Raw genomic sequence first — 143674 nt, forward strand, 5'->3', positions numbered from 1 at the left:
CTTATATTCGTAGAAATGTTTTTGAAAGTTTGATGTTACTCATTCTTTTTTTATGTTGGTGTGTTTTAACAATCAAATTTTCTTTCATCCTTTTTTTCGGACGGCTTGGTTTTATGGTTTTAAAAGAATAATAATTTTTTTTTTTTTTTTTTTTTTTTTTTTTTTTTGTGCTGGCAAGAAATTGTTGCCCTTTCAATGAAAAGTAATTCTGAACTGAGTTTTAGTTAATGTTAAGCGATTTGAGTTTACTCTCCTACAAATTGGCTGACTTTTACTCCAGTTATCGACAAATCACAGAATACAAATGCAGAGAAAGTTTGAAGCTTGATGGAAGAAGAAATTTTCAAGCCCCTTCTACTTACCGAGGCTTTATCACTTGAACGATTAAAAGCACTTAGCATACATAGTTTACTATAAATTGCGCATTTAAATTATAATTTTACAGCCTCATTATAAAAAAATACAACTATCAGTTTATTATAAGTGATGAGTTTTCTGAACTTTGAAAGACGCTTTGTAACAGAAATTATAATTACGTAAATATTCTTTGCATCCTATGATTCATCGGTAAAACAATGAAATTTTACTGCAACTTTTAACAGAGATTTTGTGAGACAGTAATCATTAGATCATGCAATTAAACTTACTTCAGCAAAGCGCTTTTTTGCAATAAAACATATTTTTGATTTTTATCTATTCGAGAAAGATAACAAAATTATTTAAATTTTGGAAAAGGTAACTAAGCAAACTTAGAGAAAGGCAAAATTTACGACGTAGGGTAAGAATATAAGAAAACTACAACTGCGTGCTGTACCTTCAAATAGTCTTAAGTATATTCAACTGCTCACAATTGGAGATTTTGTATTCAGAAATATTTGCTTAGCTGTTTTCGCTGATTTAATCTTGAACATTCACAGCACATGTTCTCATAAATTTTTCTGCTGAAATGTTCTCTCTCTGAAAAGTTATGTAAACAACTAAAAACAAGTTAATTTAGCCTGTTTCCCATCACGCTTATTATTTCTTCGGAGATTGATAGAATTATTAAAAAATGTCTACTTTATATAATAGTTAAATATATTAATGAATTTATTATCCATAAATAATTCTTAATACACTGATTTGAATTAAGATATATATTTAATATGTAATACTGAAAATATGTTAATACTTACTGCACTAATAATTGCTAAGATTTTCGTAATGACTGTCCTAATATTCTTTTGTTTGGTTTTTTTTTATTATTTTCTGATTTATTTCTGATCTTTCTTACTGCCTTACCAAAGCCAGTGCTTGGATTTTTAGCATCTGCGGGCGAACTGAAAAAAAGCACTATTCGGTAATGTGTGAATAAAAATAGTTATTCAATAAGATATCATTAATGTTCACTTTTTTTAATGTTATAAAGGATTTCAAGTGAAAAGAGAAAACATTATATTTGAAGCAAATTAAACTACACAATTTTTATTTTTCTAAAATATAGGTTAATCAAAATAAATAATTTTTTTGTCTCGAATTTAGTATCCATATCATTTTCAATTGCAACTAACTGTCCTTGTACAGCACTGATGTTTACGTGAACAAGCATGTTTTACGTGTTTGTTAAACTAGTCTGCGGTAAGTGTAACGTGTTTTAATCTTTTCCGGCATGCTACCTTTTTTGGTAGCATGTCGGTAAAGTTGGAATTTCAACAACAAAAGATAGGCTGTCTAATCAGGCCTAGAGGAGTACACAGGTAAAATTTTGTAAAGATAGCAGTTACCATTTTAATTCTGTCGGTATACCCAAAGCGGGCTCACTGAATGAATAGAGCTTCGAAAAGAACACTGAAACGAGCATTGCTGGGAAGCGTGTAATTAATTAAAAGATGTTGTCTACGATTAAAAAACACGAGAATCTGATTACCGTAGCAAATAATTTTTAGAGTGCAGCATGGGATGGTATACTACTCTATCCCCCCAAAAAAGCATTTGGTTTTTATGATGAGTACATGCGTATAAATGAAAAAAAAAAAAGTAACTTGGCTATATGATATTTACATTATTTATATTTCATATTTAAACCTTCGTCTACTTTTTTATTTATTTATTTTTTTTTTTTCATGGTGGTACTTTTTGGAGCAAGTGACACTACCTTTGAAAAAGGACAATCCAACACTGCATGTTTTGCACATGTACTGGGATCTGTATCGGATTCACTACCTGAAAACAATTCGTTTAGTGTTTTCAGAGCTTCAGAAATGGTCAGCTCTCTCCGATCCATTTGCAAAATAATTAAAAATTGGAAAAAATATTATACATACAATTAAAAAAATATAAACTATAAAATTAAATTAAATAAACATAAACATCTACAACTGAAAACTAACAAAACTTCTTTCAATGAAAGCGAAAGAAAAAAAAATCTAGAGAACTGTTCCGTTGAAAATCAAAGAGATAACTGATAAAATTACCCCTGACCTTTAGAAAAACACCCCCAGCCATTTCTTAGTTGATAACCAAACCTCCCCTCCCCCCCCAAAAAAAGAGAAAACAATAACAACAAAAAAGAAAGAAAAACAAGAATGGAAATACAAATGGGCACCCACCTTTCTAGTGTTAAATGATCTCATCGAAGAAAATACTGCAGTGAAACAAAGACGCAGTTTTTGGCCTGGTCCTGGTGTTTTAGTGATCCCATTCTGGGCACACCAGATGTTCGTCGTTCGATTTTCGGCAAGATTTCAAGGTAAAAATTTAAACCTAATATAGAATAAAGAGATCAGCATACTGCCGAGAAAATAACAAAGAAATTTCTTTCAAACAATTCTTTTTGTATCCTAAAAAAATCTGGAAGATTTCTTTGAAAAATGAGGGTCTTTAGAAACTAAACATGGCTAAAATGTATGGCCTCCATACATTTGTACTTCCATATAGTATAAATAATATTAAAATTAACCTATTAAGCCTTTTCGATTCAATTTTTCTGTGTGCACAGATGGAATCTTTTGGGTATGTCTGGACTGGGAACACCATGCCAGAAAGAGCTAAAAGTTTTGACGGTTGTTATATATCATTCTGTGGGATTAATTCTTTCAGCAGGTACAAAAGGCTCCAACAGAACAGTTTAAAGTAGGAAACATAATTTATGCTAAAAGAGAAAAAAATAATCAAGTTCTTTAGATTAATACTCCACTTACTAGTTTTCTGCTGTAAATGTGCAAGATCTAATTTTCTTAGCTATCATAAAATGTAACTAGATCTATCTAAGTGTTGATTCTTGCGAGTTTTTGCACAGTCTTGTAGATGAACACAAACAAGGTAAGACTATAAAAGACCCTTTTATTGAAAACAAAATATTTAAGAGAGGGCACAGACTTACGTGTTTACCCAAAAAAAAAAAAAAAAAAAAAAAAAAAAAAAAAAAAAAAATCACCTGTGGTGCGAACTTGAAAGATAATGTAACATTAAATTTAAAGAATAGTGCGAGACTACATGGTTTAATTTAAGATAACAGGTTAACTCAGAAACCTACACCGGCAGGATAATAACTCGGCGGCAAGAAGGCGTAGCCGCTGTTAAGGTTAACAACTGGTAGAACTTAATAACGAGGGTTCACAATAGCGAAATCACGCTTTCTCTAACCTTCTCGCTCGGACAATTTAAATACTGTCGTTCACCTTAATGCATTTACATACTGGCGAGGAAACGCGAGGGGAATAAGAGAATTCAGGAAAGGCTCACAAAATAAAATTAGCTACTAGTAAAAATAAATAAAACATACAAATGTTTCATTACATATACGACGATATGCATCTTTTGAGTGTTCACGCATGATTGTGTATGCTATAGTGTGCAAATTAATTGGGATAAAGCAATTTTTAGATCATATTTGTACATACTTCATATAGTATAACGATAATAATTAAATTAATTGGAAACATATTGCCCTTTAGCAGGAATGACATCTAGAATGCAATTAGGCATTGACTCTAGTAGTCTTGTGCATATAATGTTTATTTCTATATTATATAGAGCCAAACTTTTGTTGCGTTCTTAATCATGCGCTCTTTTCTCGTATAATCCAATCCCTTTTACTTAGATATTCCTCGTGAATGTGCCACGAGTTTTCGATCGCTTTTTAGACTGGTGAAATTGAAGACCAATTTAGCTCAATAACTTTTTTTCCAACATGAACCTTCTGAGAGATTTTGAATTTCGGCAGGGAGCCGAGTCATACTGACGGTTTTCAAGAATGGCACGTTCCTGTATTTTAAAATTTCTATATGATTCAATGAATTCATCATTCCCTCCACATTTGCCATTTCTTTTTTTTAGAAAATGATCAAGTTTCAAGTAAACAAAAGTAGCTTCTCACAGAAAGAAGCTTCAAAATGGTACAATAATCGCAATTTATTGCCTAAACCATGGGTGTCTAAACCATAACGGTTTGAGGGCCGCATTGCAAAGAAAAAAAAAATTGCGGGGCTGCATTTCAAAGAAAAAAATTTGCGGGGCCACACATACAATATTTTTTAACAAATTCAAATAAAATTAGCTCTATGTTGTTTTATTTAATTAAATTATCCTGTTTTTATTATTAATTTGACTTAAAAATGCATAAGTACATAGTTATTATTAATTTATAAAAGTTTCGTTTCATTTAGTTTGGATTTCATAAAGGTGGAAAAAATTCAAATTAATGAGATGGATGAATTTGCTTGTTAAAAAAGCAAATTGATATCGGATTCAATACACGAGGTTGCAATTCTTAATCCATTTTCAAGATGTTTTTAGTGATCTTTCTCTTATTTTTGTTTTTTGTATACTTCATTCTAGAAAATAATTGTTCACAAATATAGGTGAAGCATGATCGTGAAAATTCGGATATTTATCGTGGGGTAGGTAATCTTTATCAAACTCCAATAAAGAAACATTTTCAAATTTTTCTTTCAGTTGAATGTCACTTTGCAGTTAGTACATCCATCGTGACATACTAAGATGTTTTTATTTAAATTTTTAGTATAAATGCCAATGAATCGATTATATATGAATCAAATTCAAACATTCATTTTTTAAATAAAAATGTGTAAATTTAAATGCTTTCATAATTTTTGCTTTTAGGCCGGAATTTTGGGCCTTGGCTTTTGGCTTTTGGGCCGCCCTTTAGACACCCATGGTCTAAACCATACGTAAATAATCAAAATGACATCCACACAACATTAAAGACAGGTAAAGACTTTTTAAGGAACCTGCTAATGCCAGCTTGCAACCAACTTAAAATACTGTAAAAGAAATCTATTTGCCCCAATTAATTTGCGCCCTATAGTGTTTATATGGAAGAGAACCCTCTTCCCCAATCCACGGTTATTACGCTCCAAGGCTTCTCGCGCATGATAGCAAACGCTATAAAAACAGGATTTTTTAGAGTAACATAGTATATAATTACGGTGAAATTTAATGAATAAATTATGCAAGGAAGACATTACTAACTTTAAATAAAATAATAATAAAGGAGGATGTTTATTCGAATGCATTATAAACTGTAAAGCTATATAAAATAATGTAAAATTTATTTTATAATAGAGTTTACTCTCCCTCTTATCTATGAAAGGAGTGCATTCTGACATTTTAACGCAAAAGATGAATGAGAAATGACTGAATGTAGCTCTCGTACTGCGCAGCATAACAGACAAGTTTAATTAGTACTACTAACATGCTAATGGTTTTCATACATTTATAGTATCAGTAGTGTTATGTTTCGGGGATATTATTTTGGTAAACAGAAATTTAAAAAGCAAGTGAGAAGGAATAACATATTGCTAATGAGAATAGGACCAATGCTGAAATCTAAAGTGGGGTAAAGCTTATAAAGAAGCGTAGATACGGATACATAACCCAATAGCATAAAAATTACAAAAATATTCCAAATTTTAACTTGCGAATTTACATAAAGCGAACAACAGAAAATAAATTTAGACGAGTAAACGGAATTAATTGTTGCGAAATGTACAGACGCGGTTAGATGGCTTCCCCGCAAAGCAGTTTTAAGGTTGCCATAAAATGACAAGGGAAGGCAGGGTTGCCACATTTGGCGAGAAATCGCCCATTTGGCGACAAAATAGGTGATATATCATGAACGAATGGAGAACTTTCTGGAACGAATTCTTACCGGTTTACCCCGAATGTTCTCGAACACAAGCCAAAAGCTATATAAACCCTGCTGGTCCGCAGTCAGTTAGTGTGAGTCTCTCATCCAGTGAGTGAGTCTCGTCTAGAGAGTCAATCTCTGCGGAGGCGATCGCGTTGACAGCCGGCCAGCGAGTGTTGAGTGCACCGAAAGAGTCTCGTAGAGTATCGCGGTTAGTGCATCGTTGAGAGAGTGTGTTGAGCTCCGGAAACGACTGAACCGAGAGTCAGGAGCTGTGCTCTGTGTGTCGTCGAATGCATCGCGAGTTGTAGTAGCGTGGAGAGTCTCGAGAGTACGTGGAGTTCCGAGAAAGACCAAGCAGAGTCGGGTGCTGTACTCCGGAAAGCGTAGTCGGGTGCTTTGCTGGAAGCTGTCTCCACCGTGATAGCCTGATAACCTGAAAGTTGTGTTGCTGATCATGTCAGCGTGTTTATAGTAGTTCATCGACGACTGTAAAACGTGTTTTGGAGCTGTCTAATTGCGTATTGTCTAAATAAAGTGTGCTTCGATGCTTCATCAAGTGTCGTCGTTATTCACTCCAAATCTACAAACCCCGTACGAACGTGAAGGAAGAAAATAACGCAACTGGTGTTAGAAGAATAGAAAAAACGTAACAATTGGTGTCAAGAGTGGGGTTTGCGAGTGAATTCCAATGACCCGCCTAAAAAAAAAAAAAAAAAAAAAAAAAAAAAAAACCAGGGCTGAGGAAACGAAGACTTTGATGGACTTCTTAGCCGAGATGAGGGCTGAGATGAGAGCCGGATATCAAGAGATCAAGGCTGAGTTGAAAGCCGGACTGAAGGAGGTGGAAGCTACACTGGAAGAGAAGAACGCCCGACGAGAAGAATTAAATGTCGGCCGAGAAAAGGTGCAAGAGCTATCAGGTTCAATGTTCCGCCTTATTTTCTTTAGGAACATGCACAGACCTGACTCGGAACAGGGAGCTTACTAAAGCTATGTTCAATAACTGTGGGAAGTAGACAAGATACACAGGAAGGGTATACAAAACCCTTTATTTTTCACTCTTTACAATAACTTCCGTACTTCGGAATACAGAGACCAACTACTTGTGGTCTGAACGTAAGAATATAAAAATATAACTAAACTCTAACTTAAATTTGGAATAATAAACGTGGAAGATTGGCCTTATATTAACAGGGAAGCCGCATGTAGTACAGAGAACTGTTAACACTACAATACGTTTAAAATTATCACGAGGATTAAACCTCTGGCCTGGAAGGCAAACAGCAACCGAGTAAAACTTCTGAGGCAAGCGACCTGCTTCGACTAACTCCTTCCTCTCTCTCGCTTGGCAAAAAGCCACAACTTAAGTACTTGGGGTTCGCCAGACAAATTTTGCATAAATAAGTTAACGCTTTTAATTCTGGCCGGAAGTAGAAAATAAGAAGTGATAGTAAAGATTTAAAATAAAATAAACGTTAGTAAAACTTAAGATCCTTACAGAGCAACTCCGACAGGTGAAAGGGGAGCTTTCGGAAGAAACTAGAGCCATAAAAGACGATATGGAAATGAGAGAAGTGGCATCTGAAGAATCAAAGGATGAAGAAATGAAGGAAGTAGCTAATGAACTGCCTGAGAAAGATTAAGACATGATGGATGAAACATCTAACGGGATTAAAGGAAAACAACCAAAACATGAAGAAATAAAAGACGGGAAAGAAGCTTTTAATTCACAAGAGCCTGAAGTGGAAGAACGTGAAAATGCGACTGTTAAGTTCGTCAAAAATGATAGTGAGGTACGAAGTCGCAGTTAGCGAGTATTGAACCATCTGAAAATGCATGTGATGCAGAGATGAGAGAAGTTGATGTGCAACTTAAGTACTGCAAGAAAATTCACCCACTTTCGCAAACTGGGTGTGGGTATTTAAAATAAAATAAACGTTAGTAAAACTTAAGATCCTTACATACTTCCCGCCAGAGTTAATTAGTTTGAAACTGAGGTCTAAAACGACCTTGTTGAAAACTTTTAGCTCTAGAATCTAAAGCGAGGCCAATCTTTTACAAAATTTCTCACTAGAAACTAGAAATTTAAAAAAAAAAAATTTGTTTTTACAATAGCAGCTCCATGGACACCCAATTTTTCATCTGTACTGCATCTAAACAAGGGCTTTTATTCAAATCTGGTAAAACTAGTTTAATGAAATGTTACACAATGAAATGGCAAGTAACATGCATATTTATATTTCTCTTAACATTCTTATTTCATTCATGACTATTTTAATTATCTCTCCCCGTGCTCTCTGACATGCGTTGTAAAAGAACACCAAACACGAATGTGTTTATGTATACGTGTTCAACACTGCCTCCTACAATCAAAACACTAACGTGTTAAATTTCAACATAACCAGACCTCGTAACACACCCTATCTTCAACTCTAAACCCTGAGGTACTATTCTGAAAGTGGCTAACTCTGAAGTGTAGCGTCAGAGAGCCTAACTACATTCATTCAACCTTTAACACGTATTCATAATTTGGTCTTTTTTCAGTCACACGAATAAGTTTTAAAATTTTTGGCATTACTTTCACTTTTACCATATCACAGTATTTCTTAACATTTAAAATAACAGTTCACATTGTATATAAGAACATATTAACATGCCGTTAATTTTACGCATTTTAAAACATACATTAGTAGTACATTGTTAACTTCTATTCTTTTCAAAGCAAGTGCCAATTCTTCTACATTGAAATACTACATTTCAAAAAGTCTTTCAGACTAAAACTTCTTTCTTGCCAGAATGTTTTAAATAAAATTTATACAATAACTTTTACAATATTTAAGTATTTACATAATCCTATTATACATCAACTTTAGTTTTACGCGCGAGTAATTGAAAAACATGATACCAAAATCGGTAACAACTCATTTCTCGCCTTTTTGGCGATAAAGGTAAACCTCACATGAGGTAAAACTTCTTGAAATCTGCCACTTGCAGTAAGAATGAAAGATTAACTTAAGTTTGCAAAGTAACATAAAATTTTACTTATCTTTGTGATATTCGGACATTCTTTTCTGAGCCCAGTCCTGGAAGGTAGCGCAGATTCTAGTTTGATTTATCCTCCTTTTTGTGTGGGCTCGCCCCTCAGTTTCTTCCTCTAGAAGCTTTCTTTTTCCTCCAGTTCGGTCACCCTTGAATACCTTCTTTTTCGCCTCTGCCTGTGGTCTTGGCCGTTTGATGGCAGCTGGTCTTGGCGGAACCGGGACACTTCTTTCGCGTTCCTGCTTGGACCTCGTTGCTGGCCGTTCAAATTTTCCTTGTAACTTTTCCTCCGCCGCTGGTGGCCCTTCCGCAGTTCGGCGACATTTGCTGCGGAGAGTCCTGTCCGATGAGTTGATCTTCCGTTTAAGAGCCGGGTTATAGTTGCCGTTATTTCTCCTGGCTTTCTTTGGATTCGTCGTACTTCTCCCTTCTTCATTCTGGGAGTGTTCGTGAGCTCTCTTTTCTGGACGGTGGAACGGCTTCTTTTTCTTGTTACCTTCAATTTTCCAACGGGGAAACTTTCTTTTAAATTGCTCCTGCCTCCTAATGGCTTGTCCTTGTGCTTGACGTTGTTCCACCTCTGGAGCTTGTGCCTGCCGTGTCTGCCGTGCCGGATCCTGCAAAAGATCTTTGAAAATTTTCATTTTATTACGATCATAGTAGGGTTTTATTTGATCAATGTTTGCGGAGCACGTTTCACCATTTCTGGCTTTTAACACCACTACAGCGTGAGTTATTTTTTCTATGACATATGGTCCTTCAAATCGTGGAAAAAATTTGGCAGTTTTATCTTCTGGTGCTGAAGAAAGTGAATGCTTAATTTTTAACACTTCCTCCCCTACTTTATAAGTTACTCCCCGTCGTTTCAAGTCATAATAAAGCTTCTGTTTTCTCTGTGCTACTTCAGTATTCTTTTTTGCTTCTTTAATAAATTTTTCTATATCACCCATTTTAAATTCTGGGGCTCTTTGTTAAACATAAAATAATTTATCTAACGGCGTTATAATTTTTCTGCCTAAAAATAACTCAGCAGGAGTTTTGCCCGTTGTATCATGTTTTGCGGTCCTAAGGGCGAAAGCAAATTCATTGACATAGTTATCCCAGCTTTTATGAAAATTTTTAACATAACTACGGATAATTTTCACTATATTTCTATTGACCCGTTCCGCTATATTTGATTGCGGCCGATACGGGACCATTTTTAAATGACGTATGCCCAGTTTTTGGCACATGTCTTCAAATACATTACTTACAAATTGAGGACCATTATCCGATATAACTTTTAGGGGCGCCCCGTATTTTAAAATATATTTATTTAAAATAGAATCAGTAACTAATTTCGCGGAGGCTCGTTCTAAGGGAACAATTTCGGTCCACTTACTAAAATGATCAACCATAACAAGGAGATAGCGACTTTTATTTAACTGACTTTTTGGGAAAGGGCCCAATAAATCGATGCCAATTATTTCATTTGGAAATTCGAATTTAATACTACTTATAAACCCGGCCGGGCGGAAATTAATATAATTAACTGCTTGACATGTTGGGCAGGACTGGACATACGCCCTTGTTAAATTTGGCAGTTCAGGAAAATAGACTGCCTCGCGTACGCGTTGGATAGTTTTTCGAATACCAGCATGAGAAGCTAAAGGGCTGTCATGCAACTCCTGCAGGATATTTAATCTAAGACTAGCTGGGATAACAGGTCGAAATTCGTTGTTGGAATTCGTAGTTTTTGTATAAAATAATAGACCATCTATTAGTTCGTAATGGGCCGCCCTATTTCTTATCGCCACAATATCTTGGTGGCTAAAATTTTCAGAATCCTTTGAATACTCATAAATGCTTCCAAACTCAGGATCCTTACCCAGTTCGGTTATTACAGTTTCTCGGGAGTTTATTGTACATGCTGTGAGCATTGCCACCTTTACAGTATTACCTTCTTCATCTATTTTAATTCTGGATAGGGCATCTGCTACGATATTTTCCTTTCCGGGGGTATGCTTGATTACCAGATTATATTCTTGTAGCTTGAGTGCCCATCTTATTAACCTTGGGGATAAGTTTTTCCCTGAGTACAATCTAGTTACCGCCGCATGATCAGAGTACACTGTTATTGGCGCCTTTCCAAAATAGACTCGGAACTTTTGCACTGCTAACAGAACTGCAAGTGCCTCTCTCTCGGTCGCGGAATAGTTTCTTTGTGTTTGATTTAAAGTTCGGCTAAAAAATGCCACAGGCTGCTGATTTTGCGAAAGTACCGCTCCTACCGCATAATCCGAAGCATCCGCTGAAATTTCTAAATTTTCATCCTTTTCAGGAAATTTCAACACAGGGGCTTGCGTTAATGCTTGTTTTAATTTTTCGAAAGCACTATTGGCTTCGGCCGTCCAAGAGAATCTTGCCTTTTTCCTTTTTAATTTTAACAATGGCTCAGCGATAGCCGCAAAATCTTTTATAAAGGACCTATAATATTAACAAAGTCCTAGAAAAGAAGAGAGCTTCTTCGCCGTGTTTGGAGTCGGATACTTTTGTACAGCAATTATTTTTGATTCGTCTGCCTCGATTCCTTTCTGAGATATTTTGTAACCTAAATATTTTAATTCAGGGGCTGCAAATTTGCACTTTTCGACATTAACTTTTAGACCGGCCTCATTTAATAAAGAAAACACCTGTCTTAAATCCTGTACATGTTAGTCAAGATTATCACTAGTAATAATGATATCGTCTAAATAGATAAATGTGGACTTTCCAAGAACAGGCCTTAACACAATGTCCATACATCGCTGAAATGTTGCCGGTTTCCATACAAAAGTTTGAAGACGTGAATTTTTCTTAAAATAAAACTTGAGAGATTTTCGATTCTTTGCTGATATATGCGGAAAAGTTCCGTTTCTAATTTCGCACGATCCCTTACGACAGGGAAGGCTTTTAGTAGGGCAGTCTTGAAATTTTCGTAAGTATAGATGGGACTTCCTGCTTGACCCAAGAGACTTCTGCCTATACATTTGAACCAATTAAGCGCTTGGCCCCTCATAGCGCTGGTAGCTAAGGTAACTTTTTGAAACTCGTGCACGGGGTAGAGCATGAAGTGGTCATCCAATTTTTCCAAAAAACTGGTTACCGGTGAGTTTCCGTTAAATGTTGCTTCTGGTTTCATCGAAGCGCGCATGGTCTGGACGATGTAACCAAATCCTTCCAGGGCGGCAGCTGGCATTTCTGGATTCTGAGCCGCTTCTGCAGGCAGCACAGGTTCTTCTTGAAACTCGGCCATGGTTATTCTTCTTCGTTGGGCGCCACTATCAGGTTCAATGTTCCGCCTTACTTTCTTTGGGAACATGCACAGACCTGACTCGGAACAGGGAGCTTACTAAAGCTATGTTCAATAACTGTGGGAAGTAGACAAGATACACAGGAAGGGTATACAAAACCCTTTATTTTTCACTCTTTACAATAACTTCCGTACTTCGGAATATAGAGACCAACTACTTGTGGTCTGAACGTAAGAATATAAAAATATAACTAAACTCTAACTTAAATTTGGAATAATAAACGTGGAAGATTATATTAACAGGGAAGCCGTATGTAGTACAGAGAACTGTTAACACTACAATACGTTTAAAATTATCACGAGGATTAAACCTCTGGCCTGGAAGGCAAACAGCAACCGAGTAAAACTTCTGAGGCAAGCGGCCTGCTTCGACTAACTCCTTCCTCTCTCTCGCTTGGCAAAAAGCCACAACTTAAGTACTTGGGGTTCGCCAGACAAATTTTGCATAAATAAGTTAACGCTTTTAATTCTGGCCGGAAGTAGAAATTAAGAAGTGATAGTAAAGATTTAAAATAAAATAAACGTTAGTAAAACTTAAGATCCTTACAGAGCAACTCCGACAGGTGAAAGGGGAGCTTTCGGAAGAAACTAGAGCCATAAAAGACGATATGGAAATGAGAGAAGTGGCATCTGAAGAATCAAAGGATGAAGAAATGAAGGAAGTAGCTAATGAACTGCCTGAGAAAGATTAAGACATGATGGATGAAACATCTAACGGGATTAAAGGAAAACAACCAAAACATGAAGAAATAAAAGACGGGAAAGAAGCTTTTAATTCACAAGAGCCTGAAGTGGAAGAACGTGAAAATGCGACTGTTAAGTTCGTCAAAAATGATAGTGAGGTACGAAGTCGCAGTTAGCGAGTATTGAACCATCTGAAAATGCATGTGATGCAGAGATGAGAGAAGTTGATGTGCAACTTAAGTACTGCAAGAAAATTCACCCACTTTCGCAAACTGGGTGTGCGTCTCATAGTGCAGATTTTGTAGACAAGGACTTGATTCTAAACCAGGATACTTGCGTTTGCGAGGTATCGGGCTCCGTTCATGACTCTGATGCAGGATTTGAAGCTGGTTTCCAGGAAACGCTGGAAAATGAACATGTACCAGCTGCTGATACCGAGGTGAACTGTATGCATGCTGCGAATGAACTACAGAGTGGTGAACAAACTGTTTCACATCTTCCTGTGAATGACAAGTCTGAAAGGACTGAATCTTCAGACTGTGATATGCAAAACAGAAATACATCTGAGAACTGCAGTGGAAAGATATTTGACACGGGTGTATTTTAATGAAAAGACTGAGACTGAATTTCATTATGAACTTTAATTTGTAAAATTTATTATAAAATTAAAATAAAAAAAGTGTTATTTGTTAAATTGTGTATATAACTTGTACATAGTGTAAATATTTGTTTCTTTAGTTATGTTATTTGTTTGTTTTATTACATTTTGTTTGTATCGTATTATGCTTCTGACCAAGGGTTGTACTGCCCGGGACGTGCAGTCCTTGGGAAGGGGCAGTGTTGTGAAATATACAGGCGCGGTGAGATGGCTTCCCCGCAAAGCAGTTTTAGGGTTGCCATAAAATAGCAAGGAAAGGCAGGGTTGCCACATTTGGTGAGAAATTGCCCATTTGACGACAAAATTGGCGATATACCATGGACGGATGGAGAAACTTCTGGAACGAATTCTTACCGGTTTAGCCCCGAATGTTCTCGAACACAAGCCAAAAGCTATATAAACCCTGCTGGTCCGCAGTCAGTTAGTGCGCGTCTCTCATCGAGTGAGTGTGTCTCGTCTAGCGAGTCAATCCCTGCGGAGGCGATCGCGTTGACAGCCGGCCAGCGAGTACCGAGCGGGTCGTCGAGTGCACCGAAAGAGTCTCGTAGAGTATCGCGGTTAGTGCATCGTCAAGAGAGCCTGTTGAGCTCCGGAAACGACTGAACCGAAAAGTCGGGAGCTATGTTAGTGTGTCATCGAGTGCATCGCGAGTTGTAGCGTGGAGAGTCTCGAGAGTACGTGGAGTTCCGAGAACGACCAAGAATAAGTCGGGAGATGTACTCCGGAGAGCGTAGTCGGGTGCTTTGCAGGAAGCTGTCTCCACCGTGATAGCTTGATAACCTGAAGGCTGTGTCGCTGATCGTGTCAGCGTGTTTGAAGTAGTTCATCGACGACTGTAAAACGTGTTTTGGAGCTGTCTAATTTCGTATTGTCTAAATAAAGAGTAATTCAGAAGTCAAACAACAAAAAATCAGCGTTATACCTATAAAATTTTCACAGGACTAGTTTCGATGGTTTTACCGAACCATCATCTTCAGCTGCAAAACCGCAAATGAACAAGATAGGAAATAATGATTAGATAAGATAAGAAAGCCTGGACAAGAATAAGCAAGTGGCGCCATCTGTTGGCGAAACCAGAACTAAAACATAATTTCTCTAAAAGCGGAAGGCAAATTTGGATTGGAATTAGGATCGTTAACTAGAACAGAAAGATTTTTATGAATGTGAAATGCCTCTAGAAAATCCAGTTCTCCAATGGAAGATGTTTTTTGAATAATTTTGGCAGAAGAAATATTGAAAGAGTGATTTTCGGACCAACAATGTTGAGCAACAGAAGACTTCTGTGTTTCCTTTTTTCTAACATATGCCTCATGTTCTTTGACGCGAAATTTTAAGGCTCTCTTAGTTTGGCCAATGTAAATTAAACCACACTGGCAAGGAATCCTATAAATACCCCAGGAATTCATATCCGGAATGGGGTCCTTGAGTATAGAAGTTGGAATTTTATTGATGGGAGAATAAACAACCCGAAAGTTAAATTTCTGCAAAATATGTGCAACTTTATAGCTAATTGATGAAAAGAAGGGAATGACAACAGAATTTTTATAATCTCCTAAAATAAGAGTGTGGCTTTTAGTGTGTTGAGATGAGAATTTTTTGGCTAGTTTGGAGGAGCAAACTTGAAGAGCACAGAAAACATAGGAATAAAATGAAGCTAACTTTTGTTTAGTCGAATGACATGATTTAAAGTGTGGTGGAAGGCAAACCGATGAAGGTTTACGGTAAACTGTAGTACTGAAGTTGGATGTGTTACGAGTGACCAGAATGTAGAGAAACGGAAGAGAATTGCAAGTCTCAAGTTCAAAAGTGAACTGAATAGCAGGATCAATAGAATTCATTGTTGAAAGAACTTTATTTAAATCATCTTTATTACCTTCAAACAGGGTAAAAGTATCGTCTACGTAGCGGAACCATGCCGGGAAGTTTAAAGTTTCAAACAATTTTGATTCATAATAATGCATGTAGATATCAGCCAGGATGGGACTGAGGGGGCTTCCCATGGCTAATCCCTCAGTTTTCTTGTAATATTTATTTTGGAAAACAAAATGTGTTTGTTTCAAACAGACTGAGAGAAATTAGCTCATCAATTTCGATGCAAGAGAAATAAAATTCGCGAAGTCTGGTTTCTAGACATCTTAATGCACCCTCCACTGGGACATTGGTGAATAATGATTTTACATCAAAAGAAACCATGAGTAAATTACTAGGAGAAATGTTTTTAACCTTTTTTACAAACTCTATTGAATTTTTTATGGTGTAAATGTTATTGTCTAATAGAGTGGAAAATCTAGAAACTAAATATTTAGCTAAAGGAATTTGAACTTGAGACTTGCAATTCTTTTGAACTTGAGACTTGCAATTATCTTCCGTTTCTTGACATTCTGGTCACACGTAACACATCCAACTTCAGTACTACAGTTTACCGTAAACCTTCATCGGTTTGCCTTCCACCACACTTTAAATCATGTCATCCGACTAAACAAAAGTTAGCTTCATTTTATTCCTATGTTTTCCGTGCTCTTCAAGTTTGCTCCTCCAAACTAGCCCTTGATGAAGAACTAAATTATTTAAAAGCAATAGCTATTGACAGGGGCTTTTCACCCAACATTATTAATCAAGCAGTTAAAAAATTCTCATCTCAACACACTAAAAGCCACACTCTTATTTTAGGAGATTATAAAAATTCTGTTGTCATTCCCTTCTTTCCATCAATTAGCTATAAAGTTGCACATATTTTGCAGAAATTTAACTTTCGGGTTGTTTATTCTCCCATCAATAAAATTCCAACTTCTATACTCAAGGACCCCATTCCGGATATGAATTCCTGGGGTATTTATAGGATTCCTTGCCAGTGTGGTTTAATTTACATTGGCCAAACTAAGAGAGCCTTAAAATTTCGCGTCAAAGAACATGAGGCATATGTTAGAAAAAAGGAAACACAGAAGTCTTCTGTTGCTCAACATTGTTGGTCCGAAAATCACTCTTTCAATTTTTCTGCTGCCAAAATTATTCAAAAAACATCTTCCATTGGAGAACTGGATTTTCTAGAGGCATTTCACATTCATAAAAATCTTTCTGTTCTAGTTAACGATCCTAATTCCAATCCAAATTTGCCTTCCGCTTTTAGAGAAATTATGTTTTAGTTCTGGTTTCGCCAACAGATGGCGCCACTTGCTTATTCTTGTCCAGGCTTTCTTATCTTATCTAATCATTATTTCCTATCTTGTTCATTTGCGGTTTTGCAGCTGAAGATGATGGTTCGGTAAAACCATCGAAACTAGTCCTGTGAAAATTTTGTAGGTATAACGCTGATTTTTGTTGTTTGACTTCTGAATTAGTATTTATTCGGCGTGTTATTGTGTCTTAATTAAATAAAGTGTGTTTCGATACTTCATGAAGTGTCGTCGTTATTCACTCCAAATCTACAAACTCCGTACGAACGTGAAGGAAGAAAATAACGCAACAACTAGTGTCAGAAGAATAGGAAAAACGTAACAATATATTTCTCAGGAGAAGAGTATTATTTAGTCATAATACGGCCGTTATTTTGACACTTTGCCAGTATAAATACAAACTAATAAAAATAGTTGAACAGAGGTGTAATGAAATCAAACAATAATAATTAAAATCCATCCAGAACAGTGTTTGCATGAAAGGACCAAATTCTCAGCTTAATGTAAAAAAACATGAAATAAATAAGAACGCATGCTTTGAAGTGAAAACGTTTATTTTTCAAAATAAAAATTGATAATACGATAAAAATAATAACCCGAATAAAATAAGCTAGGCAATACCTAAAATTGATGTAATGTAATCCAACGTTGAAAAATTTTCAGTTAAATTCATACTGAATTTCGTAATTTAAGTAAATTAAAATTTTTTTTTGAAAATTTATACCTTATTGGTTTCATTCTAATCTATTACTTATATAGTATGAAATTTGTAATTCTGAAGACAGATATTGATGGCATAAAGAAGAATTTGCAGATGTAGTGGGCAATTTAATATTTCTTTATATTATTGTTGACACGTATCTTATATAACCAAGATAAACAAAGTGATACAATAAGTGTCTCTTCTAGAACTTCTACATCTTTGAAGATGTTGCAATAAGAAGAGAAACACAGTTTTAGTGATACAGCTAGAAAGACAAGCGAACAGCGAAAGCGACGGTTTCAAGATGAAATCTTACCTTAAACTGATTTGGTTTTATTTCCGGTTTAATTTCTATTGATTAATAATTATTTTTTAAAACTATAATTGGCTTGTATCTTTATGTAACAGCCCGCGTCGTGAAAGAATCATATGACATGGATTAATTTGGAAATGATGCAGTTTAGACAGATTTATTATAAGCAGTTATTATTTTTAGGACCGAAAGGACAAATAAATTAAAATGGAGATTCAAGGGAGTATTGAAAATTAAAGTTATATTGTAGTTTACATACCTTTTATAATATATATAAAGGGTAGGTACTATTTCTGGTAAGTTTTCAATTTATCATCAGTTTCTAAATACTTTAATAAAAAATCTGATGTGTACACCACATGACTTCCTTGTACGGAATATTAAATTATACACATTTTGTCTTGCATTTCATTTAAACTTACTGGATTGAATTAAATCTACTTTGCCGACAGCGCATAAACCACAATAGAATAAATGCATTCTTTAAAATTCACTCTAGTATTTGTTTACCATAGCGACACTCTGGCGCTAGATTCACTTAACAGTATTATATTTCGTTCATATTATAACTCAAAATGCACAAAATTTATATCATTTAAAGAATTATCTTATCGTTGCCACATGTTCTATTCAAATACTATAATAAAGCTAGAACGATGTATAAAAGAAATTAAGCAAGCAAAACAAAAAAGAAAACGTTTTCACAGACGATTGAGTATTTCTCATTCAATTAATTCAGTTCTCACTTCCCGACAAGACAAAAATACATAAAAACTCAAAATATCTGTATTAAAAATTACGAAGTAAATCTTAAACACTTATTTCCTCGAAAAAATTCCAGAAAGTATTAAGCATGATTTAATTCGCAATAATAAATGAAGGCCTTATTTTTGTTGTTGCGAAGCTAAATTTCTCTAGATTGGCAACAAATCCACTATTCTGCTGTTTCAAATGTAAACAAGCAATGGCCGCTATCAAAAACATTATTAGGCTTAGCGGCACTTAAACAACTTTAAAATTGTTGATAATTCTAAAAATATTGCATACAGATTTACTATAGGCATAAAAACCTTAACCGGAAGATAAGAACAACATAATTCAATCATTTTTAAAGCAAAAAATTTACAATTTACAAACATATGAGAGTAAAGAAACTGAGATCACTGAGCCGGGTAACAGAGTGGATATATATATAAATATATTTATATACGTTTGGTGCGGCCGATTGCAACTAAAATACGAGGTGCACATCTACATGTTATAGCAGTCCTATATACAAAATTTCAACGTTTTACTTCGTACAAGGAAGTAAAAAGGAAGTAATTCTTATTCCAACATTGACTACTTCTGAACAAAGTAATGCGTACGTATAACAAGTAACAACAAATGCAGAAATAATTATATAATTTTATCCTCAGTATCAGAGAACGAGACCGGATGAGGCAGCTGCAACAACAAATGGCTCTTAAAACGTTTGCAGAAAAAGCGGTTATTCCATTCTCTGAAATCAGTTGCGAATATGTCCTCTGACTTCAGTTTGACGCTTAAGCGTGAAAACAAAAAAAAAAAATCTATCTCATTAATGAAAATTCGGTAGCATTTTCTATCAGCTTATTTGCAAACATTGTGCCTTGGCTATAGGTAAGGTATACTTTAATTCTACATTCTGTATTTTCTCTTTCTTTATTACTGAAGTGAGTTGTTAGATGAAAGATACTGGAACACTCATCGAAGAGGATTCTATAAAAAGAGACCTACAGTTTCCTGAAAGAATTTTTTAAAAATTTGTTTACTTAAAGCTCTAGGAATATTATATAAGCTTCAGTAATTTTATGTTCTAAATGGCCTGAGACAATATGATGTAGAAGCTGTAGACTTGAAAGCATGTAAAATGTTTTACGTATCCTTTAAGTACTATAAGAGGATTTATAAACCTCTTCAGAAGGTCTTCAGAAGTCTTCAGAAGTGAATCTCATGTCTTCAGAAGTGAAGACATGAGATTCCTAGTCCATTTGCCTTGCAGAAATTAGGCCCTAACTTTTTTAATGATTTTTCAGAACGGATAATTCTAAAATTTTGAAAATCTAAGGTAGCAGACACGACCCATAGTTTTTAAAAAGGATTATGCATTGGCAGGTTATCCAAAACAGCGTCTTTCCTCCAAACTGTCAGCCTAAAAAACAGACTCCTGATAGTCTTTCTAATGTTCCAGAGTATTAAAATAAATGGAGAAAGCACAGAAATGCAGACTGAAAAAAGCAAAGACTGTAAAACCATTAAAATTTTATCGGAACACATACAATTTAGACGGAGTAATTTTAGAACACTTAGCGAAAAAAAAAAAAAAAAAAAAAAAAAAGAAAGAAAGGAATTATGATAAAAAAAGAAACTAGCATGAAAGTCACAGTTAGGCACTTGAAAGCTTAGGCAAACTGATGTTTATACAGATATATAAAATGAATTTGAATTTAATGCCATTGATCTGGGCAGAGTTTGTCGCTTTTTTTCTGAAAGAATATCACAATGTTTTTATTTTCAAAGATTAAAGCAGGATGTGTGTATTATTACCATTTAATTACCATTTTTCATAGACATCATCCTGCTCTAAACATCCTTTTAGAGCAGGATGATGTCTATGAATTGTTCAGTTAAATACCCCAGAAGAATTCTTTCTTTCTTTAGTTAACAATGTTCTTATTATCGTCTAAAATTATTATGACTAATCAAACGCAGCATATAATTTGATTCAAAAAATTCGAAACTCGCAATATATTAGTAATAAATTAAATAGCTTGATTTAAAAAAATTGAAACTGTATTTTTTCTGATAAAATATGCTTTCAGATTAAAGGGTAAACCAAACAAATTTCCATTTGATATATTTGATTTCATTCATTAATTCTTAACACTTTTATTCAGCACTAAATTAAATTAATAATTAGAAAGTACTTAAAAAACGAAAAAAAATATCTGTACAAATTTTACAGACATGAACTTCTTCGTTCTTATACAGTGACGTATTAACATGGTATATAGTTCACTTGAAAATAAACAAGAATTTTCGTATATAAATCACATTTTAAATAATAATTTAGCCGTTCAGAAAAATTTACTTCACAGATTAATCGGAAGAGATTATTTTTAATTTCTTTACAAATTTAAGTTCTTAACTGAAATCAATCGAAATAGAAGGTCGAATAAATTTTTTTTTATAGTAGTAGAATGATTAAATTGTGTTATAACAAATACATTTACCAGAATATTCTTCATCATATTAACTAGTAGGTGTTCCTCAGCTGTACCACAATGACACATTTTTTTGATGGAGCAAACTGACATGTCCAGTCCTGCATTTTTTATGTTACATTTTATTTGAATATTTTAGTGATAATATTTTAGACAAATTCAAGCGACAACCAAATTTGTTATTGTTACATGTAAGATTTCTATTTATTACTATTGTATATTTTTTTCGTAATGCAGAGAACTGCGAACTTTAATACTGAATGTCTCATAGAAATTTAGCCGTGGATAGTATTAAGAAGTAGTAGAATACATTATTTAAAGCTTAGTTCATAATGGCCCTATGTGATATTAGTTTTAAGGAGTTTTACGACCCTTAAAAAATGATTTTTTGAAAAAATTGTATGTTACAGTTTCAATATTTTCTTAAAAAACAGCGTAAAAATACCACATATAGTTTGGAAGTATCATGTATAATTAAAAATAAAAGAATCCCAGCAATGGTTAAAGCATAAACAGACATTTAAAAACGCATAAGGCATTCATGTGTTTATTCTTAGCCTCATTCAATTTACAAAAATGCGCTGTGTTTCAATAATTTCATTCATGAAAAACATTTAAGCTACAGCACAGAAAACAAAAAATATGAATGAATTACTATAAAATCGCAGCAGTGATAATTTTTGCAAAAGCATAACTCTAAACGCTTTATCTAGAAAAAATGCTGTTTCATGGTTCGCGCAAAATATTTCAAAACCTTTCCAAGATACCTTCGTAAAATTTATATCATAATATTATCACATTACTTAAAATAAGGTGAACTTAAATTGTGGAGGTTTACTGGTAGTTTATACTTTTATATACTTCGTCAAAAGAAAAAATATAAAACACATGAATTGCTTAATATATTTTGATATTTTTAGTTTAATTCTATTATCAAAAAATAAAAAAGCATAAAGAAATGAAAGAAATATTTTGTACTTTTTTTTTTTTTTTTTTTTTTTTTTTTGGTAAATGTGCACTTACTCAAGTATAGCTTAACAAGATAACAAAAATCGTTATTTAAGTTTTAACACAACCTCGTTAGTGCAGTTTGGCTATTTTTTACAACTGAAGAGATAAATGCAATGGATGCAAGTCAGCGATCTTTGTGAATTTGTTTAAATACATTCCCAAACTGTCGATATTTATCGTATGTCGTCAAGCATTATCAGAAGAAAAGTACTTTTAAAATTTTAAAGTACACATTTAAATGATTAAATAAAGATTATATGGTACATTAAAAATAAACACAATTTTCGCGAAACCCTTCTTTAATTTTCAGCGCTGTTCTTCTTCTCATGTACACAGAGATCTGTTCCCATTTTATAAACATCAGCTAATTGCAGAAACTTGGCATTTCGTCCTGCCTATCTACTAAATGCATCTCATCATTATTTGTTTACAACGTTAGCGGTTTTGCAACAAAATGTTGCATATCTGCAGAACTTTCATCGCAGTTTCTTCCCCTGCTGGCAAATTTGAAAAGGAATATTTTAAAATTGAGTTGAAGGCAAAAAATATCTCGCTTTGTCTATAAAACTGTTTGTCTTGTCTGTTAGACTTTTGTTAGTCTGTTGTCGCCTTGTCTGTTAGAACATGGAAATACAACAAAAAGAATATCTGCGAAAATAGCAACGTTGCTTCGCTGAAGTACTGTTATGCGCATGGTTGCCAGAGTTTAGCACTTTCTAAAAATTCTACTAAGATTGTAGAGACATTAGGTTAATTGGAAGCAAGAGAGATTGAAAAATGAGCAATCGCCTTCCCCGGATTCGAACCACAGACCTCTAGAATAAGCGCCCAGCGTGCAGACCACCACACCACGTAGGCATCAAAGGAAGGCGGGAGAAATATATTATAAGATGATTGTGGTAATAGGTAAATACCAAAACATCTTACAATTTAACGTTTGTTTCAATATTTTTTTTCGCATTTATTTGACATCAGTTAGAAATATTTAAGTTAATAAAGAGAAAAATATTGCATACTTTTAGAAAGAATCAATAAAATTATGGAAGATCGGAAAAATGGAAAAATCAATCTTTTCATTCATTCAAGGGTCATATGACTTCCTTACGAAGCAAATACGTGAGTATTTAAATATAGTCATTATAACACTGAAAGCCTTTTCGAGCTTTTGTGAAGAGGATGATAACTTTATCTCTGGATGGCTTTACCTAAATCATATAGATTTTTGCTTTTCATGTTGAAAAAATAAAATTTTTTCTGCATTTGGCACATTATTTTGTGATAAGGAGTTGCATTAAATCTTGCAAAGAATGTTTAATCTTTTTTAAGTATCCCTTTCAAATTTCGTTGTTTATTACAAATGAAAAAATACGAAACATTTTCTGACAAGTACTCAACTTTTACAAATGTTTCAAATGGAAGTACTTCCTTTATTATTATATTTTTTTACAGAATGCTGTACACAATTTTACCAGGCCTTTCATTATGCATGAGTTTGCTCCACAGCAATAACAGTGGACCTGCGGTCAACTATGGGCTTAATGCGAATAGCGGAGTAGGCAGACTTCATTATTCAAAATACCTTGATGCAGCTATGCTCCTTATCAGAGCTGCAAAGCAAGCTAAAACGCAAACAGGTAAATAACAATAATTGTCTTCTTTACTTTAAGAATTAGTTATCAAGTCTGAGGATGTCCACTGGTCAAATAATTTGTTAAGCAGAAACATATTACATTATTTTTCAAACTTCTAATTGACATAAAAGAGGAAGGGGGGCTTTTGGATGTAATTTCATTTTTCGAAAATTGCTAATTACACCCAAGCTTTCTAACTGATTGAAAAACAGGTTTCATTCAAAAGGAAAGTAGTTTAGATTGTTAATTCTTTGTTTCCTTAAGAATCTGATTTCATATTTTCATCTCATTTTTTTAGCTAAATACACTGCTATAAAATTAAAGTAACTAGGAAAGAAGGTCTAATGGTGCTCTAAGTTTTAACTCAGTTTTCTTATTATATATACGTAAGATAAAAAATATGAAAGTAAACTTCTAAATTTAATTAGCTATAATATCTTTTTATTTTTTATTGACTTCATATCTCTAACTTCAAAATAGCTCTTTAAGTCTAAACTGCATCATTCAAATTAATCATACGATCTTACGTAATGCTTAATGCAGATCAATCAAATAATTATAAACCAGAATTTATTTTTAACTCGAAACTGAAACTTTTTGACTCCCTCCCTTCTTCCTCTGAAGTACTTCGACACTCTTCGCTTACGCTTTCATCCTGTTAAGACGCTGCTGCAATTATTTATGTTCGCTTCTATCGCTATAATATCAAAATTGTTCTGAAAATAGGCACGATTGGAGTGCCAAGAGAATTGTCGCCACAAATGTGAATTTAAATAAAAAAGGACTTTAATCCGGCTCGAGTCGTTTCTCTTTAATATGGATCACGTTTCTTCGCTACGCAACTATTACGCCACCACCAATTTCCAAAACATTTCATATATGTATATACACAGGATATTTTTTCAAACTGATACTACACAGAGCCATCTGTAGGTCGAGCTATCAGCTGGAATGCCCCCAAATTTGGCAGTGGGACTAATTACAACACGGGAAAAAAAAGGTATCGTGAAAAAAATAGTTCCAAAAGTTGCTGCTAGGGGAAATGTTGCACTTTTTAAGTCTACACAGCTAAGAACTAGACAAATCAATAACAAAGAAGAAATTTCAGTGCAATACCGCTTTAATGCAGCAAATTAACTCTCCAAAAAGTTACAGAGATTATATTTCAGAGCACCATAGCATTGCATTCCATAAAAGCGCTTCCTCGGAGAGGATACAATATATGATTCAAGAAAAGGGTGGTAATAGTTATATATTGCATCCCGTACACAACATTCTCGATGGCCAAACGTAACATGTCACCAGGAGTGCTAAGCGCAACCTGAGAAATGTTGTCCTTTAAGGTCACCGATGTCGGGATTCCAGCAAATTAGACTTTTAAGCAAATTAGACCAGCAAATTAGTGGATTTCGAATAACATCACATAAAAAAGCCACATGGAATTAGATCCGAGGAGCGAGGCGGCCATGCAAGTGGGAAAAGCGACTTATGACCCTATCTTCTGTAATAAGGCTCGTTTCCACTACTGCGTACGAACGCGTTGCGTCAATTGAAGACACGCCTACGGCATCCGTACAAGCGTTTCCACTGCTGCGTATGCGTAAAATATTTTCATTTCCGCCGCTAGGTGTCACTGTAATATTTTGGCGCAAGCAGTTCGCAAGTTACGACGCTGAACATCTGAATTTTTCCCGCTTAAGCGAGTATTGTTTGTTTTGGATTTGATATGGAATTTTAGATAAGTAAGGTTATAATGCATATTATGAACATCACGAATTCCATAGAAGCTGAACTAAATTTAAAAAAAAAATTTTGTGTTTCTAGAAGCCTTAAATATTATGAAATAATATATATATTATTAAAACTAAAATGTACTGTTAGTGAAAAAGTAAACAAATAAATAACATAAAATAAAAAAGTTAAAGGGATTAAAAAATAGTTGGTACTTTAAAAGTACAGAGCAACTGTAAGGAAAGGTTCACAATATTTAAGCAAAATTTGCTATGCTTGTATACCGCTGACTTCAGGGTCATAGCTGGATAATTTATTAGAAATCTCGTTTGTTTTAAAATGCACTATGGGCATTTTATACATAATCCATAAAATATTATTTTTAATTTAAACATTTTTAATTCATATCTCTTTTTATACAAGAAGTTATAAAAATAAGATTTTTCTCTTTATATATACACACATTAGGTAAAGAAAATGGAAATATTTAATTAATTAATTCCTGCACTTCTGCAGGAGAGGACTGAATTTAAAAGCAATTATTATAGTAATTTTTTGTTAAAAAAATGTTTAGGGCATTAATACTGTCTCATGTTAATTGGAATGAAAGTTTAGAGTCGTAAACATCCCAAAGTCTGAGCACATGTATATACATTCACATAAAAGTGAAATGAAAAAATATATATATATATCTGCAGGGTTTCAAAATAAATTAAATTTAAATAATTCTCTTGCGCCATTGCTGCAAGGAATGAAATTTGAATTTAACAAACATTTTCTATTCGTAAAAATTAAAAGTTAATTAAATTTAAATGAAATTTAATGCAAACAAATAAAGGATTAATTATTGCTGCGAACTAATATACAATATCATTTAAATTCTGAGAGCATATGTAAATCAAGTGCAAGTATCAAAATCCATGAATAAATATATAATTCCAAAAATTTATTTATCCTATTATTCAGTTATGCATTTTTATAAGTTTTTTAGGATTAAATCTATCCTATTATTCATTTATGCATTTTTATAATTTTTTTAGGATTAATAAGCTATCCTATTATTCACTTACGCATTTTTATAATTTTTTTAGGATTAATAATCTATCCTATTATTCACTTATGCATTTTTATAATTTTTTTAGGATTAATAATCTATCCCATTATTCACTTATGCATTTTTATAAATTTTTTAAGGATTAATAAATTTTTGGAATTATATATTTATTCATGGATTTTGATACTTGCACAGCAATAATTAATCATTTCTTTGTTTGCATTAAATTTCATTTAAATTTAATTAACTTTAAATTTGCTTTTTACGAATAGAGAATGTTTGTTAAATTCAAATATATATGTATAGGATATGCTTTAAATTAGTATTATATAATTTTCAAACTTTTTTGCGGGAAAAATTTAAATAAATAAGAGCATTAATAAAACAATATATTTAATGCTTATAATAATAGAAATAAATTATAAAACACGAATATAGATCAAATTGGAATAAAAAGGTAAGAAAGTTGCAGACATGGTGCAAAAAGCGTATGGGATTCGAACTCACGACTCCAAAAAGTGGACATCGTTACCATCAGCTTTACCACTAAGCTAGGATTACACGTAAGTTGTATGCATATTTTGGGTTATATAGATCATCAAGTAAATCAATTCTTAAAACTTAAGTTTTTTGGTCCTATTTCACTTTGCTATTGTCTGAAAAATTCACCAGAGTTTGTTCTTCAGCTTCTAGTACATTTTTTGGAAAAATCATTATCTTTTAAAGTGGCGTTCCGATTGAAGTTAAACGGGCTGCTAAAAATATATTTCATGTGCTTACAAATATATGTTATCCAAAAAGATATATTTATAAAGGGAAATACAAATTTAACATACTCTTCAATGAACTGGAGTATTTAAAAGGCTATCAAATTTAATTTATAATTAACGTTTTTAGTTTTTACCTGTTTCAAAAGAAAAAAATAGCAAATCTTTTAATCATATCTAATTTGCTATAGCAGTTTGATATAGTCAGACATTCATTTTCATTAAAGCTAAATGAGTATGCAGAACTAAAAAATGATTATCAGAACAAATTTTGCTATTTCATGGACTTAAAATGATAATTTTTGCCGCTGATTTTCTTGAATGAACAAGTACTGTAGTTGCAGTTATCTTGTTTTTCTTATCATTTTAAACTAAATTCAGCTGATTGCTGTCATTTTCAGCACGCAGATTTCTCGCTATAATGTTAATTCATAAATAAGTATTTTTTAGCAAAACATTCTTTCCCTATTAGCGAGCGTTCATCGCTACTTCTGCCGCCATTAATTTTTAGTCACTGCACCTGATTGCTCCTTTTTCACCACGTGACCCCAACGCAACGGCAGACATACGGATAGAAGTTGAACATTGTTGAACTCCATCCGTATGTCATCCGTCACCGCACACCGACCGGATTGCAGATGTCAATCAAAGTGAATTCGCTCGCTGATTGGAGAAACGCATACGCACCGCAACGCATACGCAGTAGTGGAAACGGGCCTTAAAGCGACGACGCGACAGCCTCTGTACCAATAGACCAGTGTACGGTGATCCTCCATCCTGCATAAAAGTTGCCTGATGCCTCTGCTGCTGCTATGAAATGACAAACCTAGTCAGTGAGTGCATTTCTGTTCCGTTTAGTTAAAATATAAAGGTTATAATGACCTTCTTCTGCAGCCATCTGTTCTTTTCAAGACCGAGACGAAGTAGCGAGACCTACTTCGTCTTTCAGTACGGTTTATAGTCTATGATCTCAAAACACACTATAAGACTCTACAGTTTTTTTACATTTTTTGAGAAAAACTGAGAGTCCAACAATGAAAAACCTTCTTTGTAAGTTGTATCGTCATCAATGTATATTTTTATAGTATAATATCATCAATGTATATTTTTATATTATAATACCATCAATGTATATTTTTATAGTATAATATCATTAATGTATATTTTTATAGTATTTATTTTATTATTCGAGACATAAGCCTCCAATAATCGATTCAAAAATAGTGTTGGTTACATTTCACATGTTAGGTACTTGTTAAAATGCAGAGCAATGGGTTGGACAGAAATAGGTTCATCAGAAGCTGAAACAGCCAAAGAGTTATATTACAATGGTAATATCGTTCAAATAAGCATCAGAATCGATTTTAAAAGGGAAGATTCATTAATATGGTGAGGAAAAATATTTTTTAAGGATAGTGTTCTAGTTACTGTACTTAAGGAGAAAAAATAAAATAGTTCCTTAATTATTAATCAACAAGAAAGTAGAATCTTAATATGGTAAAAAATATGTTACGATTGTAAAGTTATACAAGAACTTTATTTAACTGTTTCGAACTGGAGCCCACCAGCGGCCGAACGGTAAAGTCACTGAACACTGCTAGTTTGGCTCGAATCCCGGTGCACGGGCTGGGTGCATGGGCATTGCTGGGTGCATGCATTTTTCATGATTTTCAATATGTGTAACGTATACGAGCAAGTTTCTAATAGAAGTCCTCCACGAAATCATCTCTCGTTATAGGCAGATAGCCCTCGAGTGCTTTGCCATAATTAAATAAACCAAACCATACCTGTCTCGATCACTATGAGCAGCAAGATTGAATTCTGGATAGCTCATTGACTGGGGCACGCAGCAGTGAAACTTTATTGCATATACCCATAGATAATCTGACATTTGTCAGATTATAATCTAGGAGAGTAAGAAATCAGTCAGTCGCTAAGCTGTTTAGAAATGGATAGTTAGAGAGGTGTGAAGTGCTATGTTTTAGAAGACATCATTTTGGGCAGCGAAACTTACTTTCACCTGTTCATTTACAGAATTCTAACCATTGAGAAATATCGAAATAAAATTCTTTATCAGCAAACCTCGACTTAATATTGTTCAACTGGCAACGTACTGTTTTAACGGATTGGACAGTAGATGCCAAGTTTTGAAAATTTCAAAAGAAGATTACCACATATTGCAGCATTACCACATACTGCTTCAGCTTTACTCTGAACTTTTGAGAAAATGGAGTAATAATACTAATATAATTAGTATCAATGCTCATTCAAAGTGTTGGCTCACAAATGCCTTATGAGGCTGTTGGAAGCCATGGGTGCACAGAAATCTTCAGCGTCGCTGGCAGTGTAAGAAGACTATGAAACGGTATTAATCTAGCCCATTAACGGTTTCACCCGGATTTTCTCGTTCTTTTATGCAGGTCTCTTAACGGTTCGTTACGGATTATTGTTAGTTTAAATGTACCCTCGAAAACGGACAGTCCCGTGTTTTTGTATTATCGAAAAAACACGCCAAAAAGGACTAGCCCGTATTTTTGTATGTCTTCCAACCCCCAATGCCTAAGGGGACAAGGGTCCATGCAATCCTGACGACAATGGGTAATGGCTGTCATTAGCGTGGGGAGAAATCTCCTTGATGTTTTGGGATAAAGGCCTTACACTGACTCTAAAGAAACAAATTTATTACCAGTTACAAAGTGGATGCATATATAAAGGGATTTAAGAATTTCCGTTTTAGAGCAGTTATTGAATAAAAAATAGAATTTTTTACAAAATGAACGTTTACCTATAAGAGCATTAATGAATTAAAACGAGAAAAATAAAAGTAATAAATGCAAACATAAAAATCTGAGAATGCAAATCTTTCAGATTTTACATTACGCCCAAAGGGCGTTTTTTTAACGGTTTGTGGGTTACCTTTATTTTTAAATATCATGTTCTTCGCACTTAAACCATAAAACTTCGGTTAAACAGCAATACCGCAAAATAAATTTTAAATGAGCATATCTTTAGAATTTCCAATGCACAGTCTCGCCCGTTGAAGATAATTTTTTATATTATTATTTTCATACAGTGTTGCATTTGCTCGCTTTAAAATCGTTGAGTTTTTTAATAAAAAATTCATTGAAGTTTTAAGAAATAGGAAACATATAATAAAGCAAATTCCAAATCTCGGCTTCGAGATGCCCATATTCGGGTGGAAATGTACGTTATTCAAAATTGGATGGGTCTAGGTACCGTTGTTTAATCACAATGCGAGAAACATACATGTATTTATGCAGATTATTCATTATTTAATTTCAAGGCAGATAGCCCTCGAGTGCTTTGCCGTAATCTAATAAACCAAAACCATTATTTAATTTCTTTAAATATAATACAGGGCTGTAATATGTGGTAGCAACAGTTTGAAAAGTGAACTGACATAGGTTTCAACGGAAAATGAAAAAATGAAGTTAATAGACCTTTTCGGCTAACGCCCTTTGTTTTAAAAATAATGTATCGTGTAATTTAATGGGAATACGAGATTAAATAATTCTCTTTAAAAAATTCTTTTACAAATTTATATCACGAATAATAAAAACGTGAGGGTGTCTTGATAAATTTATAAATATTATACATCTGACAATGCGATTCAATTATTTGATTTCGTAATTTAAGAACCTATGATTCTTCTTATAAAACTGTACAGGAATTTAGCAAAGAAGCTATTAAGTAATCTCTTATTATCATTAATCTATGCGATAAATTATTATTATTATTATTACTTTTGGTTCAGTCTTTTACTTCCAAGTATCCTTTTACCTCAAATAATCGAAAAGATATATAAATTTAAAACAAAATTTGCCCCAAAATCAGAAATTAAGTTACGAATTTCCTGCAAATTTTATTTCAAAAGCTATTTTACGCTCTGTAAAATGATGCAAACTTAAAAATTTTGAGATTTTTAGTTTATTCTTAAATGGAAATATGCGCAAAAAATTTCTTCGACATTAAATTTTAAAAACTCTAAATCGAATTATTATCATCCGTAAACGGTGTGTGTACAAAATTTGAATTCAATAGTTTATCGATAAGTAGTTCAAAAATCGACGACGAGCTTTTGATTAAACACCGTGAATGAACTGAATACAATTTTTGGAACAGCTCTATTTTTAAGCACTTTGGAAAGATCGGTAAGTGGTTGATATAGCATAACTGTTATTTTTATAACATTCTTTGCATTATGAAACGTGTAAGTGACATTCATAAGCGATTCCCGACAGTTCTGTTCATTTGTCAAAGTGGTTGCTTTTGAAAATATTGTGAAGCTCACTCGATGTGCTCCAATATCTATGATACTCATTAAAGATATTTAATTATGTTTTATTTCTATACAGAAATACTGGTAAATTTAAGAGGTCAAATATTTAATTATTTGAGTTATATAACTACTTATACTGTCTCAAGAAATTTTGAGTCATTTTGTAAAAATAATCTTTTCTTTAAAATTCCTTTTCCCCCCTACCCCCTATGCTTCATGACTTTATTACTATTCTGATGAATGGAAGGTTTGTAGAGACATTACATTTTTTTTTCACAGCAAAAGACATGAAAAATGAGCAATGCCTTACCCGGGACGCGAACCACGGACTTCTCGAATGCGCGCCGAGCGTACTGAGACCACGAAGGCATGCTAAAAGGGCGGGAGAAAATACCGTATATACTCCCCCTTTTAAAGGGCGACTGGGGATTAGGGGACCGAATCGCCAAATCCTTGCGGCGGAGAATCATCATCCACCACCTTTTTTGGTTTGGGTGCCACTATAGAAACATTAGGTTATTTCGAAGCAGGACATGTAAAATGGGAGCAATGCCTTCGCCGGGACTCGAACCACCAACCTCTCGAATACACGCCGTGCGTGCTGACCATTACACCACGAAGGTATGCTAAGAAGGCGGGAGAAAATACCTTATAGGTTATGAAAACCAAAAGTTGAGTAGGTAGTCACAAATCTAACTAATAAATGTTCTACAAATACAACTTTTAATATTTTAGCAGAATTTTTTGGAAACGTATTTATATAGATTGTTGTAGAAATCGACACAGTTTGATGCCAATTTAGAGGAGGGGTTATTTATGAGCGTATTAAAAATGCTTTTCCCACTCAAAATGTTAACTACTTTAAAATAATAATTCATAATCGCACTGAATCTGATGTTTACAATTATTTCGCCTGAGATTTCATTAAAAAGAAAGAATTACAATTGTGTTTAATGCAGAAAATTTAATGGAATTGGCATCTGCGCAAGAGGACGGAAACTATCAGGGAGGACATTCTAAGGAAAACTAGATTTCCTTCACATTGAACGTAGAAAACTTTCACCGAACAAGCGTGTTAACCAGGATTTGAACTTATGTAGGATTACCAGTACTCAGCGGTTTTAGCGCTTGGCCACTGGGGCCCGCAGACCGATTAAAAATCTTGTTTAGAAACCTTTTATCTTGATTTAGTGTGACAGGTGCCGTAGTTTAAAGGATAGGATTACTTGAATACAGCAAAACAGACGAGGACTATCTGCTTTTAAGGAAAGAGATGCCTTCGTAGAGGACTTTTTAACGAGAAAAGTCTCATATTCATGTTATACATAGGAAAAAACATGGAAAAATACCATTCAGCTATCGTATTCGTTCGTCAGGGTGTAAATCTAAGTCGAACTACCAGTATTTACCGGCTACTAATATGGCCGTAGTTTAATAGGGGAAATAACTGTTGGATTGTAAGGCATCTAAATTAAGAAATAAAAAAAAATTTCACTTCTGAGGTAATCTTTTAAGTTTTTTATTATAATTATGAAAGAGTTCAACTCATTTGTTAATTTTCAGATCGTTAAAATTAGTGTGGCTTTAATGAATGATTATTTAGACCTGTTACAGGAAACAAATACATCAAAAGTTTCCTTTAAAATATCAGGAATTATTGAAAAATCTTCTGTAATTTATAAACGAGAAAACGTATTTAACCAGATTTTACATGTTTGAAAAAATAATGAATTTTGATCTCCCCTAGTAGAGACATTTGTAATTATATTTCTAGTTCCAAATTCAGAGTGAGAAATCTAGGTGCCTGAAGCCAGAGAACACTATCGATTCTTCTTGGCTTCTATTTTCAACGACGAAATAGATCAAGTGCATGGAATTTTTATGATTTTTCTCAACATGTAAACTAAATGCGTGTGTTTCTTAGAAAGCTCGTCGGAAGTAGAATATCTCTATCTTGGTAGATAGATATCGTGTGCTTTAGTAAATTTAGCAAATCTAAACACAGGGCCGACAGTACTATGTTTGAGGCCTTTCTCTAACATAGTCGAATAGTGTATCGAATAGTCGAACAGTGAAATCACCCTACATCGCCCTCTTTTACTTACTTTTATACTTTTATCTCAATATTATATATTGCATCCACAAAAATTTCTTTAAATTAATATTATTTGGATTCGAAAACCATTTTATACTTAAATACATCTTTCCAGATGTTTGTCTTTTACTCACTGAGAGTCAATGCTTCTTGAAGATGTCAATTCATGAATGAAAAATTATTTCTTGCTTTTCTGGTTTCCCCTAACCGTTTCCACAAAGGCCAAACCTTTGGGCAAAAACAGCCCTCCTATGATGTTAATTCCTTAGTAAAAGTGAAAGCACTGAACGGGGTAAAGTAGAAGAAATCTTAACTTTCCTTTTCACTCAAAATTCAAGCATTCCCAAAATCTACTATAAAAGATATACTCCCTAAGGTATAAAATTTTTGTGTAATGAAATTATAAAATGCAATATATATATATATATGCATTCTAATATATACATATGCTAAAATATGAATGCATATATATATTATTGATTATATATATATCAATTAAACCATTAGACACACTCACACACATACATAATCAGATATATTACAGATATAGAATCACGTAGTATCAGTAGGTGAAAGAAGAAAATAAATCCTACTGGTGAAAGATTGCTGAAGAAATTCAAAGCATAATGAAAGTTTCTTTTATCTTGGAGTCAAAGAACTTTTTTATCGCTTTAGTTTTTGGGAGACTATTAGATTAAAATGTAGTAAATAAATAAGTATATGGAAGAAAAATAAATCTTTAAAGGAAGAAAAAGGAAAAATAGAACCAAACAATCAAATCATTTTCAGCATTAAAACCAATTTTAAATGCGACAGTATATTTTTCTGCCGATACGAAAACTTAAGAAAATAGACAGAAATCTGCATTGTTTCACCTATCAATATACGACAAATGGGAAAACGATACAAGAAAAAGTAAATTTGAAAAATTTGCGAAAGCGGAATAATTTCGAATGTTGCACAAACAGAAAGATACCATGCAGAGACATTGGATTTTTTTCGAAGCAAGAAATGCGAAAATTCAGCAGTGTCCTCATTGTGCTTCTAATAAGGAGGTCTTCCAAATTCTAGCTGGAAGGACTTCCATTTATAACAAGATAGTGAGAATGGCGTAATTCCTTATTATTTGTTTTCATTTAGAGGGCGAGAGAAAAGAAGCACGAGGCACTGTCGGAATAATTCATGTGTTAACGAATTATCGTCTGACATGTTTTCGTTGGGGTGCCATTGAAGAGACATAGCGTTTTTACGAGAAAAAAAAAAAAAAAAAAAAAAAAAAAAAAACACGAAAAATCCGTTATCCTATCAGCGGAATACGAACCACAGGCATTCCGACTGACAGTCCGATCTACTGTCACTTACACCCCGAGTTCAAATTCTAGCTGGAAGAAGATCCATTGAGCAATTTCCAGCTCAAAGAAGAATGAGATAATTTCTCATAATCAATACGGATATATAACTGATGATTCTAAAATTTTATTATCATTAAGACTGGAAAAAATACACCATTTAATTCATTTTCATACATTTTAAAAGAAGTTAAATTTTTCAGAGAGTTACTGTAAAATATTTATTAGAATGTCAAATTTAAGCATTTCAATTATTTATATAATAAAGGATAAATTTTATATTTATATAATAAAGAAAAATCGTTGATAATATCACTCTGATTTTAGTAGAGATATTTTAAGAAATAAATAAGTGAAAGCTGGAGGAAGAAAAACTATTTCAAGTTATATGTTTATCTTAAAAGTAACGAGAGAAAAACATTGTGAAAAGAAAAGGCACGCATATCGAAATTGTTCCCTGTACTGCTGACAAATTGTTATATGGCATGCATACTATAATGTTCATGAATAATTTATTGCTACTAGATTAATACAGGCATAGCATATTTCTAGGGAATGATTTGCTGTAATTTCCAATTTGATTTTTACATACTTTTATATTTAAGACACTAATTACATCACACTGAAGATTACTCAATGCAATAATTCCATTGCAGTTTTATAGAAAATTATAAAATTTTCAGTTTCAATAAACAAATATATAATATTTCGATGACTCAGCAGGTAACATAATTTATTATACTAATTCAGAAGTCAAACAACAAAAATCAATTTTGTTGTTTGACTTCTGAATTAGTATTTATTCGGCGTGTTATTGTGTCTTAATAATTTATTATCTTTCAAGTTTTTTTTCGAAAACACCTCAGCAGTTATAGAATCAGCCGCAGACTGACTTTAACAAGCGCAGTATCTGAGTGTTCACATTTCTGTTTTAACTGCAATAAGAACAAGTATAAGTGGCTATGTGGATAAAAGAGATGATCATAAGTATTTTGACCTGGTTTTGGTTTCTGGTCAATACGTTGGCTGTAGGGAAGATTTCGTGATTTTTTCCATGTGAACTAGTTTTTTTTTATAAATTCCTCTAAGTCTTTCGTTAAGTACATACAAAGTTGCTACATTAAACATTAGTAAGTGTTTACATAGGTAAACATTTTAAAAGCGACTAGCGTAAAGAAAGATTATTTAAATTCTCTATACTATTAAAATCTGTGCGCGTCTGTTTGTTTGTTTGTAACCTCATCTTCTCCGGAACGGCTGGGTGTAGAGCTTAGCGGAGCATACCGTTGGATTCAGGACGTCCGTGGCTCGCCATTTTGGCCATTCGCATCTTCGTGCGACTTTAATTAGCAAAGATGGTAATTAGCCCGAAAAATGCACAAAAAATTGGTATCTCCGGAACTTACCGGCCGATTTCTTTGAAATTTTGAATTTTAAACCTGCGAGATGATGAAACGACAGATGGAATTGATTCCACACTGATTTGCGAATTAGGAGCCTAATTAACAGGGTAATTAAAAACTCCCTAATACCCCTTTTTCTTTCCTTCCCCTTTTTCTTTGTGGACAGGCTGGGATTCCAAGGCCACGGGTTTTGAGGGGTTGCAGCTGTATCCGTTTTCCAGTTGGAATCGTCAAGGCCATTAGCGGGGGGACGAAATTAACGTAGTGGACAATTTTTATTCATTGTGCTAATTAATATTCTAATTTCCCAATCTCTCTAGAACAAAGATCATCCTTCATTTGACTATCTATGAGTTGTAAATTTCTAAATTTAGAGCCGATCGCATTATTTGTTCCCAAGATATTAATTTTTCTTAATTAGAGAAATTGAGCCCAAAAGTTCCCAAAAAATCGGTAAATCTGGAACTTACCGGCCGATTTCCTTGAAATTTTGAATTTTAAACCCGCGAGGGAATAAAACGACTGATGGCCTTGATTCCACACTGATTTGTGAATTAGGAGCCTAATTAACGGGGTAATTAAAAACGCCCTAATACTCCTTTTTCTTTCCTTTCCAGATCTTTGTGGACAGGTTGGGAATGAAGGCGACGGGTTTTGAGGGGGGGAGTTGGTTTCCGTTGGGTCGTGGGAATCGTCAAGGCCATTCGCCAGGGATGAAATTAACGTAGTGGAGCATTTTTATTCATTATGCTAATTACTCTTCTAATTTGCCAATCTCTCTGGAATAAAGAGCAAACCTCTTTTCAAAATTTGGCAATTATAAGATTGTAAATTGCAAGCCGATCGGACTCTCGGTTGCTGAGATACGTGTTTTTTGTGCATTTTTCTTAATTAGAGAAATTCAGCCGGAAAAATGCACAAAAACACGTAACTCTTCAAAGAATTAATCGATTTCGTTCAAATTTTGAATTTTGCACTTCTCGGATGCTCAAATAAAGTTTAGTGTTCGTTGTAAACTGTTTTGCTAATTAGGAGCCTAATTAGAAGATTCATTAAAAAAGCGCTACTACCTTATCTCCCCTTCCTACTCTTGGTTGACGGCCTTCGATTCGAAAGCGACGGGTGTCGGAGAAGGGGAGGTGGTTTCCGCACGACTTTTGGAATCGTCAAGGCCATTCGCCAGGGATGAAATTAAAGTAGTGGAGGATTTTTATTCATTATGGCTAATTAATCTTCTAATTTGCCAATCTGTCTGGAACAAAGACCAAACCTCTTTTCAAAATTTGGCAATTATAAGATTGTAAATTGCGAGCCGATCGGACTGTCGGTTGCCGAGATACGTATTTTTTGTGCATTTTTCGAACAATTCGTGATTTTTGGATGTGAATAAGAAAAGCAACTTTGAGTAATACAAATTAATATGTCTAATAGCTTAAATCAGCGTGCTCATTTCTGTTACTGAGCTACGTAATCAGTCACTGCTTTTGTTATTATATATAAGTGCATTAATATAATGTCTCTGTTCGCATAAAGCTAATATTAAATTAAATTTTAATTAAGAAATTTTAATTGCAAAAAATAATAATTAAACTATTTATTTAAATTCTGATTAAATTTTTTTTCGTTCAAGGTTTTAAATTGAATTTCTGTTGCTCGGATATGGTATAGGGAAAGTTTTCTTATTATAAATAATTATGATTGATTAATTACATTAATATACATATTGATGCACCTTTGTGTGTGATTATGTTAAAGTTTATCAAAAGGAATTTTAATAACGAATCTACTGTTTGAATATAATACCCGAAAATTTTTGCGATTACACTTGGCAAAAAGCCTGAGCTGTAAAATCGCTGAACACTGGTATTTCAGTCCAATTTTCGAATTTCGGCGAACGGGCTGGCTCCATAAGTGCTTTCGTAATCTTCCGTATGTGTAACGTGTATGCAGTATATTGTGGATGCATACGTAAATAAAGCGGGCGCAGCCCGCGCAAACTGCTAAACACTGGTAGTTCGGTCCAGCTTTCGAATAAAGGCGATCGGGCTGGCTGCATGGGTGTTTTTGTGATTTATCATGTATGCAGTATTTTCTGGACGTATACGCGAATAATGGGTGTTTTCGTGATTTTACACATGTGTATCCTGTATGCAGAATCTTCTGGAAGCCTACGTGAATAAAGCGGGCGCAGCCCGAGCAAAAGCGCTGAACTCTGGTAGTTCGGTCTAACTTTCGAATACCCGTGAAAGGGCTGGCTGCATGGGTGTTTTGTGATTTTAGGCATGTGTATTGTGTATGCAGTATCTAATAGACGGATACGTAAATAAAGCGGGCGCAGCCCTCTCAAATCCGCTGAACACTGGTAGTTCGGTCCATGTTTCGAATCCGAGAGAGCGGGCTGGCTGCATGGGTGTTTTCGTGATTTTCCGCGTGTGTATCGTGCATGCAGTGTCTTCTGGATGCATATGTGAATAAAGCGGGCGCAGCCAGCACAAAACCGATGAACACTGGTAGTTCGGTCCAACTTTCGATCCCGGCGAACGGGCTGGCTCCATGGGTGTTTTCTTGCTTTTACGCATGTGTATCGTTTATGCAGTATCTTCTCCATACATAGGTGAACAAAGCGGACGCAGACTGCTCAAAATTGCTGAACACTGGTAGTTCAGTTCAACTTTCGAATAACGGCGAAATTACAATGGAAACTCATGAACATTGAACAATGAAAAGCGGGCTTCAGCCCGCTCAGCTGGCGGGCCTGCCCGCTAGTATGTTTTTAAAATGCAAATTCAGAACACTGAAAACCAAACATTAAACATTATAAGACTAATTTAATAATCTTTGGTTTGGTTTACTTGAAAACTTTACTTAAAAAACGTTGAAATTTACAATGCTTACAACAAACTATTATTCTGCCATATTCATCGAATGCGTTAATCAAAATCTAAAATTATTTAACGTAAAATGTAATTATCCGAAAATTATGTAAAATGAGAATTTTTTCGCACTATATCTGTAGCTTACAATGGCTAGAAAAAAAGATAGCTCTAGATAATGAGTATTTCTACAATGAAAAAACTCTATTGACTAGAAATAGTCTTTGGAGACCTTAGTGTCAGTTAGCCTGCGGAGGTCAGGTTCCCTTCCAAGTCGTTTTCTTTTCCCGGTGTGCGGAAAAATGTCACCCGGAAAAAAGGGAAAAGGAAAGAATGTCCCCGGAAAATAAGGAACGGAAAAAATGTCACTCGGAAAATAAGGAACGGAAAAAAAGGAGCTCTAAAATCTCGCCAAATAATGTCGCCGATTGGAGATGGGGAAACCTGCCAAACGGGCAGGGTTATAGCGGGCTCTCTTAAGGGAGGTTTTAAGGGTAAGACGTTGAGCTGGCTGCAGCTGAGCAAGGTCATTTCGACAGCAGGTTTTTCCAACTTGCCTGCGGAAAAATCGTATGTTCTCCCCCGTGATTTGCTTCACCCGTTTCCTTAAAGAAACCGACCCACCTCACCCGGAAGGAAAGAATTCACGGGGAGCAAATGTTTCTCCTCTGTTAAATAATGATTGCCGGTCTTTAAACTAAATTTCATCCATCCCTAACTGGAAGCTAACTGCTCACATTAAAGTGTTGATAAATGACGAATTGTTAGTAAAGACGGCACACGAAAGCTGCTAAACAGAACTATTGGCATAGTATAGTCTATTATTTTTTATTACGGTTTAACGAATCTAGCAATAATATTATATTATGCATTCCGTTATTATTTAATCTATCCGTAATATGAAATATAATTTTCTAAACACTAATGGTTTTTCATCAGTTAATTTATAAAACGACAGATATTTTATAGTGTCATTTTTTTTTTTTTTTCCACTTTAACGGTTTATCATTAAGTCCAAAGAGACTTTGATCCTGGAGGACTATTCTTTTCGTTTTGCGTTGAATCACTATAAACGGCGAATCACTTTTCAAACTGTTGCCACCAAATGTTAGAGTCCTGCATTATACTCGAAGAAATTAAATAATGCAAAATCTGCATAAATATATGCATATTTCTCGCATTGTGATAAAACAACGGTACATAGTCTCAAAACGACATTTTGCGTGGTTTCACTTTCTGCGTTGATTCACTTTTCAAACTGTTGCTAAAAATATTATTGCCATGCATTATATTTAAAGAAACTAAATAATGAAGATTCTGCATGAATGCATGAATGTTTCTCGCATTTTCAAAAAACAACAGTACCTAGAGCCATCCAATTTTGAATAACGTAGTACTCCAACCAAACATGAGCACTTGAAATTCCGAATTTGGAATTTGTTTTATTAGCTATTCCCAATTTTGCAAAACTTTAACGAATTTTTTAATTAACAAACTCATCGAGCGTGCAACGGGAACACTGTACGAAAAAAGAAATGTATCTCCAGCGCCCGAAACTGTGTATTGGAAATTCTTAAATTTTGCGATTTTTAAATATTTTGTGATATTGCTGTGGAATTGAATTTTATGGTAAAGTGCGAAGAACATTGTATTTAATAAATAAAGATACCACACAAAACGTTAAAAAAAATCCTTTTGGACGCAATATGAAATATGAAAGCTTTCAGATTTTCCTTTAAATAATGAAAAATCTGCATAAATGTATGTATATTTCTCGCATTGGGATAAAACAACGGTACATAGAGGCATCGAATTTTGAATGACGTAATCCTCCTACGAATATGGGCATGTGGAAGACCAAATTTGAAATTTGGAATTTCATTTATTATCGACTTTATATTTTGCAAAACTTTAACGAATTTTTGAGTAACAATCTCAGCGATTTAAAAGGGAGCAATGGCAACACTCTACGGGTGGGAAAAACCTTTTTGTCTCCAGCGCGCGGAATTGTGTATCGGAAATTCTAAAGATATGCTGCGGCATTGCTATTGAATTGAATTTTATGGTTTAAGTGCAAAGAACATGATATTTAATAAATAAAGGTAACACACAAAACATTAAAAAAACGCCCTTTGGACGTAATTGAAAATCTGAAAACTCAGATATTTTTTTTTTTCCCCAGTGGCGTGGTAAAATGAATCATTAAAACCGAAGCTGAGCTTCTTAATTACATTTTGCAGCTTTAGAATGATACCGCTAATTTGATTATCCAGAACTCGAAGTATTGAATAAATTTGAGTTAAATAAAATTCAAAATTAATGCGAAAGAATTTGTTTTAGCAAATTTCGTGAGATAGATTATGTTCTGCTGTTCTCTAATTTTTAATTAGGACCGTAAAAGAAATGTTTCTTGACGAAGAGGTGAAAACTGTTGAAAACAGTCAATTTCCTATTTATGAGAAAACTTTATTATGACTTTGGAGATTAAAAAGTACGTATAAACATTATAATTCTCATTTTTCATGTTTAAATAATTAGTAAGAAATATGGATTCTAATGCAGCAATTGTAGTGTAATTTTAAATGAAATATTTATAACATTGTTATTCAATGAAGCAACAATCGTATAATTAAAAAAATGAATGCAAAATTCTATTCTTATTGTTTTGAGCTATAAGTTCTATGTTTCAAGAGCTTTCAAGTCTGAATTAATTACTTTTCAGACTTAAAATTGCAGTATAACTTTTGTATTTAAAATTTTGTTAGCAGTTTCTTAGCAGTTCTAAAACAAATATCATGCAGAATTTTAGCAGTATTAGAAAAGGACTCAAAAAGAGCTGACAAGGAAACTTCCTATCTTTTGGCTTTTTTAATTGTTGAAGTGTATGGAGTCAAAATTAAAGCTACTAACAACCAGTTTTAAAGGTTGTTATTAAACGTCTGTAATTTAATAAGTCTGTCTAATTAAAACGTCTGCAATTTAATAAGCATCATGTTTATGAGGAAATGACAATTCAGATAATAAGTATTATCGTTTTTTAGTCATTCCTAGTATCATCAGGACCGGTGCCAGAGCATATGCAATCTGTGCGGCCGCACCGGGCGGCAGAATTGAGAGAACGCAAAATTTTTAGAACTTTGGAAAGAGCTGGGCAGCAGAATTTTGAAGTTGTAAAGCAGGCACCGTGCGGCAAAACGTCTAGCGCCGGCCTTGAGCATCATTCCAAGTCTTAGTAAATCAGCTTAGAATAATTAGAACTGATTCAGAAGTCAAACAACAAAAATCAGCGTTATATTTACAAAATTTTTCACAGGACTAGTTTCGATGGTTTTACCGAACCACCATCCTCAGCTGCAAAACCGAAAATGGTAAGAAATATTGCGGTTTTGCAGCTGAGGATGGTGGTTCGGTAAAACCATCGAAGCTAGTCCTGTGAAAAATTTTGTAAATATAACGCTGATTTTTGTTGTTTGACTTCTGAATTAGTATTTATTCGGCGTGTTATTGTGTCTTAGTTAGAACTGATTTATAGGAATTTAGCAAAACTGCGCTGCAGTAACATATCATTGATAAAAGTATATCCCAGGAGAAAATATTCTTCTTATTATACTATACTGTTCCCTTAAAAAGAATGTAATATTTAGCAATCATACTTAGTATTGCCGATTTTTCAAGAAACACAAAATTCACAAGGTTTTGCAAGCGAGTACACCATTCAATACTTTACAAATGAGTCGCACTTGATCAAACAAACCATAGGCTTATACACAACCGTCCAGGAGTAATTTAGTCAAGTATTTTTTTAAATGTTAATATGCAAAATATAGAATTAATACTAAATATGCATAAATTTTAGACTTGAGCCTTCTTGACGTGCTTTCGTGGTGTAGTGGTCTGCACGCTGGGCGCATATTCCAGAGATCCGCGGTTCGATTCCCGGAGAGGGGGTTGCTAATTTTTCAAGTCTCCTGCTTCCATAAAACATCGAATGTCTCTGCAATCTAAGTGAAGAAATATTCGACATAACAGACATTTAACTTTTTCTTATAATATAAATTTTGCGAGGGAACAGTTTTACATTCAGCTGAAAATAAGTTTATGTATTCTGCAGTAAAAATTTACATTCATTCAATTAATTATTTATGTGTACTGAAAATTGTTTTTTCATTTTATGTAAAATTTATCTGGCGAAATTGAATTTAGAAATTTTCTGCCTTGGCTATAATTTTCTTCCTTCTGCAAAGATTGGTATATACGTAAACGAGACTTTTGTCGAATGCCGTAACAGCATTGCCGTATCCTTTTGTGTTAATATATTCAAAAATTTTAAATGCTATCACGTAAATTACAGCATTATATGTTACATGAAGGGGATTAAATTGAATCCAAATTCAAAATATTTACATGTCTTTTCACTCATATTTCTAACAATTTTATTTTCATAGGGAAAGTTACCAAACACTGATGATATAATAAAATTGACAGTAATTTGTGTTCTATATTCTTAAGCAGAATACATAATGCAGCTCATCAGCGCTCCAGCGGTCGCCAGGGCCGTAGCTAGAAGGGGGCAAAGAGGGGCATCTGTCCCTGGGCGCAGAATCCACGGGGCGCCAAACTGATATTACGACATTGTAGAATTAAATGTTTTCCATCCTTGGCAAGCAGTAAGGGGCACGATATCTTCAGTTGTTCCTGGGCGCTGAAAACCCTAGCTACGACTCTGGCGGTCGCTTAACACTGATAGTTCGAGAGGGGCTCAAATCCCAGCAAACAAGCTGGTTGCAAGATAATTTAGTTATTTCTTCATGTGTAAGGTAAATACAATCAAGTTTCCCTTTCTCATACTTCGTTAAGTCCTCCACGAAGGCATCCCTTCTCTTAGACATACAGTTCCCGTGCTTTGCCATGATTCAAATAGCCACCAAAGAAGAAATGAGGAGAAAATGCAGTAGATACTAGCTATTCAAGGGATAGAACAATTATTAATAGATGTAGAAGAGCATTTTTGAAATCATTTCTTGAGTACCAATTCCGGGGAGTTCTAAATCACCGAGAGTTCTTAAATGTTAAATAACTTCAGTGCCTTAACTGGATTGATGGAGTTGAATTTTTTGAATTTTAAAATTTGCAGTTTGCTAGAAAAGACGAATTTTCTGCTCAAGTGCTTGCAACAATATTGAAAATTCAAAATTTGCGAATCTATCGGCGACGTGCGTCATTAATTACATCAAATGCTTCTAATAATTCTTCTAATAACTATTTTAGAGTTTAACATAAAAACTCTAAAATTGCAGGGACTGTAAATAATCTAAAGATATTTAGAAACACAACAAGATTTGACAGTTGAGGAAAATTGAAAAATACACTATTTATCATAAAAGATGAACTGAAAATAATTATAATGTAAGAAAAATGTTCTCCTTTCTTTTTGTTTATTTTCACAATTTAAAAAAAAATTATATAAATCTAAAATTTGATTACTTAGGGAAACTGCTATAAATTGAGCATAAAACAAATCAGTGCGAGAATGGTTTTGCATACGAACTGCGACTGCAACACATTTCAACCGGTCTTAACCAGCTTCAGATGTTAAAAAGTTCCAGAATTAAGATCTTCTTATTGTAAATGCACAAAGTTTAAATCTTGGCATAAAATTAAATAACTTGGGCATTTAAAGCCCGAATATTGGAAAATATCATAATTAAGAATTTTTAAATTTTTGCAATAGCATACGTACAAAATAATGATCAACAATTGATTCAAGGCTTTCATACGAATACAATAATCCGAATGGAATGTAAAAGATTATTACTATTCTAATTTATATTGAAAGTTGTTACACGACCTTGAAAAATCAATGTTATAATTTATAAGGCAGACATGTAAATGAAATTATTAAATGCCACAAAATGCAAATATAATGAGACTTTTCTAATGCGACTACTAACGGCCGCTTCAAGCGATTTTTAGGCCACTTATATAGATGGTTGCATTAGAGAGGCAAATGTATAAAAGCCTGTTTATTTATGTTGTAGGAAACACTTTTAGAGTTCGCCGTCATGAGATTCTCTGTACTTATATGTAAAACAGTTACAAATAATACGTCTTACTAAAACGATCTGACATATTTAGGCTTCTAAAATGATGTCAAAAATTTCAAAAAGGAAATCTAACACAAAAAAATCCTGATTTGGTTAATTTAAAGCAGTTAACACAGTTTATGATAAATAAAACATTAATTAAAGCATCACAGGCTTCAGTATGAGAAAAAATTAGCATGATCATCAAATCAGACTATTTAGGTTATGGCAAAGTACCATAAGATTATCTGCCGAAGTGAATATGGATGCCTTCATGGAGGACTGTTTATAGCGGGTAGTTGACAAAAATTATTTCATACGTCGGATAGAAACTGACTCGTATTTATGTTACACATGGAGAAAAACACGAAAATTTCCTGGTAAGCAGCACATCCGCCATGGTTTGAACGCCAGTCGAACTACCAATATTCAACGATTTTTACCTCTCGCCTGCTAGTGGTCAAAGGCCATTTAAGTTATTCTCTGAATTTCAAAGTTATCAGTTTATGCTTTATTACACAATTATTCATGCTCAGATTTTTGGAAACAAGAGATAAATTAAAAACTGGAATTCTAGATAACCAATTTAAATAATTAAATTTATTTAATTTTCCGTTTTGATACGTTTTACGTTATGAATACGAAAAGCTCCCACGTATGACTTATTTGGAGCTCAATTTGGAGAGTAGAATGAATAAGCTTCTTTAATTTGGTTTGATTTACTTGACTATAACAAAGCGCACGAAAGGTATCTGCCTAAGAGAATGGCCTTCGTGGAGGGCTTCCTAAGGAAAACTAGCTCGTAACCACGTTATATAGGGGAAAAACCACGAAAAGCTGCTTTGCTAGGAATCGAACCCAGATCTAACAACCAGGGTATTCAGCAACTTAACCGCTCGGCCGCTTTTAAGTTTCCATAAGCTTTACACGTAATTGTAATTAATATAACTACTATAAGTAAAAATCCTTTCTAAGATATCCATCAGCCATCCATCAGATTTCAGCCTATCAGCGGCCGAGCGGTAAAGACGCTGAACACTGGTAGTTTGGTTCGAGATTCCAATACCGCGAATGGGCTGGCTGCATGGGCACTCTCGTGGTTTTCCCCATGTGTAATATGTATACGAGCCAGTTTCCCTTAGAAAGTTCTCCACGAAGGCATCCCTCCCTTTAGGTAGATAGCCCTCGTGCGCTTTGCCATAATTGAATAGTCCTAATCCATCCATGTTTCTAGTTGATTTTTGGTATTCTGTGAAGATCACCACCCTAGAAAGATGATATTCAGTGCAAGCGTTTGTTTATACCCATAGAAATGCCTGTCACTTTTGAAAGTGATCGTCTTAAGGAGATGGTCGCCAATCGTTTATGGGCTACTAGATGGTGCAGCTCTGAGTAGGTTACGCATTGGTGCATTGTAAAATGCATTAAATCCTCTCTAATACGATCATCCACGTTTCTAATTATTTTGGTCTTTGGTGGAAGTGATCGTCTTAAAGAGATAATGCTCGGTACAAGTGTTAATTTCTACTCAATTATTTTAAATTATTTTGGAAGAGGTTGCCATAAGAGGTTTCATTGCATATTAAATGTTTAAATCCAGATCGCGTGGTTATAGGAACCATTTTACTTAGATTTTAAAATTTTATTAAAATAAAAAATCTGAAAGGTTTCAGATTTTAAATTACGTCCGAAGGGGCCTTTTTTTAACATTTTGTGTGTTACCTTTATTTATTAAATATCATATTCTTCGCACTTAACCCGCGGGAAGGCGCGTGGGGTGTATCATACCCCAACCCTACATAAAAGTGGAATATTCCTAACTTGTGAAACTGAAATTCTGTGCTGCTTTCAGTAGCTGAGTTTCTAGTTGTGGTTGACTTTCAGAACCACTTTTTCTTTGCCTGTGTGTTTCAGAAAAAGATTTATCGGTATTTTGTTGGAACTGGGGTATGACACACACCACGCGCCTGTCCGCGTAAGCGTTTTTCTGATTTTATTCCTAGAGTGTAACAGTAAATATTTCTACTCCCAAGGGATTTTAAAGTACTTGACATTAAATTCTTAAAAATTTCCAATGGTAATTTTCTAATGCATTATGGTGAAAAGAATGACTCCCTATAAATTGGAGATGCAACGCCTGTGAGATTTATTAGAAAGATTTGAAAGCGATGAAGATTTCATTTCGGAAACTGAAGATGAAACTAGGAATATTTTCTACAGTGTTTTGGTTTCGAAAAGATAAAACATTAATTCCTGATGTTCCTAAAAAAGCAAAAACCGTTCTTATGCTTTCAACATTATATAACGATCATACTATAGATGATACTATCGGAGAAAATAAAACGTCAGGAATTATATGTTTTTATAATTATGACTAAAGGAGCAGTGGATATGGGGGATGAAATGTCAGCAAAATTATTCAATTGCCAGAATAACAAGGAGGTGGCCAATTGTAATTTTCTTTCCTGCACTGAATGTTGCTGTAATAAATGCTTGAATTATATTACATTCAACTGCTAATCCACCAACCAGAATCAGAAGTCTGTTTTTGAAGGACTTAGCATTACAATTAATGAAAAAAGTATTGAACAAAGATCAGAGATTAATACTTTACCGAGAAACTAACGTACTGCATGTAAAACAAAAGCAGAAGTTTTGACGAAGAATTAAAACGAATACATGAAATTCGAAACAACTAAGTATGAAAGATAAATTCTTTGCCCTCGCGCCAAGGACAGAAGAACGTGAATGCAATTTTTAAAATGTGAAAACATTCTGTTCCAAGAACACGTGAACTTATTTCGTTCAAAGTGTGAAGAAATAAAATAAGCATTCTGTATTAGAGATGCAATGAAACTTAGAGGCATGATGTTTATTTTTTATTATTTTCATTTATCTTAATTTTAACTCTAAGATTATTTTGGAAATTAATTTTTTGAAACCCAATTATTTTTCTCGTATTTATAATACTCGAGAATAAGAAAAACAGCTTTAAAACTAAATAAAACTATTTTTATCGTATTTTAAATATCGGGGTATGTGATAACCCACGCGCCCACTCTAGTAACTTTTCTTGGTGCGCCTTCCGCCGGGTTAAACCATAAAATTCAGTTCAAGAGCAGTATCGCAAAATAATTTTAAATTGAGCACATTTTTAGAATTTCCGATTCACAGGCTCACGCGCTGGAGATAAAAATGTTTTTTCTGTACAACATTGCCATGGCTCGCTTTGAAATTCTTGCGTTTGTTAATCAACAATCCGTTACAAAATATAAAATCGATAATAAAACAAATTCCAAATTTCAAATTTGGGCTTCCAGTTGCCCATATTCGCAGTAGGATTACGTCATTCGAAACTCGATGGCTCTAGGTACCGTTGTTTTATCACAATATTTGGTGGCAACAGTTTGAAAAGTGAAACGGACATTCAGAGTGATTCGACGCAAAATCGCAAAATGAAAACATTAGTCCCTCAGGGACTAATAATTTTGAAATAAACCTCTTAATTTTAATAACTGTGGTATTCTTGTTTTCAAACTTAAGTGCAAAATTAAACAATTGTTTCCTGTGCAGATGCGTTACTTTTAATTAAAATCAAATGAGAAAAAAAAAATTATGCAAAAATTAATTAGGTAAAAAATTTAGTCCTATTCTTATCGCAAACCGTAACTTGAAATTGCATCTACAACTGTTTCTTATACCAAAGCTCTGGATGAATTAGTTTTCTGTTGTGCGTCAATAAATGTTTCACTAAACCGCAGCTTAAGACTATAACAACATGCGGTGCCAGGAGAGTAATTACTAAAGACCTGACAATGACCGACGCTGGACAACCCGCCTTTCCCCCTGGCTTCCATCGCGAAAGCTTCCCTCTCTAAACAACCCTCTATTTTTAACCTTAACGAAGAAACCATGGAGGTAGGCTCCATGGAAGAAACAAGCAGCCAACACATCTTTTTGCTTCTACTCGCACATGATACCGGTCATCCGAAGTTACGGTTGTTGAGATAAAACTTTTATCACCCAGCTTGGCGATCTTTCTAAACATGCCTTATATTTCCCATTGCAAACGAAGGGTGACATTTTTTCCGTTCCTTATTTTCCGGGGATATTCTTTCCGTTTCCCTTTTTTCCGGGTGACATTTTTTCCTACAACCTCTTTTCCCAGGAGGCAGGGGTAGAAAGGATTCTTCCCGATTGTTATTACTTTTAGCAAAGACGTTTACAATTATCTATTCAATCCTTGCTAATCAGACGAATTTGAGAAGAAAGGGAAAGTTGTAGATAAATTTTGCTTCTTCCAGTGCCAGTTACAAATCGTACAGCTGTTCAATAACATTTGAACTATATCATTAACGTTGCATATTACTGAAATGTACTTGTTCTTTAAAGTCCTTGATATGTTCTAAAAATAATACCGCAGAAGTTTCAGAAGTGAAGTACAATTTAAAGCTACTTAACATTTCTATGCATATAAAATGTAAAACTGTTTAAAATGCATATAGTTTAACGCTTCCTGTTTTATTTGGAATAATATTTCAAAAATAAAACTCGTGTTGGTTACGACCCAAGCAATACTTAACGGGATAAAGAGCCGTACTTTGATAATGCTAGGATCATGCATTCAGTTTCGACGTTTTAATAAAATCCATTATGATACTTATGCTGGTAATTATAAACTGCATATACGGATACAGAAGTATGATTAATACACTAATATCACAGAATATAAGCTTTTTATGCTCTGACAAGTTTTGTCAAGATACCAATTTATAGTTCATATACAAGTCGTAAATTCCCTAGCCAGATTCCTTTTTTATATAAATAGATGCATAGAGGACAAAATGAAACGGTTAATTTTATTTTTTATTCTTTTTCAAAATTTAATTCTTTTAGATATAATTTTTAACGGTAAACGATATTCTGCTAAGTTATAATACAAAAATTATTACTAATAATAATTTATATCCTAATATTTATATCCTAATTTAATAATATTTATATCCTCATTTATATCACTCAAAACAGAATTAGAAAACTCATTCAAATCATATTTAATCAAAACATTTTACGAAGCTATGGGAAAAAGGAATTTTGGAGTTTGTTTGATTTTTAACGGTGAATTCAATCATTAAAACATTTTTACCGTGTTTCCTCATTCATAAAACATTAGCAAAATAATTTACTAAATAATTCTTAGATGTAATAGTATTAATGTTTATCTTTTGTTATATGACTAAAAATAAATAAAAAAGCGGCTGGTATTCAATATTTATTTTTATTTAATTACAAATACTTGGCTACTGGTACTCAAGACATAGTCTTTTTATATTATCAGTTTTCTATTAGGCCTTGAAATTATGTTAACGACCTAATAGAATTCGGAAAATCCTATGATTGCATAAAACTGCGGGAGGTGCTAATAATGACAAATTTTAAATGAAAATAGAAATTTATTTAAATTCTATTTGTGAGTGTCTGCTTTATGCATTTAATGTATCAAATGCAGAAAAGTGAGAAAAATCCATCCAACACAGAGAAATAATTCTTTCTAGTCTGTGGTAAGATTGTATCAAATTCATTTAAACTTCCGTTTCAATTCGAAATGCGATCTCTCAAATCAACGAAGGAATACATTTTTGGCTTTAAATTCCACATTAGTAGCAACTGTATAATAGCTAAACTTACCAAAATATTTGTCAACCGCCAAAATTCTAGAATTTGCTATAAAATCCCGAAAAATATTAGGAAGATTATTGCTTGCCAATTCCACGCTGAAAAGACGAAGATGAGCTCGACTGTTAACGAACAACTTGTGGAAAAAATTCAACGCTAAAATATAAATGCATATGCCAAATTTTCCAAAAATTTCTGATAAATATTGTACTCTCATCGTAAATATGTATGGACTTATAATGTGATGAAAACTGAGTCGGTAAAAGAATGGATTAAAATTTAATTTCCCAAAATAAATTGGCCTACTAAAACTGAATAAAATAGATAAGTAAATAGTAAAAAAATTGTGTAACAAAATAAATAATGATCTTTCTTAAAATATTGCCCAATAAAACATGTCGAATAATTGAAAGTTTACAAGCTTGGAAGCTAAAATTCTAAAAAAGATTTCGGAAAATTCGGCCGTCACATGTTAAAAGAAACAAGTCTACAGGCTACTAGTACAAAGAAAGAGGAGGGAGACGGAACTAAACGCAACAACTACTTCTCGCCATTCAATAGCGGGGAGGCAATTTTATGGCTTATCCATCACACTAAGGGGAAGCAAACATACTGCCTTAGGCTGGGCCATCTTAGAGAGATTTCAGAAAACGAAAGCGATTTTTTTGGAGGGGTTTGTTGTCTGACAACGCGACCGTTTTCAAAGCATTTCGTTCCGAGAAGCGGGCTCGTTGATGGGCTAGGCAATAATATACAGAAATGATATTTCACTTGTCTATATTTCACTATTAGCTCATCATCAGACAGCGTTCCTCAGTGGTAACACCTATATTAAATATTTATAATGAAGCATTTTGTTATGTTTGATGAGTGAAGAACTAGTACAGAAACATAATACGAATTTAAAAAAGCATGCATAGAAAAATTTCGTTTTCTCTAGGCATTTTGCTTGTAATAGTGTATTATGTTTAAAAAAAATAAATATAAATTCTTCAACAGTTTTCTGACTATTTTGGAGAGCATATATAATAACGTAATCAAAAACGTTCTTGCCGTTCATGATCCTCAGAAACGGACAGCCATATAAGGCATGGTACTCAGCAGCATGTCTTAAAGTAACCTTATCACCATTTTTCGTTCTTTGCCAACGTTCCTACAGCTGCACAACACCCTGCAGATAAAACACTAAAAGGCCCATGAGTGCACTTCACAGGTCTGCCTCATCCAATCAAAAGATTTACCATGTAAGTGGTTGTCCAGGGAATGGAACAGATGATATTATGTGGGACCGGTGAGCATATTGGATGATACAGTGTCTCCCAGAGAAGTCGATAAATAGCATCCCTTGCTTTTCTTGTAACTTGTGATAAGCCAATACTAGATTCTTATGTTGCAGTGCATTTTGCACCTATTGTAACTTCTGCGCTTACAGACCTGCAGTGAATTTGGAGGTAGTGGTCGAGCCTGGTGGTAGTAGTTCGTAACGTACCATTTGGTCCGAGGGAAACACAGCATGAGTTGAATGCAAGAAGAGGTGTATCAATGCACATTAAATTCTTGGGGTGTGAGGTACAGGGTCACGTCGTGACAATCGACGTCTGGTACACTTGGGAGTGTTATACGGGATCCACATTTCGTCATTCGTGAGATTTGTACAAATATGAACGCGTTGCGGTATCGACCCTTCTGATAGTCCGACAACGGTTCTCAGCGATTCCCAATAAGGAAAAAGAGCGAAATTTGGTGGTACATTTAACATACGGGATCCGTATTTCGTCATTCGTGAGCTTTATCCAAATATGGATGTGTTGCGGTGATTTGTCCAAATATGGATGTGTTGCGGTGTTGACCCTTCTGATAGTCCGGCAGCGGTTCTAAGCGGTTCACAATAAGAAAAAAGAGCGGAATTTGGTGGTACATTTAACATAGTGAACACGCTTTCCTTAGCAGTGAAATCTTCCTAAGCACTGATGACTTGATACACTGGATAATTCCAAAGCTATGTGTTGCGGTGCTGAGACAGCAATGACAAACCGTCTGTTACTCACGATCGAAACGGAGTTAGACACCTCGGGTGTCTGGGCTTTAAACCCGAACCCAACTAAAAATTTCGAAATTTTTGTTTCAGTTAATTTAATAAGCACTTAAAGTGTACGGAAATGAAGGAAAAAAAATCAATTTGTAAATTTCTTGAACAGAAAACCATCGAAATGTGACTGAACGATAATAAGGTAAGTACAAATCAAATGATGCCATAAATACTTAATATACAGATAATTCAGAAAAGTACATGATAATAACGTAATACAACATATATAAACATCTTTTGCACATATTTGGGCATCTGAGATTGGCCATTTGATATTATGTGGCTTGTTAAAATCCTAGTTACAGGTTTTTATTTCAGAATTGTTAATTCGCCCCTGCCTATCGTGAAAACGCATAGCTAGTTAATAACAATAAACCCTTAGCTGAACAATTTTTAGTTCTTCATTTATATTTTTGTTACGAATATACGAGGAGGAATCTGTGATTTGACTTAGAATACTACTCTGGGCAGTTTGCAGTTCTTTTCTTTTTCTGTTTGTTTTTCAAGAATAAGCTCAGACTGGACAGGCATAACATTGCATGGGATGCAGAATGAATTTACAAATAACTTATTACCAATGGACAGAACGCTATTTTAAGCTGTTAAGGGGTACAAGTTGTTACTCATGGTTCCTGTTGACTAACGTCATTGGTGGGGTATACTCATAATTCTTCCCTATACGGTGCAAGCGAAACCTGGCTGTTTCTTCTTAAACCTGGAAGCATTCAGAAAGCTCATCACCTCTTTGAAAGTACATTATTTCCTTAGATTTATAAATTGCTAGAAGTTATTTTCAGTTTATAACTAATATTACTAACATAATCATTCAAAATTTCAGTATTATATGAAATTTAGAACGCATTTCTCACCGTAAAGAGTCTCCTTTCTTTCATGATTAAAACATTTTGAATATTTCAACACTTGACATGTGTAAAATATAATAAGTAAAATTTTTAATATATTTTTCTGCTTTGCTTCTAGACAGAAATATTTCTGAAGACGAAATAGATCAAATACTTCAAGGTAGTGCTGTTTTTTTTTCATTTTACAGAACAATACGATATATATTTAACATATGATAATTTATTTATTCATTTATATACAGATGGCAGCGTGAATGAAGATGAGGTAGATAGGTCAGACAAAGGTAAGTTTTGAATATATTCTTCTTGCCTACTTATTCATACTTAGTGTAAATCTTTATCAAAATATCATGAAATCAGTATTGTTTTTTTCACTGGTTCTTTCTCTGACCTGGAGCCCATCAATATTCTGTGGCAGTAGCCACCGAAACTAGTAATGTAATATTCATAAATAAAGTCAGGCATGACCGATAAATTAAGCTTACTCTACACTATACTAAAATACGTTCTGTATTAGGAAGTAAACTAATACAATGTATTAAATCTAATAATGCAAAAGTCAGTAAAATAATGTATTAGAATAAAGTAATGCAACATACTTTATTATGAAATAAAATAATGCAAAGGTAATACTGCACACTACTCTCTCCCTCATGTATAAAAGTATTTTATTCAGAAATTTGAATCTAAACCGCAAAACGCGAGTATGAAGTAAAGAAACGTAGTTTTTATATTATGGAGCTTAATATATTATTTCGGATAACAGAAATAAAAAATAATTCCTTTTCCTAATATTAATAAAATATATACATTAGATTCCCACAAACTCGACCTAACGTGGATTGACAGGATATTGAGTAGCCAAGTGTTACAGAAGAAGAGGTAGGTTATTCACAACTCAGAATTTCTTCCAACACTTAAAATCCATGGTCATTTAGCTTATACAGTAGGATACAGCCATAAACCTGCTAACAGCTTGCAACAAAAAAAAAAAAGGAATGTGAATGGTAACTGACAAAGGTTAACGGACTTTCTTTAACCATTTTGTTACAGGGAAATGAATGAAATTGATTGGATTTTCCTCGAAAAGAATAAAACTGTCACTAAATTCATGATACAAATTTGCAACACTTAGTATCCTAAAGGAAGAGACAACATTTGGACATTCATACGCATAAACATGCACTGTAATTACCATAATACACTAATTAATATATACTGTTTACATCGAATAAGCGATGTTAAAAATTATTACAGTCTAGCTATTAGTAAATCACCACATTATATCAAAGATAATATTCTGCTTGAGCAGCAGATTTTAATGATTAAAAAACTGATAGTCGAGTTATTTTGGGGTCATTGTTACAGTAAATTAGAATTTTTTAACTTGAAAGCTGTGATAACACGGCATTGATAAGAATAAGAAGAATACTAGAAGTAAATGAAACAGAGTGGAGTCATACTTAAACGATGTTTACTTAATCGATTATGCAAAGCACTCAAGAATTATTTTACTAAAAGAGGGGATGCTTTCACGGAAGGCCTTCGAAAAGAAACTGATTCGTATTCCCATTACACGTGGGGAAAACTACGAAAATATACATGCAGCCAAACAACTCAGTAGGATTCAAACGCGGGCAAAGCTACCAATAATCAGCGATCTTATCCCCTTGTAATAAATACAAAAAAAGCTATTGGTGGGTATGGAATCACATTTCATATAAGTTTGGATGAAAGTGTTGGGAGTGTCTGAGCTCAGCATTTTGCTATATTATACATCATTGCCAATTGGAAAACAGGCCGAAACTTAGACGTTTGCCATTGTTCTCTTTTGTTTCACATATGTAAATCACGGATACTGAATCAGCAGCAGATATAGCGGCACAATTTACTCCAGATAACTGAACGGGTTGGATAGTGACCTTCCTCATCATGAAAGTCATAGCTAAAGGTATGTGCTTCCCCCTTTGCTTAACTTGAATACGAGCGCTAATCCTTGGATGAGCATATTTTAACATACGAACCTTTTTCTTAGCTACTTTTTCCATAAAGTCATTTTTTAAGGTATAACTGCTTATAGTCCATGGCATAGCTGTTTAGCATAGGCCATGGCATAGCTGATTGTAGTCAATTAACCGAAAAAGTTTTACCTGCAATAATTAATCGTATTTAGACTCATTATGGTTTAATTTTATATTTAAAAATCAATTATTTGGTTTTGCTATTGTTTCATCTTCCTCTTCCTTTTTTGAGTTTTTCTTAATGTCAGTGTAGAATCATGCATGGCAAAAATATTAATAATGGCAAAAATATCCATCTAATTCCTACTCGTCAAGACTGTACAGCTCTAGTGATCCTCTTGTTATCAACCTTAGTCTATCAGGTTCAATGTTTCTTCTAACCTTCTTCGGAAACATACAATGACCTGACTAGAACAGAGAGCTTACTAAAGCTATGTTCACTAATTGTAGTAAGTAGACAGGATACAGACGAAGGGTATACAAAACCCTTTATTTTTTCTTTATATACAATGACTTCCGTACTTCGGAATACAATGACCCTCCACTCCGGGTCTAACTTAAAAGATATCAAAATAAAACTAAACTCTAATTTAACTTAAGAATAAGATTGGCCTTATAATAACAGGAAGCGTATGTAGCACAGAGACTGTGAACACTACAATACGTTTAATTTATCAAGAGGATTAAAACCTCTGGCCTGGAAGGCAAAGTAGCAACTGCGTAACTTCTAAGGTAAGCGGCCTGCTTCGAACTCACGGCTTCCTATACTCTGCTTGGCAAAAAGGCCACACTTAAATACTTGGCGTTCGCCAGACAACTTTGCATAAACTAATTCACGCTTATAATTCTGGCCGGAAGTAGAAAATAAGAAGTGATAGTAAAGATTTAAAATAAAATAAACATTAGTAAAACTTAAGATCCTTACATACTTCCCGCCAGAGTTAATTAGTTTGAAACTGAGGTCTAAAACGACCTTGTTGAAAACTTTTAGCTCTAGAAACTAACGCGAGGCCAACCTTTTACAATCATAACTCAGCTAGAAACTAGAAAATTTTAAAAGAAAGAAATTTGTTACAATAGCAGCTCTCGGAATATACAACAATCTTTTTTCTTTTTCATCTGTACTGCATCTAAACAGGAGCTTTATTCAATTCTGGTTCCTTCCAGAGATCTGGAAGGAAAACTAGTTTAATGAAATGTTACAGAATGACATTGCAAATAACATATAGAATATACTTTTCTTAACATTCTTATTTCATTCATGACTATTTTAATTATCTCTCCCCGTGCTCTCTGACATGTGTTGTAAAAACACCAAACACGAATGTGTTTCTGTCTATGTGTTCAACACTTCCTCCTACAATCAAAACACTAACGTGTTAAAATTCAACATACGAGACCTCTTAACACACCCTAATTTCAACTCTAGACCCTGAGGTACTATTCTGAAAGTGGCTAACTCTAAAGTGTAGCGTCAGAGAGCCTAACTACATCATTCAACCTTTAACACATATTCACCATGATTTAATCTTTACAGTCACACGAATAACAAATTTTTAACATTACTTTCACTTTTACCATATCACGGTATTTCTAAACATTCAAAATAACAGTTCACATGTATACAAGGACATATCAAGATGCCGTTAATTTTACACATTTGAAAACATACATTAGTAGTACATTGTTAACTTCTATTCTTTTCAAAGCAAGTGCCAATTCTTTCTACATTGAAATAATACTACATTTCAAAAAGTCTTTCAGACTAAAACTTCTTTCTTGTTAGAATGTTTTAAATAAAATTTATACAATAACTTTTTACAATATTTAAAGTCTTTACAGAACGCTATTATACATCAACTTTAGTTTTACGCGCGAGTAATTGAAAAACATAATAAGAAAATCGGTCACAACTCATTTCTCGCCCTTTTGGCGATAAAGGTAGACCTCGCATGAGGTAAAACTTCTTGAAATCTGCCACTTGCAGTAAGAATGAAAGATTAACTTAAGTTTGTAAAGTAACATAAAATTTTACTTATCTTTGTAATATTCAGACATCCTTTTCTGGGCCCAGTCTTTAAAGGTGCTGCAGACCGTAGCTTGGTTGATCCTCCTTCTTGTACGGGCTCGCCCTTCAGTGCTTTCCTCTGGAAGCTTCCGTTTTTCACCACTACGGCCACCCTTGAACATCTTCCTTTTGTGCTCTGCTTGTGGTCTTGGCCGTTTGAAGGCAGCTGGTCTTGGTGGAACCGGGAAACTTCTGTCGTGATCCTGCTTGGACCTCGTTGTTGGCCGTTCAAATTTTTCTTGTACTTTTTCCTCCGCCGCTGATGGCCCTTCCGCAGTTCGGCGACTTTTGCTGCGGAGAGTTCTGTCGGATGAGTCAATCTTCCGTTTCACAGACGGGTTATAGTTGCCGTCCTTTCTCCCGGTCTTTTCCACATACGTCGTCCTTCTCCCTTCTTCATTCTGGGGGTGTTCGTGAACTCTGTTTTTTGGACGGTGGAACGGCTTCTTTTTCTTTTTACCTTCAGTTTTTCCGCGGGGCAATTTTCTTTTCACTTGTTTCTGTCTCTCATTGGCTTGCCCTTGTACTTGTCGTTTTCCCACCTCTGGAACTTGTACCTGCGGTGTCTGCCGTACCGGATCCTGCAAAAGATCTGAAAAGATTTGCATTTTATTACGATCGAAGTAGGGCTTGATTTGATCCATATTTGCGGAACAGGTTTCACCATTTCTTGCCTTTAACACTACAACAGCGTGAGTTATTTTTTCTATAACATATGGTCCTTCAAAGCGTGGAAAAAATTTGGCAGTTTTATCTTCTGGTGCTGAAGAAAGTGAATGCTTAATTTTTAGTACTTCATCCCCTACTTTATAAGTTACTCCCCGTCGTTTCAAGTCATAATACAATTTTTGTTTTCTTTGTGCTACTTCCGTATTCTTTTTTGCTTCTTTTATTAGTTTTTCAATATCACCCATTTTAAATTCTGGGGCTCTTTGTTGCACATAAAATAGTTTATCTAACGGTGTTATAACCTTTCTGCCTAGAAATAACTCAGCAGGAGTTTTGCCCGTTGTATCATGTTTTGCGGTCCTAAGGGCGAAAGCAAATTCATTGACATAGTTAGACATAGTTATCCCAGCTTTTATGAAAATTTTTAACATAACTACGGATAATTTTCACTATATTTCTGTTGACCCGTTCCGCTATATTTGATTGCGGCCGATGCGGGACCATTTTTAAATGACGTATGCCCAGTTTTTGGCACATGTCTTCAAATATATTACTTACAAATTGAGGACCATTATCCGATATAACTTTTAGGGGCGCCCCGTATTTTAAAATATATTTATTTAAAATAGAATCGGTAACTAATTTCGCGGAGGCTCGTTTTAAGGGAACAATTTCGGTCCATTTACTAAAATGATCAACTATAACAAGGAGATAGCGACTTTTGTTTAACTGACTTTTTGGGAAAGGGCCCAATAAATCGATGCCGATTATTTCATTTGGAAATTCGGATTTAATACTATTTAGAAACCCGGCCGGGCGGAAATTAATATAATTAACGGCTTGACATGTTGGGCAGGACTGGACATACGCCCTTGTTAACTTTTGCAGTTCAGGAAAGTAGACTGCCTCGCGTACGCGTTGAGTAGTTTTTCGAATACCAGCATGAGAAGCTAAAGGGCTGTCATGGAGCTCTTGCAGGATATTTAATCTAAGACTAGCTGGGATAACAGGTCGAAATTCGTTGTTGGAATTCGTAGTTTTTGTATAAAATAATAGACCATCTATTAGTTCGTAATGGGCCGCCCTATTTCTTATCGCCACAATATCTTGGTGGCTAAAATTTTCAGGATCCTTCAAATACTCATAAATACTTCCAAACTCAGGATCCTTACCCAGTTCGGTTATTACAGTTTCTCGGGAATTTATTGTACACGCTGTCAGCATTGCAACTTTTACGGTATTACCCTGTTCGTCTAATTTAATTTGTGATAGGGCATCTGCTACGATATTTTCATTTCCGGGGGTATGCTTGATTACCAGATTATATTCTTGCAGCTTGAGTGCCCATCTTATTAACCTTGGGGATAAATTTTTCCCAGAGTACAATCTAGTTACCGCCGCATGATCAGAATATACTGTTATCGGCGCCTTTCCAAAATAGACTCGGAACTTTTGCACTGCTAACAGAACTGCAAGTGCCTCTCTCTCGGTCGCGGAATAGTTTCTTTGTGTTTGATTTAAAGTTCGGCTAAAAAATGCCACTGGCTGCTGATTTTGAGAAAGTACCGCTCCTACCGCATAATCCGAAGCATCCGCTGAAATTTCTAAATTTTCATCCTTTTCAGGAAATTTCAACACAGGGGCTTGCGTTAATGCTTGTTTTAATTTTTCGAAAGCACTATTGGCTTCGGCCGTCCAAGAGAATCTTGCCTTTTTCCTTTTTAATTTTAACAATGGCTCAGCGATAGCCGCAAAATCTTTTATAAAGGACCTATAATATGAACAAAGTCCTAGAAAAGAAGAGAGCTTCTTTGCCGTGTTTGGAGTCGGATACTTTTGTACAGCGATTATTTTTGATTCATCTGTCTCGATCCCTTTTTGCGATATTTTGTAACCTAAATATTTTAATTCAGGGGCTGCAAATTTGCATTTTTCGACATTAACTTTTAGACCGGCCTCATTTAATAAAGAAAACACCTGTCTTAAATCCTGTACATGTTGGTCTAGATTATCACTAGTAATAATGATATCGTCTAAATAGATAAATGTGGACTTTCCGAGAACAGGTCTTAACACAATGTCCATGCATCGCTGAAATGTTGCTGGGGCGCCTGAAAGGCCAAACGGCATTCGCAAAAATGCATAAGTGCCAGACTTGGTTATAAAAGCAGTCTTAGGCACGTCCTCAGGCCTGATCCCTATTTGAAAATAACCATTCGTTAAGTCTAAAGTCGTCATAAATTTGGTTGATTTTATGTTCCTTAAAATTTCTTCTATAATCGGTAACGGATATACCGGATATTTCGTTATGGAATTTAATTTACGGTAATCAATAGCGAATCTCCACCTTTTTGGATGCTCCAAAGGATAATCATTATTTTTCTTACATAAAACCACCGGACTAGCATAACTACTTGAGATAGGCGTTATGATCTTTTTATGTAGCATATCGGTAATATGCCATTCTATAATTTTTTCCTTATTCTTATCATACCGGTATGGTTTTTGACGAACCGGCAATGCATCTCCGGTGTCAATACTATGGTTAGTAACCTGGGTAAATCCTGGAATATCACTAAATAAGGAAGCAAATTCACTTACCACTTGTCGGATTCTATCTTGCTCGTCATTAGGCAGGTGGTCGAGATTTAACCTTGGCGGTTCAACCTTTTCTACACGCACTGGTTTCATCGTCAGCTTAAGAGACGCTTCATTAAAATCCAGTGTAGCTTGTGCGTCTGAAAGAAAGTCTATTCCTAGGATTAAGTGTGCTTGCAAATTCTTTACTATAAAAAACATCACCTTTACTTGTTCGTCCTTGATACGGATGTACAAAGATACTTTACCTACGCACTTACATTGTTCTCCTTGCGCCGCTAATACTGTTGTATTATCCGCATTATATATGCGGTATTTGCGAAAATACTTTCTAAAAAAGACTTCTGCCACACAGGAACACTGCGCGCCGGTATCCAGGAGTGCGGTGGCCGGGATATTATTTACCAAGACTTCAATCTTCGGAAGAGTTAAATTTTTCACCATTACTGTATTTAACTTGTAGGAAGAGGGGTTTTTGTGGCCTTCGGATTTCCGCACCCTCTCGTCAGCAGAAATCCGTTTTAGTTTAAATTATTTTTCCTTTCGGTGCTTTCCTTCTTTCTCCACTGGCCTTGAGACTTTTTTCCTGGGTTGCTATTGAACTGTCGACGTTCGCCGGCTGTTTTTGAATGCTCGGGTTTCCTTGCCCACTGATTCGCTTTTTCTCCGTAGCCATGTGCTTGAGTTTGCTGTAGTCTTGGCGTACCAAATTGGTTTCGCTGTTGATATTGGCGTCTTCTTTCGACGTCCGCCGTTCTTCTACTTTCAAACTGGATTGCTAGCTCAAATAACTTTTCCAGTGTAGTCGGATTTCGTAATTCAATAAAGTCTTGCACTTGGGGTAGTAACCTCGGCAAAATCACTTGAATTATTTCAGGATCCGGACGGTTTCCATACAAGAGCTTGAAAACGTGAATTTTTCTTAAAATAAAGCTCGAGATGTTTTCCATTCTTTGTTGATATATACTGAAAAGTTCTGTTTCTAATTTCGCACGATCCCTTACAACAGGGAAGGCTTTAAGTAGGGCAGTCTTGAAATTTTCGTAAGTATAGGTGGGACTTCCTGCTTGACCCAAGAGACTTCTGCCGATACATTTGAACCAGTTAAGCGCTTGGCCCCTCAAAGCGCTGGTAGCTAAGGTAACTTTTTGAAACTCGTGCACGGGGTAGAGCATGAAGTGGTCATCCAATTTTTCCAAAAAACTGGTTACCTGTGAGTTTCCATTAAACGTTGCTTCTGGTTTCATCGAAGCGCGCATGGTCTGGACAATGTACCCAAATCCTTCCAGGGCGGCAGCTGGCATTTCTGGATTCTGAGCTGTTTCTGCAGGCAGCACAGGTTCTTCTTGAAACTCGGCCATGGTTATTCTTCGTCGGGCGCCACTATCAGGTTCAATGTTTCTTCTAACCTTCTTCGGAAACATACAATGACCTGACTAGAACAGAGAGCTTACTAAAGCTATGTTCACTAATTGTAGTAAGTAGACAGGATACAGACGAAGGGTATACAAAACCCTTTATTTTTTCTTTATATACAATGACTTCCGTACTTCGGAATACAATGACCCTCCACTCGGGGTCTAACTTAAAAGATATCAAAATAAAACTAAACTCTAATTTAACTTAAGAATAAGATTGGCCTTATAATAACAGGAAGCGTATGTAGCACAGAGACTGTGAACACTACAATACGTTTAATTTATCAAGAGGATTAAAACCTCTGGCCTGGAAGGCAAAGTAGCAACTGCGTAACTTCTAAGGTAAGCGGCCTGCTTCGAACTCACGGCTTCCTCTCCTCTGCTTGGCAAAAAGGCCACACTTAAATACTTGGCGTTCGCCAGACAACTTTGCATAAACTCCTTCACGCTTATAATTCTGGCCGGAAGTAGAAAATAAGAAGTGATAGTAAAGATTTAAAATAAAATAAACGTTAGTAAAACTTAAGATCCTTACAAGTCTAGATATTGTCTTCCAAGTGAAGCTATTATAATTGCCACGTGGTAAGCTTAGCTTTGCATACAAGAGTGCATTCATAAGTAGAATTTGGTTTTTATTAACAACGCAAAAATGCACATTTTATAATGATATTTTGCATCAGAAAATAATAATAGTGTATAAACAAAACTTAAATAAATAAATACTATGCTATGAAATGCCCAGCCGCCGTAAATTGGCTTCCCTTCAAATCAGGTTTAGGGTTGCCATAAAATGGCAAGGAGAGGCAGGGTTACCAGATTCTGCCGGAAATAGCCCATTTAGCGACAAAATTGGCTATATGCCATAGACAGATGGAGAACCTTCTGGAACGAATTCTTACCGATTTGGCCCAGAACGTTCTCGAACGGAAGCCAAAAGCTATATATACCCTGTCTGTACACGGAGTAGCAGTCAGTCAGTGAGTCGATCTCGAGTCTATCGAGTAACTCGTAGTCTAGTGTCGTCGACACATATGGCGAGTTGTGCATCGTTGAGGCTATCGAGTGTATCGTCGACTATATCGCGAGCTGGAGCGTGGGGAGTCGTAAGAGTACGTTGAGTTCCGAGAACGACCAAACAGAGTCGGGAGCTGGGAGCTGTACTCTGGTGCTTTGCCGTGAAGCTGTGTTCTCAGTGATAGCCTGATGCCCTGAATGCTGTGTTGCTGACTGTGCCAGCGTATTTGTCGTAGTTTTCCGACGACTGTAAATGTGTTTTTGGAACTGTTCCGAGTAATACTGGATAATAAATTGTGTTTGAATTCTTCAAGTGTCGTTGTTAATCACTCCCAATCCGCGGACCTGTACAGAAACTCAACAATATGTCTTGGGGCTCTTCGGGAAAAAAAAAAAAAAAAAAAAAAAAAAAAAACCACTTTTAGGATGAGAGTGGTTTTATTGGAATCACAAATCAATCACATGGCTTTAAAAATTAAGTCATAGAAAAAGGTCAAACATATTTTTAAAAAATTAATGTGTTTGTACAAAACATTTGTACAAAATGTTTAAGTTAGGTAGAGACATTGATGTTGGAACTGATGCACTCAGCAAACGTTTTTTTAGCTTTAATGATCTGACTGACTTTTCTTAATTCCAATTTTTAAATATAGCAGTTTTTCATTGAAAGACAGTATTTATTTTGCTTAGTATTTTCTGTATTCGATCAGCAATAAAAGAAGCTATAGTTGATGTTTGGGAACATTAAGAAGTTATAGTTGATGTATGGGTGATTAAGAAGCTATAGCTGATGTTTGGAGAATTATTTTCAATTAATTCTGAACTATTGTTGCCAGAAAGAGTCTGCATTGCTTATATATGTAGATTTTTTTAATAAATTGCTAACAAAGTTGCATTAAATAAAGTAATAAATAATGTTTTTCGGCATGCTTATATATGTTGTGATTTTAAATAAATTTCTTACAAAATTGCATTAAAATGATAATTAACGCAATTTATATTAAAATTATACGTATGCATATATTAAATAACTTCTGTAGTACAGATTATGAAAGAATTTCCAGTTTATCTTTTACCGTAGTCAATTTTGTTTACGGAGATGTAAATAACATTTGTTAAGAAATCGCAGTTTCATATAAGCCCGAATTGAGCAAATTGCGTTTTCTCTCGCCAAAGGCGTTACAAAAGCCAAGTACCCATTCATGCTCCTCAATCTCAGAAATTTTTTACTTTAATTCTGCCAAGAAATTGATAAATATAAAATTTAGCAAGATTCATGACTCAAATTTGTGTATAAAAGGTACAAAAAGGGCTTGGGAAGGACAAAGGATTTATGATATTCTAAATACTTCTCGCGCAACAACTATTGCATCATTCCCTCTTTTGACTGTATATGATTTCCTCAATGCTTATCTATTGTACATTATTTTTTAAAATTATCCATTGTAGTTTCTCTGACAATCTGGACAATCAAATGACAAAGAATATTTTACGATATAATTCGGGTTTAAGAGTTTTATTTTTGTTACCCAGCAGCATTGGGAAGTAAAACGTCTAATGGCTTAGGTGCTAAAAGTTAGATATCTGTAAATAAATAAATAGTTTTTTGCACAAAACAGCATTGATTTACGATACGCACTTCATCCCTTCTTACATTTTCAAAAAGTTTAGAAAATTAAAGATACTGAAAGTTCTTATTCTAATGACGCTATGTGTTCAAAGTTGTAATATGCAATAGTAATTGTTTGAATATACATGACACAGATATGGGAATTTTTTTTAAATCATTCTGTGCTTAGCCTTATTCTTCATTACATAGTCACCCTACATACGTGCATCATCCTATAAATATGTATAGAGCTTTTAAGAAAAGTTCATGACATTTTTATTTTTATAAGAGGTATTTACACATTTTTAGAACGATTCCGATACAGAATTAAAGGAAGCAAATATTTTGGAATAAAAATTTCGGCCAACAGCTTATTATCTGAAATAAGAATATCGTCTTCAATTTTTAAACTTATTCTTCTTTCAAAATGTTGCATGCAAACAAGCCGTAGATTAAAAGACACGTTTTTGCACTTCCCGAAGAAAAAATATTTCTATTCCATAATTCGAAAACGTTCTGAAAGGCATGGTATTAAATTTATAAGTGCAAAATAAGCAATATTATTAACCGGAATGGTAAAAACCGTCAATCATTATTTCTACACGGAAAAAAAGACTCCAGACGTATATCCCCCACCCCCAAAAAAGGAACGGGCTGTTTCTAATGTTTCTAAAGTTAAATCGCTGGTGACGAGAAAATCTGCCGACGCAGAAATCAGTTGCAAAGTATGTCTTTAGCAACAATGAATAAAATAATAAACCAAGATTCACAACTTAGAAAAGCTAAAAAACACAATGTTAATCAACTTTAGCCAAATCAAGGGGATAAACGCAAAGCAGTTTCTGGAACACTGTATGAAAATTATTTAACAGGAAATAAATGGAAACGCATTGTGACACTCGATGAGGCATGGGCTTATTTAAGTGATTTCAACAAAAACAGGTGTATTTATTATGGCAAACGAGGAAAAAATGCACAAAACTTGGTTCCGTCAATGCAAGCATCAGTAAAGGTTTCTTGATCGAGTGCAAAAAGCTGTTAAATTCAACTCAGCATATCATCTAGAGAAAGTTCTACGTCCGATAGTTACAAAAGAAATTCCATTTACTTACTCCAATGACTTTCAGAGAAGGAAACGTCACCAAGGGAAAAAAACAAGTCATAGTACTGTCCCTTTGATCTATTGAGAAGAGCCTTTTCTAAGCGATCACCATGATTGATGGTTTCGGTAGTAGTGAATAAGGAAGAAAATCAAATGCCTTGGAAATTTTACGAAGATCCCTTGTACCATGGACATCACGATGCAGACTTATAGTCCAAGAAAAATCTACCTGATCGATTATTAAAAAAAATACTCTATACGTTTTAAATATTAATTAAACAGTCCCGAAATTGTTCTAAAAATGTGTAAACAACTTTTATATTTTAAGAATACTTTCAATTTAATTTACATTATAATGCAAAACATCATAATTTTAAATTAATGCATCTTTTTTTGCGTAGAAATACCACAGAAATCTATCGATGGAGATCAATGTCCTCCGAAACCAATAGACTGCGAAGAGCTTCTTGTGAACTGCGGATTTACTGAATCTGGAATTTATCGCATTTGGCCTCGAAGTCGAGTTCATAGTGAAGGCGATGCAGGATTCGACGCATTTTGCGACATGGATACCGACGGAGGCGGCTGGACAGTAGGTTTCACATTTCATGACATTAAGCTTTATTGCAGAAGAAATTTAATATGAACAACTACTGGTTATTTCAAGAAACCGATTACCTTAAGATCTTCGTGGCATTGTTTTAAAACAACCTTTCTAGTTTGCAGGCTGAGAAATAACAAAGTTAAAATGCCATTTGAAATATACTTTTATAAGGTATTTCTCCTGCCTTCCTAGCGTGCCTTCGTAGTGGTTCTGCACACTGGGCCGGTATTCCAGAAGTCCGTGGTTCGATTCCCGGCGAAGGCGTTGCATATTTTTCATTTCTCTTGCTTCCAAAAAATACCTAATGTCTACACACTTACAAAAATAATCATGCTTTCATCTTAAGCCCAAAAGCATAAAAGTAAAAAATAAGCTCATGAGAATTCTTCGGGCTCTCACATGAGAAGCAAGTTCATATAAGGCAGTCATTAGTGGTACTATTGATACTTAAGTTCTGAGTATAGCTTTAAAATGTTTACAAGTGGAAATTATCCAAGCTTGTTCAAACAATACGCTATCAATAATGATAAATTTTGTTAGCCTAGTCATGAGTCGTATCCGACCCATCAATTCACCATCACACCATTTTATGTACATTGCTCAAAACAGTTAGGGGTATATTATAATTTTGGATATAAACTACGGATGAACTGTTTTGTGACTGTTATATGATGTATATGTGTTGTAAGTTCGGAGAAAAGAAAAAGAAGCAACGAACAAGGAATAATTAAATTTGATTGATAATATTTGTCGGTTAAAAAAATGCACAATTTGTGCATATTATGCAAACAAATAAATGTGGTTTCTGGGATGCAAATGAGTTTCGATAAGGAGTATGGTTTCCCCTGACCGAAAGCAATGTCGCACACCTACGAAGCATGGAATCAGTGAGACTATCAATGAGGGACTGAGGTATTCTCTTCCACTTCTGCAGAAGAGAGCTTTCAAAGTGCTGAATTGTTTCTGGGGGCGGATAAGCGACAAGCTGATTTTCTCCCAAGAGTGTCCCAAACATGTTCTATTAGGTTCATACCTAAGAAACACGTTGGCAAATCCATTCGAAGGATTTCTTCGTCGAAAAGGAAATTGTTCACTAGCTGAGCACGATGTGGCCTGGCGTTATCATCTATGAGAATGAATTCATCCCTTATTGTTGCAGAGTAAAGGACTGCAATAGGTCTGAGGATCTTATGCCTATATCGCTCACTCGCTACTGCTCCATCCCTGGTACTGTGCAGGACAGTACGGCCCATTGATAGAAATATCGGCCCACATCACCATTCCGCATCCGCCACGGACACTTTCATGCACAAATGCAGTAGTATTCCGTGTACCAGGTTCTTTCCAGATGAGAAACTGCCTATTCTCGAGTTCTCTCCAACGGTATCAGCGTAATCGACCAACCAAGTCAAAGCAACAGTAATAACCTTTTACAGATGGCTCCAAAACAGAGAACGGCATGGCCAGCGCGTTCTGTAGACTGGAAAATGGTATTGTTAACATTTGAGTGGAGGAGGAAACCAAGCTTAAAAAACTCGGTACACCAAGCAGAGCTTCTAGCTGTCAAACTCAGCTTCTGGCAATGCCTATCTAAACAATGAAGCCGCTGACCTACTGGCTAAGCAGGCGGCCAGCTGCACGAATTTATTAAAATTACCAACTTAACTTCCTTGGTCATTAAACGAACAACTTTGACACGTTTGCTATAAAATTGGCAAAGTAGATGGACACAGGAAAGGTACGACTAAGGACATATCGCTTACTGCCAAAAGTTAACACGGAAATAAAGCAGAAACAACCGTGAATAATATTATGTTTCAAATGTTTAGAATTTAAAGCAGATAATCAGAATAACGTTTGGTACCTGCAGTTATCAAGCTTTTTTACTTTGGAATTTTCCTCGCTGTGCCGGTACATAATTCCATGGTTCATGTCCATAGACCATGGTTCATGTCCATAGACCATGGTTCATGTCCATGGTCGGAAGCCATCATAGCGGTGCACTCACTCACTGAAGACAGATTCTTCAGTGAAGAGCATGTTGTTTCATTCATATCGTCCCCATCTGAAATGCTCCTGTGCCCCTCTTCTGCGGGTAGCACGGTGATCTTGTGTCAACGAAACACAAGTTATAGGTCCGCGAGCATACAAGTAGACATCGTAGAGTTAGTTTCGTGCAGTTTGAGTCGAAACTCTGGTATTAATAGCCCTATGAAGGTCCTGCTGTAAAAAAGTGGCGTTCAATGTAGGGTTTCTTCTAGTCGTTAGTGTTAAATAACAATCCTCATTTTGCGTTCTTGCAGGCGTACGACTTTGTTCCGATCTTCGGTGAACATTTCCAGTTTTCGAAAACCGAGTTCATAGTTTGTAAATGACGCTTTAAGAAACTCTTAACGCTTCCGCTACAGCGAATAGTGTTTTATCCGCCTTTAAACGACCACTGGCCTTCCACGCTACCGATTGAACTAAGTCATCTTGCTGAGATAGTGTATTCACTGTTACAAAATATTCAACCTATGTAGTTGCTTTTAATCTCCTCCTACAGAAGGAATGCTGCAGGTCCCTTTTCACTCCTTATCTAAAACGTGTAAAGTCACAGACAAAATTTGCATATTTTCAACTTTGCAAACTTTGTAATTTTCTTTTTTAACCTCTTCTATTTAATTTTTGTTAAAAAAAGGTGTGGATTATATGGTCATTTCATATCGAACTCACAGTACCTCTTAATTGTTTTCACCAGTGTATTAATATATTACATAAAATGTAATGACTCTCTTGAACTTTTAACGATTTCAGCATTAGTAAGAACGCAAGATCAGTGTCATCAAAACCTAAGATACGCTCCTAGGATCAAAAATCTTTGTTATAACAACTGACCGTTTCTATGGTTTACGTAACCTTAAATTTGTCTTCAGTATTAAATTCTACACTCTAAGAAATGTTAGCGATTTTGGCGAAATAATGATAGTTCATATGCAGATGCACAGTTTTAACCTAATGCAGAAAGAGAACACAGTACTCTTGAAAACATAAAAAAAGCTTTTCTTCTTTCATGATAAATTCGGATAATTAATACTGAAATTTTAAGCACCTACTGTAATGAAAATGGTTTATTCTAAACGGATTTTAATTTTTGTCGCAAATAAACCAAGTAAAGTATATATATTTTTTTCAATTCTCCTTAAATGACTTATAAAACCTTGAATAAATAAAATTGGTAGTATACTATAGTAGCAAGTTACCTTTTACGTGAAACAGATATTTAGAATTTATTTTAGAATTTTAAAGACCTAACGTTTAGACTGAAATAACCTCATATTCATAGGTTATCCAGAGGAGAGATGATTTTGGCACCAATTCAGATTTTTTCTTCAAAGACTGGCGAAGCTACAAATACGGATTTGGAGATTTAAATTATGATTTTTGGCTTGGTAAGTACATTACTCAATACTATTGTACAATTTACTTTTTTAATTGAATTTGCGTTTCTTTGGAAAGAGAATAGATAATACGTAGGATAAAATTCTTTTAAACGATGTATACCTCTAACGATGGAAGCTGCTGAACTTTCCGACGACCATCGCCATGAAACTTTTAAGGATGAAACTTTTAAGGAAACTTTTAAGTAAGCATGTTAACAAAGTAATAGGTAAGACGCGTGACATTTCATAATCATACACGTCTCTCAGAATAAAGAATATATATTGAAGTTAACGCGACACACTCCTCCAGTATTTGCATGCACAATATATCTGTGAACTACGAAGCCATTTTATGATAAATAGTTCAAAGTATGTATACATGCCTGGCAGTTTCTTTACATATTGTACTACAATAATTTTTATTATTGGCAGAGAGATGCAGAGTGCAGGCCTGCTCGTTCGCTAACAAGCAACGTTGCATAGTAATAAGTGCATTACGCTTTTATCTAAATGGCTTGCAGTTTCTTTTAATTGTCTGCAGGACTTAACGAGGATGTCCAGAAAATGTGTTGGAATGTGATTTTATCAATCGGGATGATGTGTTTAGGAGGTTCAGATAATATTCCGGGATGTAGTAAGCAGGATTTATCTGGTAACGTCCCTTACTCTGTCTATGCAACTTAGTTAGGATGTTTCGAAAGTATGTTGGGATGCGTTTAGTAGATCCAAGGGACATTTTAGAATGTCTTCAGTATGTAGTGAGCAAGACTTGAAATCATAATATTTCGTGGATTGTCTTCTGGATCTAGCGAGGATGTTCCGAAAATATACTGGGACGTTACGTTAATCGCACAGGAGGATGTGTTTAGGAAGTTCAAGGGATGTTCCAGGATGTCCTGAGTATGTAGTAAGCAGGACTTAAAATCCTGGTAACAACTATTACTTTGTCTATGGAACTTAGTTAGGATGTTCCGGAAATATATTGGGATGGGACATTAATCACTTGAAACGATGTGTTTAGAAGGTTAGGAAGATACTGAGGGATGTCCTAAATATGTAGTAAGTAGAACTTCAAATCATTACATCCTGTTCTCTGTCTACGGGACATGGCAAAGATATCCTGAACATATACTGGGATGTGATATTAACACTTGGGAGGAAGAGGATATTACGACAAGTCCTAAAGATCTACGCTTATCCCGTGAGCAACATCCTCAGGATATCCCATGGTTGCTCTTGTGCTATGTGGGAATATCATAACAAATATTTTTGTACATTTTAATTTTGCCATTTTGAGTATCTCATTTTAAATATTCTATTCTCCATACCAATGTTTCTCACCGCCGGTCCGCAAGAAATATTTGCCGGTTATTTTTGTCTTCATGATTTATTTACATGAAAAATTCGTGCCGATGAGTCGAATTATTTAACTTACCGGTTCGCGAGAACGTACCGAAATATTTTACCAGTCCTTAGAGTAAATCCAGTTGAGAAACACTGCTCTATACCCCGTTTCTTAATCTATGATGGTTCTCAAAGCTTGGCTATGACCCTCCTAGATTTCAAAAAAATATACACACACAAAATTAGATTAACTGTGCGTATCACACTGTAGTTGAAAATCTTAGACTGGAAATTTCACGTAGCAGTCGCCTATCATTCATTCTCCCAAGAATATTATAAATAAAAACTGATTCAAACGAAAACAAAATACCGAAATCGACTTGATATACGAATCGATCTCAGACTTAAGCTTACTTGCATACATCCAAACACAGAACAGCTGACAAGAATGGGCAAGTTTATTAATCTTATTAATATGAGTACGGAAATTTATTTAATTCTTAGTTAATACGATAAAGATTATTTAAACTCTAATGGCCTTGAATTATTAAAAACAAATACATATTTTCTGCTATTAACTTAATACAATATTAAATGAAGTTTAATAAATTTCATTTTAAAAATATAAGTATACCGATAAATGCTAAAAAATTATTTTGAACGGGACAAGAGTAAAGTGGTAAACATCGTCCTCGCTTGAGATGCGTTTTTCGATATCTTTCGATTTGGAGACCCGAATCTTAAACTAGTAGGCACATCGTAATTGCGTATTCAATAATATTTCAAGTAATAAACTGAAATCTAAATATCAAGATCAGACTAAATTTCTTTTCGGTCTTATGATTTTGACAATTTAAGCTGTTTCTTTTAACATTCTGAAAACCGAATGATAAATTCTTCGCGCTGTCATATTATAACTTGATGTTTTCAGAGTTAAATTTAAAAAAAAAAAAAAAAAAAAAAAAAAAAAAAACTTTTACTGTCTTTAGAATTAAACCATGTTTTAATTTCAGGAAATGATAAAATATTTGCTTTGAGCAATCAGAGGAAATCAACACTTAGATTTGATCTTCTCGATTTTGAAGATGAAGATGGATTTGCAGTCTATGATAATTTTTACGTGGACGATGAAAGTGAAGGATATAGATTACATTTAGGAGATTATCGAGGAAATATTGGTAAGATACTTACTTACATTTCATATTTAGTGCACACAAAAAATCTATTTAACTTTCCAGTACTCAGACACTCAAAGTATATTTAAATAGAAAGCCTGAAATATGAATTTTTTAAAATAGTACACAGCTTTGGAATAAGCAAGGATAATAACTTGCTAACTGAAATGTGGCTTCCTTTTATATTTTTTGATATTGTTGTCGAATTAGAAATAGGATACAGGTTAAATTTTAGAAACAACTGCTTGAGATGATTGTTAGATTGCAAATCAGTTAATTCAAGCTGCAAATATGACCTCACTGCTTCACAATTTAAGTTGAAAGCCATGGTAAAAATATCCAGTTCTGTTTGAATGACACTGAAATCTGCGTTCGAACTCAAAATACAGTTTTTTCAAGCCATCTTCATAATTCTTAAGCTTCTTTTCATTTACTGAGGGTATTCAATTTAACCTCGGGAAATGAGACAACTCGTTCTTAGGTAGATGTCCAGCAAACATATTAAATTTTATTAAGTTTTAAGTTAAGATTAAGTTTCTTCTAAGAGGTCTAATTCACCTATGTTGGATTCCCATATGTCTACTCGAGCAAGAGATAACGCTTGTTGGCTCCAATCTACAGCTATAACTAACTTCCTAACACAGAACTTCCGCTTTTAACACTTTACTGATTGAAAGCTGTCTGTGCTTGCAATTTCCGTCGATTTATGTTTTGTAGAACAAAAATAGAGAAAGTAAAAAGATTATCAGTCCTTTGAAAAAAGGGAAGGAAAAAAAAATATTTAAACAAAGTAGAAAAGGAGATGGATATATAATATATAAATATGTACTTCTTTTAATTAGTCTCGGTACGGTAAATTAAAATTCTATCCGCGTTTCCAACGGGCCGTAGTTGGCCCATCTCTGGCCTAGACGATGGAAAATTACGTAGCAATTGCATGGTCGGAAACGCTTTCTCATCTTTCTTCAGCAAGTATTGCCGCAGCTATTAGACGACGCACCCGCTGCGATGCGTTTTTCCGTATGGTTTCAACATGATGCCCCCCTCCCATTACAACCGTGATGTGCGTCTCCTCATGAATGCGACGTATTCTCAACAATGCATTGGCAGGGACGGTCGTGGCCTTCGAGATAACATGGCCTGGTCGTCACCATCGAGATAGATCGAGATAGATCTATCTCGATGGTGGCGGCCTGGTTAGCTGCGAGTGACGTCACGAAAGGCGTCCGATCCTTCCGTGACTTTCTTTGCTTTAGATTTGAATGCGAGCGTTTCGTTCGATGTTTAGAGTGTTTTGTTTTTAATAATGCATAATGATTAAATTTCCAGAGACTTGACGGGAAAGCGTATATAAAAGGTCGTATATTCATTTGCAGTTAAGATTAATAACTTAATAAATATTATTTTTTAAGAAATATTCACGAAATTTTCTATGCCATGTTTTAGGTTATCTTGTGCATTTTTTTTACACTGTATTGTAATAATTCGTTAGGATACACTCAAAAAAGAAAGTTTTGAAATAAGGAAATAAAAAGGCTGTTATTTATTAACATAAAAATGTCTTTACAGTTGGAGGAGGAGAGGAATGAAAAGATTTAGAAATATAAATAATTCACTAACAAAAGTAAATATAATTTAGCAAATTAAAAGACATAAAAAATTATTTTTCCTTAAAACTATAAATATTTCAGGTCTTCCAAACATTATGAAAATACATTTTTAATTCATTTAAATTACTATCTAATAAAATGAAAAGCAGTTCAAAAGCCACAGAAAAAATTTAAACCTCAAAACTTTGTAAATTAAATAAATTACAATTTTGCTGCAACATTACAGAAAACGAATAATTTCCACATATTTATATGTTATCTATAGCAATAATTATAATAATATTTACGCCATTTAATAATATTTACATTATTACTTATATGTAAATGCATAATAAATAATATATTTACAAATAAAAGCCATCCATAAAATGTTCCACAAAAGCGTAAAATTTAATAAATTTGCTAACGAAAACCTCAAAACAACTATACATAGAACAAACCATCATTTCTGTCTAATTAGCAAATACTGTGCAAGTTGTACTAGTATAATGAAGCAATAATTAATCGCAATTGATAATTTATTTTGAAAATTATGAAGTATTATCAAATAATAAGGAAACAGCAAAAGGATTAATAAATTTAAATGTAAAAGATACATTATTGAAAATATATTTGAACTGCATCATATTTAGTACACTATTTTTAAAAAATAAAACAATGTCATTAACATACTCATATCTTTTCCATCACGTATTCTTGACTTTTTTAAGTTTCCTTTCATCGATTTTTGTATGCATATTATTTTGAAGAACTTTAGTATAATTGTTTAAACAAATATTTGGAATGGTGCTCATTATTTTTTTAATCTGCTAGAAAATGGAATTCCACTCATTAAACAAGTTTCATGAACATCAAACATGTTAATGTTTTGTACATATATATCGGTAAGTTTGACCAGTAAAGAATGTTGTTCAACTTCTTTACTGGTTCTTCTTTACTTTCAACTGTAACAACTTCATCTCCTAGATAAACTGCTATATCCATATGAAGCGATACGAAGATACTTCTCTCAATTTTAGAATGTGGATAAAAACTGAGCAATAAAATATAAATACCAGCAACAGATTTGTGTAAAATAATATTTGAAGTATCTGAAATATTTAATTTATTCGGTAACATAGAAGAAAAATTCTCAAATGATGCTATTTTGTTCTTTCTAAAAAATTCATTAAAAATATGCTTCTCCATCTTAGCTCTTTTTTCCTCCCTGCTCATCCTCTGAGGGGTTGGAATTTCAGATAAGTATTTTGGACAACCAGAAAAAATGCATGGGTAAGCATCGTTATTTAATTTAGGATGCCCTCTGAATAAAAGTACCTTCGTTTGTTGGTAAATAATCATAGCGAATAATATCATCTTTGCGAAAATGTTTTTCACACACAACGCTGCGATCACTTGGAATAAAAATTTTCCTTAAAATTCTTTTGATCCATAAATCCCGTTTTACTGTATCTTTTGCAAATTTGAATACTGATGCATATTTGTTGGTGCCATCGTATTTGGATTTGTATGCTGGAACGCAACATCGTGCAGGCATGATGAAGACAGCTCTACATAGACGTCGATCGTTATTCTTGCTAACAAATAAGTTAACTAGTAATCTCAATTTAAAAACGAAAATATCCTTAACAACATTACTTAAATTTAGCAATAAAAAAGACACGAATAATAAAACAATACAGCACACAATCAACGTAATAAGAAATCTTCGCTTGCAGTGTCCACACAATGCAGGGCGAAGGGGGAAAGTTCAGATGCCTTACGTGACGTCAAATTACGTGATTCTGCAGCTGACCAGGCCATCTAATCTCGAAGGCCACGGGACGGTCCGGTGCATCGGGCAGCAAGATCAGACCTCACTTGCATTGACTAGTTCCTCTGGGGGTAGTCTGATGTACGCAACATCCGTGGGCGAAAGACATTGGTGTACGAAACGACCGTTAACAGTGCTGAGGAATTTGTTGCACGCATCGTTGCAACTGCTGGGGAAGTCCGGAACACACCCCGTATTTTTTAGAACATAAGATCTTACCTGCGCCGGAGATGTGAAGCCTGCATCGCGGTCCGGGCTCGTAATTTTGAACACCTTCTTTGATGACGATAGTCGTCTGTTTTTGTTTTCTTGGTTTCTGCTGTACTAGGCATATTAAACATGTTTTCTCCTCACTCTGTTTGTAGCCTTCCTTTCTCATGTTTTATATTGTCACTATCACGCCAGGAAAGCGCTTTCGACCATGTACTTAATTGTGCAATTTTTCACACTCCTGAAAGTTTATAACTGCAGTGCTGAAACACTCTGTGTAACTTTTATATGTACTTGAAGTTGAACTTCAAATCATAAATGATAAAGGGAAAGCACCGCGTTTCACTTGCAATACAATAAATGGGCTACTTATTTTAATTTCGCGATGATATTTAATAGGATGATCTTCATATGTACGGTCATAATTCAGTAAAATATCTGAAAAATTGATAACCAAAGACTATGCAATCAATATCAAATTTTGTGACACTGAAACACAGATGAACTCACTAAGTTCTTTCACACATTTCACAAACACTGAATATATCAAACTTCGATAATATGCGGCACAAATCTATGCGTCGTAGACTATGCGGATGTATTTACTCGAACATTTTGGAAAGGTGGTTGATGCTATTGTTGAATTAAAACAGTAATGGTTACTTCTTTCAAGAAGACACTTGTTCGAATCTCTACCCCAGAGACCATGATCGAGATCATTTACGAGTATATCTTAGTCAAAATTTGCCACAAGCACAGAAACTATTTGTATCTCAAACATAATTTGTTATAAAGGTGGATAGGACGCACAAAACAAGGAAATGACTCATTAATGTGGCGGTTACTCTGCTTTCGAATTTTACCCCGTGCGACTTTTTTTTTTTTTTTTTTTTCCCTGGTAGTGAGTCTACAAAAGGATTCTAACTCCGAGCCTCCATTTTTCGCTATGGTCTTCGAAATTGCAACCCTGACGCAGTGACTTGGCTCACTATGCCATAAGATGTTAGCATGTGTGGAACAAAACGTAACATTGCTTAAGGTTTCTTCCGCATCGGCAAAGATTAGCATATAGAATATTTTGAAACGTGTAAAGGAAACTTAGTGAATTTGCTTGTATATCAGTAAATAAAGTTTAATATTATCTGCAGAATTTTTTATGAATTTTTAAAAGTCTGCATGAAATTATGAACTGCCTTGTTTTCAAATATCATAGGAAATAAAACAGCATCTTCACTACTTTCTTATATTCTGCCAATTGTTTTTTAAAATGATTAGCGCAAAAGTATTGCAAAACAGAGATAAGTAATGATTGAAAGAATTGCAGGAAAACTTCATAATTAAAAAATTCAAAAAATAACAATTTATGGGGACATTATAATTCCAATTTGTTTTATTCAGGTTCAGATGACTCTTCAGACTATATGTGTGTTTTGTGAAAGCGAGACACACATCAGTTTTTCAGATTAGGAATTTCAAAAATTAAATAATTATAATTATCATGTTGCGCAAAAATAACTAAATAGCCAAAGATATATTTATTAAACAGAGAATTTTTTTGAGAACTGTTCAGAAGCATGAAATAGGACTATTTTACGACATCTTTATTAACACTTTGGTTTGGCATTTTTACTTTCCTCGTCTGAAGGCAGCATCTTTCAATACAGTTGTTTTTTCTCTGCTGAGAATGCCCACCAATTACACGATGTTAAGTCCGATGTACATGGAAGGCATCTTAGATCTGCCTATCAACTTAAGACACTGCTGCCAACATGTGACAATGTTGCCAAAGCTTGGCCATACCAACAAGTAATCAGGCATTGTTTTGGAGCAAAAATCAATGTTCCTTGAATAAATTCTGTCCCTGCTTATTTATGGCGTTACACAAAAGGATTTTCGAAATGTTTATACAATAATCACTGTTCATTGTCTGCTATGGTCTTAAATGCTGAGATTCGTAACCGAGGAGTTTCGTGACGTTCTTTCAGGAAATTTCAAACTTTTCAGGTTCACCGCTTCCTTTTTCAGAAATCTAGCTGAAGCTAAATTTGACAGAATTTAGTTCAATGAGTTTAGACCTTGAAAGATTTTTATTTTGAATAACGAAACTGAATTAAGTGCGAGTTACAGTCGTCAAATAATCTTATAACGGCTAGAAGATACATTCTAAAAAAACGACTGGTAATAGATATTCCACTGAATCACGATCTAAAATATATATTAAAAAAGTTTTTGAAAGTAACTTGTAAAGACAATAGGTTATTTCGAAGCAGAAGAATTGAAAAATGAGGAATGCCCACACCAGCATTTGAACCTCGGACATCTCGAATAACGCGCTGAGTGTGCTGACCATTACACCACGAAGACATGCTAAGAAAGCGGGATAAATACCTTATATACTCTCTCTTTTAAACGGCGACTAGGGATTAGGGGCCCAATCGCAAAATCCTGGTAGTGGAGAACCATCGTCCATCACCCTTTATAGTTCGATCGCTACTGTACAGACATAAGATTTTTTGATGCAGTGAGAGAGATGAAATATGAGCAATGTCCTCGCCGGGATTCGAACTTCGGACTTCTTGAATACGCGCCGAGCGTGCTGACCATTACACCACGAAGGCATGCTTTTTGAAAGCATGTTCATTACTTCAAAATATTATCGATTTGAATATTGATAGTTCTTTTTGGCACTACATTAAAACAGTAGTTTGGTCTTATCGTACAGATGTTCTGAATTTAAAATCCAGAGCGTTTCCTTAATATTTGTTTTTGACGGCTACAAAAAATATTACCAAAATTATATGGTAACGTTCATTTTCCGGCGAATGGCCTATTACCAGCAGAATTTCTTGGCTTTTCCTATCTGTAATGCAAATGCAAGCTAATTTCCTCATATAGTCTAAAAAGGCATCCTTTCCGTTAAAATAATCAACGCTTATGAATGCTTTGTCATAATAAATTAACAAATCGATTAACTATATCTGGCGAGCAATACTTTGGGCAAAGATATTTTTAGTCAGCTAAAAAAAAATGTTACTAATTAAAAGCAACTATGCTCTATCATTTCATTCTGCCATAAGAAATATGCAATGGAAAAAAAGCAATGAGAAGTTATTTTGATTTTAGCTTCTTTTTTTTGTCACAAATACTGTAGATGAAAGTAATTTGATTATTTCTAATAATCTAATGGTTTTATCATTTGTTTCAGGAGATTCTTTTAAGGGGCACAACTTGTCAAAATTTTCTACCAGGGATAGAGACAATGACAACAATTCATCTCGAAGTTGCGCAATGGTTTACAAAGGTGGATGGTGGTACAACAACTGTCACACCGTCAACCTGAATGGATTGTACCTAAAGGGGATTCACGACACCTATGCAGATGGAGTAAACTGGCATGGTTGGAGAGGATTCAGGTATTCTCTGCGAAAAACGGAAATGAAATTGCGATCGTCTAATTTCTTGCGCAGGAACAACTAGGAACATATGTTAGCAATATGATCAACATAATAAAGAAATTTCTTTCACAGGGCTTGTTAGCTTTATTAAATGTATGAAAATTCTTTCTAAGAGTCAGATTTTATTTAATCATATTAACTATTCAAGTCTTTGAACAAAAGTTATGTTATTCAGTTATATACACTATTTAACAGTTTAACGAGAAAGAAGATTTGCTAATAGGGTATAGAGATTGCTGCGAATAATTTCACTCTAAAGGATGGTAAAATTTTGTAGCTAAGCCTAATTTACAAAAATTGTAATTTTGGAATGTTAAACAACTATATTCTTTATTAATGTAAGCTTATTATTTCGATTATGCTAGATTATTTTGTGGCATAATATGTTAAGTCTAATCAGAATTTAAACTTGAAGGTTTCTGTAAGAGATTCTTCAAAACAGGTGACAAGGTTTCATAAGTAGATATATCATCTATTGAAACTATTTCTGAACTGCGAAATCAATTTCTTCATTTTATTCAAAGAAAAGCACTTATTACACCTTCATTATTTTCTAATTGCTGCAGTAAAAATTAAAAAAAAAAAATCAATAACTTAGACTACTTTTTAACTTCTACTGTCACACTGATACCGATACGCTGTTCTGTGTTTCACAGGTGAGAAAATATCATGTTAAAAATTACAAAACAAAGGTACATAAAAATTAAAAACAATAAAATAGTCTAGGATAGCATTTTTCAGACTTATTTCAAATAAGGAAGTCTTTTACAAATTAGAATTTTTACTGACCATCTTCCTTTTGTTCCCACAGAAAGCAATTTTTCAACTACCAGTACACTAATACTTTTTAAATACAACTGATGTAAATCCAATTAAGTTAATATTAAGTAACTAATTAATACAAGAAAAATTATATTCTTTTTTAATAATTGAAGGTTCTTATAGTACACACATTAACAAAATGGATGAACTTGCTGATACTTGCACAGCTATTCTATGCTTGGATGCATACCGATAAGCTTAAATCTTAGACTGGCACATATTTAATAAAATGCTGGTCTTGGGAGAATAAAAATGATAGCTGACTGCCATGAGTAATTTCAAATCCCTGAGATTTTCAGCTGTAGTGTTGTAATGTTCTAGATGAAATAAAGTCCTTTAACTTCTAGAACTTAGTAGCTACTATTCGCTAATTTCTTGCAGCGTAAATAACATTTCTGAAGAAGGGTTAAAATACCCTTTTTATTGAACTCAAGATATTTATAGTTGGCCCCTCTTGGGCATACAAGAAGCTAACGCTTTTGGCTTGAACTTAAAATAGAAAATGTAAAATTAAACTAATGCTAAGTAGAACTACACAACCTAAGCTGCACACAGTTGTTACCACATAGTTGGCTTTTATCTAAAAATCACAGCCATAGACTAACCAGCATGTAATCAGCAAGGCTGTAAATTAGCAAGTTTTGATTCGTACAACAACATGGCCGAAAGGTTGAGCACACTCTAACTGAAGTAACGTCAGACCTTTTTTTTTTTTTTTTTCAGCTGAAAGAGCAGTTACTCCCGTATTTTGCATCAAGCATGATACTGAAAACTCATTCTGGTAGGAAAATGAGGAAGTAAACGAAAGCTGCCTTAAATAAGAATAAATATTAGAAAAATTAGAAAATATTAGAAAGTAAAACCCTATAGTGTGATGTTATCTGAAGGTATTTTGAATTTTGTCTTTTTTGTAAATCTAGGAGGACCACAAGAGCAGGTTTAGAGGAACACAGTGTGATATTCCATTTCGGGCTTTCTGAAGGTGGCAACAAATATCATGCCATCTGATGCTTTATCTTCATTCTGCAGGTGTTCTGGATGAAAATATCAAAAATGTCCCATTTCAGCCTTTTCAATTTTTAACCTTTCATTATAATTGATGGGAACACACTTAAAAGGAAGATTACATGTTCAAAAGAAATAAGATTAGATTAAGCACCGTTATCATTTCATTTAGAACTATGCTCAGTTTTAATTATACCTGTGAAGAACAAACTCGCTTTTTCCATGCAAAGACTGAAATTGAATTTTTAGAAATTTTAAGATATAAACTATCTACAGCATATAAGGGCTAACCTTATCGTTTAAACATAAGTGTAAAAAACTCGAGATGGGTATGCAGGAAATCAAACTGTTTCGGAAGTTTGCTACTCAAAAGAAAACAGTACCATATTGAAGGAGAATGAACATTACTTTGTCCTGAGCACTGCTAAAGTGGAAGTTCTAAAATGCGCTGATTTACGCCAAGAAACTTGTCCGAGCAGAATTAATTCTTTTACCAACATTTCAGGTGTTGCTTTCCAAAGATGATTATTCCGAGTTGGACTCTGTAAGAGAAATGTTGATCTTTGAAATCATCTCAGATATCTTGCCACTCTTTGAAGTTATCTTGAAGGATCTTTGAGGTTATCACTCTATACAGAAAGATGCAAAGTTTTAGAATTCTCAGCTATGAAACAAAACTACAGAAAACCTGGTATTACTTAGCAGCCATACGGAAAATTTTTGTATTGATGACGAGGAAGAAACAGACCAGCAATATGAAGAATTATTTTTATTTGCAGCAAATAATGGATTACAATATGAAGGAAAAAGTAACTATTCTTTGGGATGGAACCCTTAAATCCATCAAGTCCGTTTGTTGCCGTCAGGTTGAAGAAGTATGTAATATTCATATTGATAAGTGGGAACACCGCTAATGAAACAGCAGTGTATCCTTTTGTATATGCTGTTTTGCACGATAAAACTAAATTAACTTATGACAAAATGTTTTTGGTTTGTAAGCGAAAAATACCTTTTGGGGAACAAAAACTTAGAAAATTGATTTTGAAGTTGCTGTAATAAAAGCCTTAAGAAATGTGTCTCCAAACACTTTAATTAAATTTAATAAAGTGCTCATGGTAAGAAGTACAATGCACAGGTTTGATTACTCAGTACAGAGAAAACGAAAGTGTGAAAAAGCATATTCATATGTGTGCTTCTTTAGCCTACTTACCTCCACAAATCTTTAATGAGGGTTGGCTGAAAATAATAGAGAATTCTCCTAAATCTGACCAAATTCAAAGTTTTAACTGATATATGATCTAACACTGATTAGAAAACGAATCAATGGAAGGCATTTTGAATTGCTACAGTGAAAGATCTAGAACAACAAATTCTTTAGAATACTGCCATCACAAACTGCATAATGCCATAAGAAAATCAACTTACTTGGTTTCTTCATATAGGATACATAAAGACAAAATAATAAATATTTCCTTGTAAGTTGTCAGATTGCAACATACTCAACATATCCTATTCATAACAGCGATAGAAAATAACACCTACAGACCACCATGAAAGGGAAATAAGTGTGAACAGGTCATCACCTTGAAACTGAAATGGACACCTACAGATCATCCACGAAAGTGAAAGAAACATACTCTGCACTATCTAGTGCCCTTTTCTTCTAAACAAACAAAAAATATCAAACACTGTTATTTGTATCTTTGCAGCTATTTATATTTTCATTTAACAGCAGCAATGAATATTAGGATAACTATGCCATAACTGCGAGGAAAAATATAACTCCAAAGTTCCAAATTCATCCAAAAAATTATGAATATCTGAAATCAACGTACCTCCATCACTCAGGTATAAAGCATAAAATCAAGACCTGTACAAATGTATGAATTCATATCAATAGGTTATGGGTTATGTGCCACTGACTAGGCTTCCGACCTGTGGTAAAACCGATATCAATAGGTGCACATAGATAGAAACTCTACAGAAAAGTAGGTATTACCTTTGTATTGTACAACAGCAATACAGCAATTTACAAATGAAGAGGCCATCTACCCCTCAATTATCCTTCAGGCAGAGATGAATACTATATATATATATATATATATATATATATATATAAAAAAAAAAAAAAAAAAAAAAAAAAAAAAAAAAAAAGCTATTACCTTTGCCAAATTCACCACCAGCTCACGAATTAACAGCTGCTCCGATTACCTTTCTGCAACGTATGCCAAACATGCATCACCAATCACAACACATATAACTTGTTACAGAATAATGAACTAAAAATAATTCTCAATTGAATTAATATGAGGCCATTTGGAACAACATGACAACAAGCAAGCAGACTTCCTCAATAGAAACAATAGAGAAATGAAAACAATTGTACTAAAATTAATGGCCAAAGTCACATGCAAAATTGCACATTATAATCTCCACTTTCAGTTCAGGCATTACTGCAAACACATTATGAGTTTCAAAAGAGATTTCTTGGGAAACCTATTTGTGTTATCACAAGAAAACAAAACCACGTGGAAAGAATTCCTAATTCTTTAAATTCCTAAAAACAGCAAATCACAATTGATGTTTCATTATGTAAAATAAATGTGCATTAGAAGTGGAATACATTTTAACACAAATTCAATTTAACAGACTGAATGCTGTCAAGTATATAGACTAGAATACCCATAGAAACAAGAAGGCCTACATTATATTCAAATAAATGATTATGTTACTATGCTCACAGTATTTAATCTCACAAAATAATGAAATTTCCTACACATTGACATATTTTTACATTTTAGTGTAAAAATATTTCTTATCATTTTAGTACTGTCAAAAAATTTAAAGACTAATAAGTCTTATGCCAGAATTATAATTATTCTCATATAAGAATCAACTGAATGATAAAACTGCTGAAATGCCACTTGCAAGTTGAGGATTTGCACAGGCATAAAATTAATTTACTGTTCCTATGATTGTTTAAGTTTTTTTCAAAATATGCGAAAAGCATGGCTTTTCTACATATTTTGAAATTACATTGCTTTTCTGCATCCAAAATATGTAGAAAATCGTGGCTTTTCTACATATTTTAGACGACTTTTTCTCTAAATAAAGCTCTGTCATAATTTGTCAAATGTTTTAAATTAATCAATTTTGGAAAAATATATTTCTTTGAAATATATAAATAATCTGATTCATTCATGGAAGATGAATAGTATTAGAGTTCATGTCTCTATCATTTATCCTTATTTTTAAAATTTCCAATCATTTAACATCTTAGGAAACATTTGAAAAGTTAAATGGTATATATATATATATATATATATGTTTGTTAGACATAAGCAAAACGCTTAGTATATAAAATTCGCCATATGCAGATTCGATAATACCAAATATAAATGAAAAGTTATATAAAGAGGCATACATTTTGAAACGTACTTCAGTACATTTGCTTATAATTGCAATAAATTTAGATGATGATTTTTAAAAGAATTTTTACTACATTTTAAGACTTAATTCAGTTAGATCTTAGACTGGTATGGATGAACTATTCATATTTTATCATATTTTAGTACATAAATCTCAAGACAGAATGGAGTAATCATTGACCAAGAACATTACACTATGTATAAGTCCAATACATTACATTAAATATGATAAATGCTGTGCAGTCAATTTTGGAGAAAATACGAAAGACATAAAAAAAAATGTTTTTTAAGATTTTAAATTTAAGACATTCTGCAAGCTTTAGGCCAAATCATTAACATTGCTTTTGGGAAGACACACCTGAATGTAGAATTATTGCTGTTTTTAAAATTCTACAAATGCAATAAAATAATTTCTTCAATGGCTGCAAATACATTACTCAAAAATTCTGCAAAAGCTGACTTTCTCTGGAAATGGGAAAGGAGTATATTTACTAACATTACACAGGCTGAAGTTCATGATTCATGTTTATTAATTACCATCAAATAAGGACACATCACAGTCACAAATAATCAAATACTGTTGTGATTAGTGAATGAATAGCCCATTTTATGCAATACTGAAGAAAATTCACCAAAAATTCAGACACAACTATTCTACAAAAATTAAAAGTCATTCCCTTCCACAATATTCCCATAGAAAATTGCATATTCTATACACTAGAATATGAATATACCTTACTTCCCACATTTTCCCAGCTTTCTCAACTCATTAGTGGCCTCAAGAAAGACTAAAGCCACTGACAGTTGTATCTTAGTAATGAATTGTGCTGACAGACTTTCTCACGATTACATAAATATAATAACTTCAAAAGCATCACAGTTTATTCTGCAAAATTCTTCTCAGGTTCTGCTTCTTTAGCCAGACAGTTCTCAAGTTCCTGTAACTGATTAATCCAACCTTATCTCCAATGGATTATTAATGATTTTTATCATGTGGACAGTGAAAAGATTCTCTGAAAGCAAAAGTACATGCTGTGCTGCACTTGATGTTTCAGTAACACAATTCTAAGATTTCCCCTATCAAGTTTGTATTCTCATAAAATTTGTATCTACAAAGGCTCATTACACATATATTACAGATATTTTAAATGACACTCATGTTCCAGATATTTCATTCACACTAGCCTGATATTTTATAAATCCAACAATTCCAATAAGGCCTATCGTTACTTGGAAATCTTGTAGCGAAATATAATTTTTTAAAAACAGCAAACGAATGAAAATGTATTGTGAAAACTAAATCAAATGAAAGTTAAAATATCATAAGTATGTTTCTGATTTTAACACTGTACAATAATCAATATTAAATAGTGTAGGTATTAAGGTAAAACAACTGAAAATTTAAAATCAGAGTGTTTGAACATTAAATTAGAGATAAAAAATGTATTTTGAAAATCTTAGCTTATTTTGAGTTGATAAAAAGAAGGGGAATAGAAATAATATGGTACTTGAATGAAATATATGTGTTAATGCAAACTACACTGACAAATTTACATTAATGCCTAATCTGTTACAATCAAATTTCACATAATTTTACATTTTAACATAAATGATAAATATTTCACCAAAATATTGAAAGCAGACATAACATACAGATTTTCATGACACAGATGATTATACAGTACACCTTATAGAAATATATAATGTTTAGAAACAGCAAAATGATATGTTTCAAAAATCTATCATTTATATAGTTAACCCTTTCATGATGGGCACCTCAGTTACTGAACTGCTCTCTTGAGATGGCATGCTAACAGGATGCACTGCCTTGTTAGGACAGGCAATCTACGGTTAAGCCTAATTTTGGAAAAAAAAATTACATAAATTAAATTTGTGGTCCAACTGCTCCAATTTTTTTAACATTATGAGAGGAACATTCAAGTAGTTGTCAGAATTAATCAGAAAATTTTATCATTATACTTTCCTTGCCATTTCAAGAAAAAAAAAATACACGAAATATTCACCTCAAGGCTAGCCAAACTAAGAGGAATGAATAAAACATATAAATCAATAACCACACCGAAAATAAAAAACAAAAATTTTCAGGTCTAGAGCATGTGTTTATATATGCTAACACACTTAATAGCAAGCTCTGTTTATTTACACAATGCATTGATTCCAAAATAAAATATACTGCAATGGAATAAAGGTCAACATTCTCCAGTCTTTATAAATTCCACTATACCAGACATAGGGCTACATGCAATGGCAAAATATGATACTAATTAAATGTTCTATCTAAAAATTCATTTGTGGTACATCCATCCTAAGCATAAATTTAAATGCTATGTACAACATGCACATCCTGAAAAGGTTAACTAAGCTTATTACTACAAACCTGGTCAGTATAAAAATTGTATTTAAGTAATTGCCTAGGAGATACAAGACACCTAAAGATTATTACAGGATTATAAGCTAAAATGTATATGTTCATTAACCTTACTTGATATAATAAGTCATCTTTTCTCCCTTCTTGAATTCTAGGTACTTGACTGATTTTTCAATAACAGAAAATTATTTGCATGTACCATTATTTGCATGTACTGGTAGCTTTCAAGACTTAAGAAGTTATGAAATAATTTACATCATTACCTGGACATCTTTAGAAAAAAGAATGCAATTTTCAAATATGAAATTTATATAAAAGACCAACCATTTCTCTGAACATGCAGATCTCGAACACATTATATGCATAGAAAAAATACTCTGAACACTATCAGTTCATTTTTTTACTTATAAATGCTATCAAATATAAAAATCCTAGACCTTTTTTTTTTTTTTTTTTAAATTTAGAAGCATACTGCTTTAGAATTTTAAAGGTAAAAATGTATAGTACTTCTCATATCTGGGAATGCTGTAATAAAATCACATATGATAGCCACAAAAAAAGAATTTTATTTTTTTTAAACATTAGATTTATCAGAGAGGAGGAAAAATGTATGGATACACAACCACTTTGATTACAGCTGAAAACGAGGTGACTGTGAAATTACAAAAATCAACTTTTCCAAAAGTTTGGATTTTGCTGGAGTCGCCTTTGAAAGTTTTCATACCACTGTTGGACAGCACTTAGGGGAACAAAATTCTCAGTTCGATTAGGCAAAATCTGATTTGGTGTTACTGCAAAGGAACATATGAAATTTACAAAGTTTTCGAGCATTTTATTGGAAAATTCCATAAATGTTGTTGCATTTGATGGAGTACTTGCAGAAATAGGAGTTTGCAACTCTAACTGTGCCAAAGGTTCAACTGAAATGCCAATCTGAGCAACATGTGATATAGGTCGTTCTCCAAATGGTGTCGTCAAGTTTTGCTCTATGGAAAGGAAAAAATTACAATTAAAAGGAAGATATTCTATTTATAACTTAGAAGTCAAAACATGAATTACAGAACAATATATTTTTAATGCTTTGAACATATATGTCCCAATAAAAGTTAAAAATTTACTGCTAGGTTAAAAAGTACTAAGAAACTCACTGTAACATATGTAGAATCTTGTTTGTAGAATCAAACCAGTTGTGCATGTTTCATTTTTTGTTACCCAGTTGGCATTAAATATTTTCCTATCAAATGCCATTACTTTTTTTTTTCCTTTTTTAAATTTGTAGTCAAAGGGTTAATCTACAATTTAGATAAATCCTTTACAGTTATACATTTTTAGTAATAAGCTAAAAGCTTGTTACTAAAAATATATAATTCCAAACTGCATTCTCGTTTAACAAAATTAAATTTAATGACTACACTAACTTGGTTATGCTTTTTTTTTTTTTTTTTTTTTTTTTTAAATTAAGACCCAATCTTTGTTAAAGTCTTTGCAATAAAAACATTTTTGTCACAACTACCACTATTAGGCAAAGGAAGAAGGAGTGATTTGAAGTCTTTCGTTTTAAATATTATGCAATTTAAAATTTATCTGGTATTAATTAATGAAGAATCTACATGCATGTACATTCCTTGCATTATGGGGGGGATTACATTTTAGAGAAATTTAATGAATTTTTTATTATTAAGCTCAGTGATATGAAAGCATTGTGTTGCCATTTAGTAATGTATGTGATATTTAACTTTCAGATTTAATCTGTTTGATTAAGCTAAGTAATTAAAATGCAATAAATGCAGTCCTTAAAGTATATATTTTTTCCACTTTATAATCTGCTTAATTTAAATAAAAACCTATTTAATTAGTGACACAGTACAATGCCCGAAATCTGACCATCCAATATCCGATCCACTTAAAACATTTATTTTTTTTCTTTACAAAGTCTGGGGCATAAAAAAAAAAGCCAGGTTCGCCATAAAAAGTATTTTTCTCCTGACTAATTAATCATGATTCTTGTATGCCACTTTCAAACATTTGCTGAATAGGGAATCACACCACAGCCAGTGATAATGCATTGTATTGATGTCTGCCCCAGCCACACTTTAGCCCTTAAGTGGTTGGGAAGGTTAGCATTTTTCTATCTGACCTAAATAATAACTGATGCTCCAAGACATACTCATTTAGAATGGGATTTCTTTTGTTGGCATGATAGTTGAAAAAAAAATAATTAGATTTAACTTCACATCCCATAGCAAACTGCACGCCTCCTTTAACTTTCTGATTAGAAGCAACTTACCGTTTTGTTCCACTTACTAAATGACTTCTATTCCATTTTATTATTTCCCTGAAATTGCACATTTGTCAACTAGCTAATGGATTTCATAATTTTTTATGCACTGAAATGCACACATAAAGTAGTTTTTAAAAACCAATCCTGAAGTAAGACCATTCAATAATTCTAGAAATATTTCAGTACAAAATCTGAGGTGTGGGACATTACAAGATCGTAAGAGACGTGTCTGAAGATATTTTCAAAAATGCCTGATATAAGTTACAGCCAACTACTAACTTTTATGATGATGATGAATGCAGTGAATCTGAAGATTTTCAGACATTGTAAGAAAGAGCAAAATTTTCTGATTGAAGGAATATCAAAAGAAATGATGAGTGAAAATCATACAATTTAAGTCTTATACAGTGATGACTATGCTTCAGCCATCAATCAATCAAATGAATTATGAATAGTACGACTTTAAATTCAGAAAATATTGTCACTCTGGCTTCGATAATTTTACATAGAGGTGATTCCGAAAAATATTTCTTAATGAAATATTAATAATGAATTTTTTTTGGTAATTTTTACTCGTCATCTTACTAGATTTAAACTGTCTATCTAAAATCTGGAACCAACAAAGTCCTGATCCGAGACTTTGAAACAAGCTAGTCTTATAAGTTTTTTGGCCTTTTCTTCGGTAAGTTAACAAAGCTTTTTCTTCTAATGTCATGTAGTAGGTAATTGATACAGAAACCTTTTTTTTTTAAAAATTTTTATTTCTAGCCTTTCACAAATTTTTAAAAGGCAAATCTTCTTGGTACTATATTGCAGTTTAATGACTTTTTATGCAACTGGTCTTGCCTACCTAGATTTATGCTAATAATGCATATAGACATTCTTCTATCTAGTCTATTTTATATGTTGTGTTAATATCACTTTAAGTTCCTTTTTTGATTTTTTTTGGCTTTATTGCATAAATAGAAAGAAAAAAAGGGAATTTTATTACATAAATAATATACAGGATGACTGCTACAATATATATATATATATATAAGTTTTTTTCAAACACATTGAGTAAATTTATTATTACTTGCTAGAATAAGATTCATCTCTATTTATGGTAATTTTCATTTATGTAGGATTTAAAACTGATATTCAAAATCAGTTAAAGTCAAAAGTCAATTGGAGCCACAGCAAGGTAATTTCTCAACAGTATTAATAATTGTAACTGCGTATAAGAGGTTGGAGCCACAGCAAGGTAATTTCTCAACAGTATTAATAATTGTAACTGCGTATAAGAGGTTTAACACAATATCTAGACAAATCAAAAATAAAATAAGAATTCATATTGTTACGAAATGTACAGGCGTGGTAAGATAGCTTCCCAAGCAGTTTTAGGGTTGCCATAAAATGGCAAGGGAAGGCAGGGCTGCCACATTTGGTGAGAAATTGTCCATCTGGCGACAAAATTGGCGATATGACATGGACGGATGGAGATCCTTCCGGAATGAATTCTTACCGGTTTAGCCCAGAATGTTCTCGAACACAAGCTGAAAGCTATATAAACCCTGCTTGTCCGCAGTCAGTTAGTGTGAGTGTGTCTCAGAGAGTGTGCCTCATCTAGCGAGCCGTGCAGAGGTGATCGAGTTAACAGCTGGGCAACGAGTGCCGAGTGGGTCATCGAGTACACCGAAGGGGTCTTTTAGTGCATCATCAAGAGAGCGTGTTGAGCTCTGGGAATGACTGAACTGAAGAGTCAGGAGCTGTGCTCGTGTGTTGTTGAGTGCATCACAAATTGTAGTGTGGAGAGTCTCGAGAGTACGTGGAGTTCCGAGAACGACCAAGCAGAGTCGGGAGCTGTACTCTGGAAAGCAGAGTCAGGTGCTTTGCAGGAAGCTGTCTCCACCATTATTGCTTGACAGTGTAAGGCTGTGTCGCTGATTGTGCCAGCGTGTTTATAGTAGATCTTCGACGACTGTAAAAGTGTTTTGGAGCTGTCCTGACAATACTGGCTAATAAAGTATGTTTCGATACTTCATTAAGTGTCGTCGTTATTCACTCCAAATCTACAAACCCCTGTACGAATGTGAAGGAAGAAAATAACGTAACAACTGGTGTCAGGAAGAGAAAAACACAACAATATGTATAAATTTGATAAAAAAAAAAAAAAAAAAAAAAAAAAAGCAAAAGGGAAAAGGGAAAAAATATACAAGATTATAAAATTTAAAAATTTATCTCCTTTTACTGAAACCAATTCAGCACTCATCACGGGGAAATGAGCAAAAGTTTTATAAAGTCAATTAACATTCATTTGAGATCAAAAACCAACCAAAGAATCAATTAAATTTTCATTTCAGGCATGAAAATTCATATAAAACCGAAAAATCAAATTTTAAATGCACCAGGATTTTTCATACATGCCTTCGAAACATTTGGAAAAAAGAATAAAACATAACATAGTGTCAAATTGACAACTCAAAAAATCATAAAAATATATAATTCATATAAAACCGAAAAATCAAATTTTAAATGCACCAGGATTTTTCATACATGCCTTCAAAACATTTGGAAAAAAGAATAAAACATAACATAGTGTCAAATTGACAACTCAAAAAATCATAAAAACCTTACATTACGTTATATAAAATGATCATTCATATAAACCAAACTGGTCTAAAATCATTATATGCAAATCTGAAATTCAAAAGCAAATACAAATAAAGAGCAGTACAAAAACACTTTAAGCCAAATTGTCATTTAAACAAGCCTAAAAGATTGGGTGGTCCTTCCTGATTATGCCAAACTAAACTTTTAATACAAAAAAAAAAAAAAAAAAAAAAGGGAAAACTCTTTAGAGATTTTTTTTAGATAATAAAATCAAAGCTGAGCTTTAATCAGCTAAAAATGAGCTTTATTTATCGAATTTGTACTACTATGAATTCTTATTTGTCTAGATATTGTGTTAAACCTCTTATACATACTTGCAATTATTAATATTATTGAGGAACTGCCTTGCTGTGACTCCAATTTACTTTCGAGTTTAAATGCTCTAAGTTTATTATACTTCAATCCTGCAGATATAGTGCAGGACAGGTATAAAAATTTTGTTTTTAATTTTTAGTCTCATATTAGGTTTCTTTATGTATTTATATATACACACACATAACGTAAAGAATACAGGACTACATTTAATTAAACAATTACTGCACTTGAGTTGCAGAGGATTGAATTTAAAGCAATTATTATAATAAGAAATTTTTCTAAAAAAATTAAAAAAAAGATTTTTCTATCTTAGGAGAAACTGTCTAGGGCATTAATATTGTCTCACGTACATATAGTATTATCTCATACATGTTTTTAACTTTTATTACCCTTTATGAATATATAAACATATTTATAAATAAGATATTGAATAAAACTCTTTTTCTAAAAGTATATAACTAAATTAATAACAAGTTTAATTTTATTTGACTAGAAAGATTAATAAGTAATTCAGATGACTAGAATACTACTGTATTGGTGAAACACACACTGTGTGGCCTGCAGTGCCAATACTATCCTAAATTAGCCTTTACATGTATACTGCTAGACATTGAAAATGCAACACCAAGAAGGAGTGGTCAGAAAGTGATGAAATTTGGAGAAAAAAGGCAGAGACAGCAAGCAGCAATAAGTGATCTTAATTTCAAAATAATTAGTCAGAATACAGAGCGAGAATGGTGTAAGCTTTGTAGGATATAGGACCACCATGGACAACGAAGCACGAAGAAATACGTCTAGGCATAGAGTCAATAAGAGTGCGGATGGTGTTCTGAGAGAAGGCTCTTCATTCCCTTTCAACCATTTGCCACAGTTCGTCGTCTGAACAAGGCACAGGCAGAGTCTGCAAACAGCGTCCAATCACATCCCACACATGTTCAATTGGTGACAGGTCAGTAGAGTACGGTGGCCAGGGAAGCATTTGTATGCCTTGTAGAGCATGTTGGCAGATGTGAGCACTGTGTGTTATCCTGCTGAAAAATTGCATTAGGCAGCCCCTGAAGGTAGGGGATTGCCATCGGCTACAGTACATTATCCAAGCATCGTTTTGCCATCATAGTGCCCTGAATACGAATTAGAGGTGACCTGGAATAGTAGGCAATAGCTCCCCAAACCATTATGCCCCATTGTCGCGCGGTGGGGTGTTCCACAGTTACTGCCGGATTAGATCTGTCTCCACATCGACGCCACACACGTATGCGGTGACTGTCACTGGATAAACAGAAGCATGACTCATCTGAGAACACGACGTTTCGCCATTCTGTCATCCACATCGCTCCAGTCCGTCTATGCTGTGGGATCAATGGCAATTTTCTTAACGGACGTCGTTAGTGCAGGCCATGTTCAACCAATCGACACGAAATGGTTCAGGTTGACCCGGGAACATCCAAGGTATCTTGCACATGCTGCAGAATCGCAGTACAAGTGACTTGTGGGACCAACACAGCTTGTTGGCGGATGCGTCGATCCACATATGCTGATGCCACTCTGGCTGCACCTGCACACATCTTTTTTTCCACATTTCCTTTTTCCAACCATGTTCGCCATAGCTGATGCACTGTGCTCGCATCCATGTGGGTATCAGCTGCGATTTGATGTAAGGACCAATCCGCCCTTCTCAGTCTGATCACCATATCTCTCATAAAATGGTCTATCTGCTGAAAGTGCCTTCGTTGATGGCAGCCTGGCATTCTTTCCTATTACACGTATCCTCCGGGACAAAAACCAGCTTTCTTCAATAATTCGTCTGGCAGAAACAACGACATGAATATTGCCCATTCTGCACATTCCTTCCCTTATATCTTACTTCACATGCATCGGAGAGCTGCGCATTTCACATCATTCGCATAACTCAGTGACGTGCGTCTACTCTAAAATTTGCATAAATTTCTGACCACTCCTTCTTGGTGTTGCATTTTCAATGTCGAGCAGTGTATATAAGCCGGCCATCTTTTTATACACTATGAAAATGAGAAGTGTTTTTAATTTTGTGAAACTACAATTGCTGTAAAAATTCACACCAAAGAATACAAATCCTATATTTGAAAAGGACAAATTAAACAACTCTTTTATAGCTAGTGATAGTAGCTCACCTAACCATAATTTAGATTTTAATTCTGTGAAAGTTATTCACAAAGCTTCCTCAATTAATACTGTGAATTTCCTTTTCATATTTCCAAAAAAGCATCTTCTATAATTGACAGCATTAATTCCAATCCATTTTTTCACAACATTTTAATACTTTTAATTTTAGCCTTTTTATATTTTATACTGTTTTGCTCAACAGATGGCAGAAAGAAATGGTGGAGCCAGAGCTTTTGCTATCTCTTTCAATGCACACCAAACAATCTATAAATGTCAAAACAATATAACAGGACATAAAGGGAAACTCTGCATTCATTTTTTAAATATGACTTTAATTCCAATATTTTGAAGCATAATTTTACTTGTTTTTCTGTTAATAAAATTGTCCATGATAGCCTCAAATTTTGTTCTACATTTTGAGGATTTTTTTTTTTTTTTTTTTTAGAATAAACTGGTGGACGGACAGTTCAAAATAACTGTCCTTTCACCTCGATTTTGTGTTTCAAAGAAATAAAACTCTTACACATTCCCCTCTCAGTGAAAAATTCTTCCTTTGAAATAAGGAACAGTGATCACGACAATCCTAAATTGATATTCACATTTTTCATTCAAAAGTTTTGTTGGAAGGCACAGCAAGGACATGAAATTGTTGAAAATCTTGTGAATTTTTTAACTGCTGTGTCCAATGCAAAAGTAATTCTCTTCTCAGTTCAATATCATATGTAAAGACAATTCAGCATCTTATGATTCTTCCCCTCTCTAATGATCTAGTAGATAAGATGGCTACCTAATGGTAGATTAACCTGAATCAAATGTCAAAGAATGAGCTGGGTGCATGGATGTTTTTGTGGTTTAATATATGTGTATTATATGGCATGTAACATGTCATCCATGTGTGCAAGCTATGAATATGAGGCAGTGCTCCTTTTATAATGTAAATATAAGCCATTTACCAGTTTCTAAGCTCTTCACGGAGAACTGAAGTTCCCAATGAAGGTGTTCTTCTCCTTAGGCAGATAAATCTGGTGAGCTTTGCTGTGATCAAATGAATGGCAATTCTTTCTGCTCCAATGATCCATATGACCAACTTCTATTAAATTATATTTCACATTAAAAATGTCACCCAGGCCAGACTGCAATCTTTGTTAGCTACACCATTATAGAAAATTCCTTTTCAAGGGTGGATCTATGCCAGATCTCCCTTGAAATGAATAGAGTTTTATTCAATGTCAGTAGTCTCAAACTGACAGCCTGCAAGCGGCTAGCTGAAGCAATTTTATACGGCCCGCAAATAAATTTCAATTTGTTGCAAATACAGTGTTGCAAAGATTTCATCATTTTAGTTATTTAAAGTCTGAGATTGCATTATTTTCATTACTCTTAAAAACAAATAAAAATAACACACCAAAAATGTATATAAATGGAGCTAATTAATTTACAGTGTGATATAAATCTTATTAAAAATTTTGAAGGTGCAGATTTCATTAACTTTTTCAAACTTGTTGAAAAATAAATAAGCTAAGTTACGAATTTTTGCACTAAGAATAATCACTTTGCCCAGGAATACACTTACTATATATGAAGAGCTTTCTTTCACATTTGAAAATTAATGGAAAAAAAAAAAAAAAAACGATTGACTGATAAGCATCTACAATCTGTTATGAAGGTAATTTAGTAATATTTCTTAAAGATCACAAACTTTATCAAATGTCAAACTGTAATAAGAAATCAAAAGAAGTTTATAATCATTTGAATAACAGTATACATATTTTTACTTATGCAGTGAAAGAAAAATTCAATAAATAAGTTAATAAGACTAGGCTGTCATTTATTTTCAAGTTTTATCCCATTTGGAAAATTTTTCTCTTAAAACTTATAAAATTTTCTTAATTTATTTTTCTTTAGTTTACATTAAATTAAGTTATAATAATAATAATCTGGGATTGAATCCCCAGGCTGGGCAATGTTGACTCAGCCTTTCATCCTTTCACGGGCTGATAAAATGAGTACCAAGTTCACTTGTGGACTAAACATCGGGGAGGGGGCTGCGACAAGCTGACCACTTGCCTAGTGCATATATTGATGCCCCCCCCCCGGGGCCCAAGGTCAAGAAAGCAGATTTTGGGGCACTGCAGGCCATGGTCCACTAGGGCTGTTGAGCCACCGAGCTTAGTATTTTGCCAATATAATGTTAGTACCATTGTTCAATGTCTATTTAAAAAAAAAGTTTAATTATTATTTGTCATTTTGACAAAGACCTTGAACAAAATTAGCAAAAATAAAAATATTTCCAAATTTGCTGCATAAACCACTAAAACTGTCTTTTTTCTAAATCTCATGTTGGATTTTTATTTTGACTCATTTTTTGATATAAACATACACACAAATCATAATCTTGTATACACATGCCAAAATAATGTGCCATTTCATAAGAACTACAATTTAGCAAACATACACAAAATGATAACTCATATCTTCATTGTTATAGTATTTTCAATAGCTCATCATAAATCTCACTTCAGACAGACAGCCTCATATTTACCTGGTTTAAGCTTAGAAATTCGGAAAATGGCACTGGGTTTCGCATTTGTAATGAAACCCAACAGCTGCCAAGAAGGTGCGGCATTAGGATCAGGCCAACTGAAATAAACTAAAGAGGAAAAAATTTCATTAAAGAATTAGTTTCAAAATGTTTATTTTATGCATTAATTTTTATTATACTGAAATATTATAATAAAAAAATTATATTAAAAAAACCTCCAGTATTTTAAACTAAAATATGTAAAAAGAAAAGTTGGACAAACATTTAAGATAAACAGAAATTATATGCATGACTTTGTTTGCAATAGTTCACAGTTTTTAATAGGTTTCTCAGGTTTTTGAACAATTACCAATTTGTAACAATTTCTATTATAATAGTCTTAAAAAGAAAAACTTGGTTATCCTATTGTTTATAAAAAAAATAAACCTTCAAAATGTTTCCAGAATTATCAGTGAGATCAGTAAGATCTTACATCTGCTGTTAATAATAGTACAACAGCCTCTTCCATTGAGTTTGCTGACTTCAGAGTTTTACTTTCCTTCACATTTACTGTAGGTAATCATTCAGCAAGGTTTTTGATTTTCCACTAAAAGATGAATGATGATTAAAATGATTTATAAGATCATTTTCCATATCTTTTAACACAGTTTCCGATGCTAAATCACATTCTTTGTTACTGATGAAAAAGAAACAGCACATAGAAAATGCATTCAAACAAGATGAATCATGAACATTAAGAAAGCTCAAAACAGCTAGGAAAATAACAAGTGGATCAAGATTAAAAAATAAGAGTGACTTTCAAGGGTAGAAATGGAACCAACCATTAAGAGAAATATGCCTTTTGAAATATTTAGTTTTTCCTGAAAGTACTCACTCATTTCATCATACAAATGGAACATGAGAAGTTATTCTGGATTCATTTAAGAAATAATATTTTGGTATTTTATATTTACACAGCAACTACAATATTAAATCCTTTTTAAAGAGAATCATGTGAATCATTAATTACATTTTGGTTACAAAATATCTTTAAATATTAGGAAAAATATAAAAAGTTCTAGTTAATGTTTGTTTGTGACTAGCATTTATGTTACTTCTACAAATATCATAAAAGTCTGATAAACCAAAATTATGAACTAAACTAAGATCGAGTTTAGCAATTGAGTGAGCCTGGAGAGCAATCCTTTCCAATTTTAAAAGCGGGCTTCTCCCCCCCCCTATTATTGAAAAATACATACAGATTTTATAATGTAAAGTATAAACACAGACTATATAATTTAATATCCCAATTTATTTGTATACATTATAAAACATGCAAGAAATCTTGGACCAGCAGATAACATTTAGTTAACTTTGTTCATAGATGTATTATGTCAATCAAAACTTACATTGTACTAAAAGATTTTTATGGAAGTGAATAAACTAACAAAAGAAGAAATAGAAAGGATATTGAAAATAAATAAATAAATAAAAAGTCCCGTGTTGCAGATTCAAAGTAAGTTTTTTTTTTCCATTTTGTATACTTTTATTTCCAGGTAAGATAACAGCAGAAAAACTTCCAAGTGTTGCTTGCACAGACAATCAGCGAGATATGTTACTGAAAAACTCTTCACCACAATCTATATAAATATATCAAAAGATTTAACATAAGATTGCAATGATCTACTTAAAACTTAGAGAAACATTTTAGGTACTTTTCCGTTTTGCCAGCGCAGGCGATTAAAGTCACCAATAATGGTAGAACCAATGACGAATGGAATATCCTCACTGGTAACCTTTTACGTCTTATTTTCAAAACAAGTTGCAGCCATTTCTTATCGGATTGATTGTTTCTTCCAATACTGGCATACAGTTGCATAGAATTTTTACCAGATATTTCAATTTTATGCCCTAAGGCCATTCGCGGGCAGTAATTAAGTCAATTAGGATGCAATCACACTGCTCACACGATGGCGAAAATATAGAAAAGGCAAAGTCAATGGTTAAATTTATCAATTCTAACGAGAATGCACTAGCGAAGTAAAGCACTCCGGTTCTACATAATTTCCGCAAAGTCAATGGTTAAATTCATCAATTCTAATGAGAATGCACTAGCGAAGTAAAGCACTCCGGTTTTACATAATTTCCGAGTAAGCTATTCGTAAGAATTGAAATAATTCTTGCATTTAAACTTGTATTCCAAATTAAGATTTAACTTGAAATTAATGTAGGTAATTACTGAGAGAATTAGATTTTTGTAGCGTAATTTACTCCAAGATGAGATCACTTGGGTCATGTGACATGAACTGGCGAATCAGGATATTTTACCATGAAAGCATAGTAAATTCTTAAACTGTCTTTTTAAAAATTTATTGGCTTTTTTACAAAATTTTAAATGATGTTAAAAAAATAAAAATTCAAATAAAATTTCTTGGAACTAACTTTGTCTACATTTTTTATGTGTATACTGTGTGTTGTCGCCAATAAACTGTGCTTGGCGAGATTTGCGCTAGCGAAACGGAAAAATACCACATTTTAAAAGGTAGAAAGGTAGACAGATCACTTAGTTTTCCCTCCACTTACATTGCACGAATGCTAGATGGTGTAAGACTTGATCAGAAGAGATATTTTCTGGAAAAACAGTCTAAATGAAGACGATGTCAGTATATTTCTTGCAAAAGCTACCCTTTCATTTATTGCAAAAAATGCAGTGTTTTTTCCTCTACTACCTATTTCAGTAAGTATCATTGTAAAAACTAAATATTTTAAATAATGAACTCTTTTTTTTTTAAATGATTTTGTTTGCTTTTTTGGCCAGCGATTGCTATTTATAGGTCATCCTTCTGTGAAAAAACAAAATATGGAGGGGGAAGGGGGAACTTTTTTGTTTCAGTTGATTCTAACCAATACAACTCAGAAATTCCATTATTCATAAAATTTCAACAAGGGAGAAAAAGTAATAATTTGGTCATTAATGAATTAATAAAAAATACCCCCAAAGAATATATCTGATGGTCTTTCATTCTTCTTCTTTTCCATAAAAATTCTCAAGAAGGATTTTGGTTTATCAGTATTTAAGGGCACTCATGCCACACAGACAATATACACTTACTTTTCAGGATTTATACCCAGCCCCAATCATAAAGCATTCAGCTTCAGTAACCACTATATCAATCACAGCGATTCACAGTACGCAAATGGGAAAACATGAAAACTACTAAGCAGTCAACATATTTGCAGGGATTTGAACAAGTCAACCTACCAGAGTTCAGTGTTATTACTGCTCGCATGGTGGTGGGCACCGAATTCTTGAAAGATGGTTAGAAATATCTTGTTCCGTAGAAGTAAATTCTGTAAGCTTTCGTTTGACTTTATTAATTGAATAGCCAAAAAATTACAGATAAGAAACAGTTAAGGGTTACTGAAGGGCCAATGGAGATGTTTCTTGGGAAAAAAATACTAACAAGAAAATTTGACCTGTTACAATTCAACTACACCAAACACCACCTTGGTTGGCATTCTGCCAAAACATTTAGGATCATCCAGAAGAACTGTTATGTGCTGCAGGTAAAGGAGGTCACATAAGAGTTTGTTCTTCTTCGGAAAGAGGGAATTTTTTTTCAAAGCAGGATAAGTTCTCATGTTTGGGTTGATCCTATCATTAGGCCTTTATTTCATATTTGCAGAAAAACCATGAAGATTTGCATTGATGTGCAATGTTAGTAACAAAAATATGTTGAGTACTGAACACAGTGAAAAAATAAGAATAGAAAAAAATCCCTACAGCATGTTTCATTCACCCTATTTCATCAATAAATCAATCTGAATGTGTATGTATTTTCATGCTCATGGTTGCAGCCGGTGCAGTTAAAACATTATAACTAGTAAGTACTAAGTCTTATAAAATAGTTATTTTTATTATAACTCACGAGCAGAACAGTACTTATGTTCAGTACAAATAATTAAACAAACTTCTTTCACCCAAGAATTTGAAACTTTTCAATGGAAATGCAACTAATCAGTAGGTACCATTACTTCTATTACTTTTTAAAGTAAGTACTTGAAGGTTTTATTTTGTAGATGTTCTGTTACAAACCTAAAACCTGTAAGTGTGTTGTGGCTTGAACTTATACAGAAACTTCAAATACTAATTAATATCCTTTTATTTGTTTTTTGCTGTTTTCAGGATGGCAACAAAAAGATTATTCAATTTTTGTTGTCCTTGGAATGGCAACAAAAGATTATTAATGATATTGTTCTAGAGAGTTGTTTACATTTGCTAATAATGAAATAAAGATTATTTTTGATTTAAAACATGAATTGACATTGTTTGATGAAACAGAGTTGTAAAAATAAAGATTAATTTGGAGTCAGAGTCAATAATTGGTGACTTGGACTTTCGATTTTAAAATAAATACGTCTGAGGATGATAAAACTGTAATGGATCCTGCGCACGAACTGCGTAAGGCAAGTGTCAAAATTTCTCCATTTTGGTTGGATCGCACAGAAATATGGTTTTTTCAAGTTGAGGCTCAGTTTAAGATAAATGGAATTATTTCGGAAGAAACAAAATTTAACTATTTAGTATCACAGTTAGAACCCAATATCCTATTCCTAGGATAGAGGACTTCCATCATATTTTAAAAGGTACGAATATTTATTCCAAAACAGATTTATTTAAAGCCTACTATCAAGTGCCCATTGCCGAAGAAGACAGATGTAAAACTGCTATGATTACGCCTTTTGGATTATATGAATTTAATGTTATGAGTTTTGGTTTGAAGAATGCACCAGCAACGTTCCAAAGATTTATAAACACAGTTCTTTCTGGTCTAAATTTCGCTTTTCCATACTTAGATGACATTCTGATAGCATCTGCTAGTGAAGAACAACACAAAATTCATTTGAAGCTTGTGCTTGAGAGATTAAATGTCTATGGACTCCGCATTAGTGTTTCCAAATCCATCTTTGGCACACAGGGTTATTTAATTACTCCTCAAGGATCACGACCTTAAAGTGACAAAGTCCAAACTTTTGTTAATTACAAGCTTCGAACAACCATTCAAGAACTCAGAACATTCTTAGTCCTTATTAATTTTTATTGGCGATATTTAAAAAATGCACCAAAAAACGAATCTTTGTTCTTGGTCCAATCCAAAAAATTGGACCAAGAACAGTATCTGATAAATATGTCCAAAAAACATCCGTCCCTAAAGATTTGAAAACAACATCACATGTGTTTACTCGTGAAGACAGAGTTAAAAAGCAATTAGAACCCCCTTACGATGGTCCTTTTCAAATGGCTGACAGAAAAGAAAAATATTTTACAGTAAAAATTAATCACAAAGATGTTACAGAGTCTATTGATAGATTAAAGCCTGCATATTTCTTGCAAACACCAGATATTACTACGAAGCAACCAACAACATCAACGAGACAACTTGTCAAACCTCCAACAGACTTACCTCCTAAAATTAACTAGTTTCCTGCAAAACAGTCGCATGTAGGGCAGACAATAAAAACCCCTGTACGATTTTGGGACTAGCATTTATATGTATCAGTAATATATATATATATATATATATATATATATATATATATATATATATATATTGGAAATAGTGTATTTTAAAGGTAATATTATGCTCTACCGTAACTTGGTTACTGGGAAGGGAGTTAATATCGTTTTATTTGTTTTTTGTTGTTTTCAGAATGACAACACAAAGATTATTCAATTTTTGTTGTTCTTGGAATGGCAACAAAAGATTATTAATGATATTGTTCTAAAGAGTTGTTTACATTTTCTGAAAACAAAATAAAGATTATTCTTGATTTAAAATGAGGATTGATGTTGTTTGATGAAACAGAGTTGTAAAAATAAAGATTAATTTGGAGTCAGAGCCAATAAGTGTGCTACTTTTCATAATTTTTTAACAGTTTAAGAATTTTTCGGATATTGGTTACTTTTAATTTATAACACAGAATTATCATCATTTTTATAAATTCAATGCTCATATTTGTCTCTTATCAAGCCTCATTTTATATTACTCATTCACTTCAAAATTAGGTCTAAATTAATAGCACTCATCCAAACTTTGCCAATTTTATTTTGGGCAAAACTGAACAAGATCTGCTACTAAACATAAATAGTGTCATCTATTTAATCTTTCTGATTAGCTTAACAACACACAATGATAAAAATTACAAAGTAATTACACGTACAGCAACATCATCCCAACTTGTCATGCAACAAATCTATTAGAAAAACTTGTCATGCTGTCAGGCAACATGGCAGCTCATGCAGATTGAATTTCAGTATCTTTTAGAAAATGGGAACAAAAGAGAGCACCTTACAATCAATTTGACTTTATATATTTGGGTTTTTATTATACATATTAATTTTTCTTTTCATTTTATATGTATATATTTGTTAAATTTAATTATATATGCACACACACCTATCTATCTGTGTGTATACACACATACCAGAATACTTTTAGTAATGCCTTTAATTTTGGTGTTGCAAAAATAAATAAATAATAAAAAAAAAAAAAAAAAAAAAAACAACCCAACCACATCTCTGTCATGGCAGCTTTGAGAAATAAGGAATTTTAAAACCAAACACTTGGCTGGTGGGAGGTACTAATGGGAGGAAAGGAGAAACTATTCTAAACTGTTGCTTTTTAAAAAGTCTTATTAATTTTTTAACAAAGCAAGAACTTGTGATATTTTACCATATCGCATGAGAATAAATATTATCCCTATAAATGCAAACTATGACTATTTAATGGGAATAAAATGATGGTATTTCCTTGTTAAAGTTGGCCCTAGCATAAGCCTTTGACAACATTTGAAATTTGCATAGTATAGGATGGGTGATTAAATTTGCTTGTTTAGGGAACTAAATGAGTAAACTGCTTTAACAAGTCAGTACTAAATTATTTTTGAATCAAATTTCTTGGAAAAACATGTATGAGTTATGAAAGATATTACATAGAAATAATTTCAAACTATGATTCACCTTATAATGCTTTAAGTGAGCATAATAGAATAAAAGTTCATAAAATGCAGAATGCAAACGAGTGAGAATTCCAGATAGCCGAGCATATAAAAAATGCAATGCACGGCAGAAAAGCCACATGAATAGAAAAAATAAATTTTTGGTCTAAAGTTACAAAAACAGTAACATTATTTGATATTAAAAGCCTAGATTACACCCCATTATGTAGGATTTTGGAGAAAGAAAAATTCAGACAGATTAGCTGACTTATTTTGTAAGTCTGAAATTATACGAAAATTAAAACCATCTTTTCCAGTTATGAAATCTCATGAAGCCATGAAAATAAATAAGATGCTACTAAATTTATGCCACTCATTCCAGGAAAAGTTTAAAGGAACAGATCATTGTTTATTAAGTTATCAAAAAATACATGTTAAAGGTATAGTATATAAAAAAACTTATCGCTTATAATGATTTTTCACATTAAATGTCCATTGTTTATTCATTTTCAAATAAAACTACATTTCATACCCATTTATGCATGCTTTGTTTGATGCCCTGATCTTGTAAATTTCAAAATACTTCACAGCATGGTGTTCTGTAGAAAGTCCAAAACTTTAATAATTTTTTCAAAATTGAAGAAAAAACAGATAAATAGAAATTAATTTTTATTCTTTTACAAAAACTAAACCATCTTATGGAGAAGGAAACAGGGTTGTTTACATAAAACTATGGTGAAGATTTTATGATGTTAGTTTGGTGATAGTGTCCTGTGCATGCTTTATAGGTGTCGTCAGGGTTCTTCCTGATTATTAAATACCCTTGAAAAGTATTCATGAGGTAACAGACTATGTCAATAAAATAAGCAATTCAAAATGTTGTCAAAACATATTTATGTGACTTAAATATACTTAGAGCAGAGCAGTCGAACAAAGATTTTTGTCTTCAAATTTGACAGTAATTTTTTCGATTAGCATTTGCTTTTGTATTGAACATATTTCTTTTGCTTGTAAGGAGTTTTAATGAGACTGTGAAGTCTGCCAATAGATAAAAGAGATATTGCTGCATTTTTTCAGAAACAGGGTAGTTTTTCCAATTGCAGAAAATGGAAAAATTTGCCTTCTATGAAGTTGCTCTTCTTAAACAAACAAACTTTGCATATTCTGAATTTTTTTAAGCAAAAGCAGACTGATGCATACAGAGGCCAAACCCTTCCCCTCCCAAAGTAAGGATTTCTTGAAAAATGTAGGACTTTTAATGGAATTTTTAAGAGTACCACTATTTTTAAAAGGCTGTTGCCATTTATGTATTACTTTGGTGAAAAATAAGTCACTTCGGGAAGCGATGTAGATAATGAAATCATAAAGTATCCTTATTTGCTTACTTTTCCAGATAGAGAGCGATTTTTAAAAAAAAATATTCTAATTACTTGAGCTTTCTAGTCAGTTTAATACCAAAGAGTCATGCATTTTACTGTCACCTGTTTAAAAATGGCATAAAATGCTAAAAAGAAATTATAATGTTTAAAAAATTTCCATTTAAAACGGATAATTCTAACCATACCTGAACCTCCAACACCATCAGGAAATGGTTGAGATCCAGTCAAAAAAACAACAATATGGTTGATGCTATCAGCATCAAGAATATGAGTCACAAATTTTGTGGCATCAATGCTTTGAAAATCTGTTTGGACCTAAAAATCAACATAATATACAATAAGACACTTTTAAATATACAATAAGACACTTTTTTTTTTTTTTCTAAAAGAAACGGCTGATCTTTGGAATATGGTAACTGGTAGTTTGGAGACATTTTGGAGACGATAAAGGTTACTACCTAGGACTTTGGTGATAATGTGAGAAGTACTCAGTTCCGATTACGCATTATTTTGTGTGAGGGAAATGAGAGATCATGAGATATGTCATGTGACATTAATGGACGAATTATAGTTCTTTAATCGGAAAAGGGGGGGAATCTGGAAATTTTGTATTTAGCTTTATTCTGTCTTATGTGAAACAGTGTTGGTTGATTTTTTGATCCCATGGCCCTAACTAAAGTGAATTCGAAATGGGTATTTAGGCATTGTGATAAAGAGAATTTTGGTTTTTATTTAGCGGAGGAAGTATGGAGGAAAAATTCGCAGAAAAAATCTTTCAATAATTTTATTGAATGAATTAGAAAAGTGTATCCACCACGTAATCAAGATTCTGAAGAAGATTAGGTAAGTTAGTATTTTTAATTATTTGAGGATATTATTTTTATGCATTGTTCTAAATGTAAGGAGTAAATAAAGTAATATGGTATTATTGGAAAATTGTTATTAGCAATGATTTAGTTTAAAGTAATTAGGATTGTAAGCTAATTTTTATTAATTTAATGTATGTGCTTATTTATATTTTAAGTAGCGTTTTTGAATTTAATTATATCTTAATTAAATGATAGTTATTTTGTGAATTTTATGTTTGTAGGAATTTGGTATACGTTTCAGTTGAAGTAAACGTGCATGGAAATAATTTAAATATTTGACACTAAGTATTTGTAACCATTTGTAATGTTTGTGGTATGAATTCGTTGGTGACGTTTATAATATAATAGATAATTTAGAGGTAAAAAAAAGTTTTTGGATATTTTATTTATTTTATACGTGGAAATGTTCATCCTTGGAAAGGGTATATACTTTTTCACGATCAGGTAATTTCATATATGTGCTTTTTACCAAGTTTAAAGATTCACAGAATTTTTTTGCATTTTTGAGCAAATTTTTGTAATTTATGAGAAAGTAGCAGTGTAGATGGATAAAGTTAAGAGTGTGTGCAATGCCATTTTTGTGCAATTCTGGGATGTTTTTTTAAGTAAAAATAAGTCGACGTGTAAATGGTTTATGTGTATTTGCTATTCTGAAAAACGCGCAAGGAGTTTGCGATTGTGCACTTTTTCCCAGTTTTTCAGTTAATATTTGTCATGATTAAGCAGTTTTGTTACATAAAATTTCTAGCATAAGTGTAATTCGGCTAGTAGATTGTTGGAAAAAGTGTTCGGTAAATAAAAAGAAAAGAAACATGTCTTTACTTCGTGAAAACAAAATGGCGGCCCCCCCCCCCAAAAAAAAAAAAAAAAAAAAAAGAGGGTTGCTGTAGCAGAGTTGGTCGCCAAATTTTCGCCAAGTTACCATAATCCAAAGATCAACCAAAGAAACAAATGATTTATTTTACTTAATTATAATTTATAGTCTTACAACAATACTGTATATAGGTATTTATAACACATATACAGGCTATAACAGTAAAAATGATCAAAACTTTAAGGTATGAGAATATGATAAAAGTAATGATTTTCATAATATAATGTGTGGTGGAATATGAATGTTGAAATTGCCATAAGGATAGGATTACTTTCTGTTCTTAAAGTGTTTTAGATTAATCACCAGTTTTCAAAAATTTGAAAACAGAATGAAATGGAAGAGGAAACAATCAATATTTTTCCAAATGCATTCATAAATTATACTATAGAATACAGCATTGCAAGGAATGTAGATTCTACATATCAAAATTACTATATAAATTAAGCCCTGGAACTTTGCAGATGCACTGTGTATTACTTGAGTCTCTAAATAACATATTTAATTTTGTCAGTTTTTAAATCAGAGAATTAGATTATAGCGATACCTCATATAAAGAATACAACCTGTTCCAAGATAAGATAACATTTGTTATGCAAGTTGTTCATTACATATGATGCTTTTCTTCTTCACAGATTAGAATGGGGACAATTTTAATCTCTGTTTATAACTACATTCGTACTGTATATAAATGTATCCACATAATCTGAATTTTTTCAAAAATGTATTGAATGCAATATAAATTAATGCACTCTAAAAATATCTGATAGAGATGCTAATGAAGAACTTCAAAGGAAAAGTTTAACATTATAAGCACAGTATAAATAACTTTTACTAATAATAAACATGCAACTGTTTTTTTTTTAAATCAAGACTTAATGAAAATTCTAAAACAAACTTAAGGCTTTCATGCATTTTTTTTTTTTTTTTTTTTTTTTAAATTTTTAAACCTGCATTCTCTTTCAGAAAATACTCTAATGAATAAGAGGAAATCAAGAGAATAATTTACAGAAAACTAAATTTTTATTTAACATTTTACTTTGCATTAAATAAAATCATATTAATGCTAAAAGATATCAGATTCCCATTTTGACTTCATTAAAACAAGCTTCTGGAGACTTTCTCTTCCCAATGTGAAAGAAGAAAGTTGCAATATTTGCAAGGCAAAATTCAAAAACGAGAATAACGAAGTCTTTCTTTTTAGAATGTCAGATAATTAGATTACAGTGATACCTCATATAAGGAATACAACTTGTTCCAAGATAGATAACATTTGTTATGCAAGTTGTTCATTACTTGTGATGCTTTTCTTCTTCACAGATTAGAATGGGGACAATTTTAATCTCTGTTTATAACTACATTTGTACTGCATATAAATATATCCACATAATTTGAATTTTTCAAAAATGTATTAAATGCAATATAAATTAATGCACTCTAAAAATATCTGATAGAGATGCTAATTAAGAACTTTAAAGGAAAAGTTAAGTTTCACATTATAGGCAAAGAATAAATAACCTTTTTTAATAAAGTAAGGATTTGAAAATATCCACTTCTATTAAAACACATCGATTTTTATTAAAATAAAGGCGTGACTACTGAAAAAGTTTCAATTTCGCTTTATGAAAAGTGTAAAAACTCCCACGACTAATTTCTAATACATTTCGCGAATCTGATAAAAAATTAAAAATAATGCATCTTTCATTATTAATAACATTTTTAAGTACATATGAAATATTACAAGTAAAAAGGCATATATCAACTGCCTGGAAACTACGAGAGAATTCATAAAGAAATAAAAAAATCCATTTAAATCATTTGCAGAAAAGAATTTAAGAAATCAATATAAGATGAAAACTTTATTAAAGGTTAAACGAAATATAATACAGGTTACTTAAATTTAAATGCCACTGATATAAATAAATTAAAACAACATAATAGCAGTGGAAAAAAGTTATTCATGGCATTACCAATCTGCCTGCAACAATAACAGCAAACATCGGGGCAGCCATGCTTCAAAAAATTATACTTGTCTAAATAATGTTAAGAAATCAATATAAGATGAAAACTTTATTAAAGGTTAAACGAAATATAATACAGGTTACTTAAATTTAAATGCCACTGATATAAATAAATTAGAACAACATAATAGCAGTGGAAAAAAGTTATTCATGGCATTACCAATCTGCCTGCAACAATAACAGCAAACATCGGGGCAGCCATGCTTCAAAAAATTATACTTGTCTAAATAATGTTAAAAAGGGTGATTTAAAGGAAATTATATTTAAGATTAACGCTTATACTTAAAGCACCCATCAAAACATACAAGGATCGGACAGACAGACAGATAAAGTAGATAGATGTCATGTTTTGCACGCGTTCAGTCTTTCTACACCGATGGGCGAAAAATCAAGCTTAGGTGCGAAGGAAAGGTAGTATATAGAAAGGACACAATTTCGGTTTCCAGAGAAGAGTAAAAGGAACTTGGTATTGTTTTATACGAGTTAAAAGGCCTGGAAGAAAAATTGGGACAAAATAAATTTAATAATAAATGGCCCAAAGTAGTTAAGAGGAGAAAGGAAAGGGAAAAAAAAAAAAAAAAAAAAAAAAAGAAGATGGGCCTCAAGGCGTTGTTAATTTTTCTTCTTTTCAGCTTCCCAAAATATACCTAAGGTCTCTACAGTGGCGCCCGAACTAAAAGAGTGTTAGACGATGATTCTCCTCACATAGGATTTGGCGATTGGGTCCCCTAAAAATCCCAGTCGCCCTTTAAAAGGGGAAGTATATAAGGTATTTCTCCCACCTTCCTAGCGTGCCTTCGTGGTATAGTAGTACCGCTAGGCGGGTATTCCAGAGGTCCGTGGTTCGATTCTCGGCGAAGGCGATTGCTCATTTTTCATCTTGCCTGAATCCAAAAAATACTTCTACATCATATTTAATTCTCTACATCATATTTAAAAAGAATCAGTTCCCAGAAAAAAATTCATAAAGAGTATTTTAAAGAATAATTTCGTTTAAGTCATAGATTCTTCGAAAGTTGTTGTTTGGATTATATTTTCACGAAGAGCGTTTTACTAGATTAGTTTACAAGCTGTCAAAAAATGATATACACTACGGTATATTACTGCTAGACGAGTAAAGACATGGTAGAGTGTTTAAGAATGAGTTATTAAATGCTTTTACATCCTACAGGTATTTGCAGTAATTTCGAAACATTTGAAAACATCAATTCATAGGAGCCAAATGAGTGTTTTGTAAATACTTAACAGTTCTCGAAAAGTTTGGAATTGAAAAGAAAATTGTTGTTGACGGTAATAGAGTCTCGCTGGACACCTTCATTTTCTAGCATTGTATATTGCAACTGACCGAGATGGTGATGCTTGGTAATATGTTCTCAAGTGTGTTATCGCTCTTGAATATTGAAAAGCTTACAAATTCTACATAAGGTGAATGGCTATGGTACTAAGCAGTGTTTACAAATAACCCACAAAACCCTTTAAAGAGGGAAAAATAGGCTTTCTTCGTCCTTTTCATCTTCTTACTTTTCATCTTTCAAGTTCTGTTTTGCCAGTGTTCAAGAATTTTATTATTTTGACAAATGTCCGGCAGACTTGAATTAGTCTCTCTATTGTGAATGATAAATCTCCTTGGTCTTCCTTTGAAAAGGCGAAGCTCTTCTACAGTGGGATATAATCTCCTGAAAATTTAACAAATGTGGAACACAGAGGAGAATTATTTCAAAGCAAGAACAAATCGATGAGAGAAATTAGATAAGGCCCAAAAATGCAACCTTTTGCTTGAAAATTCTGAAGTTTTCCGAAAAGTAGCAATTGTTTTGATTGCTGTAAGAAACCTTTGAAAATGCGTCCAGCACTGTCTAGAGATACTATAACGAGTTGATATCTTTGAAATTTAGTCAATTCTTCAATGCATCTAAAGAAAAATAGCTTTGCTGAATTTTTAATGGTCGAAAAAATGCGGCAACTTTCTTGCTTTCTTCTTAAATGATAGTCAGTGATTTCAACTAGAAACACATATATATTTTTCTTGAACTGAAGGGTTCACATAAGGTATTTCCGGACTCCTGGAACAGGTTAGGATACTTTAATTCTTCAGTGAAGATTTTTTAAACATTAGTGAAAATAGTTCTATGTCTTGTAACTTCAATACTGTCACTTAAAATCCAATCATATTCTCTGAGCCTTAATTATCCTCCGCTGATATATCGTGTGTTTCTGAGCTTTTATAACCATCTGCTGTCATCCACGTGGCGTGCTTCTAGCTCATCGCACACGACTTTTTAGTTGGAGAAAAAAATAACGAAACCTATTTTAATTAACAACAATAAAGCTCTGCGTGTCCTAAATTCTACTGTTCAGTGCATCTCAAAATTCTAAAAATTTTGCGATGCCAAGATTTTTCTGCTCTGGTCTCTACACTATATTTTAAAAATTTTGCCATTCCCAAATTTTGCTGTCAGTATTTCTCTAAATCCGTGTTTCCCAAAGTGGGGCCCACGCCCCACAAGAAGGCAATGCGACTGTTAAAGGGAACAGTTCGAAAATGGACTCGTCCAGAGTTTAAGGGGACAAAGGACGTTCTAAATATGTATCATGAAGTCAAAATTTTTCGAAATTTCATATTTTATTCCCCAAAATAAAGAAAAATGTAAGTGATGTATACGTTTGAAGGCACATTTGAAGGCGAAACATAATGCTGATATTAATTCAGATTCGAATTATTTTCACACTTTAAGGAAAATTATTTAAAATACAGTTATATTAAAGTGTCTATTTACTGCTCATAATGCAACTGTTAATCGTGCTCTGGAGGCTATTTATCAAATTTCATTACTCATCGCTTAATCTGGGAAAAGCCATACTATAGGGAAGAATTTAATCAAATCATCAATATCAGCATTTAAAACTGTTCTAGAAAAAGATGACAACGACATTAAAGCTATGCCACTAAATAACAATACTGTTTGATGAAGAAAGATTAAATGAGTGAGTATATTGAAATACAACATGTTGAAAAGCTGAAAACAAGAAAATTTTTTGGTGCAAATGGATGAACCAACTATGAGAGACAGTGAGGCCGTACTTGTAACTTATGTAAGATATATTCATAAAGGGTATTTTGCCGAAGAAATGTTCTGTAAATCATTAGAAAGCACCACTACCTCCAAAGATATTTACAGTAAGCTAAAAAATTACTTAGATATAAAAAATATACCAATAAAAAATATAATACATCTTGTACTGCAGATGGTGCTCCTAATATGATCGTTGAAAAATAAAATAAAGCACGGAATAAGAAAAAGGTTACCAATAAAAAATATAATACATCTTGTACTGCAGATGGTGCTCCTAATATGATCGTTGAAAAATAAAATAAAGCACGGAATAAGAAAAAGGTTGCTTAAAATTGATAAAAGATGAGAATCCAGAAATGCTTCTTGTGCATTGTGTTATTCACAGAGAAAACCTGGTAGCTAAAAACAATTCACCTGTTCTAAATGAAGTACAAGATTCAGTTATAAAGTGTATCAATGCTATTAAAGCTAGGGCCAAATGTGAACGCCTTTTCAGGTTATTTTATGAAGAACAAAATGAAGATTATATGAGACTTGTACTTCACACTGAAGTAAGAAGGCTGTCGAAAGGGAACTGCTTGGAAAGATTTATGGAACTATTTGATACTCTTAGTTATTTTTTAAGCAACAAACCTGAAATGAGAAATCCGTTAACGGATGATAACAAGGCAATTGTGAGTTATTTAGCCGACATCTTTCAAAAATTAAATATATTAAATAAACAACTTCAAGGAGAAAAAAAAGCTTATGATGCAAAAGGAAGATATTTGGTTTCATTATCTTTGTTGAATTATATCAGGCATATACTATTTACCACAAAAATTTTGAAAAGTCTCATTGGCTCCAAAAATGTGACGTGACTACCACTATACTTGTTATTGATACCGCTATACTTGTTATTGTCGATCATCTGAAAATTTTATCAGCTGATTTAAAAGATTTTATAACTTAAAACAAATTGATTTTCCAAGTTGGATGATGCAGCCAATGCTAGTGGATTTGGCTGATATTTCAAATATGCAGTAAAAAGAAGAACTCACAGAAATGCAAAATGATGAGTCAATTAAAACGTTATTTAATATAAAATGAGCGATGACATAGCTTTGTGAGGAAACCAGAATCAGATATCCAAATGCAACAAAATTTGCAAGAGAACTATTGTTACCTTTTCCATCTTCATATTTTTCTGAATGCAGATTTAGTACCATAAATGATTTGCTGCTTAAAAAAAAAAAAAAAAAAAAAAAAAAAAAAAAGTCGGTTGGATATAATGAAACCGGGAGACTTGAGACAAGTATCAAGCGCAAGGAACTCGCTAAATTTAAATAATAAAAATTACTAATACTTAATAAAAAAACTTTCACTTCTTGAATTTCAGTTCTCCATGTTTTGAAAGTTCACTTACTGTGTTTGCTCAGAAAATTTCGTAGTCATTTCTTCCTAAAATTTATCATTCAAGTTTCTTTCGTGAATATTTCAATTTTTAAATATTAAAAATTATGAATATGCTAGGGGAGCTTAAAATTTTTAGAGAAGACTGGGTGGGGCATAGCACAAAAAAGGTTGGGAAACACTGCTCTAAATTATGAAAATTTTGCTGCCCTTAAATTTGAGAAGAGGATGTGCTGTTGCACTGGTTGCACATTCTCTGCCGCTGCCCTGGTGTCACTTATATGAATGGACGATGCATTTATACATCCACACACACAAAGAAAAATAGAGCTACATTGATATTTTTGACACATTAGGAAAACGACAGCGATAGTGATAGCTGTCAGACCCAAATCGTTACTGAGGAGGAAGTCCAAGTTATGTATCTTAAGCTTAAATGACAATACATGCTATTCGAATTCTATTCCCAAATCGCAGAGAATTAGACATGCTCTCTCTGTTCAAAAGGCGACGTCCATTACATTCAGGGAAAGACATAGTTCCATCCTTATAGAATGTAGGGCCTATAATAACCCATCAATATAGATGAGTCTTATGAAACCCTTAAGAAATTGAGAAGAGACATATAAATCAGAGAAGAGGATTTTAGTCTGATAGCATCCTCCTGGGGGACACCGGGCTAAGGATCCTATATACCAAGCTGAATCATCAGGCATTCGCGCTCCCAAGTGGGAGATTTAATGGCGGCTGTGTAGTTACGGTGCAACAATTTTTTGTGTTTTTTTTTTTTGTGTAAAATGGGCGGATGTACAGCTATTACTTGTTCAAATCATTCACGGAAAGGTCATACATTGGTAAAATTTCCTAAAAATGAAGAAAGAAGAAAAATATGGGTAAATAATTGCCGAAGAGACAATTGGAAACCTGGTCCAGGCGCTGAACTTTGCTTAGTAAGTATAATGTTAATTACGCCTTCATTTAGAGTTTATATCTTCTCTGATGTTTATAATGTGCAAGTAAAGTGAAATTCTTGTGTACAATAACCTGAGTATCTGCTAATTTCTGTAATAATAGCTATAATTAAATTAGTCTAGGGTTAATGTACCCGTCGCCAAACATCGCCAATGTAGATGTTTTGAATGTGGAAAAGAAATTTCTCTTCTAATATAAAGCGCGGATTTTGTTTTCCTGTGCTAATTGTGGAATTTATACTAATGTAACATGAAAATCATTAGCATATTGAAATTTATTAAAAAATAAATAATAATTTGGAAAGTCAAGATAAAATCTGAATGTTTGCTAAAGATATATGTAACATTATACTATAGTTGCAATATCGTTGGAATGATATATAATTTTTTCTTTATTTTATAATCACTATTGTTAAAAAGTTAGATGAGTTGTTTATGCACGGTGCCCACTACTGTTTCTTGGTTAAAATAACTTCCAGAATTTTGACATTGACATCTGAAGTCAATAGAATAAATTGAATAGTGTGAGACAAAATATATATAATCTGACTTCAATAATTGCAAGGATTGTGCAAGTTTATTTATAATCACAGTATTATACAATTTGGCAATGGAGTAAAGATTTAGAAATGAATGCAGAACATTCAAATTAGTATTTTCTTGTGTCTAATATATAGAAATATAGTCTATTTTCCAGTATAAAAGTTTTACTTAAAAGTATGGGAAAGCAGATTTGTTTCATGCATGATCTTTATAATACTGGTATGAAATGAATGAATTTTAATCTGTAAACAATTTTTTGTTAATATTGAAATGCGTTTCTTTGGGTACATTTTTAGGCACTTGTGGATCATGTCAGACGACATGCAGTAGAAAAAAGATGTCCGTGTGCATAAATTTTCTCATTGTGATACTTCATTTTATCTAAATTTCAAGGATAATTCTTTTCATTTTTATATGGCATGTTATCAGTATAAAGGCTAGTGAAAATAAATTGGTATGTGTATCTGTTTTTGAAGTGTAATGCTTAAATAAAAAGATGGTGTGTGTTTCTTCATTTAAACAAAATTTCAAGGATAGTATTTTTCAGTGTTGTGCTGTTTGTTATTTTTCAATGTAAAGGATAAGAAGGGGAAAAAAAACTGGTATGGTATATCTGTTTTTTAAGCATGATAATTTTATTTATTTCTTTAGTGATGCATATATATAGAGAGAAGGTGTTTGGTCCAACTGAAGTAATAATAAATCTAATTTTACTAGATCTCTCCCTCCCCTCAGGTGTAGAAAATTCTCAAGTGCAGAAAGTTTATTTGCAGAATTATTTCATTTCTGATAAACTTATTATCATTAATTTTTTATATAACATGTTATTAAGTTACACATTTGACTACTGTGTAATCAAACTGTATTTAGGGCAAAAAATTAACTATAATTTTGCATCTGGTGACTAATATCATATGCTTCTAAGAATATTACTTTAACTTTTTCCATAATTTTTGTATTTCAGGAACATGAAACTGTTATTTTGATATACTTAAATAATAAAAGTGTGTATCTGAATCAATTAATGGATACAAATATTTTACAGTTATTTTTAGAAGATATTTGCCATATCGCTTCTAATAATTCATAAAGTATGTTAAAATATAGGTAAATAATTTGGTGCAGAATTCAAATTTAGGGTTTAAAATATAGTCAATCATAAGACTAAATGATTTTTATTTTCATGATTTGCCTGGGCTTAAGAATGTACTTTTCACCCGGTGGAAATTGTCATCAAACTGTCCTGAACAGGCCTTTTGTTGATAATAACTTCCAGGCTTATCATTACCTCTTTTTGAGTGGAGGGTATGCAAATATAGTACACAATTTAAATTACATTGTGATTGTAATAATATTGTGGTATTAAATAAGTGATTATAATTACAATTTAGGTAATTGCATTGTAATTATATTACATTGTATCTGTGAACTCTTAATTTCATTACTTTATGCAATTATGTTGTAAGTGCATAATCTAAGTGCAATAATATAATCTATTCGCAATTACAAAATAATTATAAATGCAGTTACATCTTAAATAGAGGCCATTTTAATACTTTTAAATTTTCTCAAGATAACTTCCCATTAAGGTTCATTTGGAGGAAACTATGCAAATACTAAAAAAGAAGTTATGCTAAATTTACATATTTTGTACAGTACTTTCTTGTTATAATGCTGTTCAATATATCTTCAATACTTTTGTAAATTTAACGACATTCTTTGCAATCACTGTGGTGCTTTAAAAAGAAGTTTCTTAGTTATGCTTTCTAATAAGAATGGGTTTAAAATTAAGTATTATGTATAATAACTAGCAGTTAAAAAAACTTGACTGCATGAAAATGCTGTTGCTGTGTAAAATAAAAAATAAGCTTTCTTTTATGCTTTGAAATGAATTACATATGGTTAAGTCGTCCTTTTACAATTTAAGAATGTGATTAACGCACATTCTTAAATTGGACAGGTTTTATCTAAATTATTAGTATAAAATATATAAACTATGAATTATTTTGTAACATAACTCAAATTACAAAATTCATTCTATATACGTTCAAAGTTATTATCTTTTATGGAATAACTGTTTTTTAATTTAGGTAAAAATTGGATTTTTAGAAGTATTACAAATACAATGCAACACAAAGGTGATCTGATTGAAGAGGAAGGACTTTTTATTACGGTTTCTAGTTCGTATTTATATTACATTTGATGAAAAGCATCCAAAACACAGAATGCTGTACTTTCTTCTTCCATATATGTTATGAAATATTTCACACATTTAAAAGAAAGTGTTTCTTCAGAATCTTGCACAATTATTTCCATATACCTCAGACTTAAATGACAACATATTCTTAAGTTATTTTTTTAGTATGAATTTACAGTGCTTTTATGGAAATTTTGTTAAAATGTCATTAAGATAAAGTTATTTGCACACTCTACGCTTTAACTATTTCCCCATTTGACACTATTGAAAGTTTTTATTCATATCTTATTTATTACAGTCTGCTAACGAAACTGAAACATCTAAAGAATAAGTTATTTTGAATATGTTTACAAAATATACGCGAAATTTTTATTTAAGTGAAAACGTCTATATACTATTCAAGAATTAATAAATTATCCGAAAAGTTTATATGCGCTGAATGCCGCGCGTCTATAAAATAAATCTTTAAAAAAACAGCAGACATTCAGCCAGCGTGTGCGATAAACGCGCCAAAATTGGCAGCGCGTTCACTCCCTCGCCAAGAGAGAAAAGTTGGTGATTCAGCCTGGTTTAAAGGAGCCTTACACAGGGCTATGTCGCAGCGTTCATCCAATGGCTCATTCATAACTTTTCATCGGAGGCTCAGGAGCATCTGACATATGGGCCCCAGGATCTGCTGCCGCAGTTACCAAACTTTCACAAAATTAAAAGAATGTTTTGATGACTTTGGAAAGCTCTAGCAAAAGACAATTAGATTTCTGAAGGGAATGACAGTAGAAATGTGCGACTAAGGTGTACAGAAATTTGTTCCTCGGTTCGAAAAATGCCTAAATTAATGTTTGTATGTATATGAAATATTAACCTGAGGTTATAAATATATCAATAATTAGGTTACAAATTTTCAGAACAAAAAGATACAAAAAAGTTATAAACACTATTGAATAGTTTCATTTTTTATCATCGAAGATAGCAAACATTTGGTCAAAGAAATTTTTTTTTGAAAAGAACGTTATCATAGAATATTCTCAAAATACCATAAGAATTTTCTTGAAACTAAATCTCATTGCGAATATAATGTGAAAGATTCAATTCTTACACGCCAATCACAAAGTCGAATTAACACGTTAACAGTCAAATTACAATTTTTGATCATGTTGCTATTCAAGCCATAATAAACAACATTAAAATAAAACTCAAGATTCTTCGTAATATTGAGGATTAGTCGAGTTAGTGAGTCGCAAGGAAGAACCGATTCATTTCAGTGAGCGACCTGAATCAGGGATATCTGGGACTGGCGAATCGATGTCGGTGACTTCCAGAAACATGATAACTAAGATAAAATTTATTTTCCTAAAAGAAACACTTTACAATTCTGGTACTTTCCACAAAAATATTCATAAGCTCTTTTCAGTATGATAGAGCACAATCAGTAGTTACAACTTCAAACTATATACTAAGAACGTTGAATACAATCAGTGCAAAGCACATTGAAATAGGTTCGCAAGGGAGTGATTTTTTCCCCACCTCTAATTATCATTGGCCTCAGAATAAGACACATTGTCAAAAGACTGATAAAACTCTTCCAAGAGCTAAAATATTAACATAGTAAATCTGACTGGATTACGCCCCTGATGTTAGAGTATTTTCTGAAGCTGTAACAAATGTTGAGATACAGTAGGCAATCATAATGTATGGCAACAAATATTTCAAGAATGGTCTTGTCCATGCCGTTAAGGTAGACATCACACAGATCCCTAGTAGAAGAGATCTAGTGCATAGTGTCTTTTTAACAATTTGGGAGGCCGAATGAATGCAACATATATTTAAAAATGCTTTTTTTTTTTCTGGATAATTTTGTATTTTAGATGAGAAATGTTTATTTTCCTGTTTAATGAAGATTTATTCGATGGTATTGTCAGTTATACTAAATCTGCCTGCTTTTTATCGTAGCTAACTGCAACGAGTAGTTTTGCTTTACACTTTCTATAGATATCATATATTCGTGCATTAATTCCCAGCACGAAGCAATATTTATAAACACCAGCGAGCAAGCTAAGAAATTTACTAAGACAGTGCCGATTTTTTGAAGTTATGACATCATATGACTCCCTCGCTATCAGTTTAGTCAGTGGCGGAATGATGAAGACAGCTGAATGCTTGAAATTCAACCTGGATTCGATCCAAGACCAACAGCTAGTTGCTTTGTCGCCAAGATGAATACTAATCAGTTTTTCTTAGAAAGTCTTACACTAAGATATTCCTCCCCTTAGGCAGATAACTCTTAAGTACTTTACCACATTCGAGTAACCTAACATTTCACCATGATTTGCAGAAAAAAGTTCAAAATCATTTCAAATGTGTTACATTTGAACGTGTCTTCTCAAAGAGGAGAATAAAATATATTAAACATCGTCTTCTAAATTTAGAAGTCATCAGGGTTTCTCTTTTTGTTTTTAGGCCCAAAAAAGCGGTTTATTAGATAGTGGATTGGTTTATTGGTTATGATAAAGGATACCGAAGTTATGTGCCAAAGGGAAAGGATGGGGGGGGGGAGACCTATTAAGAGAAACTAGTCTGTTCTCACATAAAAGTGCAATCAGATCTGATAACTACCCTCAAATGAGCGTCGAAACGGAATGCAGAAGTTGAAAAAAACATTTCCGGGAATCCTGATACTTCCAAAAAACCTGAATGGTTCAATATAGTAATCTTGTTAGAAGTCTGCCTTCCCTCAGAGCCTCAGGCAAAAATTATTTCACTGCCTCCTTAAAATGTTACGGATATGTACGCGCAACAGATCACTGAGCTCAGATTCTTCAGCTGGAAATTTTCTGTTTAAACTAGGGCTGAGAGAAACGTATTTCTCAGATCAGTTTCTTATAAATTTATTAGTCTCTATATATGATAAGGTCCATTATATATGGGCCCTTATCATATATAGAGATTATATTACTATATACAGGCCATTATATTAACCAGACAAAGCCCATGCGACCAAGTGGTTTGCTGGAATTACATTATGTTCAAACAATGCTAGAGAGCTCTAATAAAAAATGAATTCAGGTAGATTTGGAAAATGCATTATTTAATTTGATTTACATTAAATTAAGTTCTGTATTATTGGAAATATATTTATCTTCTATAAGGTAATTGAGCATTGTTTTGAATTTGTAAAATGGTTATTATTGGTAATCAGTACTCAAGTTTATTGAAATATACAATTAGAGGTAACAATTTAAACTATGTAAAATTTTGAAAAATCGACAGTAATTTAGAATTTGCTATAAGCCACTGCACATATAAATGAACACAAAAGACGGAAAATGGAGAGATCTCTTGCCAAGACTGAAAGTTTGATAGTTTAAACAAAATTGAACGAAATGGAATTATAGTTCAAAGGATATATGAAAGGCATAAGACTGAAGTCGCTATATACCAAAGAGGAAAAGAATATTAATCAAATGACAGTAAATGCAAAAAGAATACGTATTTAAGAAAAGATATTAGAAATATAGAGCATGAAATTTAAGGATGAATAATAAAAAATAAGTTTTGATTATGAAAATATTTCTCTTTCAAGAACGAGACAAAATGACTTTTCTCCAAATACTTAAAACCCTTTCATCAGAGTAATGATTACATTTCCACATGAAGACAAAAAATATTCTTTCATTTTAGATTATGCAGAGGTATAGTTCGGTTTTAATAAAATACAGGAATATCATCAGAGTAAATTCTGTTGAATAATCTGAAAGCAGGAACTAGAGATCTAATCTCAACAACGAGGGAAAATTACTTTGAAATTGATGTGACTAACGCATTTCATGTTCCACGTAAAATTATTTAAATTTCAGTTACTTAATTCAGTACTTAAATTCCATTTAGATACAAGCAAAGTTACAATTTTCAGGAAATGGAAAGAGCTTTAGACGGTTGATCAAGTAAAAGATAGTTTGCGTGGAAATAATAAATTTCATAACTTTTCAAGAACTCGAATGCTTCTTTACTTCATGTCCAGTTTCAAGAATTGTTATGTTTTGTATAATTTCAAGTGGTTTTCATAATTATGTAGTTATATAGGCCAAATCAAAATTTTAACTCGCTGCGATTTATAAATTTGAGACAAGACAAACAGAGACAAGAAAAAATTCTTTTGAGACAAAATAAAAATATTGTATATGTCAATATAAGTATTTCTTTATATATACAGACACTTATTGTAAGGATTCGTCGAGAATGGTGAGTTCATTGCTCATCTAACCCTGTTATCGTTACGAGCGTCGGATAGATGCTTCACAGGGAACAGAATGACATTACACTTACAATAAGGGGGACAATACAAACTTAACCAACCTTAATGCAGATGTCGAAATGTCAGCTTGAAATGAAAAAGCTTAATGCACATGTCGAATGATCCAAGCTTAATGCAGATGTCGAAAGCGCATCCTTGGTTTCTTGCGGACTAAATGTCAATTCCTGCTGAACGACGTTTCGGACTAGTTGTCAGCCTCCGTTAACCGCGGAATCGTACAGGGCAGCATATCTCAATAAAATGTAGAAACCCACTCAAAGTAACTCGTAGCTCAGGGTACTGGTACATAAAATATACTATAAATTTGACAGTTTTTTAACCAGCTAAAAATGCTAATTTTTTTTACAGCAAATGGTGTGATCTTGAGTTTTCTGGTGTTTTCTTTTGCCTCTAAATGGCAACATTACCTTATGAAAGGTCAATATTTTGTATTTATCAAATTAATGTATCTCGTTAATAGGTCTCATGCTTGAAGATTCATAAATTGCATTAGAGGGAGGGGAAATTTAAAACCTGCAAAAGTACGGTAAATGTATGCTGAAACTTATATATTTACCGTATTTCAATCAAAATTAATAGTTAGAAGCAGATTACTTATGCAATTTTAAAACAGGTATATAAATTATACCAGCGTCCATACTGAGGGTACCTCACCAATCGATTGCAGCACTAGGCTTCTCCATCTATCCTCTGTTGCTGAGAGTGTTGATTTGTATTGCAGTTGTTAATGATGTAATATTATATAACTGTTTATGATAAGATATTATGCTCATGGGGAATGGCGAGTTTACTGACTATTTGCTTTTCTTCTCATTCTTTGCTTATTCCAGTCGAGTCCTTTGCTTATTCCAAAATTATGCGCTAAGATGGTGATATAGCCATCAAAATTATTTAATTTAGTCATTAAATTATGCGTAAAAGGCATTAAATGTACGTGTCATTCGTGATTGCCTTGTATCATATTTGCTGCTGTAGGATGTGCCGTTTGACACAGACTACGATGCACATTCGCAAACATTAGGTAATTTGGTACACGTCTGTTCGGGTATCGTTCGACATACCACCGTGACGTAGCCCTTCCATTGCAATAAACTTTATGCAAAATGTGTATGTTCGCCACTTCCGTGTCCGTATATTGTTCCGTGCTCTCTGTAGGCAATCGTAATTTGAAATAACTAACTCTGCGTTCTAACTACAGCTCTTTCGAACAGCATCCTTAAGTAGATAACAAGCACCATCAAAAGTGCAAAACTTTAAATGATAAGAACCAGGCTCATAGCCGGAAAACTTCGAGCAATTCATTATCGGGAAGGTCATTATTTTAAGTTTATCGTCTTCAAATGTCGGTTTGCAATCACAATGTATTCATAGTTTCCATCTTAACACCTCTGCGAGTGGCTGTCAACAGTTTTCTTGCGACAACCCCTAATACGTTAGGACTGTATGTTCGACCTTGACTTGCTGTGGGATTCCCAGTCGTCGAGGCATAATCTGTTCCTTCTAGAAGTTTGTTCCTCTAGTTTTGAATCATCCTACCTATCCAACTCTCTATCTATATATAGATATATTCTAAATACCATAATAAGTGGTATTCGAATTATATATAGTGAACGATAATTTATCCCAACCAGAATTTAGTGACTGGGTTCTCTCCTCCCGAATCCATGTAAGGAAATTTCTCCCTTTACATCTCATGCCTTCGAGGTGTAACTGGAAGTGCGTCCAGCTGGCAGACGGGAGTTTGAATCTTGACGAAGTCATCTCTGGTTCTTTATGTTTCTTGGCTGAAAAAGTTCTAAACCGCTCTACACATTTAGCATGGGAGTAATATGAGACGATATGTCCATGCGGTTCCTAAGGCGAGACACTTTTGGAGGCATTCCCATTAAAATACTAGTGTATTGTTTTTTTTAGCTCATAATACACTTTAAGTGTAAGGTACGCTATCGGTCCCGAGTTATAACAAGGAAGCTCTGTATCCTTAATAGAGAAATATTATGCTTCAATAATGCAAAATGAAGTGAAATTAAAATTTTACTTTCCAGTTTTAAAATATTAGGATAAGTGTTCTTGAATGGAGCTGCTAATAGCAATTCGTTATCATCAAAAGCGAAAAAACATTGCTTTCAAAATTTATTTTTAGAATATGCATTGAGGTCATTTATCAGGAAACTGCAAAATGTTGACAGCTTAAAAAGGAAATATATTAATGTTTTTCTTGTGCTTCTTGCGCTTTCTTGAAACTTTCAATAAGAGCGGGAAGATAAATTTATCTTTTTTGAGCCTTAATGGTGAGCTTGGCAACGATTTAATGGTTTTCGAAATGAAGGAGCATTAAAAAAATTTCTTCATTTCTTAAATTAAAAAAATTTAGAAAAGTTTAAAAATAAAAAATAAAGTAAATAAGTTTTCCTAAAGTTTTGTTTTACATTATAAAACTTTTTATTTTTGCATTTAACATGGAATACTTTTATCGAATTTCAGTTTAATAATTGAAATGTTAAGCTACGTAATAGAATATGTTCGTTTACGATATGGTCTACCATGTAATAGAGAAAAAATACTAAAAATTTATTTTATACTAAAAACATAATTTTTTATGGTACAGAGAATTTAAAATCTAGAAATTCGTTAAAATTGCATTAATATTTTTAGATAACCCTAGTTATTTATTACATATTTTAAGAAAATGAAATGTTACTCTTTACATAATCACGAGATAAGAAATCTAATTTTTTGTTCAGTTTCCTACGTAAGAAAATGGATACAAGCTAAAATTCTCAACAAACACCACTTGATACGGTTGTATCTTTTACTGGATCATCTAGATGGGAAGACATAGTATCTTAATTCCCTTCAGAAACTCTTACCTGAATTGATGGATCAACATATTAGCCTCCTTCATCATGAAATCTGGTCTTCGTGTGATAAAACTCCAGTTCACTTCAGTACTCTGGTGTATGAGTACGTGAACGTCACATTTTCAGGTCAATGAATGATACCACGATGACCCATAGCTTGGGCGTTCACGCTCCTTGTATTAAGCCGCTGTTGTAGATGATCAAGAAGTAAGTATAGGTAAAGTAAGGTACTTAAGCGAGCGGCTAAGATGGTGATATAGCCATCAAAATTATATGTAAACGCCATTAGTTTCGTTCATATTTATGTACAAGCCTTAAGTCGTAGCCAGTCAGAGAAGATAAAATTGCGAATACATGAATGTGGAGGTGATTCAGCGAGATCGTCGACCGTTCGTGTTTGCTTAGTCGTCATGAGACAGTTCTTATACCAGTTCAACAGTTAAAACATTTAGAGGAAATCCTGGTACCAGTTCCCGTGACGTGGTTGATAACCTAGCAACGGAGTTCTGCTTATGTAAGTTGGAACAGCTGTATTATTGTCTCAAAGCTCCCCAAATGTCATCTTTATTTTATTGTATATTTTTTTATTTTTCATCTCCTCGTGTTCCACAAAAAATACCATGAGGCTCACACATATAAGTTATAGAACTAGTAAAATAAATCAACAAAGGTATAGTTACACAGCAAAGAAAAAAAAAAAAAAAAAAAAAAAAAGAAAGAAAATGTATAAATAAAAATAAAATAAAATCTGAAAGCTTTTATGTTTTATATTATGCCCCAGAGGCACTTATTTCACGGGGCATTCAAAACAGGATTTGAAAATTGATACAGACATAAAAGTCATTCGACTCAAAATACCGTAAGACAATGTAACATCTCTGCGTTGCTACCAACAAAATATCAGAAAGAAATGCGAAACTTGGCATATAAAAAATATACGTGCTTGAAGATGCCCACGATGTTAATGGAACGCTTTGAAATGATTGGGTTTCTTAATAAAAAATTCGTTAAAGTTTTACAAAATATGAAACAGATAATAAAACAAACTCCAAATTTGGGCTTCCAGATGCCCATATTCGAGTGGTGGACTACATTATTCAAGCTTTGATGCCTCTAGGTACCGTTGTTTTTCAACAGTGCGACAAATATACATACATTCATGCAGATTCTTCATTATTTAATTTATTTAAATATAATGCAGAGCTGTAAAATTTGGTGGCAACAATATGAAAAGTGATTCAGACATTTACAATGAACCAACGCAAAATGCCAAAACGAAATTAATTGCCCTTCTGGGCTAAAGCCCTTTTGGCTAAAAAGTATAAAAAAAGGGGGGAGGAGAATCAAAAATTAAAATTGTGGCTGAAATTCTGAAAAGTGGAAACTTTTCTTTTAATTCTAAAATGTTCAGAAAAAATTGGTGGCCAAGATCCAGACATGCCTTTTTAGTGTCCTGAAGTATCTTACTCTGCTCGACACGTTAAACACACTCAAGAAGATTATGATTAATACCTACATCATTGTTGACGAAGCTTCAAAAAAGCACTTGAAGCAAGTTCAAATCACTTAAAATAACTCTTAAATTTACCATGTCTTGACAAATTTGAGTTAATTTAAAATCTGCTGATAATTGATCAACTTTTCTATTGCGAAAAACTGCGCAGAAAATCTTTTTTGTCCATTCTGCGTTTGATGAGGTAAGATATTCTCTGTTCCATATACAGATAACATCTTTTCTATAAATGTCTTTCCTATAAGGGACTAGAACATGGAGGTTTAAATAAGTGTGAAGTTTTGTGGCTAACTTTGCTAGAGCGGAAAAGAATGACTGTATATTAAAACACGCTTTGATATCAAACCAGCACAAGAATTTTGAATCCATTTGACAGCGAGATTTAAGCACAGAACAGAATATGGTATTTGTTTGAAGTTGATGAAAACAGAATATTTTGAATTGTAATTAAAGCACAAAATTTTCTTGAATTTTCTTATATTTCCGCTTATAGAAATTCCTACTGTCTTCTGGTTTGTGTGAAAGGGAAAAAATATGTAAATGAGGATTTTTAAATCTTGGAAATATTCATTGGAAAATTAGTGTGGGAAATTTCCTAAACGTGCATAAATTCATGTTCAACTCTATAAAATTCACGAAAGCATGAAAGTTTATATCCAGATAAAAAGATGGAAGCTAGCATATAGATAATAATATGATAGAAACTGTCTTTAATAATGAATACAAAAAATAAAGACGAGCGAATTGTATTTTCAAGAAACCGGCCAAGTAATCCAATAAGGCAATGCTCAAACTTTGAAAGTCCCACAGCTTTTCTTCTAGAAAGCAATAATCATCTAAGAAGTAGAAGCTCAAGATGCAAACTGTGTCACATACTCTTGAAAGTAAGAAGTGCCATTAAAGTGCTGCTATGTATCGTATTCCATGCAGAGAAATATAAAATCATTAGAAGAAAAAATGATGGCAAAGAGTAGAATCTGCACTAAAATTTCGTTATGGTTTCTTTTCATAGCTGATATTACTTTTACCACAAGCTCTATCTTTGTTGTCGAGTGGTTTCTTACATCGAATATAATGGAATTTTCATTTACTATTTCCAAGCATCTTGGATTTCGTGATTCTTTCTTAATTGTTAAGCAATTAGCACATATGTTTGCTTTCTTAACAGTTCTTCTTTCCGTTTACTGTTGCTCGTTTTAGAAATATGCAACCTAAAATTTAAACAAAAAGGATCAAGAAGAGAGTCAGAATACGAAAGATTTGCAGTCTTAATTGAAATTAACTGCGATCTAAGCACTTAAACTTATCTTCCATACCTACTTAGTTGAATAAAGTTTTAAGCTCAGATGCTGTCAGAAATTAATAAGCCACCAAAACGTTCATGTTTATAACAATTTTGTTTAGCGTAGTTATTTAAAAATTCAATAACAGGTTATAATGTTCGACAATTAAATAACGAGAATTTTCTTGCAGAGCAGTTTTATTAGCGATTAACTGAAAATCAATCTTGTACTTCTTCACTATAGTTATCTCACAGTTCAGTGCATTTATTTGTCCCAGAATTTCTCTTAATGTAAAAAAGCAGGTGTGAAAGTCGTCCAAAATTACACGCTTAAAATTGTCATCGTACTGCTTTTAATGTCTTCAAGATCATTAAATGAATGTCATTTTATTATAGATTTTAATTTTGTGAAAATAAGTAATAATATTTAAGTAATAATATGTGAGCTCTGTGCGGAAATGACGAAGTGTAAGAATTATTCTCACAAATAATTCAGTTACCAAGAGTGCTGGATGAACTGGTGCGTTATTGTGTTGTAAGATCCAAACTTTGATCTCTAAGGTACTTCTCCCGCCTTCTTGGCATGTGGGAGGGGTGGTCTGCACGCTGGGCGCGTATTCCAGAGGTCCGTTGTTCGCTTCCCGGCAAAGACGTTGCATATTTTCATCTCTCCTGCTTCCGAAAAAAACCTTATGTCTCTACAGTGGCTCCCGAACTAAAAGAGCAGTGGATGATGATTTTCACCACCCAGGATTTGGCGATTGGGTTCCCTAAAAACCCCAGCCGCCCTTTAAAAGAGGGAGTATATAAGGTATTTCTCCAGCCTTCTTGACATGCCTTCGTGGTGTGGTAATCTGCACGCAGGGCGAGTATTCCAGAGGTCCATGGTTCGATTCCCGGCGAAGGCGTTGCATATTTTTCATCTTGCCTGCTTCCAAAAAATATCTAATGTCTCTACAGATCGACATATCTTGCTCTCCTCGCACAATTCGGCACTTTAAATGCTTCGAAATTAAACATAAAACAGTTACATTAACAGTCTTTATGCAGTTTTCCTGTTCCATGAAACCATTTCCATGAAATCTCCAAAATATTTTTTATTTTCGTGCTTTAAGATACAATTTAATGTTTGTCAAAGTATGCTTGTAAGTGTGGTCCTAACGTACGAATTCTTTGTGTTAATAAAAGATTCGCATAATTTCTACCCGATTTAAGAAAAACTTAATAAAAGCTCTCTACTCAAATTCTTTATGAGCCATATCCGTGATAAGCATTCCAAAAAGTGCTATTTTTACGAACCTTTAACTCTGCACCACGAATATGATTGTCCCGCATAAACTGCGATGCATTTGCTTTGCTATGCCCCTATGGGCTCGCGCCCATGTTGCCAATTCTGAAGTTGCAAATTAATTTATATTATTTTAATATCCCCCTTCGTATTTAAGTAAGTGTGTTTCTTTAGGCATTAAAGTAATTGCTATTTCTGTCAATAGATTTAGCACAGTTTTAATCATCGTATAAATAAGAATATAAGTTGGAATAATTACTAGTTTACCTTCAGTTATAAAGACAAAGTATCAAACTCTAATACAATGTTTTACTTTTCACAAAGATAGAAAATGCAAACAATTGTGCATAAACAAAGAAACATTTTAAAGTAAAAAAATAAAATCTTTAAAGTTAAAAAATAAAAAAAATATCAAAACATCCGCGATATTTCATAAAATTACGAAAGAATTTATATTAAGAAGCAAAATTTATGCCAAAGTCTATTATAATTTATTTTTTTCTTCTTTTAACTCTAGCTAAGCTTTAAGGAAAGAGACATAGAAAAGACAGGATTTTTTAAAACCTTTTGATATAACGTTTAGGATTAAATACTCTTAGAGATTTCACATTCAAGGAAATTGTCAATTTTTAAATCTGAAACATGGTATACAAAGGTCTTCTTAATGAAATATTATCCATCGAGCTAAAAGCTTTTTCAGCTGCAATGCTTGACAGTGATAATTTCTGCACTGACGGTTAGCCTTTTTACACAATTAGGAATTCCTTCATGCAGTTTTCCTGTTAAAGTAATCTCCATGACATCTTCAAAATAACTTTTTTTCACGCTTAAGATAAAATTTAATGTTTGTCAAAGTATGATTACGACACAGAAGCCGTGCTTTTTTTTTTTTTTTTTTTTTTTTTTGGAATAAACAAATAAGCAAACTGAAAGAAAAGGGGGCTTGCAAATCCCAGACAAATTTTAACAAATAGTTCGAGCAAGTCCCTTGCAACTCATTACTATTTTAATATGAAGTAGGAGAGAACCACTTAAATTGTAATATTAAAATAACATTGCAAAACGACATTTATATATCTTTTGAGGTCGCTTCAGGTAAAATTAGTAATGCAGCAGGTATTATATTTTTATTATATAAAAGTTTATTTAAGAGGGGAAAAAGCACATTTTGTTTGCGACGAACAAAGCAAAATTTTAATACTTTTGTTGCACAACATGCATTGTAGATATAAGATTGCTACCGTCATATAATGAAGCATTGTTACCTGATATAAACTTAAAAGTACATAAAGTTTAGTCTTCTTTGCTAGCATAAACAAAGTCCAAACTCCTAATAGACCTGGAGTGAATTATCGCTTCGTCTGAAAAGAACTAAGAAGTCTGAGAAGTCCTAAGAAGGTTTTAAAACAAACCTTTTTATAACTTAGTTGCGCAAGTTGTGCGTTTATGTTTTACTGGAACATGTAAGCACAACTTGTGCTTACAAATCAGCCGACCACTTGTGGCGATGTAAAGTAATAGAAAACTCAAGTTTAAAACTAAATCTAGCAGTCAAGAGTTACAAAAAATGATTTAACGCGAAGTTGTCTAAACTTCTCAACGGAGTAACAATTTAACGTGTCGGCAACTATAATGCAAAGCCGAAAAATATAATATTATTGATATACTTAAACTAGTAACCTGGCCTCGAGAAACAGAAATACGCTCTGTAATGCTCTCGAAATAATTTGCATTCTGGTAGGGAAACGGAAAGAAAAGTGACAGTAAAGATCTAAATCATAAAATAATTGGTTATTCAAAATAATTACCTTACAAGTATATTCTATAAAATGTGGCATTCTCTAAATATGAAATCCTTATGAAGAGTTCTAAATTCCAATCTGATTATAATTTTGCATTTCAGGTTCTTCATAATTAGAAAGAGTAAGAGGGTATACACTGGTGTGCAAAAATTAAGGACGCATTAAAAATTAAAAATTAGCATATCAGCTGAACGAAGAGGCAGGGCGGACAGAAAGACCAATCAGGAGATTAAGTAAGGTGATATACGGCAACACATGCTCAGATATGCAGGTAGACGTAATGGGGGAGTGTCTGAGTAGTATAAAGCATGTTGTCGGTGTAAGATCAGTATTTCTCGCAAAGAGATTGCACGCCGTATAGCAGTTAAAATCACACCGAGTTGCTGCCTTAGCGAGAAATAGCGAATAATCAATCTGTTAGACGACATTTGGATGCTTTTACCCGAGGTCGAATCATTGGGAAGTTGGAGGAAGGCCACAGTGTGACAAGTGTGGCTGCAGAGTTCGGAATTGCTCACAGCATCGTTTCACGACTTTTTAGACAATTTCAAACTACAGGAACAGCTATCCGGGAGTTTAGTAGTGGTCGTCCACGAGGAACCACACCCGCAGATGACCGGTATATTGCCTTACAGGCCAGAAGAAACAGGCGGCAGACAGCGGGAGAAATTGCTAGACACACGACACAGGCGACTGGACGACCGATATCGCGTTTTACTGTGGCCAGAAGACTGCACGGTGGTGGTCTGTTTGTACGACGCCCTGTACGGTGTGTACCTCTAACGCCTGCCCATCGGAGAAGACGTTCTATGTGGTGCCGGGAACACCGGAATTGGAGAGACAATGAATGGGGACGAGTACTCTTTACAGATGAGAGCAGATTCAGTCTGAGTAGCGATTCTCATTGCATACTCATCTGGAGAGAGCGGGGAAGCCGCAATCATCCCTCGAACATCATTGAAAGGGACAGGTATTGAGGTGGCGGTGTTCTCGTTTAGGGAGGCATCATGCTTGGTAGTCGTACAGACCTTCACATCTTCGACGCAGGTTCAGTCAACGGGACCCGTTATTGTAACGAGATTCTTCTTCCATATGTGCGTCTTTTTAGAAGCGCTATGGGTCCGCATTTCCTTTTCATGGACGACAATGCACCATGTCATCGCACAGTAGCTGCCGAACAGCTCTTTGAGAGTGAGGATATTGAACGTATGGATTGGCCGGCACGATCTCCGGATCTCAATCCCATCGAGCATGTATGGGATTTTCTAGGCAGACGCTTGGCAGCTCGTACCTTACCACCAGTAACGATTCCGGAGCTTCGATTGGCGCTGCAAGACGAATGGGCAGCAATGCCTCAACAACTCATTGACACCCTCATTCTCAGCACGGGCAGACGCTGTGAAACCTGCCTAGCAGTCAGGGGAGATCGTATCTCCTATTAAAGACCGGATGTTTCTTGCTGGACACCCATCACAGGGATGTTTCGGCCTTCAGTCGCATTGCGGTCCATGCTACTTTTTCAATAAAGCTTCTTTTTATCTCTCTGATTTCTCTTTTAGTAAGTGTTGCTTACATTACTCATGTCCTTAGGTATTGGGGATCTTACGGTATTAAATGTGTTGATTTGGAAAGCTTTTGTATAAAGTTATATTGAAAAAACCGTACCGTCCTTAATTTTTGCACACCAGTGTATTTTCAGTTTCAGATGCAAGAAAACACAGCGCATTTTCTTTTGGGAACTGCCTTTGCTTCAAGTAATTTTCTGTTTTAAGCATAGTATTAGAAGCGAATGAAATGAGTATAAGCTCATTACTACTACTTAGTTGAAAAATATTTGATTTTAATAACACATCACAACATTATGAATTTGGGAAGAATCAGAAAGGAATTCTCTCGTGATCTCTCCCTGTAGGAACATATATAATTACTATATTTTACTCTTTTATAAAAGATTTCCTATAACTGAAATCCACATCATACTATACGATAACCATTTTTATTAGAATCTACGGTAAGGCAATGGTGACTACGACCATGTTGACAAATGTGGAAGCTCTTTGGAATATTTAGGATTTTAGTTGCCAATATGTTGCTTTCCGAAGCTCTCTGGAGAAAATCACTATCTTAATTACAAATCTGAATTCTGATATCTTATGATGAGGGTTGTAGATAATCATAACAAAGTTATTTAACTGGCACCTCTGTGGACGAGATTTTGAGATAGTCCCAAGGTCTTGATCCCAAGGTTATATTTAACAATGTACAGTGCAATGCACTGCTAAAAAGTGCAGCTTTCCTGCAAACTCTTAAAAAGGGTAGCTTTAATGCAAACTGCAATGAAGGGAAGCTTTAATGCAAACTGCAATGAAGGGCAGCTTTAATGCAAACTGCAATGAAGGGCAGCTTTAATGAAAACTGCAATGAAGGGCAGCTTTAATGCAAACTGCAATGAAGGGCAGCTTTAATGCAAACTGCAATGAAGGGCAGCTTTAATGCAAACTGCAATGAAGGGCAGCTTTCATGAAAACCAGTGCGGGGTTTGATTGGGCAACTAAACAAGCAGTTTAATTGAACAATCAATGTGAAAGCGCACAAGAAAAATCTAAGATCGGTAAACAGAGATTTTTGCTATACTTTTTGTGTATTTTCTATATTTTTCTGCAGTGAGTGGAGGCGAATTTACGAGATAGCGTAAATAGCAATTGAGAGGGAAATGGGTTCAAAATAGATCCCAAATAAATTTCGGAGTAAAGGAAACATCCAATATATAAGAAATTATCGTATTCTCATGTGCGTGTTCTCGTGGTGTAAGTGGTACATTTAGTTAGCAGGTCAGAACAAGAAGAAAGGGGGAAACTCCTGATTTCACTTGTGAGTATACAGATATAGTTCCGCCTCATTTACCCTAGAGCTCTGTCCCAGGTTTATATGATTTGGACGGAGCACTATATATTCTCGCAGAACGGATCCCAGAGCCTCTCCTTCCTTTTTCCTTATCCCCAAACCTCTCAAAAAGACTTTCTGCTCACCAACATTTTAAGTGTCTTCATACCGCACGGGAAATATATACTCATAACTTCCCTGACATTTGAACCCTGAGCATTCGATACAGCAGCATCGCTAACCACCATACCAATAAGTGTGAATATCCAGCTAGTAGATACAAGTGGGTAAGACACCATAATTTAACTATTGTTCATACAGATTCCAAAGCATTAACTGTGTGAGAGTTGGTTACAATTACGATAAAAAACAGCCAAGGGGATTGTTCGAAGGTCGTTCTTCGCCCACCACCAATCCACTCAAGAGGACTTTCGGCTAGACAGTATTTTAAGTGCCCCCATGTCAAGCAGACACTACACACGTGGAAACACCTCTAATTTCTCTGGGATTCAAACCTGTAGAGCTGGCAGAAGCAGGTTGAAGCAAGGTAGGTCCTTGTGCATTACAGTAGGTATATATTAGGTATCAAGGGGCCTTAGATCCAAGGTTCGAATCCCGACGAGAGTAAAATCAATTTTTTATGTGTACAGCTCTAGAAACTAAAGCGTTTATACCTGCCCTCGAACTAAGTATGTAGTGGATGATATTCATCATCAGGTGGATTTAGTTGACTAGGTCTTGTGCCTTTTCTCGATCACGGCTGAAGAAGAGGGAGAATATAAGGAATTATTATACCCTTCCCTCATTCACACTCTCGTGATGTAAGTGGGAGCACATCCAGTTAGCATCTGGAAGATCCGGCGGTTTAAATTCTAGCTAGGGAATGGTCGACAGTGTATGTTTAGTGCACCAAAAAACCTAATTACTTTACAAATATATATCGAATCTTAAGATGAAAGGGGACAAAAATTCAAAATAGGAGAGTCGTCGAAGTAAAAAGTGAGCCTTCATAAGAGGAGAATGTATACTATAACTGACTAAAATTATTTGCAACATATTTATTTAAATGTACAGATTAGTATGTTACTTCAAGAAAGTAGAGCTACCGATAAATTTCGCTTATGTCAAGACAAGCTCTAATGCATCACTTTTAAGTTCTCAGCTGGCCAAATTTAGTAAACAAGAAGAGACAGAAACTTTTAACAAATAAGATGATGAAAACGCAAAAGGTTTTCCAAGAGATCGAAGATGAAGGAGAAGGTACTTACAAAGTCTTACAACCAAAAACGAAATATTATTGGAACTAAGTAAAGTACTGAAAGAAAAAAAGAGAATTCAAAGGCTTACTCCATTCCATAAGATGAAGAAAATCCCAATGCTTGATACTTCTCAAGAAAAACGTATCAATAAAAAGAAACCAAAAAAGATAACAGCAACAACATTAGATCAATCTCAGGAACAGCATTCATTCATTCGCTTCAAGAAAACCATTCGTGCTTTCTTATGACATTCGTACTGTTGCAGCATTTGAAAAGTGTCATTCACTTGAACCATAAAACTTTGAAGCTTCTTTATTTCTTGTTCAGGATAGATATTTCCTTTCAGGCGTGTTATACGTTATTCTTTTTTGTTTTTTTCCGCATCGTTTTTCTGGCTTAGAAATTGTACTGCATATCGTCCTTACAATCAGAAAGGCAGGGTATTCGTATTTCCTTGTTAATTTTTCGGGTTTCTTTTTCTCTGTTGCTATGTTAGTTTTAGCTATAAATTTTAAACTGCCCGTATTGAGTTTATTATAACAAAGTTCTTTGCTACCGGATATCTAAAATTTAATAAGTTTTTTTGTTTTGTAAATGTATAGCTATTGAAATTGATCTGCACTTGGGTAAAATTTATAATTTTTAATTTCGTATATAAAAATGGAACTCTACAGAAAAATTAATATAACACTCTGGATAAAATCTTTGAAAGCAAAGATGTGAATTTCAGAGTGAAACAGAAATCATATATATTTAATTCGGTTTTTTGGTTTTATTTAATTATGGAAAAGTACTCAATGGATAGTTGCCTAAAGGAAGGGATGCCTTCGTGGAGGACTTTTAACGAGAAACCACGAAAACGCCCATGCAGCCAGCCCGATCGCCGGGATTCGAACCCCTGTCCGAGATATACATTTAATATCTCGGGGAAAAAGAATTCCGAAAATATTCAGATTTTAACGTCACTGTAGAGCAGGGATGTCAAACTCATAGGTACACTTGGGCCAAACAAACAAGGTTTAATTTTAGGCGGGCCAAAAAAAAAAAAATCAATATTGATAGAAACGTAGATTTATTTCGAATAAGACAATAATAAACACACACACACACATATATATATATATATTTATATAGAAAAGAACAAGAAAAATTTAATGTTTACGTCCTGATACTTGACATCTCTTCTCTGCTATTATCTTTCTTATTTCGGGAGAAATTTTGTTTGCAGTGATAACTTTCAACGCTGACCCAAGGTGAGCATCATTAATACGGTTTCTAATAGGAGACTTATTACCTTTCATGACTGAAAATAACTGCTCGCACCAATAAGTGCTACCAAACATGGAAATAATTTCATATGCGAATTTTCGAGTAATTTCAAACCTGGCTGGTAAATATTTGTAAAATTCAGGCACGCCCACTTCAACGAATTTTGCTTTCAAATTTGAGTTGCATTGAATCTCAATCACCTCCATTTGCATATGGCTGGGTACTGAGTCAATACTTATTGAGAAAATCGAAGAAAACAAAAAAAAAATTGTCTTCGAGGGAACTAAAATCATTAAACCTCGTTTCAAATTCAGTTGTTAAATTTGCAATTTTTTCTGCGTATTTTTGATACGAACAAGTATCATCTAAACTTAATTTATTCATGCTGCACGTCGGGAAGTGCGTCAAATCTTCATTTTTAAGTTGTTTTTCCCAAAGAACTAGTTGACATTTGAATGCTTTAATTATGTCAAACATGTTCGTAATAATATGATCTTTTCCTTGTAACGATAAATTTAAATCGGTTAAGTGTTTGGTTATATCAACCAAGAAAGATAAATCTTGTATCCATATTGGATCGTCAAACAAACTTACGTCTTAATTTTTCGTTTTTAAAAACTGACATATTTCTTCTTTCAAATCCCAGAATTGTTTGAGAATCTTGGAGCAAGATAACCAACGTACCTCGGTATAGTAGGACAAACCCGAATATTCAATATCTAACTCACTTAAGAAAGCAGTGAATTGACGCTGATTTAAACCTCGAGATCTTATAAAATTTATAACAAACATCTTTTTATATATGACAAAACATTCTCCATATTTATTACTATCGTGCATGGAACTTCTTGATGTATAATACAATGCATATGATGAATGTTTGAACCGTGAATTTCACTAAGTTTTTTTCCTTAGTAATGCTACGAAGCTCTTGTTTTTCCCGGTCATTGATTAGTTCCAGTAATTCCTCAAAAATGTTAAAATTCTTGTCACAAGAACGAAGAAACACTGCTAATTGAGCTTTGCCACTAATGTCCGTGCTCTCGTCACAGGCAATGGAGAAACTTTCGAAACTAGATGATTTTTGCTTTGATCTGATCACTTAAATTCGCGGCTAAATCAGTAACTCTTTCCGCAACTGTATTTCGAGACAATGAAATTGATTGAAAAGCCTTCACATTTCCAGGACAAACAATTTCTCCAGCTTTCATTAGGCATTCCTTGATGAAATCACCGTCAGTACAAGGCTTCGAATGTTTAGCTATCAACTCGGACAAGACGTAGCTTGCATGTACCGCCGCTTCACTTTCTTGCAATACTTTACTAAACATGGACTGTTGCTTTCTCACTCCTAACTTGAGCTCTTTCAACTTTTCTTCTTTCATTAATCCTTCGTAATTGTTATATTTCGATTTGTGTTGTTCGTAATGACGTTTAATATTATATAACTTTAGTACATTAATAGTATTATTACATATCAAGCATATTATTTTATCTTTTATTTCACAGCAAAAATATTCTAATTCTCATTTTACTTGAATATTCTATGTTCGTCAGCGATTTTTCGTTTAATTTTACTACCACTTGGTTTTGATATAGACATACTGAATACAAAGGGCTGGAATAAACACGGTTAACGTTAAAAAGTTAACATAAATTTATTCTTTGCACAAGAGATAAATCAAAATGCTGAAATATTTCTTCAAAAATATTCTAACAATATCACAAAATGTCAAACGTTTAGCAAAAATGAATTCAAAACAGAGAAACTAATTCTATCTCACAGCGAAATCGCTACAAATAAATCAATCACAGCATTAAGTAAACAAACAGTTCGCTAGAACTACAGCTACTACTGAGATGAGTTGTTTGTTCTCGGCTTTTATAAGCTTTATAATTAATTTCTCGAATATACTGGAAACATATATAAATATCTGGATTTTTGTGGATGGCAACAGCAATTACGAGATATTTATTTATTAGGTATTAAATGCACGCGCTGTTCTATAAAGTTCTGTCGTATTTTAAAGAAAATATTTGAATTCATTTATAAAAATATATGTTTAATATTAATCAATTATATATGCTCCGTTATTTGTTACAACCTGTTGCCATCTTCCAGGTAACCTGTAAATTCCTGTTTTGTAGAAGTTCTCATCCATGGAGTTAAAATAGTCAGCAACTGCCTTAGAAACACTTTCAAAAGACTTGAATTTTTTTCCCGTTAGATAATTTTGCAGAGATCTGAACAGGTAATAATCAGAGGGTGCAATGTCAGGTGAATACGGGGGGTGACTAAGGATTTCCCATCCTAACGCATTCAGTTTTTGTAGTGTCACCACTGCAGTATGCGGGCGAGCATTATCGTGATGGAACACTATTCCTTTTCTGGACGCTAATGCTGGCCTTTTTTCTTTGATAGCTGCATTCAATTTATCCAGCTGATTGCAGTACAGATCCGCGTTGATGTTTTTTTCCTGTTTCAGCAACTCGTAATACACTGTACCTTTCCTGTCCCACCACAAACAAAGTAGTACTTTTCGTTGATGGATACTTGGTTTTGGAACTGTTGCTGATGATGTTCCTGGTTTGCAGTAAGATTTTTTTCTTTTAATATTCTCGTATAGAATTCACTTTTCATCTCCAGTAACCAGCCTGACCAAAAATGGCTCCACATTGTGTCTAATCAGATGTGATGAACATATTCTTACACGATCAGACAAATTCTTTTCCGTTAATTCATGTGGAACCCAAACACTTTGCTTTAACACAAACCCAAGAGATTTAATGTGATCTCCAACAGTTGTATGATGAATGCCAAACTCTTCTGCAATTTCTCGACTTGTTAAATGTGGATTATTTTCCAACATGGATCGCAAAACATCATTATCGATCTTGGATGGTCGTCCAGATCGAACACTTTCTTTGAGGCTCAGGTCCCCGGAACGAAATTTGCTAAACCATCTTTGACAAATACGAACATTTACAATATCTTTTCCAAATACCGCACATAAATTTTTACATGCAACAGATGCGTTGCTTCCTTTTTGGAATTTATATAAAATGCAGTGTCGTAAATGCAGTAAAAAAGGGCACCTTTTATACTATACAGCAGCTAAAAACACACACAAAAAAAATCCGATTGACTCACTAGCCAGATGTTTTTTTTATTTACAAGAAAAATCACCTGCCTATTTAAAATACGACAGAACTTTCCCTCCAACCCGATATTTTTAACCTTCCAACGCAGCTGTCTTTTCAAAAATCGTCTGCGTTGCTAAGGCAACATGAAGCAAATCTAATTACAATTCTAAATAAAACACTAACTAAATAAATAATTATGAAATCCGTAACAATATGAATTAAGTAATAATTAATAATAAAGCAAAGTGCATGCACATGCATGCACCAATATATCGTACAAAACTATGATTGGAAAACTGAGACCATGAGTTCGGCCACATTCGGCTATCGGGGGATGCGTACAAGTTCTGAGTGCACGTGTCCCCCAAAAGCCGAAGGTAGCTGAACGCAAGCTACTCACACGCATTTGTAATTTAAGTAGTGTGTGTGTCAGCTCGCTGTGAGTAATCTAACAACACTGAATAAATTATCGTTAATTACTTAGCAGTAAACATTTCATTTTTTTCTTCGTCGATATGTTATTTTATTATTATATATTATTATTTGCCGATATATTGGCCGGGCCGCAAAAATATTTGTTGTGGGGCGCATGCGGCCCGCGGGCCGCGAGTTTGACATCCTTACTGTAGAGTGTTTGTTAAAGCTATGTTTGGTTTTTTTTAAGCTCGCAGTTAACAAATCTGCTCTTGGCGTCACTCCAGTTAAACGCTTTTTGTCTTTTTAAACTTTACTATTAAACATCGCATTCTTAGTTCTTTTGCCATAAAAAATTCAACAGTAAAATCATTAACTTTTTAGAATTCCTGACGGAGTGTTAAGTGTTGTCATATATTTTTATACATTTTTCTTCAGTCTTTTCTCAATTCATTATATCAATGTTCAGTTTTCTTAAAAAGATGTCTTAAACAAATTTTTTGCCTTTTTAACTTCATTATTAAACGTCATCATTTTTATCTCTTACGCCCTATAAAATTCCACAGTAATTATAAAATTTTATGAAATATAATATTGTTAGAATTCCAGATAGAGTGTTAAGTGTTGCCATATATTTTTTTATATTCGCTATGTTTTTCTTTAAAAATAATAATGGCAAAAACATTTAGTGGCAGCATTCTTTTATTTTTGTTATCTGCATTTATTATAATCGCAAAATTATTTCTATATAAATAATGCATGGTAGTAACACTGAGTAACAACATTTGAAATATGGTATGGTCAAAAAAGTTAAGTTGAGAGTAATATCACCTTTTGCTGCTAAAAAAAGAAATATTCTGAATAGCATTCCTGAGTGGATAGTAAAGGGTAAAGAAATGAAATGAAGCGAAAAGAATAGCATACCAAAGATATATCATAAAGAGCTTAAATAAAAGCTAATACACTGAAAAGAATAGGAAACTGTGCTTACGAAGTGCTAAGGGATTACCACATTTACTCATGCGTGTTCCCGTGAAGCAAATGATAGCACGTCCAACTAATAAGTGGGGAATACATTGTGCGTTTTCCTTAAAGGATATAGCTAGTTTCTTGGGTTTTCGATTACCTAAAATACTAATGTTTTTATAATGACATCCGAACTAAACCACAACTGATTTGTTCGATTGGGTCACACAACTGATTTGTTCGACTTTTCTAAGTCACCTTTTAAGTGTGTAAAGTTTGAATTTAAGGAATTTCCAGATTTACCTTGGTGTATTCTGGTGGTGGACGTGACAGCATGTTCAACTAGCAACTGGAAGATCCATGGTTTGAATCTCGGTAAGGGAATAGCTGATTTTTCTTGTTTCCTGGCTCTAAAAAATTTAATATCTCTACAACGTATTGAAGAAATTCTGCTTATTTATATTCAGTGAAAATTTACTTAATTATAAATATCTGCGTACATACGATGTTACCAAAACTATTTTTAATTTTTCATGTTTTTATTCAATTTATTGGAAATTTTTTAGTTTGCAGGATTCATTTAATAACGAGAGATATTAGGGATCAGAAGGACAAACAGCAAATATTCTGAGCAATCATGAGAAGTCTGGAGGAGACTCTGGAGCTTGGCTTTCGGCTATTTCTGAACAGCACGCTTCTGGATTTAGTTAAATTTTGGTCTATTTTTTTCCTTCCTATTTTTAGGCTGCGGGAAAACTTAAAAATTATATGGAAGATGCCGGGTGATCTTTCGAATACTTAATTGCATGTGGTCTTATCCTCTTTACGAAAATGAAAAATGCGGGGGTTTTGGGCATACATTAAACACCTGGGGTCATTAAAGCAGCCTGACTACTTATATTCATATGGTACAAAATAAAAGCATTGAAACGGATGCATTTTGTTCTTGAAAGAAGTGAATTAAACTTCTAAATGAAATAGCAATTTAAGCATGAAAATAGCCATGCCTTCATTAGTTCCGGACAATTTTAAAAATAAATAAAAAGAAGAAAGTTTTTCGATTTCTTTCATTTCACTATGAGCTGTTTTATTTTTCTGACTGGTAAAGATAATCGTTGGAGCTTGTCTTATACGTATTTGCTTGTCAAAATAGTCTGCAGAAAGCCCAGGTAAAACTGCCTTGATCGGCGCGTTCTTCAGCCGGAATTTACTATGTTACATATTTTTTCCTGTTGGTTGTAAATTGCATAAATATCTGCCACAGTACTTATTGTCGCATTTCTGGAAGAGATCGCACAGATTTTTCCAGTTAGCATTCGGTGTTGACTAGAAAATCGGGATTTTCTGTTGGGGGAGGCGGATTTGTTCTCCTTTTTTAAGTTTCTATAGGAAGACCAATATACATCCAAAATGTCAACAGTTTTCTTTGAGCCAGTGTAATAATATTGATGAATTTTACAGATTTAATAGATGTTACCCGCCGATAACTCCTTCTCCTTTTGGGCGTTTGCAGTCATAGAGCTGGGGCATTCTTCTTCAGTTTTCGTCTACCTGTGACGTCTCCTTTCGATCTCTGCTTTTTAGGTGTCTCATGAAGAACACCAAATCTTTATGCTTCTTTAGGAAGTCCAGTGGTCAAAACATTTGTTTTCGGTTCCACAATAGGAATGGTAGTTCATCAGGGTTACAAGGCGTTGCTGTTTTTCAAAAAAATTACGAAAACTAAAGAAATCAGAAAGTCGCAAAGATAAATCACCCTTTATTTTGCGGGTTTGTAAAGACCGTTTCACTGAAACCAGCTGATGTCAATTCTCTGGAATTTGTCTCAAATATCTCATTGATCTGAAGAACTAAGCCATGAATTACAGGTGTTTAAAATTAATTACATGCCTCTAAATTTATCACGAATTACAAGCTTATAAAAACTTTTTTTTTTTTTTTTTTTTTTTTACGCAAAACGTGCGATTATGATTCCTATAAATTTGATTGTCATGAAGTTTTCAGAAATTCGTTCTTAACTTGTATGTCATCAATAATGAATAGTAACTTGAGAATATTTTTCCGTAATACAGAATGCAGGGTTCTTTTGCGTTCCTGAGTAGTTCCGATACAGCAGCTATCCACTGCTGTATTGAGTGTATGACGGAAATCACTGTATAACTAGGGGTTCGGAGCGTTAAGTTTGTGGTACTTTGCTGTGGGTTTGTAAAACTGCGTTGCTGAGAGTTCGTTGTTTGTTATTTCATTGTTATCTCTTAGTTTCTAGATATATGTTCAAACTTTTCTTATTATTTACATTATAGTTCTGAGCATGTTTGATTTATTTTGCAGATGAAACAGCATGAAGTGTCAAGTGGATAACGTTCAGCGCTTTCTGCACCTTCTGTTCTTCGAATTCAACTAAGAATTAAGTGCAGTAGCTGCGGAAAAACAATGTATGCCGTGTTCGAGACTAATAGAGCCGCTGAAAGTAA

At 33.5% G+C, this 143674-nt stretch overlaps 2 protein-coding genes across 6 annotated transcripts; one reads left to right on the forward strand and one right to left on the reverse strand.

The window, feature by feature from the left end:
• Nucleotides 1–19477: 19477 nt before the first annotated feature.
• LOC118185858 (techylectin-5A-like) lies at nt 19478–80410 on the forward strand. Of its 4 annotated transcripts, XM_085820896.1 has the most exons (8): nt 19479–19675; nt 23740–23924; nt 54323–54364; nt 54447–54488; nt 67105–67295; nt 70633–70738; nt 73087–73251; nt 80087–80410. In XM_085820896.1, the coding sequence occupies exons 2-8, from the start codon at nt 23741–23743 to the stop codon at nt 80356–80358; spliced, it is 1002 nt and encodes a 333-aa protein (XP_085677022.1). In that variant the 5' UTR covers nt 19479–19675; nt 23740; the 3' UTR covers nt 80359–80410. The 4 variants fall into 4 exon arrangements, with proteins under 4 accessions (XP_085677023.1, XP_085677022.1, XP_085677024.1 ...); XM_085820897.1 differs by lacking the exon at nt 54323–54364 and having other exon boundaries at nt 19478–19675; XM_085820898.1 differs by lacking the exons at nt 19479–19675; nt 23740–23924 and adding an exon at nt 28150–28306.
• An 8116-nt stretch (nt 80411–88526) lies between these two features.
• On the reverse strand, nt 88527–110361 carry LOC118185855 (protein OPI10 homolog). Of its 2 annotated transcripts, none has more exons than XM_035355769.2 (4): nt 110191–110361; nt 106455–106584; nt 97913–98020; nt 88527–88966 (listed from the first exon to the last, which is right to left on the reverse strand). In XM_035355769.2, exons 1-4 carry the CDS (start codon nt 110230–110232, stop codon nt 88650–88652), a joined length of 597 nt encoding a protein of 198 aa, XP_035211660.1. In that variant the 5' UTR covers nt 110233–110361; the 3' UTR covers nt 88527–88649. The 2 variants fall into 2 exon arrangements, with proteins under 2 accessions (XP_035211660.1, XP_035211661.1); XM_035355770.2 differs by lacking the exon at nt 110191–110361 and adding an exon at nt 109980–110132.
• Nucleotides 110362–143674: the final 33313 nt, after the last annotated feature.

This window comes from Stegodyphus dumicola, chromosome 7 (assembly GCF_044657685.1).
Source record: "Stegodyphus dumicola isolate Sdum_Otavi_A_Nest chromosome 7, ASM4465768v1".
Taxonomy (NCBI): Eukaryota; Metazoa; Arthropoda; class Arachnida; order Araneae; family Eresidae; genus Stegodyphus; species Stegodyphus dumicola.

Bases quoted from the DNA above. Each gene is read 5' to 3' on its own strand.
- LOC118185858 (XM_085820896.1), top strand. From the start codon at position 23,741: ATGCTGTACACAATTTTACCAGGCCTTTCATTATGCATGAGTTTGCTC. The intron at 67,296-70,632 runs GTAGGTTTCACA...TCATATTCATAG, and splicing joins CCGACGGAGGCGGCTGGACA to GTTATCCAGAGGAGAGATGA. The intron at 73,252-80,086 runs GTAAGATACTTA...CATTTGTTTCAG, and splicing joins AGATTATCGAGGAAATATTG to GAGATTCTTTTAAGGGGCAC.
- LOC118185855 (XM_035355769.2), bottom strand. From the start codon at position 110,232: ATGGCTGCCCCGATGTTTGCTGTTATTGTTGCAGGCAGATTG. The intron at 106,585-110,190 runs GTAATGCCATGA...GTTGATTTTTAG, and splicing joins TTATTGTTGCAGGCAGATTG to GTCCAAACAGATTTTCAAAG. The intron at 88,967-97,912 runs GTAAATATGAGG...TCCTTTCCATAG, and splicing joins AATTTCTAAGCTTAAACCAG to AGCAAAACTTGACGACACCA.